A 144,179-nucleotide genomic window follows, 5' to 3' on the forward strand; every position below is an offset into this window, starting at 1 on the left:
TTGTCCAATAGGTGCTTGGAGTTCAAAAATGATTACCCCAAATAAGCAAGCAGTGTTATTAAAAGTCTTATTGAAAAATTATTCAGTGAGAGTTTTAAGGAAGTTATTCGAAACCCCCTAAATAAACCTATAATGTCCATTCTCAGAGTGTTAATTAAACCTCCTAGGAGAACAATAAAGGAACCAGAGTTGGTTACTACATGATTCCATATGTGTTATTTCATAGTTTTAATGTCTTCGCTATTATTCTACAATGTAGAAAATAGTTGTTGTTTTTTAAATAAAGAAAAACCCTCGAATGAGTAGGTGTGTCCAAACTTATAACTGGTATTATAATTTGCAGAATTTCAAAGGAACCAAATGTGCTGGCTGGGACTGCGTTGAGCTATTGTTAGCTTGGGACAATGCTCAGTGACTCGACATCACTGGTTGTTGAGTGTAGATTTCCCCGTGATTATGGAGAAGAGCCAATCAGGATTGAGATGCCGGTGGAGTTTGGGTATTCTTGGCTTTGTCAGAGAGCATAAAGAATCCACCGAGCTTCCTTGAGAATTGGGTCTGGAAACTCAACGGACAGGGTTGAGAGGGTGATATGTACACAGTATTTAGCCATTGAACACAAACAATAATTTAAAAAAAATGGATATTTGCTGTGAGACGGCCTCAGAAGACATTGACAAGACCAAAAGGCTTTTGTAAGTTGTTGATGTAATTTGGTTATGTTATTATTATTATTTTAAATAAAAGTTGTTATAGGCGTTATGAGCCATATTTGTATTGTATGACATTTGCATAATTTCATCACATATGAAACATCGTAATGTGACTGGCCTATCAATAAGTGTACTATAATACATTTCTAAAAAGACCACTGAACATTTATTTCTGTGTTCTTATCATTTATTCTGCAGGCATAAACCCTGGAAATCGAGACTCCACAACTTCCTCAATAGTCCCTCACCTCATTCAAGGAAAAAAATGCACAGGTAATGTGAAACTGAAAAAAAACTCTAGATAATTTTTCTGGTATGTATTTTAAATATGTTGTCACTATACCATGATTTTACTAAATATATGATACCAGGCCAAGTATCACGATACCGTGTAGTATGGTGAAGGGGGGTGGGCTCTGTGGCCGAGCGTCCTGTTCACCCCGTCCTCCTGACGCTTGTTCCCGTTTTCTAAACGTTATGTGCATGTGCTACAAAACAAACCCGTCACAGACATTCACACTTTTACTCAATACAACACATTAACTTCACACTGTTCACTGTATAATACAATACTGCATAGAATGGCTATTTTATTTTACCTTTATTTAACTAGGCAGGTCAGTTTTAAGAACAAATTCTTATTTACAATGACGGCCCACCGGGGAACAGTGGGTTAACTGCCTTGTTCAGGGGCAGAACAACCGGTTTTTACCTTGTCAGCTCCTGGACTTGATCCAACGCTCTATCCACGAGGCTACCTACCTGCAGCTCCAAAATGTGCAAATGCCCACCTATGATTTGGCTGGAGGAATGGGAGGAAGGAATATACATGCATAATGATCCGCATGTCATTGTAGCAGTAAGGACAAAACGCTATATATGAATCAAACCTACATTTGAAGCACTTCTCATGAGTTGCAGACCCTTTTACTTTCTTCATGTGGCAATCAAATTGGCCTAGACCTACTATTAAGTTAGCAGGTTGTTAGCTAGATAGGTCTGGCCTAGACCTACTATCAAGTTAGCAGGTTGTTAGCTAGATAGGTCTGGCCTAGATCTACTGTCAAGTTAGCAGGTTGTTAGATAGATAGGTCTGGCCTAGACCTACTGTCAAGTTAGCAGGTTGTTAGACCTACTGTAGATAGGTCTGGCCTAGACCAGGTTGTTAGCTGTCTAGACCTACTATCAAGTTAGCAGGTTGTTAGCTAGATAGGTCTGGCCTAGACCTACTATCAAGTTAGCAGGTTGTTAGCTAGATAGGTCTGGCCTAGACCTACTATCAAGTTAGCAGGTTGTTAGCTAGATAGGTCTGGCCTAGACCTACTATCAAGTTAGCAGGTTGTTAGCTAGATAGGTCTGGCCTAGACCTACTGTCAAGTTAGCAGGTTGTTAGCTAGATAGGTAACATGACTGAATAACGTTGTTTATCAAACCAATAATTAACGAACCGGGATTAGTTTAAAACCGCCCGCGACATGGTTTGTGAAATATCACAGAAATCGCGCAGGAAGACAAAAGGGTAGCCCCGTTTATAGGAGTAATATTTTGTTAAACCGTTTGAGCTACAAGCCGTTTTCTTTACTCTAAAGCTGCAAGCATGTCTGTCGCGAAGCGGTTTTTCCTCTCTGGCACTGCTGTGTGACAGCGAATGTGCAAAAGACTATACCCAGATTGGCCTGTGCTCTTGATTGTATCAAGGATTAAATTATATACAATGTATCAATTCTGATCGTTCTGTGCACTGCTCCAGTGTATCAAACATACAAACGTAATAACAGAAGATTGATCAGGGTCTCCATCCCTGCTCGGCATCGAGGCTCAATTATATTTAAAAAACTGATGGAGGAATAGATATGCAGGAAGACTGGGGAGTGCGGGCTGGCAGGGGTTACGGCTTGCTGATCACAGCTGCCACATGATAAGCGCATGAAAGTGAAGTGGACATTATTGGACCGGTGCATACAAGAGACTAATTGCTGTTGCTTAAAACATTTACTGAACTTGTAAACAACTGACATTGTAAACATTTCATAACAGGCGATAGCGGGTTCTTTAGATCGGTAGGGCCGAAAATGTTTGTAGTATTATATGAAACGGTATGTTATTCTAAAATCTTGGAATCGTGACGTTTTGATTGTTACTGGTCTACCAGTATACCTTGCAACACCAATTCAATTACACTATTCCCATATTTCAACCTCTTTTTGTTTTTTGTTTTATTTGCAGACCTGTTAATGAGGCGAAACAGTGGGGACAATCCTTAGAGAAACTACTCAATCATACATGTAATTTTTGTTTTTTATATATATATATATATAGATAACATATTTTTGTAAATATATAAAACACACTACCAGACTGCAGATTACACCTAAATCAACCGAAATATTTTCTCTCCATTTTGCTTCTAGGTGGCCAAGTGGCATTTCGGGTCTTCCTGAAATCTGAGTTCTGTGAGGAGAATCTGGAGTTTTGGCTTGCCTGTGAAGAGTTCAAGTCCATCACCAGTCCAGAGAAGCTTGCCTGGAAAGCTACTAGCATTTATGAAGAATTCATCCAAAGTGACTCCCCTATGGAGGTAGAAACGCATTATATTATCATTATCACAGTACCATCATGTATATCACTTCATGTTCCTTATAGTGATAATTATTGAGTGACTTTCTTTGCAAGTTATACAGATTAAAAATAATAATATTTAGAAATTCCCCATGAGTAACTCTGTACTTGCTGCACAGTGGGAGAATATAATCTTTAAACTTTCCAGGATGACATGAAGGGAAAACTATAATAGATTTAAAAGTAACCTACTTCTAAAACCAAATTAGATGAAGAACGACTGACATGTATGATAAGAGTGTATAAATAGGGTTATTTAAGGTTGTGTCGAGTGTGATTATTGAATTCTTTTCTCAAATCAGGTCAACGTCGATTACCACACAAGAGACACGATTGCTCAGAGTCTCCACAAGCCAACCCCATCTTGTTTTGACGGTGCCCAGAGGAAGGTCTGTACCCTTATGGAGAACGATGCATATCCTCGGTTCATTCAGTCTGACTACTACAAGGACCTGTGTGCTGGTGGCAGGGGCTTAGGAAAACAGAAAAGAACTTGAGACTGACTGACTCAGACTCCACAAAAATGTACTCTGGCAATCCCATTCTCTGCTCTTCTCTTGAAGTGTGCACTTGACTTGAACACTCCCTCACATGGAATGGTTCACCTGATAAACAACCAACGAACGCTACTGACTTCAAGTGTCTGTGTTATTTGTATATATTGATGGTGATGTAAATTTGGCAACTTGTAATATTTCATATTTATTAATTCCATTGTAAGTTGTACTTGTAATTCAGCTTGTTGCTATAACGATTTATTGTACATTTAAAAATAAATATATTCATGGATTTAGCGATGTGAAAATTCCTCCAGCCAATGATTACATCAATCCCATGTGTAAGTACAAGTACCATTCTGGAGGAGAGGAGAGAATCGGGGTGCGGCCTTAGTCCTCTTCATCCCGCTGTGACGCGTTAGGGCATCGACCATGGCTCTCCACCTACACTGAACATTGCAGCAAGGTCTCATCTGATAACACAAACATAGCCAGATATTGCAGCCGAGATTCAATCAATCAATCCATCAAATGTATTTATAGAGCCCTTTTAACATCAGCAGATGTCACAAAATGCTTATACAGAAACCCAGCCTAAAACACCAAAGAGGAAGCGATGCAGAAGCAAAGTGGCTAGGAAAACCTCCCTAGAAAGCCAGCAACCTAGGAAGAAACCTAGAGAGGAACCAGGCTCTGAGGGGTGGCCAGTCCTCTTCTGGCTGTGCTGGGTGGAGATTATAAAAGTACGCGGCCATTAAGGCCAGAATGTTTTTCAAGATGTTCAAACCTTCATTGATGACCAGCACAGTCAAATAATAATCAAAGTGGTTATAGAGGGTGAAACAGGTCAGCACCTCAGGAGTAAATGTCAGTTGGCTTTTCATAGCTGATCATTCAGAGGTCGAGACAACAGGTGCAGTCCAGAGAGCGAGAGGGATAGAGAAGGTCAAAACAGCAGATCCGGGACAAGGTAGCACGTCCGGTGAACAGGTTACGGTTCCGTAGCCGCTGGCAGAACAGTGGAAACTGGATCAGCAGCACAACCAGGTGGACTGGAGATGGGGAAAGCGAGGAGTAGTAAGGCCAGTAGTCCCGAGGCATGGTCCTAGAAGGAGAGAGAGAGAGAAATGGGAAAATTAGAGGGAGCATATTTAAGATCACACAGGAAGCCAGATAAGACAGGTGAATGACACCAAACAGGACAGACTACCCCGCCACCTAGAATATTGCAGCATAGATACTGGAGAGCGGTGGGAGGGGGAAACTGTGGCCCCGTCCGACTATATCCCCGGATAGGGCCAACCAGGCAGGATATAACCCCATCCACTTTGCCAAAGCACAGCCCCCACACCGCCAGAGGGAGACAGAGTACGGGAAGCAGGTGAGGCCCTGGCGGAGTGGTGCCAGGATAATAACCTCAACGTCAACAAAATGAAGGAGCTGATTGTGGACTTCAGGAGACAGCAGAGGGAGCACGCTCCTATCCACATCGACGGGACTGCAGTGGAGAAGGTGAAAAGCTTCCTTGGATACATCTCTGACAATCTGAAATGGTCCACCCACACAGTGTGAGGAAGAAGGCGCAACAGAGCCTCTTCAACCTCAGGAAGCTGAAGAAATTAGGCTTGGCCCCCAAACTTTTACAGATGCACAATTAAAAGCATCCTATTGGGCCTGGTACGGCAACTGCACTACCCACAACCCCAGGGATCTCCAGAGGGTGGTGCGGTCTGCCCAACACATCACCGGGGGCACACTATCTGCCCTCCAGGACACTTACAATACCCAATGTCACAAGAAGGCCAAAAAGATCATCAAGGACATAAACCACCCAAGCCACGGCCTGTTTACCCTGCCATCATCCAGAAGGCGAGGTCAGTACAGGTGCATCAAAGCTGGGACCGAGAGACTGAAAAACAGCTTCTATCTCAAGGCCATCAGACTGTTAATTAGCCATCACTAGCCGGCTACCACCCGGTTACTCGACCCTGCATCTTAGAGGCTGTTGCCTTATGTACATAGACATGGAATCACTGGTCAATTTAATAATGGAACACTAGTCACTGTAATGTTTGCATACTGTATATACTGTGTATATACAGTATATTTACATAGATGTTTTTATTGTATTCTACTGTATTTTAGTCAATGCCTTTCCGACAATGCTCATCCTAAAATGTATATATTCCTTAATTCCATTCTTTTACTTATAGATTTGTGTGTATTGGTGTGAGTTGTTAAATACTACTGCACTGTTTGAGCTAGAAACACAAGCATTTCGCTACACCCGCAATAACATCTGCTAAATGTGTATATGTGACCAATACAATTTGATTTGATTGGATTTGAACAGATCACCAACTAACTAGCCTGAGACAAGGTGGAGCCTAGCCCTTGCAAGATGTGATGCACACCTCCTAGGGACAACATGGGAGAGCACGAACAACCCAGTGACTCAGCCCCCGTAATAGGGTCAGAGGCAGAGAATCCCAGTGGGGGGGGGGGGCTGGTTCTTCACTCCAATGCCTTGCCGTTCATCTTCACACCCCTTGTTCCAGACTACATACAACCATAGAACCTACTGAAGAGATGAGTATTCTGTAAAGACTTACAGGTTGAGAGCGAGTCTGCGTCTCTCACATGGATCGGCAGGCCATTCCATAAAAATGGAGCTCGATAAGAGAAAGCCCTGCCTTCAGCTGTTTGCTTAGAAATTATAGGGACAATGAGGAGGCCTGCGTCTTGTGACTGTAGCGTACGTGTAGGTGTGTAAGGCAGGACCCAATCGTAAAGATAGGTAGGAGCAAGTCCATGTAATGCTTTGTAGGTTAACAGTAAAAGCTTGAAATCAGCCCTTGCCTTAACAGGAAGCTCGATGGAAAGGCTAACACTGGAGTAGTAGGATCAAATGATTGGGTTCGAGTCAAGATGCTAGCAGCCGTATTTAGCACTAGCTCAAGTTTATTTAGTGCTTTATCTGGGTATCTGGAGAGTAGAGAACAGTATCAATTCATTTTAATTGCACACATTTTAAATCAAGCAGCAGATAATAATCGGATCACTGTGCTAAATAGTCCCCCTTCGGTCCTAAAACTGTCCTCTCTGTGTGTCCTCTTCCTGTTTCCTCTTCCTGTTTCTGTCTTTAAAACCCATTGTGTAAGGAGAGAGGAAAATCCACTCTCCTTAAAATATACAATCTATAAGAATATAGTAAGCCTGATGGCAGCTTGAAGATAACAGCACGTTGTTAAGGTAATCAGTTTGACTTCCATATTTTAGTCAACATTGTCCTCTGGTGGTATGAGAAATTGACCCATAAGAGGGGTTCTACTAAGCTATATGGAATTGTTTTAAGAAGGTCAAACCAAGGATCCTTTTGCTATTTGATTTAGAATTTTAAGACCCCTTGAAGTATTAAAAAAATATCACAAAAAAAAGTTTTTTGTGGGGGGGGCTTACTGCTATTAGCTGATACAATCACATTGAATAACAGATTCATTACATGGAACAGATAGTCCCCCTAATTTTTTTCAAAGGAATTTCTTCTGAAGTGTCTGTCCTATAGCTGAGAGATATCCTGATATTTCTTACTGTATTTTTTATTATTATTATTTTACATGCATTTAACCCTGTTACACGGAGCGGGTGAACCCAAGAGCAGACTCAGACGAGGAGACTGGGATAAGGTAACCAAGGTATTTATTGAAAAACTGGGGGAAGATGGGGTGCAGGGCAGGGAAAGCTTGGGCGGGTTGCAGGGAGCCAGGTGCTGAGGCTGGAGCGAGGGCAGTTGGGGCTGGGTAAGCAGGTCCGGAGAGGAATCCAAGGAAGCAGTAGAGTGGGGGTCCAGGACGGGGTAGCAGGACTGATGAGACGTGGGACTGGAGACAGAGTCAGAGTGGACAGAACTGTAGCGGAGAGGAAAACAGGCACAACACAAAAACAGTATCTAAGCAGGAACAAACGGCTAAAAACATAGACTGACTGAGCAAAGGTTATGATCTGGCAGCGTGAAAGTGGCAGGGCTGAGTATTTGTAGAGGTCTTGATTATGGAACAGGTTGCAGCTGGTGGGGATCTGCTCTGTCTCCAGCACACCTGTCTCTGCCCACATAATCACACGCAGAGAGAGAGGGAGAGGGAGAGTGGCAGCAGGTTAGGGAGACACAGGATGAGCAGTAGAGGGCGTGGTAGGCGCAGATGTAACAAACCCCTTATTTTTGGCACTAAATATTCTCCATATACAGTACACTGTACTTCCATTCATTTTTTTCAACTGGTACAGGGGGACCTCCAGACGAGTCTTGTGGGGCCTGTGGGGTTTACAAGGACAGAATCTGAGTTTAGTTAAGGCCCAGTTTTCCTTTTAGTTTCTGCTTCTGGATATGATTGATCCTGATTTTGTAATTCCCCTATTATGCAATCCAGGATCCAATCAAACTGGTTGATATTAAGCCAGTTTTTCCAATTTAGGATCATTCCGATCATGGGTCACATTCAGTAGCCAAATGTTGTCCAAAGTTGCAGATAGAAATACCATGAAAAAAAGCCAACGTAATTCCTTGTTCTACAGGTGAGAGGTATGTTTATTCTAAAAGTTGCATCCTGCTGAACACACCCCAGAAACTACAATATGGGTGTAGGCTTAGTTGGTATAGTGGGGAGGTTTAATGGGTGTAGGGTTAGTTGGTATAGTGGGGAGGTTTAATGGGTGTAGGGTTAGTTGGTATAGTGGGGAGGTTTAATGGGTGTATGGTTAGTTGGTATAGTGGGGAGGTTTAATAGGTGTAGGGTTAGTTGGTATAGTGGGGAGGTTTAATGGGTGTAGGGTTAGTTGGTATAGTGGGGAGGTTTAATGGGTGTAGGGTTAGTTGGTATAGTGGGGAGGTTTTAATGGGTGTAGGGTTAGTTGTTATAGTGGGGAGGTTTAATGGGTGTAGGGTTAGTAGGTATAGTGGGGAGGTTTTAATGGGTGTAGGGTTAGTTGTTATAGTGGGGAGGTTTAATGGGTGTAGGGTTAGTAGGTATAGTGGGGAGGTTTAATGGGTGTAGGGTTAGTTGGTATAGTGGGGAGGTTTAATGGGTGTAGGGTTAGTTGGTATAGTGGGGAGGTTTAATGGGTGTAGGGTTAGTTGGTATAGTGGGGAGGTTTAATGGGTGTAGGGTTGGTAGGTATAGTGGGGAGGTTTAATGGGTGTAGGGTTAGTTGGTATAGTGGGGAGGTTTAATGGGTGTAGGGTTAGTAGGTATAGTGGGGAGGTTTAATGGGTGTAGGGTTAGTTGGTATAGTGGGGAGGTTTAATGGGTGTAGGGTTAGTTGGTATAGTGGGGAGGTTTAATGGGTGTATGGTTAGTAGGTATAGTAGGGAGGTTTAATGGGTGTAGGGTTAGTTGGTATAGTGGGGAGGTTTAATGGTTGTAGGGTTAGTTGGTATAGTGGGGAGGTTTAATGGGTGTAGGGTAGTTGGTATAGTGGGGAGGATTAATGGGTGTAGGGTTAGTTGGTATTGTGGGGGGGTTTAATGGGTGTAGGGTTAGTTGGTATTGTGGGGAGGTTTAATGGGTGTAGGGTTAGTAGGTATAGTGGGGGGGTTTAATGGGTGTAGGGTTAGTTGGTATAGTGGGGAGGTTTTAATGGGTGTAGGGTTAGTTGGTATAGTGGGGAGGTTTTAATGGGTGTAGGGTTAGTTGGTATATTGGGGAGGTTTTAATGGGTGTAGGGTTAGTTGGTATTGTGGGGGGGTTTAATGGGTGTAAGGTTAGTTGGTATAGTGGGGAGGTTTTAATGGGTGTAGGGTTAGTTGGTATAGTGGGGAGGTTTTAATGGGTGTAGGGTTAGTTGGTATAGTGGGGAGGTTTTAATGGGTGTAGGGTTAGTTGGTATAGTGGGGAGGTTTTAATGGGTGTAGGGTTAGTTGGTATAGTGGGGAGGTTTTAATGGGTGTAGGGTTAGTTGGTATATTGGGGAGGTTTTAATGGGTGTAGGGTTAGTTGGTATAGTGGGGAGGTTTTAATGGGTGTAGGGTTAGTTGGTATAGTGGGGAGGTTTTAATGGGTGTAGGGTTAGTTGGTATAGTGGGGAGGTTTTAATGGGTGTAGGGTTAGTTGGTATAGTGGGGAGGTTTTAATGGGTGTAGGGTAGTTGGTATAGTGGGGAGGATTTAATGGGTGTAGGGTTAGTTGGTATAGTGGGGAGGTTTTAATGGGTGTAGGGTTAGTTGGTATAGTGGGGAGGTTTTAATGGGTGTAGGGTTAGTTGGTATAGTGGGGAGGTTTTAATGGGTGTAGGGTTAGTTGGTATAGTGGGGAGGTTTTAATGGGTGTAGGGTTAGTTGGTAGGGCAATTTGTCTTCCATTTTCCCCGTCCGTTTTCCCTTCCCTTTTGTGTCATAAAGTGTAATGAATTCACATTCTAGAACAGTAGGTGGAAACACAGGGCTAGTTAAGACAATGAGATGAATAGGGAGGTTGTGACTGGCCTCACATTCCAGAACAATAGGTGGAAACACAGGGCTAGTCTCTGCTATCCCACAGTCTCTGCTATCTCACAGTCTCTGCTATCCCACAGTCTCTGCTATCTCACAGTCTCTGCTATCCCACAGTCTCTGCTATCTCACAGTCTCTGCTATCCCACAGTCTCTGCTATCTCACAGTCTCTGCTATCCCACAGTCTCTGCTATCTCACAGTCTCTGCTATCCCACAGTCTCTGCTATCCCACAGTCTCTGCTATCTCACAGTCTCTGCTATCCCACAGTCTCTGCTATCTCACTGTTTCTGCTATCCCACAGTCTCTGCTATCTCACAGTCTCTGCTATCCCACAGTCTCTGCTATCTCACAGTCTCTGCTATCCCACAGTCCCTGCTATCTCACAGTCTCTGCTATCCCACAGCCCTGCTAACTCACAGTCTCTGCTATCCCACATTCCCTGTTATCCTACAGTCCCTGCTACCCTACAGTCCCAGCTATCCCACAGTCCCTGCTACCCTACAGTCCCTGCTACCCTACAGTCCTTGCTATCCTACAGTCCCTGCTATCCCACAGTCCCTGCTATCCTACAGTCCCTGCTGCCCCACAGTCCCTGCTACCCTACAGTCCCTGCTATCCCACAGTCCCTACTACCCTACAGTCCCTGCTATCCCACAGTCCCTGCTACCCCACAGTCCCTGCTATCCCACAGCTGCTGCTGCTATCCAACAGTCCCTGCTACCCCACAGTCCCTGCTACCCCACAGTCCCTGCTATCCCACAGCTGCTGCTGCTATCCCACAGTCCCTGCTACCCCACAATCCCTGCTACCCTACAGTCCCAGCTATCCCACAGTCCCTGCTACCCTACAGTCCCTGCTACCCTACAGTCCTTGCTATCCAACAGTCCCTGCTATCCCACAGTCCCTGCTATCCTACAGTCCCTGCTGCCCCACAGTCCCTGCTACCCTACAGTCCCTGCTATCCCACAGTCCCTACTACCCTACAGTCCCTGCTATCCCACAGTCCCTGCTACCCCACAATCCCTGCTATCCAACAGTCCCTGCTACCCCACAGTCCCTGCTATCCCACAGCTGCTGCTGCTATCCAACAGTCCCTGCTACCCCACAGTCCCTGCTACCCCACAGTCCCTGCTATCCCACAGCTGCTGCTGCTATCCCACAGTCCCTGCTACCCCACAATCCCTGCTATCCAACAGTCCCTGCTACCCCACAGTCCCTGCTACTCCACAGTCCCTGCTATCCCACAGCTGCTGCTATCCCACAGTCCCTGCTACCCTACAGTCCCTGTTATGCCACAGTCCCTGCTATCCCACAGTCCCAGCAGTCCCAGGGACCCTCTGCACACATCAACAACTGCCTCCCACAAAGTATCATTACCCATCGCTCCACAAAATCTGCGGCCCTTGCAGAGCAAAGGGAACAACTATGTCAAGGTCTCAGAGCGAGTGACGTCACCAATTGAAACGCTATTAGCGCGCAACGCCGCTAACTAGCAAGCCATTTCACATCAGTTACATATAGACAGGTGTGAGCCTTTCCAAAGCATGAACAATCAATTTAATTTACCACAGTGGACTCCAATCAAGTTGTAGAAACATCTCAAGAATAATTAATGGAAATGGAAGCTCAATTTCGAGTCTCATAGCAAAGGGTCTGTTTTTATTTTGAATACATTTGCTAAATGTTTTCACTTTGTCATTAAGGGGTATTGTATGTAGATTCATGAGGAAAAACATTTCATTAATAAATGTATGAATAAGCTGTGACGTAACAAACAATCTTCCATTCCAGCCATTACAATGAGCCTGTCCTCCTATAGCTCCTCCCACCAGTCAGATAAATAGTTTTTTGTCTTAAAGGGGCAGTGTTGTATTATGACACAGGCTTGAATATGCGAGGTAGCCAATAGGCAGAAGGTAGCATAATTTGTCTGATTCTCTGTAATAATGGTATGGGAATAATAATGCTTTTTATTTTGTAAAGTGCTTTCTTGCATCAAACAACGCAACAACATGTTCAGTCACATCCTTGTCTGAAGGACAAGTGGATAAACAGGTTCATGTCAATGTCACGAGTTGGTCCCTCTCCTTGTTCGGGCGGCATTCGACAGTTGACGTCGCCGACCTTCTAGCCATCGCTGATCCTCGTTTCATTTTCCTTTGGTTTTGTCTTGTCTTGTATCACACCTGTTTCCAATCCCATTCATTACATGTTGTGTATGTAACGCTCTGTTCCCCCTCATTGTACTTGTCAGTTTTTTTGTACTTGATTGTTTGTTTGTAAGCTATGTGCCAGATATGTACTGGTGTGCGACGGATTTTGTATCCACTTGTATTATTTTGTATATTTTGTTTTTCAGAGATTTTGAGCACTTATTAAACTGCTCCGTTTTATACCAAGTTCGTTCTCCTGCGCCTGACTTCCCTGCCACCAGCACGCACCATTACAGTCAAGCCCTGCATTATGATCAAAAATCCACAGTAGGCTACATGGCCACTGATAAATTGTAACTTAAAGCGGGTACATGGAAGTTGTACAGAATCACAATGTTTGAGTTTGTGCTCTGCAATATTGTCCACATACTGACATTTTCAACCTCCCCCTGTCTTTTCCTGTAGTGCTCGGTCCTCCTTTTCCTGTAGTCCACAATAATCTCCTTTGTCTTTGATCATGTTGAGGGAGAGGTTGTTGTCCATACATCACACGGTCAGGTCTCTGACCTCCTCCCTATAAGCTGTCTCATTGTTGTCGGTGATCAGGCCTACCACTGTTGTGTCATCGGCAAACTTAATGATGGTGTTGGAGTCGTGCCTGGCCATGCAGTAGTGGGTGAACAGGGAGTACTATTACAGTACAACGGTTTGTTTTGTTTGATCGTAGCTAGCTAGCTACATAGCCGTCTTTGTATCTAAGACAATTGTGTAGCCTAGAGCGATTTTCTAGGTTAGCTGGCCAGCTATTGTCGTTCTTTTAACGTAGCTAGCCAGCTAGCCCCCGAATAGCAGCACTGTAGTAACTATTACAGTACAACGGTTTGTTTTGTTTGATCGTAGCTAGCTAGCTACATAGCCGTCTTTGTATCTAAGACAATTGTGTAGCCTAGAGCGATTTTCTAGGTTAGCTAGCCAGCTATTGTCGTTCTTTTAAGGTAACGTAACGCAATCAACCTGCTAGCTAGCCAGCTAGCCCCCGAATAGCAGCACTGTAGAAACTATTACACTCGATGGAACGACTTGATTAGTGTAGTGTCAACATCGCAGCCACTACCAGCTAGCCTACTCCAGCAGTACTGTATCATTTCAATCATTTTAGTCAATAAGATTCTTGCTACGTAAGCTTAACTTTCTGAACATTCGAGACGTGTAGTCCACTTGTCATTCCAATCTCCTTTGCATTAGCGTAGCCTCTTCTGTACCCTGTCAACTATGTGTCTATCTATCCCTGTTCTCTCCTCTCTGCACAGACCATACAAACGCTCCACACCGCGTTAATGGCCACCCTAATCTGGTGGTCCCAGCGCGCACGACCCACGTGGAGTTCCTGGTCTCCGGTAGCCTCTGGAACTGCCGATCTGCGGCCAACAAGGCAGAGTTCATCTCAGCCTATGCCTCCCTCCAGTCCCTCGACTTCCTGGCACTGACGGAAACATGGATCACCACAGATAACACTGCTACTCCTACTGCTCTCTCTTCGTCCGCCCACGTGTTCTCGCACACCCCGAGAGCTTCTGGTCAGCGGGGTGGTGGCACCGGGATCCTCATCTCTCCCAAGTGGTCATTCTCTCTCTCTCCCCTTACCCATCTATCTATCGCCTCCTTTGAATTCCATGCTGTCACAGTTACCAGCCCTTTCAAGCTTAACATCCTTATCATTTATCGCCCTCCAGGTTCCCTCGGAGAGTTCATCAATGAGCTTGATGCCTTGATAAGCTCCTTTCCTGAGGACGGCTCACCTCTCACAGTCCTGGGCGACTTTAACCTCCCCACGTCTACCTTTGACTCATTCCTCTCTGCCTCCTTCTTTCCACTCCTCTCCTCTTTTGACCTCACCCTCTCACCTTCCCCCCTACTCACAAGGCAGGCAATACGCTCGACCTCATCTTTACTAGATGCTGTTCTTCCACTAACCTCATTGCAACTCCCCTCCAAGTCTCCGACCACTACCTTGTATCCTTTTCCCTCTCGCTCTCATCCAACACTTCCCACACTGCCCCTACTCGGATGGTATCGCGCCGTCCCAACCTTCGCTCTCTCTCCCCCGCTACTCTCTCCTCTTCCATCCTATCATCTCTTCCCTCTGCTCATACCTTCTCCAACCTTTCTCCTGATTCTGCCTCCTCAACCCTCCTCTCTTCCCTTTCTGCATCCTTTGACTCTCTATGTCCCCTATCCTCCAGGCCGGCTCGGTCTTCCCCTCCCGCTCCGTGGCTCGATGACTCATTGCGAGCTCACAGAACAGAGCTCGGGCAGCCGAGCGGAAATGGAGGAAAACTTCGCCTCCCTGCGGACCTGGCATCCTTTCACTCCCTCCTCTCTACATTTTCCTCCTCTGTCTCTGCTGCTAAAGCCACTTTCTACCACTCTAAATTCCAAGCATCTGCCTCTAACCCTAGGAAGCTCTTTGCCACCTTCTCCTCCCTCCTGAATCCTCCTCCCCCTCCCCCCCTCCTCCCTCTCTGCAGATGACTTCGTCAACCATTTTGAAAAGAAGGTCGACGACATCCGATCCTCGTTTGCTAAGTCAAACGACACCGCTGGTTCTGCTCACACTGCCCTACCCTGTGCTCTGACCTCTTTCTCCCTCTCTCTCCAGACGAAATCTCGCTTCTTGTGACGGCCGGCCGCCCAACAACCTGCCCGCTTGACCCTATCCCCTCCTCTCTTCTCCAGACCATTTCCGGAGACCTTCTCCCTTACCTCACCTCGCTCATCAACTCATCCCTGACCGCTGGCTACGTCCCTTCCGTCTTCAAGAGAGCGAGAGTTGCACCCCTTCTGAAAAAACCTACACTCGATCCCTCCGATGTCAACAACTACAGACCAGTATCCCTTCTTTCTTTTCTCTCCAAAACTCTTGAACGTGCCGTCCTTGGCCAGCTCTCCCGCTATCTCTCTCAGAATGACCTTCTTGATCCAAATCAGTCAGGTTTCAAGACTAGTCATTCAACTGAGACTGCTCTTCTCTGTATCACGGAGGCGCTCCGCACTGCTAAAGCTAACTCTCTCTCCTCTGCTCTCATCCTTCTAGACCTATCGGCTGCCTTCGATACTGTGAACCATCAGATCCTCCTCTCCACCCTCTCCGAGTTGGGCATCTCCGGCACGGCCCACGCTTGGATTGCGTCCTACCTGACAGGTCGCTCCTACCAGGTGGCGTGGCGAGAATCTGTCTCCTCGCCACGCGCTCTCACCACTGGTGTCCCCCAGGGCTCTGTTCTAGGCCCTCTCCTATTCTCGCTATACACCAAGTCACTTGGCTCTGTCATAACCTCACATGGTCTCTCCTATCATTGCTATGCAGACGACACACAATTAATCTTCTCCTTTCCCCTTCTGATGACCAGGTGGCGAATCGCATCTCTGCATGTCTGGCAGACATATCAGTGTGGATGACGGATCACCACCTCAAGCTGAACCTCGGCAAGACGGAGCTGCTCTTCCTCCCGGGGAAGGACTGCCCGTTCCATGATCTCGCCATCACGGTTGACAACTCCATTGTGTCCTCCTCCCAGAGCGCTAAGAACCTTGGCGTGATCCTGGACAACACCCTGTCGTTCTCAACCAACATCATGGCGGTGGCCCGTTCCTGTAGGTTCATGCTCTACAACATCCGCAGAGTACGACCCTGCCTCACACAGGAAGCGGCGCAGGTCCTAATCCAGGCACTTGTCATCTCCCGTCTGGATTACTGCAACTCGCTGTTGGCTGGGCTCCCTGCCTGTGCCATTAAACCCCTACAACTCATCCAGAACGCCGCAGCCCGTCTGGTGTTCAACCTTCCCAAGTTCTCTCACGTCACCCCGCTCCTCCGCTCTCTCCACTGGCTTCCAGTTGAAGCTCGCATCCGCTACAAGACCATGGTGCTTGCCTACGGAGCTGTGAGGGGAACGGCACCGCAGTACCTCCAGGCTCTGATCAGGCCCTACACCCAAGCAAGGGCACTGCGTTCATCCACCTCTGGCCTGCTCGCCTCCCTACCATTGAGGAAGTACAGTTCCCGCTCAGCCCAGTCAAAACTGTTCGCTGCTCTGGCCCCCCAATGGTGGAACAAACTCCCTCACGACGCCAGGACAGCGGAGTCAATCACCACCTTCCGGAGACACCTGAAACCCCACCTCTTCAAGGAATACCTAGGATAGGATAAGTAATCCTTCTCACCACCCCCCTTAATGATTTAGATGCACTATTGTAAAGTGGCTGTTCCACTGGATGTCAGAAGGTGAATTCACCAATTTGTAAGTCGCTCTGGATAAGAGCGTCTGCTAAATGACTTAAATGTAAATGTAAATGTAGTACAGGAGGGGACTGTGCACCCCTAGGGAGCTCCAGTGTTGACGATCAGCGTGGCAGATGTGTTGCTACCTACCCTCACCACCTGGGGGCGGCCCATCAGGAAGTCCAGGATCCAGTTGCAGAGGGAAGTGTTTAGTCCCAGGACCCTAAGCTTAGTGATGAGCTTTGAGGGTATTATGGTGTTGAAAGCTGAGCTGTAGTCAATGAATAGCATTCTCACATAAGTGTTCCTTTTGTCCAGGTGTTAAAGGGCAGTGTGGAGTGCAATAGAGATTGCATCATCTGTGGATCTGTTTGGGCGGTATGCAAATTGGAGAGGGTCTAGGGTTTCTGGGACAATGGTGTTGATGTGAGCCATTACCGACCTTTCAAAGCACTTAATGGCTACGGACGTGAGTGCTATGGGTCTGTAGTCATTTAGGCAGGTTGCCTTTGTGTTCTTGGGCACAGGGACTATGTTGGTCTGCTTGAAACATGTTGGTATTACAGACTCAATCAGGGACATGTTGAAAATGTCAGTGAAGACACCTGCGAGTTGGTCAGCACATGCCCGGAGCACACGGTTGGTAATCAGTCTGGCCCCATGGCCTTGTGTATGTTGACCTGTTTAAAGGTCTTACTCACGTCGGCTACAGATAGCGTGATCACACAGTCATCCGGAACAGCTGATGCTCTCGTGCATGCCTCAGTGTTGCTTGCCTCGAAGTGAGCAAAATAATGTTCATCTTATTTATTTATTCTATAAATTAATTATTACATTTGCTTATGAGCCTATTAAAATCGACATTGATTACAATTTAATTTATTTTGAACAAGGTCTTCACTTTGCAACGTCTTGAAATCTGGACTTTTATTTTGAAGGTTTCTCATTACATAAAAAAGGTGACGTCATCGTTATTGCTGCTAGCAGAATAGTAGTCCGAGACTAGTCTTGAATAAATCGTATTCTGCCAGCAGCACAGACAACGACGTCAATTAGTATGGTAATGCTAAAACCTTCAAAAATAAAAGCATGCATTTCAAAATATTGCATAACTCATTCAAATAATATTGTTTAATCAATTGCCACTTTTATGGTGCCAACAACAAAATACAGAACAGTAATTTATGAAAACAAATATATGGTTATAAAATATTTTTTTTTAGATCAGTAATGAAAAAATACAATGTTGACACTGATATGTTAAGAATATTGACCTGTAGAGAGAACATTTCTACCTGTCTCAGCTAAAGTGGGGTGGGAAATACTCAGTAGGGTCTCTACTAACCTTATATGTGTAGTTTTGGAGTGGGACTGTGTCGTACATACCCAGCAGTACTTTGTTCTTCACCCCCTCCATAGCCCCCAATGCAATACAATAGATTGTAAGAAGGATACATATTGGCTTGTAGAGCGAAAACCTTTCTACCTGTCACAGCTAAAGTGGGCTGGGAAATACTCAGTAGGGTCTCTACTAACCAAATATAGTTAGTTTCTCTATAAGCCAATATGTCATTAATATGCAGTGTCTTGCATTGCAGTGAATAGTGTGTGTGGAGTAAGGAGTCATCAGTATTCTGTATTCAACCTGTTAATCAGCTCGAGCAACAGGTTGGGGTGCCAGAGTAGCCTAGTGGTTAGAGTGTTGGACTAGTAACAGGAAGATAGCAAGTTCAAGCTGACAAGGTATAAATCTGTCATTCTGCCCCTGAACAGGCAGTTAACCCATCGTTCCTAGGCCGTCATTGAAAATGAGAATTTGTTCTTAACTGACTTGCCTAGTTAAATAAAGGTAAAAAATGTTTTAAATAAATATTTTTTTAACCCTTATTTTACCAGGTAAGTTGACTGAGAACACCTCATTTACAGCAATGACCTGGGGAATAGTTACAGGGGAGAGGAGGGGGATGAATGAGCCAATTGTAAACTGGGGATGATTAGGTGGCCATGATGGTAAGAAGGCCAAATTGGGAATTTAGCAAGGACACCAGGGTTGACAACCCTACTTTTACGATAAGTGCCATGGGATTTTTAGTGACCACAGAGAGTCAGGAAACCCATTTAACGTCTCATCCAAAAGACTGCACCCTATACAGGGCAATATTCCCAATTAATGCCCTGGGTCATTGTGATATTTTTTTAGTTTTAGAGTAGAGCAAAGGGTGCCTCCTACTGGCCCTCCAACACAACTTCCAGCAGCATCTGGTCTCCCATCCAGGGCCAACGCTGCTTAGCTTTCAGAAGCAAGCCAGCAGTGGGATGCAGAGTGGGATGCTGCTCGCATTTAAGTTTGTCAAATTGAGTAATTCCAACAGCATATATTTGTATTTTATTAAAAGTATTTATATAAATATATGTCAAATTATCCATGTATTACAATGCTGTGGGTAAAAAAAAAAAGATTTTCCAAAACTTTAGCGTGTCTTTGCAGAAGGACTCTTATTTTGAAGGAGAAAATAAAGCGTGTGTTCGTAATTTCACACTGGCGTGCCAGAGTGTGTACATTCATTGTCCGTTCATAAATTCAGAGCACACACTGGACGCTCTGGCCGAGGAGGAGGGTTTGTCCGAGCGTTCTGACCCCACAACGGCAGTCAAGCACCCAAAGTTAACTGGTTAAAGTTGGCTACCTTGCCAGCTATTTCCAGACGTAAATGAGAGAACACCTCACTCTGACCATTGTTCTCGCACCTGAGCGCTGTTTAGGCTGTGTTCTTGTTATATAGAGTGTTGGTGACTATAACTGTGCAGCTGGCAACAATTGAATAGTTTTATTTTGTTGTTTTTTGCCGACGTTTACTGACACCGATCATATTCAACGGGTGTTGCGCGTTCATAAATTCATCAGTTATTCGGCACCCTGTCACACTCAGACGACAGCGCTGTGAATTCGGATTAGATATCCAGAGTGAATTTACGAACGCACCCAAAAAAGGGATCCTTGCGGTCTGCATAACATCCTGATGCTAGGAGAACGGTACTATTCATCGGTCTGTAGGGTTCCCCCAGTGACGCCCATACGACCTGAAAATCAACTATTAGCTACGTTATTAACTAGTCACAGGGTGTGTGGTAAGTGGAATAAATAATCTATGTGATGTTTTTGTCTTCAAAATAGAAACAAAAAAAATTATTCTAAATGTATCCGTATCGCTAGGCCAGATAATACTGTGCAAACAGTGTGGCTAACTACAGCTAGCTATCATCGCAGCCACATCACTAACTCTGGTCAATGTTGTTACGTGCGGTTTGCTCTTTCTATTTTTCCCAATTTTGTTTAGTGACTGGCATACATTTTTCTTTTCGTTACTCACCAAAGTCACTAGCTATGTTACTGGAGTGCTGACAACTTTTTTTTAGTCGTTTCCCCAGAAATACCGGTAAACGTTATTGAGCATTTGTTTTCCTCCAGACTGTTGCTCGTAAAGACCCGCGGAGCCGGTGTCTCGGCTCGGAAACGACCTCCATCCAGGGATGAGAAATGTTGTCCTCCTAATTGTCCTGTTATCTCCACTGTTAAAACTAGAAGTTTGAAAAATTACGGGAATTTATTTTAAACCTATTGGTTTAACAGTAATGGCACAACTGGGGAGTACAACTAATTTCTCACCCCTGGTTTGAGGTACGTTTCCCGAAGCCATAATTTGCGCGGTGTCTGCAGTGATTTAATAATATAAACATGAAAGTGTTGTCGGATCTGCTGGCCAGCGTCTGGACCAGCGCTACAAGAAGAGTAGCAAAACTAATCCAGAACCGCTCTGACTGGGACTCGAGTGGGGTCGGCAGTGCTTTTCTGTTTTTGTTTGTTTGTTGTAATGATAATTTAAATCGTTGTCATGCCCCATGGATGCTTGTAGTTATCTATTGGGAACGTGGCCAGACAGCTAGTTTGTGTGATAATTGTTAGCTGGCTGGCTACAGTATAATAACTGACTAACGTGTTAGCCAACATAAGCTGACACAACCAAATTAAGCAGCTGCCGTGCATAGCATTTGGTTGTTGTCTACAGTAGCTTGTTTCACAGCGGTATGACTGTTATTAGCTGGCTAGCCATACAAGGTCTACACTAAGTCAGCTAATAGGCTTTTGCTTGGTAACAACAAACAATGCCGTGCAACAGACATTCGCCAAAAGCCATTTACATTTTTATTTTTTTAATCAATAACTAATTCACAATTTGTCACCGAATCATCAACCTAGATATGATTTATTCTATAAATGTCTAGCATACTTCTACAACCTTTTGTTTTGAGTAAAAAAATTGATTTGTGGACAAAGTTCTAACGAGTCTTCTACCCTATTAGAAGGGGCCTGGCACAACATTCTGCATCTTCAGTCATATTAAATTAGATTACAGGAAAAACGACGGGATGAAGGGGTCCGGCCTGACTAACAAAGAAGACAGGTGGATGGATCAAGAGGATCAACATGGGCATTCCACAGTGGAGATAAGGAAAACTAAGAGTGAACCATAACAAACACTACTGTTCAAAAGTTTGGGGTCACTTAGAAATGTCCTTGTTTTCAACAGTGAAGAGGTGATTCTGGGATGCAGGCCTTCTAAGCAGAGTTGCAAAGAAAAAGCCATTTCTCAGACTGGCCAATAAAAATAAAATATTAAGATGGGCAGAGAACAGACACTGGACAGAGATATGGCTTATTCTTTGCAACTCTGCCTAGAAGGCCAGCATCCCGGAGTCGTCTCTTCACTGTTGTTGAGACTGGTGTTTTGCGGGCACTATTTATTGAAGCTGCCAGTTGAGGACTTGAGGCATCTGTTTCTCAAACTAGACACTCTAATGTACTACTCAGTTGTGCACCGGGGCCTCCCATTCCTCTTTCTATTCTGGTTAGAGCCAGTTTGCGCTGTTCTGTGAAGGGAGTAGTACACAGCATTGTACGAGATCTTCAGTTTTTGGGCAATTTTTCGCATGGAATAGCCTTCATTTCTCAGAACAAGAATAGACTGATGAGTTTCAGAAGAAAGGTCTTTGTTTCTGGCTATTTTGAGCCTGTAATCGAACCCACAAATGCTGATGCTCCAGATACTCAACTAGTTTAAAGAAGGCCAGTTTTATTGCTTCTTTAATCAGACAACAGTTTTCAGCTGTGCTAACATATTTGCAAAAGGGTTTTCTAATGATTAATTATCCTTTTAAAATGATAAACTTGGATTAGCTAACACAACGTGCCATTGGAACACAGGAGTGATGGTTGTTGATAATGGGCCTCTGTACGCCTATGTAGATATTCCATTAAAAAGCAGTCGTTTCCAGCTACAATAGTCATTGATTTGGGGCGGCAGGGTAGCCTAGTGGTTAGAGCATTGGACTAGTAACCGGAAGGTTGCAAGTTCAAACCCCCGAGCTGACAAGGTACAAAACTGTCGTTCTGCCCCTGAACAGGCAGTTAACCCACTGTTCCTAGGCCGTCATTGTAAATAAGAATTTGTTCTTAACTGACTTGCCTAGTAAAATAAAGGTAAATTTAAAAAAATAATAAAATTGATGAATGATCAGTGATGTTATTGTAATGAACAACGATGTGCTTTTCTTAAAAAAACACGAACATTTGTAAGTGACCCCAATCTTTTGAACTGTAGTGTATGTATATACCAGAGGGTGGATAACAATATAAAACGCTAGTGTAAGAAGTGGACGGCACATGTTTTGTTTTTAGGCTAAATGTTTACATTATGATATGCCTCGGAAATGTATGTGAAACCCTCTGCTGGCACGAACCATTAAAACCTAGTACTTCAACAGGCTATTTGGTCTCTTTCTCTCTCAAACTGCTATCACAAAGCTTACGTGAATATGTGGTTTTTAACAAAAAAATATCAACTGACTCATCAGCTCTACATAATTCAGCAGGGAGGTATGCAACTACCCCACATTATACCCATTATACCAGTGGAGAAACTACGTCGCCTACATAAGTATTAGCGTATCCCTTTCAACTCACATTCCTTGCAGAAAGAACTGTTTGCAAACCTTTTAATACGTCCAGAAAGACAGTGGTGTTTATACTTTAAAATACATATTGTATGTGAATGAAAGAATTCTGCCAGTGTTTTTAAATGTCCTAGTTTCATATTTTTTCTTTTCCTCCAACTCTATATATCCAAGTGAGCTTATGAGGTCCTTGGGGATCAGATTGACCATTATACCCATTGATGAAACGTATAACAGACAGACACTGCTCAAAAGGAGTTGTTTGTGATATCGACGATCAGTTGCCACTTTATTAGGTTCACCACCCTATTCACAAAAATAAACTGCTCCTACATACACCAAGTCCCGTGGTCTTGGCTTGCTAGACACTAAAGCTTGCAGAGAGGTATTCAGGTATTCTGTTACTGTTTGGTTGAACTTTAGAATGTGCAAAATGACAGCACAGTCTGATGGTCTTTTGTAACTCAGAAAAGTTTCAAAACTGTTTTTCTTGTACTGATTGTAATAAACTCCAAACGTACTTAAAAACTTGAACAGTCTTATCTATTTCCCAGTTTCATCAACAGTTTTAAATTCGCTCTGTTCCAGATGCATAGGGGGTTGTACCTAATAAAGTGACCACTGACCACTGTATCTATAGAATTTCCAGAATGGGTTCTGGGAATAACCGGGGTATTAAACATTTGGCTGTAAGTGTTGAACAGTTCAATCTATTACACCCAGGAGATGGTACCATTCAGCTTGTCTGAGGATGACAAAGGAGGACTTTAACAAAGCCAAAATAGGAAATGATTGGAAGGGGCCTTTTTGCTGTTAAATTAGAGACGTGTAAATAAATGACTTGTGCCTTGTAACTACTTTAAAATGTGTAACTGTTTCACTAAAAATGCAACATTGATTTGGCATACAACTGAAGATTGTAAAACATACAACTTTATGTAAACATTGTGTAACTTCATATAGAACAAATTGCACTTGAAATGAAAATTTCTTGCAAATAAATGCATATTTTCACTTTTTTCTGTGACAATTGCTGATTTAATCATCTTTAAATGCAATATTTTAAATGTAATTATTTATATCTAATCAAAACTGGAATTCGTCTGCAAAACAATAGGTTGTAAAAGTATGCTAGACATTTATAGAATAAATCATATCTAGGTTGATGATTCTGTGACAAATGGTGAATTAGTTATTGATTTTTAAATGGCTTTGGCGAATGTCTGAATATAAAATCAACTTCACCTTGGTTTGCTGATCACTCTAGCAAACCAGTGCAATTGTTCATTCAAAAAAAGTGTGTTACTTTCAGCTGAAACATCTGTGTCTCTACCTGTCCATTCATCTGACAGTTTAGAGGAGCTATCACATGGAGCCATCGGGACAGGATGCCAACGACCACGGCCAAAACTCAGTTGGCGACGGTGAGCACCCATGGGAGGTAACAGACATGACCAGGCTCCGCCGCTTCATCTGCTACGGCTCGGAAATGGCCATCTATGACACCAAGGAGCACCGGCTGGGCATGGAGAGTGCCCCGGCTCTGCTCTCCCTGCTACAGGAGGGCAGGGGTTGCGAGGTGGTGGAGGAGGTCAAAAGGCTGGCTCTGGAGGGCAGGCCAGTCAGGGCCAACCCTTCCCTGTTCGCCTTAGCTGTGTGCTCACAACATTTGGACCTGAATACTAGACAGGGGGCGTTCCGAGCCCTGAGTGACGTGTGCCGGGCCCCCGAGCACCTCTTCACCTTCATCCAATACAAGAAGGAGGTGAAAGAGAGGATGCGGTGCGGGATATGGGGACGGGCCCTGAGGAAAGCGGTGTCGGATTGGTACAACAAACAGGACGCCATGGGTCTGGCTCTGGCGGTGACCAAGTATAAAACGAGAGAGGGCTGGTCTCATCAGGATCTACTCAGACTCTCCCACGCCAAGCCTGCTAACGAAGGTGAGCTGCAAGAGATTTACAATGTACACACTCTCAAACACTATTATGAATATACAAAGGAAATGGTGCAAGACTACGGAGAATGTTTTTTTTTTGTGTTGATGACATTTTTTCATAAAGGGTTATCCTCATGGATGAAATCAGTAATAAAATAGTATCTCAGTAAAGCCTTTAAAGTAACAAGTGATTGGTGGTATCAGGAGATGTGGTTGAATGCTTTTTTCCCTTCTGTCTGAATTATGCTCTGACAACTCTGCTGTGCTTGCAGCGATCGCGTTGATCAGTAAATACGTTATGAAAGGATGGAAGGAGGTCCAGGGGGCGTACGCCGACAAGGAGATCTCGGAGGAGGTGATCAAAGTCCTCTCATACCTGGAAGCGGTTGAGAAGGTCAAACACAGTGCAGACGAGATGGAGGTCAGCCATCTAATAGAGGAGCATGGTCTGGAGCGGGAACACCTTCTGACAGACCACCTGAAGTCCAAAGTGGTGAGCAGTGTGCTCCGACCAACTTGTGTTTTTAACCAACTCTTTTAAAGGTGTACTTCGCTCAAATTAAAATAGGTCAGATGTTGACATGTCCTCGCCACTGCTAGCTTTTTCTTTTAAAGAGTGTAGTCCCACTCCTCACATTTTTGGTTTATTAACTGTGATAGATAGGATAGACCGAGGAGAGAGTGTGCTGAAATATAGCAGTGTGACAGATTCAAATCCATTGCGCGGGAGTATATGTAGGCTGGGGCCTGCGGCTTAGACCACTAGCCTACTCTTAGACCACGAGCCTACTCTTAGACCACTAGCCTACTCTTAGACCACTAGCCTACTCTAAGACCACTAGCCTACTCTAAGCCCAATAGCCTACTCTAAGCCCACTAGCCTACTCTAAGCCCACTAGCCTACTCTTAGACCACGAGCCTACTCTTAGACCACTAGCCTACTCTTAGACCACTAGCCTACTCTAAGCCCACTAGCCTACTCTAAGCCCACTAGCCTACTCTTAGACCACTAGCCTACTCTTAGACCACTAGCCTACTCTTAGACCACTAGCCTACTCTTAGACCACTAGCCTACTCTTAGACCACTTGCCTACTCTTAGACCACTACCCTACTCTTAGACCATTAGCCTACTCTTAGACCACTAGCCTACTCTTAGACCACTACCCTACTCTTAGACCATTAGCCTACTCTTAGGCCACTAGCCTACTCTTAGGCCACTAGCCTACTCTTAGACCACTAGCCTACTCTTAGACCACTAGCCTACTCTTAGACCACTAGCCTACTCTAAGACCACTAGCCTACTCTTAGACCACTAGCCTACTCTTAGACCACTAGCCTACTCTAAGCCCACCAGCCTACTCTTAGACCACTAGCCTACTCTAAGCCCACTAGCCTACTCTTAGACCACTAGCCTACTCTTAGACCACTAGCCTACTCTTAGACCACTAGCCTACTCTTAGACAACTAGCCTACTCTTAGACCACTAGCCTACTCTTAGACCACTAGCCTACTCTTAGACCACTAGCCTACTCTTAGACCACTAGCCTACTCTAAGCCCACTAGCCTACTCTTAGACCACTAGCCTACTCTTAGACCACTAGCCTACTCTTAGACCACTAGCCTACTCTTAGACCACTAGCCTACTCTTAGACCATTAGCCTACTCTAAGCCACACTCCTAGCTGTTTTTTTTAACATCCAGCTCTATGTCTCAATGCCATATTAATGGAAAATATTAGCACCATATAATTATCATCATGGAATTATCACTTTTTCATGTGTAGGGTCTTAAGACATCCTTATTACTTTTGTGGGTTGTTTTTTGGTCATGTATGATGCCTTTTCTCCACTGCAGGTATGGAAGGCATTGTTAAAGGAGATGCCCATGGAGTCAATGCTAAGGACCCTGGGTAAGATGACCGCAGACCAAGTCCTGGAACCAGGAAGCTCAGACGTGGCAGAGGTGTGCGAGAGGATCCAGAGTGAGGCGGCTTTAAAGAAGGTGAGGTGTACCTACCTACTGCCTCTCACCTTCTGACAACTGGGATTCATTCACATACTGCTTTCCCAGGGATCTATCTAACTGTTTTATTGTTGTCTTAGGCAAAACTCCACCCTTTCAGCGTCGTGACAGCCTCGGAAAACTACAAAAGGGGCCAAGGCAACCGGGGGAAAGTGAAATGGGAACCAAACGTTGACATCATAAAAGCGCTGGACTCTGCTTTCTACAAATGTTTCACAGTAAGTCGAGCGTCGCATATACAGATACTCACAGATAGGGAGGGCTATGGCATTCATGAAATTTTGTCAGCCAGTCATTGTCAAGCAATTGTTAATTAACATAAGCATATTTAGCATAACACTTCATCAGTCTCTCTTTCACAATTTGACAAGCACTTTATAGTGCCTGGAATTTCCCAGCGGCATCCCCCTTGTGTGGGAATATAATAATAATTCCCAGCTGCGTGACCCCTTGACTTTTTCCACATTTTGTTTCATTACAGCCTTATTCAAATATTTATTACAAAACAATTCCTCAATCTACACACAATACCCCATAATGACAAAGCGAGAACAGGTTTTTAGAAATTTTTGCAAATGTATTACAAATAAAAAACCAATACCTTATTTACATCAGCATTAGAGACCCTTTGCTATGAGACTCGAATTTGAGTTCAGAACAACAGCAAAGGACCTTGATGCTGGAGGAAACGGGTACAAAAGCATCTAAAATCCACAGTAAAACAAATCCTATTTCGACATAACCTGAAAGGCCGCTCAGCAAGGAAGAAGCCACTGCTCCAAAACCGCCATTAAAAAAGCCAAACTATGGCATGCAACTGCACATGGGGACAAAGATCGTACTTTTTGGAGAAATGTCCTCTGTTCTGATGAAACAGAAATAGAACTGTTTGGCCATAATGACCATCGTTATGTTTGGAGGAAAAAGGGGGAGGCTTGCAAGTCAAAGAACACCATCCCAACCTTGAAGCACGGGGGTGGCAGCATCATGCACTTCACAAAATAGATGGCATCATGGGAGGAGAATTACGTGGATATATTGAAGCAACATCTCAAGACATCAGTCAGGAAGTTAAAGCTTGGTCGCAAATGGGTCTTCCAAATGGACACTGACCCCAAGCATACTTACAAAGTTGTGGCAAAATGGCTTAAGGACAACAAAGTCAAGGTATTGGAGTGGCCATCACAAAGCCCTGACCTCAATCCCATAGAATATTTGTGGGCAGAACTGAAAAAGCGTTTGAGAGCAAGGAGGCCTGCAAACATGACTCAGTTACACCAGCTCTGTCAGGAGGAATGGGCCAAAATTCACCCAACTTATTGTGGGAAGCTTGTGGAAGGCTACCCAAAATGTTTGACCCAAGTTAAACAATTTAAAGGTAGTGCTACCAAATACTAATTGAGTGTATGTAAACTTCTGACCCACTGGGAATGGGATGAAAGAAATGAAAGCTGAAATAAATCATTCTCTCTACTATTATTCTGACATTTCACATTCTTAAAATAAAGTGGTGATCCTAACTGACTTAAGGCCGTAACGTAACAAAATATGAAAAAGTCAAGGGGTCTGAATACTTTCGAATGCACTCTGTGTGAAAATATTTTCGTTTTAGAAGTGACCGTTATCATGCACCTGTCTCGGTAACAGACAGGTGCATCATCTATGTATCATCTATGCACTTAATTTGCAAACGGTGGACGCTTTTCCGTGGTTAAATTTTCATGCCAGCCAGGTATGCTTTACTCTTGAAGCGATGTGTTTAGTGTTAGGAAAGTTGAGAAATAAATGTAGTAGGCCTAGCCTATAGAAAGCTGATGGGATCCTCTTTTTAACAGAGGCCATCAACTGTTTTCTCACGCAATTGCCTATGGGCTATGGGGTCTCGTGAAGTGTTTGATTTTCGATCACTTTTGCATTGATGTCACAGTGATTAGAGGGACAATAGAGTGCTGAGTCGGCTACTAATGACTTAACAGCATCAGAACTTGGAGAACCTTCGTTACCGTGACTAAATGGTCACATGGAATTTGACTGCGGTCGTTACTCGTCACCGCCGGTGTGGCGGTAAAGCGGTCACCGTAACAGCACTACTCACAGAGCATCCCACTGTTCTGAGTCGTGTTCACAAATGTGAAACGTTAATTGTCCCCCACGATGAAATGGATACGTTTGTCGCACACGATATCTGACGGCACTGGCCCAATTTTTACGAAACTTGGGTGAATGATGCGTAGTGCCATAGAGATCCAGGTTTTTCAAAATGACACTGATTGGCCCAAGGTGGGAGCTATAGTAATGAACTGAAACGTGTTGGTGACACACTATCTTAATTGGGATGCATCATTCTTGAGGGACGACATGTTTACTGTTGCATGTTTTGTTTTTTTCATTACATTTTAGTCATTTAGCAGATGCTCTTATCCAGAGCGACTTACAGAAGTAATTAGGGTTAAGTGCCTTGCTCAAGGGCACATTGACAGATTTTTCACCTAGCCGGCTCTGGATTGAACCAGCAACCTTTTTCGGGTTACTGGACCAGCACTGTTAAGCGTTAGGCAACCTGCCACTTTACTTCACTTGTGTTCCTTTCTTGAGAACGTGGAGCCTGCGGGGAAGCGCTTTGTGGTGGCGGTGGACATTAGCACATCACTGAGCAGCATCATTAAGGGGACCTCCGTCAGCACAGCTGTAGCGGCTGCAGCCATGACCATGGTGAGTCAACACACTATGAGCGGGTACTCCTAAACAAGGCTAAATGACTACGGTAGTAGTTTGCAGCTGTGTTTCAAAGCGGTGTCTCTAACAATTGGAAGACGGGTCTTTGGAGGAAGGTATAGTCAAGGAAAGGGTCTGTTGACACGTTCTATGGATTCCTGCCACGTTTCCCCCACCCCATCTCAAGAGAGCACAGGCATTGCATGCGTGCTTTGTAATGAGGACTTGTCATTTTGACATTTGAATGATAATAATTCCTGGCATCTTAGAGAGGGACTATTTCATCATTGTGTTCTAAGTTGGTTGTATCTATGTTACAGGTTTTTGCGCGGACGGAGGCAGAGACACAGGTTATGGCCTACTCTGAAGGAGCTATAGTTCCTTGCACCATCACTGAGGGCATGTCTCTTCGACAAGTAGCAACCGAGCTGGTCAAGGTATGGAAACAAGAAGTGTCTCTCTGCAAACTATGCACCTCTGAATGATAAACTTTTTTTTAACAGAAAGCTTACTTGGAAAAAAATTCTCCTGCCAAAGTTCTAAAAGTTCACTGAAAGGCAATAAGAAAAGCTCATTTCCATTTTGTTACGCTGGGCCCTACTGAACACGATCAATTTCTCAGATCAATTTTAATGACTGTGTGTCGTGTTCATAGCTGACCCCCTGTGTCAACCACCTGTTCACAGATCCCCAGTGGTTATACAGACTGTGCTCTCCCCATCCTGTGGGCCTCGGAGAAGAGGATCCCTGTGGACATGTTCATCATATTCACCAACAGTGCCTGCTGGCACGGCGAGGCCAATCCAGCAGAGTGTCTGAGGATGTACAGACATGTAAGACACTTCTGTAGTGTACCACTGTCCCTCCCCTCTTAACTCCTTATTTGTCTGCTTGCATAGATATACAGCCTCATTGTTACATCATTATATTGTATGTCGTTACGTGGAACTACAACACTGTAGTGGCGAACATGGCATGACACGTCCGTAAATATTGTATGCTCTGATCGTTCTTAATCATGTCAAATTAAGTAGCCTGTTCAACCTATCTTTCGTATTGTCTGAGATTCCCAAAGATTGGAAAGCTGCCGCGGTCATCCCCTCTTCAAAGGGGGAGAGACTCTTGACCCAAACTGCTACAGACCTATATCTATCCTACCCTGCATTTCTAAGGTCTTCGAAAGCCAATTTAAGAAACAGATTACAGACCATTTCAAATCCCACCGTACCTTCTCCGCTATGCAATCTGGTTTCCGAGCTGGTCATGGGTGCACCTCAGCCACTCTCAAGGTCCTAAACGATATCATAACCGCCATCGATATGAGACATTACTGTGCAGCCGTACTCGTCAACCTGGCCAAGGGCTTCAACTCTGTCAATCACCACATTCTTATCAGCAGACTCAACAGCCTTGGTTTCTCAAACGACTGCCTCGCCTGGTTCACCAACTCCTTCTCAGACAGAGTTCAGTGTGTCAAATTGGAAGGTCTGTTGTCCGGACCTCTGGCAGTCTCTATGGGGGTGCTACAGGTTTCAAATCTCGGGCCGACTCTCTTCTCTGTATACATTGTTCTTGCTGCTGGTGCTTCTCTGATCCACCTCTACGTAGACAACATTATTCTGTATACCTCTGGCCCTTCTTTGGACACTGTGTTAACTAACCTCCAGACAAGCTTCAATGCCATACATCTCTCTTTCCATGGCCTCCAACTGCTCTTAAATGCAAGTAAAACTAAATGCATGCTCTTCAACCGATCGTTGCCCGCACCTGCCCGCCCGTCCAGCATCACTATTCTGGACGGTTCTGACTTAGAATATGTGGACAACTACAAATACCTAGGTGTCTGGTTAGACTGTAAACTCTCCTTCCAGACTCACATTAAGCATCTCCAATCCAAAATGAAACCTAGAATTGGCTTCTTATTTCGCAACAAAGCATCCTTCACTCATGCTGCCAAACATACCCTCGTAAAACTGACCATCCTACCGATCCTCGACTTCGGCGATGTCATAGCCTCCAACACTACTCAGCAAATTGGAAGCAGTCTATCACAGTGTTATCCGTTTTGTCACCAAAGCCCCATGTACTACCCACCACTGCAACCTGTATGCTCTCGTTGGCTGGCCCTTGCTTCACACTCGCCGCCAAACCCACTGGCTCCAGGTCATCTACAAGTCTCTGCTAGGTAAAGCCCCGCCTTATCTCAGCTCACTGGTCACCATAGCAGCACCCACCCGTAGCAGCAGGTATATCTCACTGGTCATCCCCAAAGCTAATTCTTACTTTGGCCGCCTTTCCTTCCAGTTCTCTGCTGCCAATGACTGGAACGAACTGCAAAAATCACTGAAGCTGGAGACTCATATCTCCCTCACTAGCTTTAAGCACCAGCTGTCAGAGCAGCTCACAGATCACTGTACCTGTACATAGCCCATCTTTAAATCGCCCATCCAACTACCTCATCCCCATACTATATTTATTTATTTATCTTGCTCCTTTGCACCCCAGTAACTCTACTTGCACATTCATCTTCTGCACATCTACCATTCCAGTGTTTAATTTCTATATTGTAATTACTACCCCACCATGGCCTATTTTAGCCTTACCTCCCTTATCATACCTCATTTGCACACACTGTAGACTTTTATAGACTTTTTCTATTGTATTATTGTATTATTGACTATGTTTGTTTATTCCATGTGTAACTCTGTGTTGTTGTATGTGTTGAACTGCTTTGCTTTATCTTGGCCAGGTCTCATTTGTAAATGAGAACTTGTTCTCAACTAGGCTACCTGGTTGAAAAAACGTGAAATAAAAAATCAAATGAATGGTATATTGCCCAAGCCTAGTCAGAGTCTGGAATATAAATATATGTATAGTGTTTTTACTTTTTACTATTTTCTACAATGTAGAAAAACAGTGAAGACAAACGATGAAATAACACACATGGAATCATGTACTAAACAAAAGAGTGTTCAACAAATCTAAGTATATTTTAGATTCTCTAAAGTAGCCACCCTTTGCCTTGTTAACAGCTTTTTCACACTCTTGGCATTCTCTCAACCAGCTTCACCTGGAATGTTTATCCAACAGTCTTGAAGGAGTTCCCACTTATGCTGAGCACTTGTTGGCTGCTTTTCCTTCACTCTGCGGTCCAACTCATCCCAAACCATCTCAATTGGGTTGAGGTCGGGTGATTGTGGAGGCCAGGTCATCTGATGCCGCGCTCCATCACTCTCCTTCTGGTGAGATAGCTCTTACACAGCCTGGAGGTGTGTTTTGCGTCATTGTCCTGTTGAAAAACAAATTATAGTCCCACTAAGTGCAAACCAGATGGGATGGCATATCGCTGCAGAATGCAGTGGTAGCCATGCTGGTTAAGTGTGCCTTGAATTCTAAATAAATCAGACCGTGTCACCAGCAAAGCACCATCATACCACCACCTCCATGCTTCACGGTGGGAACCACAAATGCGCAGATCATGCGTCCACCTGCCCTGCGTCTCAGAAAGACACGGCAGTTGGAACCAAAAATCTCAAATTTGGACTTGTCAGACCAAAGGACAGATTTTCACCGATCTAATGTCTATTGCTCGTGTTTCTTGGCCCAGGCAAGTCTCTTATTTTTATTGGTGTCCTTTAGTAATGGTTTCTTTGCTGCAATTTGACCATGAAGGCCTGATTCACGCAGTTTCCTCTGAACAGTTGAAGTTTAGATGTGTCTGTTACTTGAACTCTAAATAATTTATTTGGGCTGCAATCTGAGGTGCAGTTAATTGCCCATTTCTGAGGCTGGTAACTCTAATGAACTTATCCTCTGCAGCAGATGTAACTCTGGCTCTTCTTTTCCTGTGGCGGTCCTCATGAGAGCCAGTTTCATCATAGCGCTTGATGGATTTTGCGACAGCACTTGAAGAAACTTTCAAAGTTCTTGAAATGTTCCATTTTGACTGACCTTCTTGTCTTAAAGTAATGATGGGTTGTCATTTCTCTTAGTTTATTTGAGCTGTTCTTGCCATAATAAGGACTTGGTCTTTTGCCAAGTAGGTTCTATCTTCTGTATACCAACCCTACCTTGTCACAACACAGCTGATTGGCTCAAAGGCGTTAAGAAGGATAGAAATTCCACAAATTAACTTTTAACCTTGCACACCTGTTAAATGCATTCCAGGTGACGACCTCATGAAGCTGGTTGAGAGTGTGCAAAGCTGTCATTAAGTCAAAGGGTGGCTACTTTGAAGAATCTACAATATATTTTGATTTGTTTAACACTTTTTTTTGTTGGTTACTACACGATTCCATGTTTGCTATTTCATAGTTTTGATGTTCAATATTATTAGACAGTGTCGAAAATAGTAAAAATAAAGAAAAACCCTTGAATGAGTAGGTGTGTCCAAATGTTTGATTGGTACTGTGTGTATATACACATTGCATTCGGAAAGTATTCAGAACCCTTGACTTTGTCCACATTTTGTTAAGTCACACCCTTAATCTAAAATGGATTAAATTGTTTTTTTGCCCTCAATCTACACACAAACCCCATAATGACAAAGCAAAACATGTTTGTAGGAATGTTTGCTAATTTATTCTAAATATCATATTTACGTAAGTATTCAGACCCTTTACTGAGTATCCTTTACTCAATACTCAGTACTTGGGGTGGCAGGGTAGCCTAGTGGTTAGAGCGTTGGACTAGTAACCGGAAGGTTGCACGTTCAAACCCCCGAGCTGACAAGGTACAAATCTGTCGTTCTGCCCCTGAACAGGCAGTTAACCTACTGTTCCCGGTAGGCCATCATTGAAAATAAGTATTTGTTCTTAACTGACTTGCCTAGTTAAATAAAGGTAAAAAATAAATACTTTGTTGATGCACCTCTGGCACTGATTACAGCCTTAAGTCTTCACAGCTATTTTGATGCTATGTCTTGAAATTCATCCACAGGTATTTTGTGTATGTCCATTACATGAAATCCAAATAAAAATCCATTTAAATTACAAAATAGGAAAAATGCCAAGGGGGTGAATACTTTTGCAAGGCACTGAATATGCAGGTGTGAATTTACCACATGTGTTTCTTCAACTTGATTGGAGTCCATCTCAAGGATGATCAATGGAAACTGGATGCACCTGAGCTCAATTTTGAGTCTCATAGCAAAATGTCTGAATACTTATGTAAACGCAGTGTTTTTTGTATTTTTTTTGTAATACATTTCTGTTTTTGCTTTGTCATTATGGAATGTCTTGTAGATTGAGGAAAATATTTAATTTAATACATTTTACTATAAGGCTGTAACGTATCAAAATGTGGAAAAAGCAAAGGGGTCTGAATACTTTCCAAAGGCACTGTGTATATATAATGGTGTGAATAGACAGTATGCACAGTATATGAATATAAAAGAGTCTCGATTGTGTTTTGTTTTGTTTTTGCTAGAAAATGGGTATCTTCTCCAAACTTATGGTGTGTGGGTTGACCTCCAACGGCCTATCCATCGCTGACCCCGCCGAGGACAGGGGCATGCTGGACCTCTGCGGCTTTGACCTGGGAGCCATAGAGGTCATCCGTAACCTAGCCCTGGACCTGATCTGAGAACAGATTCTGGACAGTGCAAAGACGAGAAAGAAAAATATGGAGAGAATTGGTGGAAATACCTTGAAATGGATGTGGCTTGAAACGACGCAGAGAGCGGATTTTTATTTTGTTTTTTAAAGTTGATATTTACAATAACGATTTCTTCAATTTATCATAAATATCATGACCACAAAAAAATGATACGGTCTCCCTATTGGGCATGTTGAGAGGTTAGCATGTCTTGGGGGTCTGATGCATAATGTGCTTTCATTTCTAACCAGTAAAACAGAGGAAAATACCCTCAAATAAAAAGTGACATCTGTACTTTTTAGGCTCCCGAGTGGCACAGCCTCTCCGTGCTAGAGGTGTCACTACAGACCCTGGTTAGATTCCAGGCTGTATCACAACCGGCTGTGATTGGGAGCCCCATAGGGCGGTGCACAATTGTCCCAGCGTCGTCTGGGTTAGAGTTTGGCCGGTGTAGGCCCTCGTTGCAAATAAGAATTTGTTCTTAACTGACTTACCTAGTTAAATAAATCAAATAAATACTCCCACCTCATATCTAACATTTGAGCTCAAATCCAAAATACTGGAGTATAGAGCCAAAATTAAAAGTTTTAGCTTCACCGTCCAGATAAATAGGGGGGGTTTATGTAAGAAGGAATCCCTGTACACATCTACCACTGGAGGATGGCTCAAAGTAATGTCTGGAATCCCTGTACACATCTACCACTGGAGGATGGCTCAAAGTAATGTCTGGAATCCCTGTACACATCTACCACTGGAGGATGGCTCAAAGTAATGTCTGGAACACCGTTTGATATCATTTCACTGTTTACACTCCAGTTATTACTACACGCCTGTCCACCCCAATTAAGGTGCCACCAATCTCCTTTGCTATGTTATAGCACGTTTGATGTGAACATGGAGCCCTTTTTATAACCTGTTCATTTTTCATCATTTAGCAATCTCACTTATGCTGTGTGACTTACAGGAGCAAATCAACAGATATTTCACTTAGTCTGTTCAGGGATTCAAACCAGTGACTTTTTGGTTACTAGCCCAATTGTGCTTAACCGCTAGGCAACCTGCCTCCCCTTGTCCCTTTTGTCTTCTTCAATTGGTCTAATCACTATATAGAAGACTAACCAACTTATTTTGTTTGATTGCAGTATATATATTTTTTTTTTTATTAGGTCAAACTCATAATAGAATAGACTTGGTGCTCTTAAACATGTAACATGCAAATCCATTTAGTTTATTTTGCTTTGTCACAAGTCAAAACAAGGAAGTATTTGACGCCAAGAGATAAGGGAGTGACTGTCGTCATTGTCACTGGCAGTTTTTGGCAAACCTGCAAAATTGGTTTATTCCCTGGGTCATGTTCATTAGGGCAGACGTTCGAAAAGGTTTTAAAATCTTGCACAATGGAAAATTTCAAATTAACGTTTCTTATTGGACAAGTGCAGGAAGTCCCTCCCTGTTTCAATTGCTTTTCTATTTGGTGCCTAATGATCATGACCCTGGAATCTATTGATTTTATGCATTACCAATGGCTTTTTCTATTGCTGTATCATGTTGTTGAAGGTCAAAACAAGGCCATTTAATAGTCTGAAGACTGAAGCTGCTAGATGCACATTTAAAGTATTCCAGTGTTGAAGGTTTATGATAAACAAGCACTAATGATAGAATGCCAATTATACAAATACTAACTAATGTTCCATAGAAACTCCCTAGCTACTTTTCCTTTGTAATAGATCCCACTGAATGTACCTTTTTGTCATACTTGTGTAACACTGTAGATATTTAAAATGCTTTATTCTTCAAATATTGAATAAATAAAATGGGATTATACTGAAGATGCTTTACCTTTTAGCAGTCAATTCAATGGGAGAATGATGGCTGACGCTGACATAGCGGAAGTGGAAAGTATTAACTGTGGTTTATTGAATTGTTATTTTCTGTCTTCTGTCATTTCAGATCAACCCTAATTTAGACAAAAAAACAAATTCAGACCCGGTAACTGATTTCTAAAAACCTTTTTACTTTGTGTTGATTTCATCTAATCCAATATAAAAGTATGGCACAAAATATGTCAGTCTATGAGAAGGCCCCACCAGTTCTCGAGTTGGTCCCAAACCCATGAGTTGAGATAGAAGCCCATCTTTGAGGACATCGGTTCGAACATAGTTAACAAAACATGCTACATTTGAAAATGCTCTAGACTCTAATAATGCATTCATTCTGAGATAATAATACTTTGGAGTCAGTTGCAATAGTAGAGAATACAGTGGGGCACATTGACAGGTGAATATAGAATGGCCACAGTCCATATTGATAGAGAAAGTTGAACCAAATAAATTATGAATGTAGGCCTTACTGTCCCATGACTAATCCATTTTATCTTTCAACTGAAAGGTGATTTCAGTTCATGTTGCATGCCATTTACATTAGCCATAGTGTCAATACAAACCTTAATAAAGTGTTTCATGGACATTTCTTTATGTGTGTATTTACTTTACAAAATGAACCTTTTACAGAGAAGGCAAGCAAGTATTTTATGGCTATTGAAGGGAATTTAAATTGTTTTGAGTCATAATGGCCATGAATGAATCATGATATATTTATGCATTTTATATATGGAGAACAGAGATTATAATAAAATAAAAACTGAAATGTATTGCAATTTGTGTTCAGAATAGACCTATCCATTGACACACTGAACACAAATACAACTGGAAATTGGGATCAGGCATTCTGTGAGACCACATTGCATTCTGTTGATAGGTGACTGGGGGCCTTGCACTCACGCTCGCTAGTTACGTGAAGACAAGTGAAGATGGCGGACGTGTTGAGTGTTCTTCGCCAATACAACATCCAGAAAAAAGAAATCGTCGCCAAAGGAGACGAAGTTATCTTTGGAGAGTTCTCTTGGCCCAAAAATGTCAAGACTAACTATGTCATTTGGGGGTATGTTAAATTTGCTTATAAATTGGTAAATTAATCGCTTCAATCGGCCTGTTCTAGCTAGGCTAGCTAGTAACGTTAATAGCTAACGTTAATGTTAGGGAGATAAGGTTGTTGATGCCCAAACTTTTCTTGCCGCGTTTAAAAGGTGCTAGCTACTATTTGCACCGAAAGATAGCAAATGCAGTTATCATTTTATTGTTAGTTTTGGGGGGTTTAACTAGCACGCTAGCTAACTATCTAACGTTAATTGCTTTGTGTAAAAGCCACTACCCAGGCAACCATGTCATAAGCCAGCTGTCATGCTTGCAAACCCGCGGTAGTTAAGTTACAGTATTGCAACTAACGTTAGCTATTATTGATTTCCTCAGGTGACCGCACCTGTCACCATGTGTTTACATTTCTAGCTTGCCAGCTAGACATTACTTTGATGTTCTGTGTCAGCTAGCTAGCTAGTTAAGTATTTCCTGTTTTTTGCAGAACAAGCAGTCGTTCAGACCGTATGACATGAAATAGTTGGACAACCTCATTTTAACCCGACAAGTTGGACCAGTTGGAGGTGTCATTGAAAAGCTGTGACATAGTCGTCACAGCTGGTCACTATTTGTGTGTAACGTAATTAACAAAATACAGGATTTAAACTATTTATCTAAGCCTTCACTATTAATGCATGCAGTGAGACGAAATTCCAGATTAGTTCCACAAGAGGGCATCTGGATTTTACTGAAAGAACTGTAGACAATGGGCAAAACTACTGGTCAACGCTGACTAGTGTTGCAAAATTCTTTTAACTTTCCCAACATTCCCTGCTTTTCCAGAAATCCTGGTCGAAGGATTCCGAATTCATGTTTATTCCGTGAATCTTCTAACAAACATTTCTGGAAAACCTAGGAATTTTGGGAAAGTTAGTTGAATTTTGCAACGCTAAAGCTGAATGTAATGATTTTCAGAACTGGAAAGGAGGGTCAGCCCAAGGAGTACTACACCCTGGACTCCATTTTGTTCCTGCTCAACAATGTGCATCTCCCTCATCCATCCTACGTGCGAAGGGCTGCAGTAAGTAGACTTAATGTCCTCACTGCAAGTGAGAGTTGTATAGAGTTAGTTGAATACTGCTGCCATGTGTCATAGATGTTCTGTCTTAGTGTTGCCAGTGGTCTATTGATTGTCATTGCCCGAGGCGTTGTTGTGACCTTGGTAAATTGTGTTGTATTTCATTGTGATTTACATAAGTATTCTGATCACCTCCTAAGACAGAGAACATTCCGGTTGTCAGAAGACCTGATAGAAAGGGCTTGCTGTCCTATCTCAATGGGGAAAGTTGTAAGTATTAATTGAAACCAAATCAGATTTAACACCGTGAAATTAATGCACACGCGTTGATTCCATTGAAAGTATTGTACTAAAGTAATTTCCATTTTGATTTCTCTTCACAGCTACTTCGACAAGTATCGACAGAAGTGCCCCCATAGAGATTGGTTTGCAAAGGCCAACGCAAGGTAGTTTTACCATTTTGAATATGACAACCCTTCCATTGATTTGAATGATTTAATCCATGTATATTAGAAAATGTGTTCCCTTGAAACGGATATATCAACAGTCCATGCTGTAAGGCCTAATATAATATTTTGTTCACCATTGGCCTGTGTTGCACATGCAATCAGCTTGGTGAGAGTCATTTTAGATATTGTGCAGATTAGAATTGGGAAGGTATTGCATAATTTTGCACAAGTTGGCTAATTAATCCTTTATTGCATCAGTCAAACGAGCAGCAGATGAGGTGTCATCTGAAGCCAAAAAACCCAGGATTGAGGTATGTAATATCTTTGACCGGCGCCATTCAGAATCCTCAGCACAGTTCTTTCTAGAACGTTCTCCTCAGCTCTAAAGGAATTCTCTATAGGTATCCTGTTGAACAAGATGCCAGATAACTTGCCTGTTAAAGACAATTTTATCCAAAGCAATTTACAGTACAGTGAATTCATACATTTTGAGAATATGATCCCTGCAGAAATTGAATACATGATTCTTTCATCATATGGAGCATTTTACCATTCTAACACATTCTGTTATCTAGGATGAGGAACGAGTGCGACTGGACAAGGAGCGTCTGGCTGCTAGACTGGAGGGCCACAAAGAGGGCATAGTGCAAACTGACCAGATCAGGTATGAGGTGCCTACACCCTTCCATCATCCAGTCGCTTTTATTATTTATTTTTACGGTTCAACAACATAATGCAACTGGCAGCATCAAGCTGAATTGAGAGTATAGATTTGTTAAAAATACCAAAACACAATAAACCAAAAATATAGGCCTTAAGCAATGGATTAAAGTACCTAGTAATGTTTATAATTGCTGTCGCCTTGAGCAGAGCAGTCTTATGACTAGTGTTGGGATGGGTAAGAAGGTACTGTCATTGAACGACCTATGTTACAAAATGTGGGCCATTATCATGAAGCCATTCACCGTTGCTAACATGTTTTAAGAAGCTAAGGTATCCCAATGAGAGCAGGCTGACATACATACAAACCAGGATCCTTGCCTTATTCACTAAACACGGCATTATTTAAATTTGCTTCTCAATCAACCCAGAACATTAATTTCTACTCGAGGCAGCGTAGTTTTTTATTAGGGTTTTTTTTTTTCAATTTTTTTTTCCCCTCTCCACTAAATTATCATCTCAGGGGAGTGGGAAATGCAAAAAAAAAAAAACTAGCACATTTCCGATTCACTCATGCATATAATATACACTTGTACATGTGTAAAGTAGGCACCCATCTAATTATTCATGTGTTCTGTCAGCGTAGCTGTTGGAATAAGGGATAATGGAGATCCTCTGCCCCCAGGTCACTGTCCGAGGCCATGTCCGTGGAGAAGATCGCCGCAATCAAAGCAAAGATTATGGCCAAGAAGCGCTCTACCATCAAGACAGACCTGGATGAGGATATCACACTGAAGCAGAGGAGCTTTGTGGACGCCGAGGTGGACGTGACCAGGGACATAGTCAGCAGGGAGCGGGTGTGGAGGACCAGGACCACCATCCTACAGAGCACTGGAAAGGTCAGAGGTCATCCCCTAGACTAGCGTGTCTATGACTGGGGGGTGCGAGGGTCACGCTGTCATTAACCCCCTAAGGTTAATTTCCATGCACCTGTGGGTGCGTCACAATCCACCTAATCCGCCTATGTTGAACTTGAAAAGTGACAGCGCTACTAGAGCAGTGTTTGTCAGACAATGAGACATCCCAAAAATGGGTGTTTTCACAAAATCGTATGCAGCGTTCAAACGGTTTGGCCTACAAACTATTGAGCCCTCTGAGGCTCTATGATCTCAAGTGTCAGGAGACTCAACTGAAGTTGGTACAACTGATCTGCCAACTTCTGTCTATAGCGTCGGCCCCGTTTGAGCTACACTCTACTATAACCCCTCTGTGCAATGGTGACTGTCTCACCAACATGTACAATACCAGTCAAAGTTTGGACACCTACTCATTCAAGGGTTTTTCTTTATTTTAACTATTTTCTACATTGTAGAATAATAGTGAAGTCCTCAAACTATGAAATAACACATGAAATCGTGTAGTAACAAATAAAGTGTAACACAAATCAAAATATATTTGAGATTCTTCAAACTAGCCACCCTTTGCCTTGATGACTGCTTTGCACACTCTTGGCATTCTCCCAACCAGCTTCGAGGTAGTCACGATGGGAACCACACATGTGGCGATTCGTCCTACTCTGCGTCTCATAAAGACACAGGGGATTTGTGGATTTATCAGACCAAAGGACAGATTTTCACCTGTCTAATGTTCATTGCTTGTGTTTCTTGGATCAAGCAAGTCTCTTATTGCTATCCTTTTAGTAGTGGGTTTCTTTGCAGCAATTAGACCATGAAGGTCTGACTCACACAGTCTCCTCTGAATAGTTGATGTTGAGATGTCTGTTACTTGAACTCTAAATAATTTATTTGGGCTGCAATCTGAGGTGCAGTTAATTGCCCATTTCTGAGGCTGGTAACTCTAATGAACTTATCCTCTGCAGCAGATGTAACTCTGGGTCTTCTTTTCCTGTGGCGGTCCTCATGAGAGCCAGTTTCATCATAGCGCTTGATGGATTTTGCAGCTGCACTTGAAGAAACTTTTTCAAAGTGTTTTAAAGTAATGATGGACTGTTGTTTCTCTTTGCTTATTTGAGCTTGCCATAATATGGACTTGGTCTTTTACCAAATAGGGCTATCTTCTTTATACCACCCCTACCGTGTCACAACTGATTGGGTCAAATGCATTAAGAAGGATAGAAATTCCATAAAAGGCACACCTGTTAATTGAAATGCGTTCCAGGTGACTACCCCATGAAGTTGGTTGAGAGAATGCCAAGATTGCAAAGCTGTCATCAAGGAAAATGGTGTCTACTTTGAAGAATCTCTAATGCATTTTTGATTTGTTTAACACTTTTTTTTTGGTTACTACATGATCCCATATGTGTTATTTCATAGTTTTGATTTTTTCACTCCAACGCAAACTAGTCACCTTTCGGCGAAAATCGCTGTTTTTAATCCAAAATAGATTGATAAGTGTTGATCCGATGAGAAGTTTGGGTGGGGGCTTTGGATGACTACTGGCTGTATGCGAACGAGTGATGGCATTTGGAGCAATACTGGCTGTATCCAAGGCTCAGGCAGTTGTTCACATAACAGAATGCAGCATGTACAGTATGTGGTTAAAGTTCAGAATGAGAGAATTAGGTGAAAATGAGGCATTGCTTGTTAAACAAGTGGATTCAGGAATGAGGTGTAGCTGGGCCTGGTTTAAGATGGAATCCACTATTGAGGTGAAAGGAACACCACACACTTTCTCATGTTTTCAATACAGTAGATTAAAATGTATATTCCAGGTGTACTCTCTGCCTGAAATAGACCCTTGGTTGGCATAATTGATATCATGCTCTGCTGGCATATTGTAGAACAGGCAGAAAGTGTACAATGTAGTTATGTGCTGTGTAGGCCGAAGAGATTGCTTTTGTTGTGTTTGAATTTGACAGTAACACTTGCGTGTGAGTGGGTGGGGGGGGGGGGTGTTATTTACTCAGTGAATGTTATTTTTGCACACATGTAGCCTTGTGCACTTGATCGATGTCTAACATAGTTGCCACTATATAATAGAGCAAAAATAGAATGCCCGTTTTCATTATATTTCTACTTTTAAGAATTTGTATTCCCAAAGTGAATAGTTAGATGTGTGTTGTCACAAGCATTCTATTATAAACATTCTATTATAAAGGCTGTCATGGTAACTGCAATATTAGTGTATTGTTTTTTTTTTCTCAAGACTTGAGTATCATTTGCAGTAAAGTCTAGGCAAAAAAATAACATTAGATTGCTTTCTTTTTTTGTTGTTGCTGTGAGTTAGGTTCACATGAACCACTTAAAATTTATTTTACACACAGAGACTGATCATGTAGATCATATTCTTTGTTTAATTAGTTAACCTACATTTCTTCCTAGTGTCACCTTTTTGGTCCCTCACCAGTTTGCTTCCCTGTTCACTATTATTCCACAATGTAAAAAAAAGTATATAGGAAAACCCCTTGGTTTTGAGTTGGCCCCACAAGACTTGTCTGAAGGTCTCCCGGTACCGGTTGAAAACATGTATGGAAGTATTTATACACTGTTTTTAATGCAACAAAAATATGGGGTTAAATGCATGTTTAGATATATACTATATAGAAGCGACTTCAGAACAAACTTCCTTTTGATATTTTTGGGGGACTATCTGTTCTATGTCGTGGCTTTGTTATTCAATGCATTTGTTTGGGCTAATAGCAGTAAGGCCAAAAACACCTTTTCATATATTTTTTTTATATATACTTCAAGGGGTCGTAAAATGTTCAATCAAATAGGTAAATGATCCTTGGTATGACCTTAAAACAATTCCATATAGCTCCTCCTCCCGGCTTAGACTCTGATGGGTTATGGTAATGAGATGGACTAAGGTAATGAGATGGACATCTGAACATTATTATTATTAGGAGGAACCTGGCCACATGTGAAGAACATGCATGTATTCACTCCATATAGATATTACCATGTTCGGATCAGCTTCCCCAGTCCAAGCCTTGAAGGGTGGCGGCGATGGTCCATATCCGTAGCTGATCAACAATCTTTGGCTTTTCTGTTTTCACACTTCAGTGTTCTTTTAATGCCTGCAGGTGGCAGCATCACCTCAAGGGGAAATGTATTGGTTTGGTGGTGATATCTGCTGTTCTCTTATTAAACAGAACAGTAGATATCTCGTCTACCTTTTTTACACTGACGTCTCGTCTAGCTTTTTTTTTTTTTTACACTGTGCTGATAAATCTTATGCTCTTGCAGAACTTCTCCAAAAACATCTTTGCCATCCTGCAATCGGTGAAGGCCAGGGAGGAGGGACGCGCCCCTGAGCAGAGACCAGCACAGAACACCACTCAGGTGGTAAGGAACAGCCCATGTTTGATTTTGGATATAGACCAATGTAGATGTGCCTTTTTTTCATTTGATTTTGGATACACACTTTTGCATCCTAGGAATCCAGCCGTGTGATTTCATTTTTGCCATTGTGATGTAATAAATGCATAATTGAGAATGACTTCCATAAGCAGTAAAGGCTCTTACTCAGGAGTTCCATAAAAATAAATACCTCCCTGTTCTAATTTCTCTTAAGAAATGGAGCTTGAAATTAACTGTGAGTTTCTCCAGAAAAAGATGAATGAGTATTTAACTTGTCGAAGCAGGGTTGAGCGTAGTATTACCACCAAACTCTCCGTTTATAGTCGTCTCTCTTTAGATCATTAATTGGAAATGAACCTGTGTTTTAAGTGTAACCTCTTATCTCCCCTCAAGGATCAGTCCATAAGGAACAAACAGCCTGTCCCAGCTGCTTATAACCGATACGATCAGGAGAGATTCAAAGGAAAAGAGGGTGAGTGGTAGAGCTGGGGTGATAAACCGAAAATTATCACTTATCGCAGACATTTTGCTGATTATCGTTCATTATGATAAGTAGCCTATACTAGAGAAATGTGATGTTTTTTAAATTAAATAAGTTTGCTACTATATGTGATTGTTAATGGGACAATTGATGGCTACAATCAAACTAGTTAGTCGTTTCAAAAGAAGTTTGGTGAATGTTATAAAATGTAATATCTATTTATTGTTGTTGCATCAATGCAGGCCATTTATCGTGATGGATTTTTGCCCATATCCTCCCAGCTCTAGTGAGTGGGACCAGGGCACATATTGTCATGTGACGTGTGCTGCTTTGTAAATATGGCCATGAATAGTAACATTTGGTGTGTGTGTGTGCGCATTAGTTTCAGCTGACCTGAATGAAAGTTTGTCTCTAGTCACATACGCATGCAATGTATATGTTCATAGATGGTGCTTTACTTTGTAAAGTAAATATATATTTCAGTGTTATCCATTTCAGTTCCTTACACAGTAATGAACAAATGAAGATGCACAAAAAATATAAACTATTTTTTTTTTAATGGAAAGTGAGATGCATTATTGATTAACTAATTGTGTCCTTAGAAACGGAGGGTTTCAAGATTGACACCATGGGAACATACCACGGCATGACCCTGAAGTCTGTGACGGTAAGATCATCCTTTCGTCTTCTGCTACCCTAGTCGGCTTGTCTGCTACCCTAGTCGGCTTGTCTGCTACCCTAGTCGGCTTGTCTGCTACCCTAGTCGGCTTGTCTGCTACCCTAGTCGGCTTGTCTGCTACCCTAGTCGGCTTGTTGTTGAACATATATTCAGGATGTTTAGTCCATGCACGAATCGAACAACCCCATCGTTGAAGGGTGACCCTGAAGGATGCACAGTGATGCCGAAACATTGGGTGATTTACCCAATAAATTACTGGGAGTTTATATAGAGTGTTGCGACTCTATTTTTATAGTTTATTCTCTGTTAGTCAGCACCTCCACATAAAATGTCTACATTTTTTGGGGCTGTAATTACATAAAAATACAATTTAAAAAATATGGATGACCATGCTTTGTAATGTTTCTAAAAACAATACATGAATTAGTAAGAAGTAATGTGGTATATTGCTCAATTTAATTCAAATTATCAGAGACCAGAGGTTACCGTGGTAACGGGGACACTCGACTCCTGTCACGTGTTTCTGTTAGATTTGGGATCTGACCAACGGCTCTTCGCTTTGTTGACGCAGCAGACTCGAACTAATGTTGGAAAAACAACCAAGCTTGTAAACAAAACAATGTAAATAGTGAAGAAACACAAGGACTCAAAGTCTCACTTTGTAGACTTAAGTAAATGCCTGTTCGCAGCACCTCCAAAAATGAATTTCAGTATTTCACTGCGAGCTCAGCTCCCCTGCCAGACGATGTTGCTGTGTGAGGTGGGGTGTAGCATTATCTATTAGTAGCTATCAAACAAAACAGCAGAAATACTTTGTAAATAGATACTGCAGTATTTTTTCTAACTTGCACATGTGCTCATACTTGTTGTTCGCATATGTAATGCTCGCACTGTAGAGCCCTGCAAATTGACCACCTACTAATGTGGCTGGTGAAATAGATTCTTCCCTGCCAATACCTCAATCTACTTTAATTTGACGGGTGTTAATTGTATGCTCTGTGTTCCACCCAGATCTGTTTCCTCTCTCAACCACATTCTCTACTCTTGCATATATCCGGTCTTTCATTCTTCCTCCATGTCGACTGCTACTTGTGAGATTATTCAATGTTCCTTTTGGTTTTTGATACTTCACATTTTTTATATGGCACTAGAAGTGGTTTATATGCTCAAGTATGCCCAAAGATCTTTTTAGTGAATAATTGAAGTACCCTTGAAGGCTCTTTTTATTTTTTTAAACCTTTATTTAACTAGGCAAGTCAGTTAAGAACAAATTCTTATTTTCAATGACGGCCTAGGAACAGTGGGTTAACTGCCTGTTCAGGGGCAGAACGGCAGATTTTAAATTGCAACCTTCCGGTTACGAGTCCAACGCTCTAACCACTAGGCTACCCTGCCGCACCTACACTCTAACCACTAGGCTACCCTGCTGCCCCAGCATTTAAAAAAATATATGTATAAAACGGGACATTATTTAAATCCAAGTTGAGCAAAATGGATACCAGACCTTGACAGTCCACCAATACAGTCTAACATTTATCAGTATCCCCTGTTGAAATATAATGGGCCCTTCGCGCAAGCACAGCAGCGATGGAGCATTATTTTCACACGTTGTTCATTGTACTTTTGTGTGGCTTAAATGTTGGAACGGCCTGTATGTGACGCTCCATTGCGCTGTTTGTGTAGTGGCTTTAATTCAGGTCTTCCTCTCTACAGATGCATACATTTCTTTCCCCCCAATTAATATATTAAACAAAAAAAAAATGAACTGGAGAACCAGTAACAAAAATGGCTGTCCTCAATCATTAGTTTGTCCAAAAATGTGCTTTACTCGGTTACATCTAGCCAGTGACTCTGCACAGGCCATGATCTAACATCACCCTTGATCATCTGTTACCAAATAGGCTGTACCCATGCAGTCTCCTCTGGTGAAACCTGCCCATCTAGTCGTTGAATGTGTTGATGCAGGCGTTGTGCTTGTTGCGCTGCAGGTGGTGCCAGTACTTGAGCAGTTCGTTGGGGTGAAACTGGTGGGAGGTGATAAGGTGGCTGTACTTGCAGCTGGAGTAGGACACCCGCCAGTGGTTGAACAGGAACTCATTGGGTGGCGGTGTGGGTTCGATCCGCAGCTTGGCCAGGCAGATGCCCGTGTAGACGTCCTCCAGATGCAGCCTGCGAATGCCTAGAGAGGCCCTGTAGATCTTCCCCGCCAGGTCCCCCGAGAACACGTAACCAGTTCCTGAGCAGAAGGTGGGGTACCTCTGCTGGGATACAGCTCATGGGACATGTACCACTTGCTGTTCTTATTCCTGTTGGGCGCATAGCCCTTCATCAGGTAGCCTGTGAAATAGTCACGTTTTGGCTGATTTCTGGGCTGGAGCAGCTTGTGGACGAGATACTCGGTGTTGACAAACATGTCACTGTCCGTCTTCATGACGTAATTGGCGCCCGGGCAGTGCGCGGACACCCAGTGCATGCCCATCAGGGTTTTGATGGTCAGGTTGTTGTACGTGTCCATGAAGTCCTGCTGGATGATGTCATGGTGCCTCCTGCTCTCTGCCTCCAGGCTGCTCTGCTGCAGGCGGCCCACCTCGCCCTCATTCACACCCAGCAAGAAAAGCCGGACAAGGCCTGGGACCACGCTCTCGTTTCCCCATGTTTGCCGGATGGCCTCCCTGGCCTCCACCTGCTGGGCCTCCGTGGCTATCAGCAGCACCAGTAAGGGTTCTGGGTCGCCCCCCCGGCACTTGTTGGGCTCGTTGATGATGTAAGTGTAGGGTTCCAATGTCAGCAGGCCCCCTAGCCCGACCTCTCCGCTCAAGCTAGCATTAGTCGCCAGCGAGCTCTCCAGTCCCGTAACCCGCTGCGGAGAGGAGTCCGGCTGAGGGGAACTGAGGTTGGCATTCATTTTTGGAGGTGCAGGGGGAACCGGTGCATCCCTCAATTGAATCTGTGAGGAGCTGTGATTTCCTTTGTCTATCGAGTGTAGTCCTCCCTCGGTGTAAGCCACTGGGTTCTCCCTCCCCAATGTTGGGCCCTTGATGCCCGGCAGCCAGTCCTGATGACGCAAGATGACCAGGACCACCAGCAAGGAGAGGAGAGACAGGAGCCTGGCGACGTGCGTGCAGCAGTAGCGCCTCCTCCACTGCATGGTGGCTGTGTGCACCACCTCACTTGGGCAGCGGTGACACCTGGTCAGGTGCTTGTCGTGTGCGAACAAACCTTTATTGCCGATGACAGTGGGGCCGTGTCGGGAGTTCCTGAGGGAACTACACCTGGGCTGGTGCATGCTGTACTTCCATTCAAGTCACTTTACATTGCTGGTCAGATGTCAGTCCTGCCTGTATGTTACAACCAGCTTCATGCTCTGAGACGAAGTGAAGTCTTCAACAGAGGCTTTATCTAGGAGAAAAACAAGTTATTTATATATATGAAGTAGATCAGCTTTAATATTGCAGATTGTAGCTGTCTGCAGACAATGTAATTGTCTGCATTTCCAATGCCCCATATATTTTTCTGGTAAATAAATAAATTTTTATACATACACTACCATTCAAAAGTTTGGATTCAGTTAGAAATGTCTTTGTCTTTGAAAGAAATGCACTTTTTGTCCATTTTAAAATAACATCAAATTGATCAGAAATACAGTGTAGAAGTTGTTAATGCTGTAAATGACTATTGTAGCTGGAAACAGCTGATTTTCTTTTAATGGTATATCTACAGTTGAAGTCGGAAGTTTACATACACTTAGATTGGAGTCATTAACTCGTTTTTCATTCACTCCACATATTTCTAGTTAACAAACTATAGTTTTGGCAAGTTGGTTAGGACATCTACTTTGTGCATAACACAAGTCATTTTTCCAACAATTGTTTACAGACCGATAATTTAACTTATAATTCACTATCACAATTCCAGTGGGTCAAAAGTTTACATACACTAAGTTGACTGTGCCTTTAAACAGCTTGGCAATTTCCAGAAAAGGTTGTCATGGTTTTAGAAGCTTCTGATAGGTTCATTGACAATTGGAGGTGTACCTGTGAATGTATTTCAAGGCCTACCTTCAAACTCAGTGCCTCTTTGCTTGACGACATGGGAAAATCAAAAGAAATCAGCCAAAACCTCAGAAAAATAATTGTACACCTCCACAAATCTGGTTCATCCTCGGGAGCAATTTCCAAACACCTGAAGGTACCACGTTCATCTGTACAAACAATAGTATGCAAGTATAAACATCATGGGACCATGCAGCTGTCATACTCCTCAGGAAGGAGATGCGTTCCGTCTCCTAGAGATGAATGTACTTTGCGTGTGCGAGCAAGGAGGCCTACAAACCTGACTGTTACAACAACTCTGTCAGGAGGAATGGGTAACGTTCACACAACTTCTTGTGGGAAGCTACCCAAAACATTTGACCCAAGTTAAACAATTTAAAGGCAATGCTACCAAATACTAATTGAGTGTATGTAAACTTCTGACCCACTGGGAAATAAATAAAATATTAAATAAATCATTCTCTCTACTATTCTGACATTTTAAGTTCTTAAAATAAAGTGGTGATCTTAACTGACCTAAGTAAGACAAGGATTAAACGTCAGGAATTGTGATACTGAGTTTAAATGTATTTGACTAAGGTGTATGTAAACTGTACAGTTGAATTCAAGAGGCCCATTATGAGCAACCATCACTCCTGTGCTCCAATGGCACGTTGTTAGTTAATCCAAGTTTATACATTTTAAAAGGCCAACTGATCATTAGAAACCCCTTTCGCAATTGTTAGAACAGCTGAAAACTGTTAAAACGTACCTTTTAGACTAGTTGAGTATCTGGAGCATCAGCATTTGGGGGTTCGATTACAGGCTCAAAATGGACAGAAATAAAGTACTTTAGACTGAGTTTCAAAAGATTCATGTTCTGCGAAATTAAGGCTTATTCCATGTGAGAAACTGAACATCCCGTACAACGCTGTGTACTATCCCCTTCACAGAACAGCGCTAACTGGCTCTAACCAGCACAACTGAGCAAGAGGACACGTACATTATTGTCTTGTGAGGCATCTGTTTCTCAAACAAGTCCTCAACTGGCAACTTCATTATATAGTACCCGCAAAACACCGGTCTCAACGTCAACAGTGAAGAGGCGACTCCAGGATGCTAGCCTTCTAGGCAGAGTTGCAAAATAAAAGCAATCTGACCGGCCAATATAAAGAACATATTAAGATGTGCAAAAGAACAGACACTGGACAGAGGAAGATTGTATAAAATAAAAAGTGTTATGGACAGACAAATCTAAGTTTGTCTTCGGATCACAAAGAAGACCATTCGTAAGATGCAGAAAAACTGAAAATATGCTGGAGGAGTGCTTGACGCCATCTGTCAAGCATGGTGGAGGCAATGTGATGGTCTGGGGGTGCTTTGGTGGTGGTAAAGTGGGATATTTGTACAGGGTAAAAGGGATCTTGGTGAAGGAAGGCTATCACTTAATTTTGCAACTCCATCCAGTACCCTGCGGACGGCGCTTAATTGGAGCCAATTTCCTCCTACAACAGTACAATGACCCAAAGCACAGCTTTAAGCTATGCAATAACTATTTACCATACTGTCTATGTGCTGGTCACTCCATTAGTCACCGGATCTCAACCCTATCCAATTTATGGGAGGTGCTTCAGGAAGCATGGGGTGAAATCTCTTCAGATTACCTCAACAAATTGACAACTAGATTGCTGAAGGTCTACAAAGCTGTAATTGCTGCAAATGGAGGGTTCTTCGCCGAAAGCAAAGTTTGAAGGACCCATTTATTTGAATTAAAAATTATTATTTGTAACCCTGTCAACATCTTGACTATTTCCTATTCATTTTGCAACTCATTTCATGTGTTTTTCATGGTAAACAAGGACATTTCTAAGTGACCCCAAACTTTTGAACGGTAGTGTACGTTATTTTTAAAATATATTTTCCTTTTGTAATTTCCCGCAAACACTACCACCTCTCCCCTAATTGGAGTAAACTAATACCACTTAGGCTTCTACTTCCAGTTTATACATACTATATACATTTTACATACACAATGTATTTTACTACAGTATATTTTGTTTAGACCTGGCCATCCTCTACTTCTGATTTATATTTGCTGTATAATTGTAACTGATTGTTAACACCCAAGCTGAAACCATCAAACGCTTGGTGTGGGGTGACCTGAGCGATTTGTATTGGTATGTCTCGACCATAAAACTATTAATCTAATAATGAATTATTAATTGTGAGAAGTGTAATCGGCTCTTCAGCATGTCATTTTAGAGATTAGACTGGCTAATGAGTCTCACCAGTTAAGTGAAAGCAGGGAAAAGCAGGGAAATGTCGTTCACAATATGTAAAACTGGCCAAGTGTCAAACGGGCTGGGTGTGGCGCGAACACTGTCGAGTCTTTGACCGAGTTGGAGATCCATTAGTTGTTTGCTGTGGTTGAATTGTGTATTGTATGAAACTCTACACTGCGACTGATTTTTGTCACTTACTGACGAGTTAGCATCAATCATTTTTAGTGATGAAGAAAAGAGCAGTGGGGAGATGGCTACGTGTTTATCATTCTGAGCAGATCTCTGGTCGGGTCAGAGATGACTAACGACTTTCGTGTAAGAACTCATCTGTCAATTGAGTCAGACCAGTCAACGACTATTCCCTTAGAGACTATTCTGATCTGCTGTATACCATGTACACTGGAGGCATTGATAAAGCTGCTTGGGGGAAAGTATTTGTTTGTTTGGAGATGAGGAGAAAAGGACTCATTTTTTTTTTATATTGCTTTGTCTACATTTACGTGCCATTTAGGGTTATTTGCGTATCTCCTTGTGAAACATCTTATTTAAAAAAACATATTTTTTAAGGTGAACACCTATAGGCGGGTGGACTAGATGGTGAGCTTCTCCGACAATTGGAGGAATTCATACTGAGATGGGAAGTGGTCACATTTGGCACAACTCAAGCTGACTGACATTTTTAGGAAAACTTTGCTCCGGCATTTGCCCTTTCTGTACCAGTAGCCCCCAGGAGTGGTGTGGGTTTTCTCCGATTCGACTGGATTACATGCCGCACTCTTCAGACGCCCCCCCCCCCCAGACAAAGGGTTGTTTTGTGCGTGCACAAGAGGCGCTGAAAAGCCCAATGTTAAGCCCTCATGGACACATCCTCAGGAACACAAAGAAACACTTACACACCAATATGTTCTAAACAAAAACAAGCCAGGAACTGTGTACTTGGCAGTTTTTACTACAACTATGTTGGTGTGTGAGAGTATATCGGCAGCAGGTTAGCCTAGTGGTTAGAGCGGTGGACTAGTAAACCGGAAGGTCGCAAGTTCAAACCCCTGAGCTGACATATCTGTCGTTCTGCCCCTGAACAGGCAGTTAACCCACTGTTCCTTGGCCGTCATTGAAAATAAGATTTTGTTCTTAACTGACTTGCCTAGTTAAATAAAGGTAATAAAAAAAAATATATATATATATATATATGTCAGCTGTGTTGGTGCTGGAATTGAGCACGCCGGACCAGAAGACCTACCTATTCCCAGTGCATGTCGTTTCGGAGGAGGACGGAGGGATTGCTCTGCACATCTCTGAGTAAAACAACCTCCCCATGCCTCTACCCAGTGCTGCCCCTAGATCCTCTTCTCCCTTCCCACAACACACCTTGGCTCTCATCTCTGTCGCACAGTTACACTTCTATCGCTGCTCTTCTCCCACTGGGTGGTTGGCTGAATCACGCGGCCACTGCTTCTATGGATCCTGTCTTCAGGTTTGGATGCCGTCGTTCCTCTGCTATGTTTTCACCACGCGCAGAACCGTCCCTCCCTTGGTTTCAGTTCAATATTACTCACATGGGAACACTGTTGGCGCACCAGCAATGCAGTCTCGTGTTCAGTGCTGCGGCTAACTTGAGGCTAACAGAGCCGTAGAGATGAGATCCAGCAGATCACCGGTACTGCTGTTGAGCGGGGCAAAGTTGTCCCGTGCACTCCACTCCAGTCGCTCCCTTGCGTGTTCTTTCCTCTGTACGTCTCTGGTTCTCTCAGGCACTCTGCATCTGCTCTTATCTTTCCTGCCCTCGCGCTTCCTCTTTCCCTCTCTCTCTGGTGGGTGGTACTGAGGGGGCAGGGCTATTTTCTCTGTACGGTCTGATAGACAGCTGCAGGCTTGGTGATTAATATGCTCCACATCTCACACACTACCCATGGCTCTAAGAGGGGGAGGGTTTCTGAACTATTAATTCCCACACACCGATGGAGAACGAAAGAATTTGAGGGGAGGGTTACAGTGCTCCACTCCAAAGGCATGTTTTCTATGTAGTGTTGTGGTGTCTTTCGTCGTAAATATGTTTTTAACTGACTTGCCTAGTTACATAAAATGTAGTCACTCTCAATAGCTGATCTTCTCCAGAGCATTTGCAGGGACTCCAAACCTTAAGCTAAATGCCTTTTTTTTCCCTTTACCAGAGTGTAACTGTAGCGTGTTCTCGCTGGAGCACAACAAAATGCTATGTCACCCTGCCATCCTGGCTTTATCTCTCAATTCTTTCCCCTTCAGCTGTTTGTGTGCGAGAGGGATGTGAGAAGCTTCAAGTGGGGTGGAATATGGAGGGTCCGGTTGTGGTGTTGAGAGCATCCCACACACACACACACACACGTCAGCTCAAACAGATCCAGCTCGTAGAAGCCCAGCAGCAGATTTGAATTTAGAATGGAAAATTAATGGTTTTATGCAACAAATGTTAGTGCATCGATTCTTTCCTCAAACTGAATCTTTTCAAATTTAAAGGTATTGGAGCCCATGTATCTAGATGGGTAATTCAATCATCTTGAATGGGAAAGCTGCACATCCCTAATGAATATGTTAGAAACCATGAGTTGGATGGAACTTCACTTTCTGCCAGTATGTCGAGTTGGATCTTGTACCCATAGGAGCAAAGCAGGAAGTCTGTCCAATGTTTTTAGTTGATTTTAAACTCAACTAACATTACAAAAAATTACATTTCATTGCATGAGCCTTATTCGTTATCATTTGAATGAACATTCTATGTTACCATGGAAATTACTGCATCACAATACCAGACAGCCATTGTTTGGAGAAGTGTATAGCTGCAGCCCAATATGGCAAACAGGATGGGTTTTCAAGTGCTGTTTCCCTTTCGTTTATTACTTTGCAGTCAGACTGACTCCACTACCTAGCAAAACCGTGTTAGGCCAGACAAAATTGATTCACTGTTTGATGGATCCCCCACCCCAGAAAAGTGAAGCGAGCAAGCAAAATGATGTATATGTACAGTTGAAGTCGTAAGTTTACATACACTTAGGTTGGAGTTATTAGAACTTGTTTTTCAACCCCTCCACAAGTTTGTTCATGAAACTATAGTTTTGGCAAGTCGGTTACGACATCTACTTTGTGCATGACAAGTAATTATCCCAAAAATTGTTGAGAGACTGATTAATTCACTGTTTCACCATTTGTCGGTCAGAAGTTTACATACACTATGTTGACTGTGCCTTTAAACAGCTTGGAAAATTCCAGAAAAGGATCTCATGGTTTTAAAAGCTTCTGATAGACTAATTGACATAATTTGAGTCAATTGGAGGTGGACCTGTGAATGTATTTCAAGGCCTACCTTCAAACTCAGTGCCTCTTTGCTTGACATCATGGGAAAATCCAAAGAAATCAGCCAAGACCTCCAGAAAACTAATTATAGACCTCCAAGTCTGGTTCATCCTTGGGAGCAATTTCCAAACCCCCGAAGGTACCTCATCTATATAAACAATAGTACGCAAGTATAAACACCATGGGACCATGCAGCTGTCATACCGCTCAGGAAGGAGACGTGTTCTTTCCCCTAGTGATGAACACACTTGTTCTGGGATTGAGTTGCACTTTTCGCACAACACTAAGGACCTTGTGAATATACTGGAGGAAACCGGTACTAAAGTATCTATATCCACAGTAAAACGAGTCCTATATCGACACAACCTGAAAGGCCACTCAGCAAGGAAGAAGCCACTGCTCCAAAACCACCATAAAAAAGCCAGACGACGGTTTGCAACTGCACATGGGTACAAAGATCATACTTTTTGGAGAAATGTCCTCTGGTCTAATGAAACAAAAATGGAATTGTATGGCCATAATGACCATCTGTTTGGAGGAAAAAGGGTGAGGCTAGCATGCTGAAGAACACCATCCCAACTGTGAAACACGGGGGTGGCAGCATCATGTTGTGGGGGTGCTTTGCTGCAGGAGGGACTGGTGTACTTCACAAAATGGATGGCATCACGAGGAAGGAAAATTATGTGGATATATTGAAGCAACATCTCAAGACATCAGTCAGGAAGTTAAAGCTTGGTCACAAATGGGTCTTCCAACTGGACAATGACCCCAAGCATACTTACAAAGTTGTGGCAAAATGGCTTAAGGACAACAAAGTCAAGGTATTGGAGTGGCCGTCACAAAGCCCTGACCTCAATCCCATAGAACATTTGTGGGCAAAACTGAAAAAGAGGGTGCGAGCAAAGAGGCCTGCAAACCTGACTTGGTTACACCAGCTCTGTCAGGAGGAATGGGCCAAAATTCACCCAACTTATTGTGGGAAGCTTGTGGAAGGCTACCTGCAACGTTTGGCCCAAGTTAAACAATTTAAAGGCAATGCTACCAAATACTAATTGAGTGTAAGTAAACTTCTTACCCACTGGGAATGTGATTAAAGAAATAAAAGCTGAAATCATTGTTGTCTATTATTCTGACATTTCACATTCTTAAAATAAAGTGGTGATCCTAACTGGCCTAAAACAGGGAATTTTTACTAGGATTAAATGTCAGGAATTTGAAACTGTGTTTAAGTCTATTTGGCTAAGGTGTATGTAAACGTCAACTGTGTGTATGGATGGATGGATGGATGGATGGATGGATGGATGTGAACGTGAACATAAAGTGGATGGATGTGAACGTGAACATAAAGTGGATGGATGTGAACGTGAACATAAAGTGGATGTATGTGAACGTGAACATAAAGTGGATGTATGTGAACATAAAGTGGATGTATGTGAACATAAAGTGGATAAGGAGTAACAGTACTTTACCACAATGTGCTTGTGCAGGCTCTCGGGCGAGTTTCAAGAGTTATATTATTCCATGTGAAAACCTACACAATTTGTCTTTAAAAATGCAGATGTCAGTGTTCTAACCATGAGAAAGGAAACACAGTGGGAAGTATAACCTGTGACTGTTTCGTTTATTCCAGGTTTTTTTAATTTGATTTTTTAAGTGCAATACAATCTTGTGATTTAGATGTGTAATTGAACACTAAGAAAAATCTAATTCAATAATGATTGACAAATAATTGTAATCAATTAAAAATGTTGATGCATGTTAATGACCTGGAATAAATCTCTATCGTCGTTAACAAAATATTCATGCAAATATGATTAGGCCCCTCATAGACTAGGCCTTGTAGAAAGAGGGTCAATCACGTTAGGTCTGCCAAATTAATGGAGCATTGGAAAAAATACATCTATTCAGATGTAGAGTAGCCTATTAAAATAAAAAAAATATTGTTTATAACATGCACAACTAGAAGCGTCACTCTATGGCGCAAGCTTGACTAAATTTGAGCCCAGTAATTTTGTCCACCGCGGCCTCTGATTGTCTGGCTGCCACATAAAGCTCCCACCTTGGAGACATGCGATCACATCATTGTGGAGCTGCTGATCTGCACGAGGTGTGTGCATGCCACTGGCGATGTATTTTCCTCGACATGCTAGCTGTTCTTGGCGGCTTATCATCACCTCGCATGCATTCCGTCCTGGTGTTATCGGTTGGCCTACTATTACTGGAAAAATGTAAGTTATGAATCACAAATCGCCATACAGTTGAGACACTTCAATTTCATCAATCATTTTGACTTCAATTTGGTTGTCCAAAATACTATCATCTTGCACTGCGTCTTTGCGGACGAATGACCTTCTCTCTGGCCTGTCAATTGGTTCAATGATGTCATGTCTATTAATCGCTTCTAATAGATCTGAAAATTATGCAATAAACATGAATTTAACCGACTGTTTTATAATTTGTGACGTCCCACGTTTAACTTGGACACACACAGTAGGAATTTGCACTGGCTTCGGCCATGATGACATAGGAGAAAAATTAAACATCTGCACGTCGCCTGCAGGTGTGAACGTCTGTGTTTCACTGTCCAATCCGAGGCTGGAACATGAACTGAGGCTGTTTTGGTCTCTTGCGCATCAACTTGGGGAAAACCTCAAGGGTGAGCGGACAGTGCATTATAAACAAAGCACTGCATATATTGCCACCGCATAAATATTTTTACAAATATATATTTATTTCGCGGAGTGTGGAGTTAAGGCGGGGCATCCGTTAAAGCGTAATTAGACGGTCCGGCCTTAGTTTTACACATAATTGGGTGTACTGCTGCTTCATGCATCGTATGCGTCTACTAACTGAGACTAACTGACTATTGGCTACTAGGTAGCTTCTTCCCACGCAGTTGCTGGACAGTAAGTGCTTGTCAAGCGGGAGCGAAGGGCACTGTGTCCTGGTGTTGCCGGTCATGCCCTCCCCATTGACTAGTAGACTATGTATCAAGGTGACATCTAGACGGTTATCAATGTTATTTATTTGTTTAGGCTGCTGTCCTATTTGAAGTAAAATCATATGAGGGGTGGAAAAATTGCCCCGTTAGCTACTGCCAGCAACACGACCTTGATACCCAATAGGAAGCGGGACGGAAGTGTGGTGGATATTCTACCTTAACTAATAATGAAAAGAAATATTCAATCAATGTATTACCTTAATTTAAAAAATGTATTACAATGAGGCTGGTCATATTTCATGCAGGTGGAGCGAGAGCCTGCTGTACAAAGAGTACAGGATCACTTATATAGTCAGGCTACCCCATGCAAAACACGTGATCCTATGTATGTTTGTGTGAGGGGAGAAAAGGTTGCCTCAGTCTGTCGCAAACTTCATCCTTCCTCTATCAGTAGCTCAACGGTTCCCCGAAGTTGGTCAAACAAGTGCTGGTCACACACACAGGATGAACCTTTTCCCCCAGAAACGGGCTCAGAACAGCAGCTTTATCACTGTTGTGCAGGATATAACCTTTACTCTGTCTCCAGTTATCTTAAGAGGGACCGGTCAGTTTCTGTCAAGTCTTGGCTGAGCTCCAAGACATCATGGGCTCTTTCTACACACACACACACACAACAGTTAGAACAGGCCTCTATTAATGCACGCACACACTTTTCTATCTTGAGTTAGTTTATTTAACACACTCAAGCCCAATGCCTCAGCTTAAAGATGGATATTTTAGTACAAAAGCATTAGTAAGGTTTAATAGAAAATGCCCCAACAGCAGGCAGGTAGATACAACAGTGCACTGGTCCACGACTCATTGTGCAGCCCAATCAGCCACAAAAAGGTCTTGAGTGGCAGCAAATCTGCACAATTAGCTGATTGGCTTTCCATACACCCATGCCTTTCGACTCGCCCATACCCTGTGCACCATATTGGGCAGCACCTACCCATACTTGATTTAGTGTATCCATGAGTTTACCAGTTAAATTGACTTCTATGTGTGCTGCTGCTGCTGCATTGGGGGAGGGGTTAAGGGTCCATATAACCGCAGAAACACTCAACTGCAGGAATGTTGGGCCATCCCATCAGTCAACTGTTTTTAACTTCTTGGGTTTTTTTTTTGTCACATGCGCAAAATACAACCGGCGGAGACCTTCCTGTGAAATGCTTACTTACAAGCCTTTAAGCATGCAATTATAGATAAACTTCTCCTTAATGCAACCGCTGAGTCAGATTTCAAAAATGCTTTACGGCGAAAGCACACTTTCACTAATTCCAGACAAAGTTTTTAAAAAGTACAATAAAAGTTAGTAGGAACATGCCAAACGATGTTTAAAATCAATCCTCTGGTTGATGTCATAATCAATAATATTTAAACTGGACAAAAGCTTTGTCAATAGGAAAGGAGAAACGAGGTGTGTTCACGATCAGCGCGCATGGCTGATGAATTGAAACTTTCACTGGCCACTGATTTGAAAGTGCTGCATCTCCCTAATTTTTGAGTAAAAGCCTGAAACAATGCCTAAAGACTATGAACTGGGTCCTAAGTCTTTATATGGTGGATAGGCTTTCAATGGAAAAACAGCCTTTCAAAATAATAGTACTTCCTGGTTGGTTTTTCCTCTGGTTTTCACCTGCCATATCAGTTATGTTATACTCAGACATTATTTTAACAGTTTTGGAAACTTTATAGAGTTTTCAATCCAAATCTACTAATTATACACACATCCTATCTTCTGGGCCTGAGTAGCAGGCAGTTTAATTTGGGCACGCTTTTCATCCGAAAGCTGCCCCCTACCCTAGTGAAGTTAGTCCCCGGCTACTATGAGCGCCGCCTCTGGGTGAGCTGTTATCAAACCAGTTGCTGTGATAAGTTTGTTGTGCAATCAAACAATTGCATGGTATTTTTCCACTGTAATAGCTACTGTTAATTGGAAACTGCAGATTAACAATAATTTACGCTTTCTGCCCATATAAGACATTTCTTGGTCTCGGAAAGTTGGCTGTTGTATATAACGTCATTCTAGTCACATTAGCGCATGTTAGCAACAACCATCCTGGTTTAGGGACACCCATCCCGTAGAGGATAACCTCTTTGGGATAGGGGGCAGCATTTTCACTTTTGGATAAATAGCGTGCCCAATTTCAACTTCCAGCTACTCATGCCAAGAATATAGAAGATATGCATATTGTTAGTAGATTTGGATTGAAAACACTCAAGTTCAAACTGTTTGAATCATGTCTGTGAGTATAACAGAACTTATGTAGCAGGCAAAACCCAGAGGACTAACCGTTCAGAATTTATATTTATTTTTTAGGTCCCTGTCTGTTCAGTGAGTTCTCGTTGGCAAATTATATTTCTTATGAACTGGTTTTCAGTTCCTACCACTTCCACTGGATGTCACCAGTCTTTGGAATTTGGTTGAGGTTATTCATTTGTGCAATGAAGAAGTATGGCCATCTTGGAACTGGGGAACACTGAGTGCGCAAGACGTGAAAAGTAGCTTGGTTTGTTGTCTTCCTGTATTGAACACAGATAGACCCGTCTACAATTTGATTAGGTATTTTTAAACGTTAATAATCAAAGTTGTATTACAAAAGTAGTTTGAAATATTTTGGCAAAGTTTATAGGCAACCTTTGAAATATTTTGGTCACGTTGGGCATTTTGGAAGCCATTTTTTTTTCTGGATCAAACGTGCTTTATAAATTGACATTTTGATATATATGGACGGAATTAATCGAACAAAAGGACCAATTGTGATGTTTATGGGACATATTGGAGTGCCAACAAAAGAAGCTCGTCAAAAGGTAATGTATGTTTTGTATTTTATTTCTGCGTTTTGTGTAGCGCCTGCAGGGTTGAAATATGCTACACTCTTTGTTGACTGTTATCTTCAGATAATAGCTTCTTATGCTTTCGCGGAAAAGCCTTTTTAAAATCTGACATGTTGGCTGGATTCACAACGAGTGTAGCTTTAATTGAGTATCTTACATGTGTGATTTAATGAAAGTTTGATTTTTATATCATTTTTATTTTATTTTCCGCGCTGGGGAACTCTGGAACACCTTTACTCCACGCAAACAAAGCCCGCCCTCCATTTGGCAAATCTGACCATAATTCTATCCTTCTGATTCCTGCTTACAAGCAAAAATTAAAGCAGGAAGCACCAGTGACTCGGGTCAATAAGAAAGTGGTCAGATTAAGCAGACGCTAAGCTGCAGGACTGTTTTGCCAGCACAGATTGGAATATGTTCCATGATTTCTCAGACCGCATTGAGGAGTACACCACATCAATATTTGGCTTCATCAATAAGTGCATCGATGACGTTGTCCCCACAGTGACTGTACGTACATACCCCAACCAGAAGCCATGGATTACAGGCAACATCCTCACTGACCTAAAGGCTAGAGCTGCCGCTTTCAAGGAGCGACACTCTAACCCAGAAGCGTATCCCGCTATGCCCTCCGACGAACCATCAAACAGGAAAAGCGTCAATACAGCACTAAAATCGAATAGTACTACACTGGCTCTGATGCTCGTTGGATGTGGCAGGGCTTGCAAACCATTAGACTGCAAAGGGAAGTACAGCCGAGAGCTTCCCAGTGACATGAGCCTACCAGACAAGCTAAATTACTTATATTCTCGCTTTGAGGTAAAGAACACTGAAACATGCATGAGAGCACCAGCTGTTTCGGAAGACTGTGGTCACTCTCTCTGCAGCCGACGTGAGTAAGACCTTGAAACAGGTCAACATTCACTAGGCCTCAGGGCCAGACTCTAGGCACCCTAGTCATAGACTGATCTCTCTGCTACCGCACGGCAAGTGGTACCTGAGCACCAAGTCTATGTCCAAGAGATTTCTCAACAGCTTCTACCCCCAAGCCATAAGAATCCTGAACACCTGATCAAATGGCTATCCAGACTATTTGCCTTGCCCCCTCCCTCTTTTACACCACTGCTGCTCTGTTATCTATGCATAGTCACTTAAATAACTCTACCTGCATATTACCGCAACTAACCGGTGCCCCACACTGACTGTACCGGTACCCCCCCTGTACATAGTCTCGCTTTTGTTATTTTACTGCTGCTCTTTAATTACTTGTTACTTTTATTTCTTATTCCTGTCCATATTTATTTTATTTTTTTCTACTGTATTTTTGGTTAGGGGCTCATAAGTAAGGATTTCACTAAGGTCTACACCAGTTGTATTTGGCGCATGTGACTAATACAATTTTGATTTGATACATTCACCTCTGAAGGAAAGTAATGTACTTGAGTAATTATGCTCTGATTTGTCATCCTGAGGGTCCCAGAGATACAATGTAGCATAGTTTAAATTAGTGTATAAACTAATGATCCATCATGTATGACATTCCTGGGAGTGTGTCTACTTACATTTTTTATTACCATATCATTTTAGTATTTTCTCCATAGTTATGTACTTAATTGTATCAATTGAATAAGTAAGCACATTTGGAAAAACTCCTGGCAGACTTGATACAAAATATTGTGCAGTAATGTAATTCTTCACTGGATCAGTCTGAAACTTTGCACACACTGCTGCAATCTGTTGGCCAAAATCTATAGGACACCTAGACTCCTATCTGAATGTATGGCCTTTTTCTTGCATTTCAAAGATAATGGAATAAAAAATAAAATGCATGTTTTTTTGTTTTATCTTTTACATCTGTGTTATATTTTCCTACATTAATTTCAGATTTCGACAAACTTCAGTGTTTCCTTTTCAAATAGTATCAATAATATGCATATCCTTGCTTCAGGTCCTGAGCTACAGGTAGTTAGATTTGGGTATGTTGCAAAAAAAACTTACTCTAGTTTTTGTTACACAATTAAATAACAATAACAAGGCTATATACAGGGGGTACCGGGACAGATTTCATGTTTATTTTATTTTCATGACGGTCTTCATCTGTAACCGTTGGTTATACTGTGCCAGCCCTAGCTGCAGCTTGACCAGTGTGATTGTGTTTCAGGAGGGAGCGTCTGCCAGGAAGGCTCAGACACCAGCCCTGCAGCCCGTCCCCAGACCAGGTCTGTATCTAGCAGCACCAAAGTAGATCAAATAGAAAAGACGTGTTTAAAGTAGGCCTTCGTAGAGGCGGCTTTACAAGTCATTTTAAAACTCCTATATCAGTGGTCACCACCAACCCTGGTACATAAAGTTAGTTTTGGTGCTGGGCTGGAATGACACCCTGCACACCGTGTCATGCTGGACTCGTAACATGGTGTGTGATTCAAGGCCCTCTCTCTATTGGTTGAATGGAGAACGTTGTTGATGGGCTGGACTGCATGCCCTGTACTCAATGTTCCCTCTAAGCAGTAGCCTCCCCTGGGACTGCCTCATAGAAGAAATATATCAGCCCGCGGAGAGAAACACGAGTTTGAACTTCACTCAACTTTCTAGAGTAGTGGTCACAAACCGGTCGATTGCATTCCTAGTCGATTGCCAAACATTTTTTTTTTTTACGATAAAGCCGTTTTTTTTTTTTTGTTCTCTGGCAGCTGCCTTGCGTGCCGGGTCGGCCAGCTGTTACTATTTGAGCCATTTAATGTCTGAAGGGACAACCGCCGCCTTCCCGGTGGGCCCAGAGAGCAAATCAATTGGCGGTGGCGGGCGGGGGCATAGCCTAATACAGACAGAAGCATGTCTGTTCTACAAAATATTTTACTTTGAAATAAATGTTTGAGTGGATAATTATTTATATGCTAATAATTTGAAAATCATAACAATTGTGTCCAATGGGGTTCATGCAGATAGGCTTTAGCATGGGGCTTGTCCTTGCACATTTTATAGCCACTGCTTAATCAGTTGGGATACAGGTGTTGATGCTTATTGCTAATATCACATCTGATCATTTAGACCATGGGTAGGCTATTTCCAGTATGTTAAAATAATGTAAACTTTTTTTACTGATGTTATTTGGCCCATTTCTGTTGGCTGGAAATTGTCAGCATAATTTAAATTTAATTAGAGTAGAATGGCCTTTATAAAAGTCACCAGTCCTCCTACATAAAAAATAATCCCGGGTAAGGACCCCGGACCTGAACCCCTAAACAAGGGGACTGAAATTGGTCAAACTTGCAGATTAATACATGTACAAAATTATCCTCTTTCCCTAAAAGCATGATGGTCATGACTTTCTTACATGAAAGGGGAGGTTAACTTGGGCCCCAGACAATCGATCTGAGATCAACATAAGTTTCAGTCTTAGGATTTATTTTGCTTTAACCACTGTCTCTGCATACTCTTTTAAAAGCCTTTCTTGGGACAACTGTCAATTGCTTCAAGGTTGCGCCATCAGATCAGTGTTTGGCAGCTGTCATCGAGCGTCCGTCATTGTTTCCACCCAAATCATTTATTGGGGAAGTGCAGAGCGGACATGAGGTCCAAAGCTGGAGGTCATCGCTCAGGCCCTTGAATCGCAAGTTTGTTCTGTTATCCAGTTCTGACATTCGGCATGGCTGTGTAGAGGAAAAGTCACGTTCAGTGTGTGACATCCGTCCACGTTGTGAGCGATAGCCTGACAGCCAGAATGTGACACATTTTCAACCGGCACCGCTGATGTAGATTAATAGATGAGCTCAGTTTGATAAAGTAGCAGATGTCACAAACACTGGCCAGGAGGAAGGAATGCTGAACTTCAGCTTTAAGGAACTCACCACACACAGTACACAACACATTAGTTTAAAAGGGTCGTTACTTTTTCTGGTCTGAACAGGACGGAATTCAATGTGACTGTTGACTTGAGTGTTATGTCCCTTTTTAATGACAACTTGACTTTTAATTTGACTTCTGAACCCCACATTTTAATGCCCTTTTTTGCTCTTTTTTTTTTTTGTTGCATTAATGCAACAGTGTCATCTCTCCTGTCACAAAATATATTAATAATCAAGGCAACAACCAGCATAAATGTATCTCGGGCAGAATCAATGCTGTTTTGTCTGTTCTTGGTGGAAAAGAGATGCAAGCTTTTAAAACCTAAGTGAAAAATCTATTTTTGGAAGCCTCCGATGACACACATGGCTCTGTTGGATGAGCTCTGGACCTATATTCACAGTCTGAGTTGGAGCACTTATATATGATCAGTTTTGCCTTTTCGGAGAATAATGAATTTAATTATATGAACAGTGGTGACCTGATCCTAGATCAGCACTCATAATCTGCGACTCTTTGTGAATACGGGCCCTTTAACTATAAAATAAACCATAGTAAGAGCTGCTTTGCTATAGTGAAATACAGGAAGCATACTAAAGCAGCTGCCCGCTACTCATTGTAGCCAAGCCTCTAGACACATGGAGACATATCTATAGGTTGTGTCTGAAGTCGGTAAACAGAACAGCAGTACGTGGGTTTGATAATGCATGTCTTCAGTAAGCCAACTCATTAAGTTTATTTTTTTTATTTTTAGAAATTGGATCACTAAAACAGTGCATTGGCTTTACCTGGTCTATGGCTTTCTGTTGAAAGCGGAATAGAAGCCAGAGCTGTGGCCTCTTAACACGTTTCATTTGTTGTCTCCTTCTCCCTGCAGTTTCCCAAGCCAGACCACCACCAAATCAAAAGAAGGGTAAGTACTGCTGTGTGTGTGTGTGTGTGTGTGTGTGATGGGAATATATGAACTAATGCATATTGTGGTCCTGTTTCATTGCAGGCTCTAGGACTCCCATCGTCATCATCCCAGCGGCCACCACGTCCCTCATCACCATGCTCAATGCCAAGGACCTCCTGCAGGACCTCAAGTAAGTATTGTGTGTGTCTACAGGGAGAAACCGTTGATAAATCCTTTTGGTGTTCAACCCTGGTAAGTCATCGTCATCAATACACGCACAGTATTTATGCCACTGTGGTGCTGGGTGTTGGTAATTATCAATCATTTTAATTGTCTTCTGCTTTGTACAAATACATTGAGCATAAAGTGCTAAATAGGAAGCAGGGTGTTTGACTGAGCCAAACCCCTATCCGTTGAAATGTGCACAAGCATTTGTCTAAGTGGTAAAAGTGTAAGGTACATGACATTTAAGTCTAGTTTTATCCAAGAAAAATACACATTCTTATTTGATTAATAACAGTACTTCACGACTGAGGCTTAAACAATGAAAACCCTCTGCAATGCCATTGTTCGCCACCTCCACACCTCACGAAGGTGAAATACACCGGTGTGTTCATTGAAGGTGCGTACACACACACACACACACACACACACACACACACACACACACAGATGCACATGAGTGGAGTAATTGCTTTTTTGCAGTTTAATTGGCGTCATAAATCACTGGACGTCATAAGATGGTGGTTGCTCCGGCTGTGTGGATGAGCAGCATGGAGGTAGAGCTATAACCAGGGAGAGCCCTGATGGCAGAACACAGGGTCTAACTACCCACCCCCTGCTCTGTGAATACATGACAGCTCCTTCTAAATATTGCTACCATAGCTGCACATAGCTGTTGGCTCCTAAGCCAGCCGGTTGCCTGCGGGCATAGTGTCCGGTTACATTTAAAAACAGGGTGTTTTTAATAGGGGTCGGGAATTACTTTTGGTAAAAGAAAATGAGTGCTTATTATTGGCCTTTATCGTCAAAGAGAATAAACATAATTAGGTCAAGAAACTGGTTCTCCAATACCTAGAAAACGAAAGAGCGGGAGCTGCCCATTTGGTCAAATGACTTACTGACATTCATTTTATACGTTAACTACTAGGGCTGCGAATTGCCAAGGACCTCACGATACACCTTGTTTTGTGTATGGAGAGGCTAGCAGTTGCTAAGTTTCAAAACAGACAAAAAACCAAACTCTATGGGGAGATGTCTTTTTAGTGTGACTGGGAGAAGATGGGACTTGTTTTTTTTGTAGTTAGCGTACTAGGGAGACAATGGAGGGCTTTGAAGGCTGGAACGAATGACGGCCAAGTGGAAACCATTCAGACTGGGCTAAAAAATAAAATCTGTGCTGGAAATTAATAATAAGACTTCATTACTTTGTAACTTGATCTTATCACACCCAAGTTGTCAACATTTGTCCTCTTGGGACCACTACTACCAATTATTCATATGTATAAAATCAATTCCAAAAACCAACCTCATTATTAGATTTATAATGCCTTTGAGATTTGCATATATCCATAAAGCTATAAGTCACCTTCATCGTCCCAAAAAACATATTTTTAGCTTTGCCCCCATTTCTGAAGAACAGTTGATAACCGTAATGTGTCAGTGATAGGAATTCTCAGGAATCCGTAATTCCTGCTTTCTGGCGTCCTCTCATACTGAATTGATATTAACCAACATGTTTATTTTTTCCTTGCTCTCCCACCGTCTGTCAGGTTTGTGACGTCAGAGGAGAAGAAGAAGCAGGGCATCCAGCGGGATAACGAGGTGCTGCTCCAGAGACGTAAGGACCAGATTCAGCCCGGGGGGGCAACGCTCAGCGTCACCGTGCCCTACAGGGTTATTGACCAGCCCCTCAAACTAGCACCGCAGGACTGGTGAGTCACCACCACCAGACATGATCATTTGTCATCTTCCATATATATGTTCCACTCTGTATCGTCACCAGGACATGACGGCCAAGTGGAAACCATTCAGACTGGGCTAAAAATAAAATCTGTGAGCACCACACAAATGTAGGAGCACCAGAAAAATACATGTTTCTAGTTGATTGAGATATTGCCTACTTTGGGCCTATATGAATCATACTTAGTTTTGAAGCACATTTTGAAGACGGTATCCATTTTACTTTCTGTTCCATACCAACCAAATGTTTGCATATAATCAAATCAAATGTTATTTGTCACATACACATGGTTAGCAGATGTTAATGCGAGTGTAGCGAAATGCTTGTGCTTCTAGTTCCGACAATGCAGTAATAACCAACAAGTAATCTAACTAACAATTCCAAAACTACTGTCTTATACACAGTGTAAGGGGATAAAGAATATGTACATAAAGATATATGAATGAGTGATGGTACAGAGCAGCATAGGCAAGATACAGTAGATGGTATCGAGTACAGTATATACATATGAGATGAGTATGTAAACAAAGTGGCATAGTTAAAGTGGCTAGTGATACATGTATTACATAAGGATGCAGTAGATGATATAGAGTACAGTATATACGTATATACTGGTAATGATACCAGGTTGTTAGTAGGGTTGCACAATCTAATTGCAATGTTTCGACCCACTCTTCCACCAAGGCACCTGCAAGTTCCCGGACATTTCTGGGGGGAATGGCCCTAGTCCTCACCCTCCGATCCAGAAGGTCCCAGATGTGCTCAATGGCATTGATCTGGGCTCTTTGCTGGCTATGGCAGAACACTGACATTCCTGTCTTGCAGGAAATCACGCACAGAACGATCAGTATGGCTGGTGGGTCATGTCAGGATGAGCCTGCAGGAAGGGTACCACATGAGGGAGGAGGATGTCTTCCCTTTATTGCACAGTGTTTAGATTGCCTGCAATGACAACAAGCTCAGTCCGATGATGCTGTGACACACCGCCACAGACCGCTCCAGAGTACAGGCCTCGGTGTAACGCTCATTCCTTCAATGATAAACGCGAATCCGACCATCACACCTGGTGAGACACAACCGCAACTCGTCAGTGAAGAGCACTTTTTGCCAGTCCTGTCTGGTCCAGCAACAGTGGATTTCTGCCCATAGGCGACGTTGTTGCCGGTGATGTCTGGTGAGGACCTGCCTTACAACAGGCCAACAAGCTCTCAGTCCAACATCTCTCAGCCTATTGCGGACAGTTTGAGCACTGATGGAGGGATTGTACGTTCCTGGTGTGACTCGGGCAGTTGTTGCCATCCTGTACCTGTCCCGCAGGTGTGATGTTCGGATGTACCGATCCTGTGCAGGTGTTACGTGTGGTCGGCCACTGCGAGGACGTTCAGCTGTCTGTCCTGTCTTCCTGTAGCGCTGTCTTAGGTGTCTCATAGTACGGACATTGCAATTTATTGCCCTGGCCACATCTGCAGTCCTCATGCCTCCTTGCAGCATGCCTAAGGCACGTTCACACAGATGAGCAGGGACCCTGGGCATCTTTCTTTTGGTGTTTTTCAGAGTCTGTAGAAAGGTCTCTTTAGTGTCCTACTTTTTCATAACTGTGACCTTAATTGCCTACCGTCTGTAAGCTGTTAGTCTTATTAATGACCGTTCCACATGTGCATGTTCATTAATTGTTTATGGTTAATTGAACAAGCATGGGAAACAGTGTTTAAACCCTTTTACAATGAAGATCTGTGAAGTTAATTCATAAAAATCCAATTAACTTTGAAAGACAGGGTCCTGAAAAGGGAGTTTATATGATCGACAGTACCTGACAATGTTGTTGTAATTCTTGGCTGTACATGAAAGTACCCTACATCCACATACTGCTACACCACTTTAGCAACCAGCCCCTCAAAAGTGTACAAATGACTGGCTTACAATGAGTACTGCCATTTTACTGGACTATACACATTCAGTACAGTGACATGTTGTATTATTTGTCTATTGGGTTTGTGTTTTATAATTAAGCAATAAGGCCCGAAGAGGTGTGGTATATGGCCAATATACCACGGCTTAGAGCTGTTCTTATGCACGATGCAATGCAGAGTGCCTGGACATGGCCCTTAGCCGTGGTATATTGGCCATATATTACACCTCCCCGGGCCTTATTGATTAAATATAACCCAGAGGTGCCTTATTGCTATAATAAACTGGATACCAATGTAATTAGAGCAGTAAAAATAAATGTTGTTTTTTTTCATGCCCATGGTATATGGTCTGATATACCATGGCTGTCAGCCGATCAGTATTCAGGGCTCAAACCACACAGTTTAATTTTAGTTGAAGATGTGTGTTACTTCGCATGTGTGAATTGGATACGCTTTTCGTTTGTTTTGCATATTTCAACTCCCTCCGAGTCGCCTTTTTGGAGAGTTGGGTCATGGCCAGGGTCTGCCGTTACCAACTACGAGCAATTATGGTTTAAGTGCCTTGCTCGAGCCCATCAACAGATTTTTCACCTAGTCAGCTCGGGGCTGCGAACCTGCAACCTTGCGGTCACTGGCTGTCCACCGCCCATGAAAAATTCACCCGCAATCTGCAATCAGAATGTCTGCCAGGGCTGGAAAGTTGATATTGACTTTGTGTTGTGCAGGGATCGTGTGGTGGCTGTGTTCGTGCAGGGCCCTGCCTGGCAGTTCAAAGGTTGGCCTTGGCTGTTGCCTGACGGATCTCCTGTGGACATTTTTGCTAAAAGTGAGATTCCTCCCATTTCTCTTGCTGTTATACACATGGGTATCATTTTTGACAAGGTAATTGAATTTCTTGTTGCAGGTAACTACTGGTAATTAGTATGGTTAGCCAGTTAAATTGCCACCCATACTAAATGCTTTGGCTCCTAACCTGTTATACCTGTTCAATGAATTAGACTTAGTTTAATGCATATTTGCAAGCTAACCTGTACAACCCAAGTGTCCACTAGTATTGGTCCTACCTAATCGACTGTGTGTGGTTGTGGTCGTCTGCAGTAAGAGCCTTTCATCTGAAGTATGACGAGCAGAAGATGGATCCCAACGTTCAGAAGTGGGATGTCACCGTGTTGGAGCTGAGCCACCACAAGCGCCATCTCGACCGGCCCATGTTTCTGAAGTTCTGGGAGACCCTCGACAGGTGTGTTCTTGAAAGCACATTTGTGCACATGTATGGTCGTGACACAATGGGGTTGATATTAAACCCACCTCTGTCATGCACCCTCCGCTCCCTCTAATCTGGGATGTATTTTCAATAAAATGTCTGGGGAAAATGATTAAAGAGGGGAAAAAGTGGAAGATGTCTGTGTAGATGGGTTATTGTAAATGTTAGCACTCGTATACATGGAGCTAAATGATCTCTGTAAATGTTCTCTGGTGTTACACACAGTTGGGATGTACAGTATATTTGAATAAGATGCCATTGTAGAATGCATGAGCTCCTACTGACCAGGTGTTCTCGTCCTGTTCCACCCACAGATACATGGTGAAACACAAGTCCCACCTGAGGTTCTGAGCCTGGACCGTGGCCACCTTACTCCACAGGTCCCGTCAAGGCATTTATAAACCCCTACCGCAAACCTAGCCCCCCCTTCCTCCTCCCTGCCAGGACTACCTCTAGAAGAGACTGGGTACCCTACTAGCACTTTGGGCTCCAAGAAAAAGCCCCCGTGTTCAGATAGTCCTTCAGGAAAATACCTTCTACCTGGTCTCCATAGTTACAAGCAGCAGATGCAGTATGTCACTCTGGACATGGGGAGGGGAAGTTGGAGCTTCCAATGTTTTTTTCAAGTTCTAATGTAAAAAATTAAACTATATCAAAACTATTTTCTAACGTGAGAGCATCTTACTGTGGAGACCGAGGTTGAAGAGCGAGCGAGATGGAGAGAGAGTGGACGAGGAGGGATGGATAGATGGAGGTGAGAGAAGAAACCTCTTCTCCTATTTCCTTTGTGAAATGAATCCTGTACATTCCATGTGAAACATGAGCTGGCTAAGAAGCCCTTCGGAAAATCTGGGTGGTGCAAATTTAAAATCATCGCTAACCATAAAGGATATGAGACCTCTGTTAGATTCATTTTCCTGTGTTTTTATTTTCTCAAAGGACCACCCCCCCAAGCTGCCTCTCAAATGGCACCCTACCCCATATGCAGCACACTACTTTGTCTACCCAGTGTCTAAACACAGGGCCCCAGTCAAAGGTAGTGCACTATGAATGTAATATGGTGCCATTTGTGATGGGAACCCAGTTTGACAAAGTGTAGGTAGGCAGCCCATAGAGAATTATAGAGGGGCTCTCTTTTTTTCTGTTGTTATGGTGTCAAAGTGCACAGGCAGCGCCATTGATGACATCTCCATTTTTGAAGTCGTCAATTTTCTTAATCTACTACTTCTGAGTTGGGAAACAAAGGGTACACGGTGTCACCTGGAGTATGGTGTTTGAACAAGGCGAAGGTTGATTTACTGCCATCTGCAGTTATGGAATGTTTGCTCACCAGCTAAATTAATTTGCTGATCCCTTCTGTTGACCTGGATGGATTTTGCAATCCTTAAGACATAGGAAGTTCCACCAAGTTGACTACTTGAAAATGGTGGAGGTCCTCAATGGCTCTTCTTATGGGCACTGATGCAGCCCTGAAGCATCTGAATGATGTCCCATGCGATCCAAATGTATATATGATATAAGAGCCAAACTTTCCGAAAACAGACTTTAAAGAAAATCAAAAAAAGCTATTCTCTTATTGATGCATATCAAAGATCTTTATGATTCAGTGGGATTGATGTGTCAATTCCAGCCTTGGCTCAAAAGTGTTTGTTTGTTTTGTGCTGTGCAAATGAAAGGAATGATGGCGAACATTGCGTTATGTTATGTGTTCACAGTGCAAATAGATCATAAAGCTGGTAGAGGAACGTCTTGATTGTGTTGCTGTTTACTTCTACTTTTACCATGCAGAGATGGGTTTTTCCTGCCCACATGATCTGAACCCCACTAGGGCCCATTTTTGTCCTGGCTACATATAGTTATGAAAACTGAACTTAACACAATACAGTAGTAACATTATAATATTACCTGTCTTACTGACATTTACTGTTGGTAAATGGAACAGTGGCTTTGAAGAATAGTCTTAAGTTTATTAAAAATGGGTGTGTAATCAGCTAGCTTTGTAAAATAAAATACCTCAGCATATCAGCTACTTTAGAACAACAACTCAGTGTCTAAAATGTGGTGTGAAAAAGACATGTTGAGTCAACCAATTGTTGCCCAATGAGTCAGACTACTTTTTTTTTTTTTTTTTTTTTTTTTAACTAGACAAGTCAGTTCAGGACATTCTTATTTACAATGACTGCCTAGGAACAGTGGGTTAACTGCCTTGTTCAGGGGCAGAATGACAGATTTGTACCTTGTCAGTTCAGGGATTTGATCTAGCAACATTTCGGTTACTGGCCCAATGATCTAACCACTAGACTACCTGAAATGGAACCTTGCCCACTTATACTGGAACACATCCAGGTAGTAGTGTCGACGAGGGAGAACCGAGCAGATCAGACTTCCTGTAAATTCAGAACCACATCTCTGGGTCCTATTCATTAGATGCCAAGCAGAAGAAAGCGGACAAACCTTAAGGGGCGTCATGCACTTGTCCAAAATTAAACGCTAGTCTTCCGTCAACTCGAATTATGTGAGTCACATGCTTGGTAAAAACAACAGGCGAAGGTAGACGAACAATGAAATGTTTACTTACAGGGCCTTCCCAACAATACAGAGAACATGGAGAAGAAAAAACTAAATAAAACAATTGCCGAATTGGTCTGGAGCCGTAAAATGGCTGCTATACATTGCAGCTCCATTCTAAGAGCTTCCATGTGCAAGAATGTAGATGACACTGGTGTAATAACTGACCAGCCACACACTGTGGTTGTGTTATTATGGGTGGGTGGGGGGGGGTGGAGTTGTTGAAATTTGATATCTGATCTCATCACTGGCAGTGCCACAGTCTGTGACCATCTTTGGTCAGATGATACATTTTTATAAATAGGTAGGAATGTTGAGTCATAATTTAGAAACAAGTTTCGAAAACATTCCCCAGCAGCACAGAGGTAAGTTACAACATTAACGCATTATAATATTGGCCAGGAAAAGTCCAGGAATGGAGTTGGCCAGACGATGTCTTTTGCTCACCTGAAGGGTGGTGCGGATGCAGCAGAACAGCGACGTCAGTCAGCTAAACTCTGGGTGGGGGGTGTGTAGAAATACACCCCCACTTTACCACACCCCCAGAGCTTTAATGTAGCTCGAGCCTACATCATTTCACAAACTCTAAAACGCTATTTTGGAGAACAGCAAGAACAAACAAATGACCCCACACGTGAATTATCACTGCAATATTAGGTTTAAATGTCTGTGGAATGGCGTGTACAATGTACTACTGAACCTTAAACATACTACTTTACTTGAGAAACTGCGCGAGCAGTGCAACATGAAATGGACGCATATAATATATATGCTATCACGTCTCAAGGCCGAATTCAAAAACCGATCATGTGAAATTAACCAGAGCATTAAACCGTGGACTGCGAATATAAACTATGCTAGATAACTACAACACATGCATTGAAATAACAGGCATACATTAAAGGATGTACTTAGGCCTACAATCGACAAGGACGTATGAAGACACAAACGACCAAAGAAATAAGAAAATCGTAAAATACAAAAGGAAAATGTACACATTAAGGTCTCGCGTGCTGCCTCCGCACAGGTAGACATTAGAGGAGCTCCGTGGCGTGTGGCTGAATGGACAGCGTCTATGTCTAGTAGCTACAATTATTCAGTTTGTGGTCAGTTAGACATTTTTGGGGCACGGTTGAGTAAGTAGCCTACAATGCTTATATGCAAGTCATAACCGGCACGCAGATCTTTAGAGATGTTAGGATCAATTATTTTTATTTCTACTTTGCACATTCTTCCATTGCAAATCTACCATTCCAGTGTTTTACTTGCTATATTGTATTTACTTTGCCACCATGGCCTTTACCTCCCTTATCTCACCTCATTTGCTCACATTGTATATAGACTTGTTTATACTGTATTATTGACTGTATGTTTGTTTTACTCCATGTGTAACTCTGTGTCGTTGTATGTGTCGAACTGCTTTGCTTTATCTTGGCCAGGTCGCAATTGTAAATGAGAACTTGTTCTCAACTTGCCTACCTGGTTAAATAAAGGTGAAATTAAAAATTTAAAATTGTAAATTGGCACTCACATGGAAAAGGTTGCCCACCGCCTGCTATTGGCTATATGAAGCCTTCCTCGTGGAACGGCGCATACAGTGTACTATGACAGTGTCCTCTCGTGTGATTCTCACCAAAATTGTTGCTCTGCATTCAGATCAGTGTTGCCAACTCATCAGTAAGGAAAGTAGCTATTGCCTGTCCGAAAAGTCGCTAAGTGACGTCATCATACATTTGCATAATTGGCCATGTGCATGTAATTGTGATGGACGCTGAAGGAGAGAGAAATAACGTCACTGTAGGAGAGAGAAATAACATCACTGTAGGAGAGAGGAATAACATCACTGTAGGAGAGAGGAATAACATCACTGTAGGAGAGAGGAATAACATCACTGTAGGAGAGAGAAATAACATCACTGTAGGAGAGAGAAATAACATCACTGTAGGAGAGAGAAATAACATCACTGTAGGAGAGAGAAATAACATCACTGTAGGAGAGGAAATAACATCACTGTAGGAGGAATAACATCACTGTAGGAGAGAGAAAAATAACATCACTGTAGGAGAGAGAAATAACATCACTGTAGGAGAGAGGAATAACATCACTGTAGGAGAGAGAAATAACTTCGTAGGAGAGACAAAAAGTGAGTAAAAAAACACCCTAAATATGTTTAGAATGACAAATTAACTTTCTTCTGTCGATTCTTGTTTTTTTATATGTCACAATTCCAACCCTCCTCTATCCGGGCTTGGGACCGGCAAAAGTGACCAAAAAGAGACACTCTGGCGGAGTTACTTTATTTTTAATTTTATGTTTTTGGCTTTCTAGTTGAGTTTTTTTACATTTACATCCCTCCCTGAATGTAAGCTTGGTGGGATCAGCCAGCGGCGGCTTCCCGCATGCGCGATTTATTTGCAGTCTGGACACAGAGGGGTGAACATCTGCTCTGACTGCAGCGGCAGCACCCGCTGCTCATTGAGAAGAGTAAGAACAATATGAGCTTTCACATCAGAGTCTCCAAAAGTCTCCAACAACACCAGAAAAAGTCACAAGATTTGTCGCTATTCTCTTTATTGAAAATGTAGTGACAAAGTCGCTAAGTTGGCGACACTGATTCAGAGATGTTCCTTTTGTGTGCATCCTGCGCATCCAGATTCTCCTGGACAGAGGAATGGATGCCAGATTCTCCTGGACAGAGGAATGGATGCCAGATTCTCTTGGACAGAGGAATGGATGTCAGATTCTCCTGGACAGAGGAATGGATGTCAGATTCTCTTGGACAGAGGAATGGATGTCAGATTCTCTTGGACAGAGGAATGGATGTCAGATTCTCCTGGACAGAGGAATGGATGTCAGATTCTCTTGGACAGAGGAATGGATGTCAGATTCTCTTGGACAGAGGAATGGATGTCAGATTCTCTTGGACAGAGGAATGGATGTCAGATTCTCTTGGACAGAGGAATGGATGTCAGATTCTCTTGGACAGAGGAATGGATGTCAGATTCTCTTGGACAGAGGAATGGATGTCAGATTCTCTTGGACAGAGGAATGGATGTCAGATTTTCCTGGACAGAGGAATGGATGCCAGATTCTCTTGGACAGAGGAATGGATGTCAGATTCTCTTGGACAGAGGAATGGATGTCAGATTCTCTTGGACAGAGGAATGGATGTCAGATTCTCTTGGACAGAGGAATGGATGTCAGATTCTCTTGGACAGAGGAATGGATGTCAGATTTTCCTGGACAGAGGAATGGATGTCAGATTCTCTTGGACAGAGGAATGGATGTCAGATTCTCTTGGACAGAGGAATGGATGTCAGATTCTCTTGGACAGAGGAATGGATGTCAGATTCTCTTGGACAGAGAGATGAATGGATGATCAGATTCTCTTGGACAGAGGAATGGATGTCAGATTCTCTTGGACAGAGGAATGGATGTCAGATTCTCTTGGACAGAGGAATGGATGTCAGATTCTCTTGGACAGGGGAATGGATGTCAGATTCTCTTGGACAGAGGAGTGGATGTCAGATTCTCTTGGACAGAGGAATGGATGTCAGATTTTCCTGGACAGAGGAATGGATGTCAGATTCTCCTGGACAGAGGAATGGATGTCAGATTCTCTTGGACAGAGGAATGGATGTCAGATTCTCTTGGACAGGGGAATGGATGTCAGATTCTCTTGGACAGAGGAATGGATGTCAGATTCTCTTGGACAGAGGAATGGATGTCAGATTATCTTGGACAGAGGAATGGATGTCAGATTCTCTTGGACAGAGGAATGGATGTCAGATTCTCTTGGACAGAGGAATGGATGTCAGATTCTCTTGGACATTTCAAAAAGGAAAAACAGACAGAAAACTCCCCAACAAATCACGTGTTTGGGTAGGCGGGGCATAAAATATGATCTGGAATTGTGCTGATATTTAGCTGGGGAAGAGGCGGATACAGCAATGATGACACTGTTGAGTGGTGTCTCATTTCTGACTCCTCCTCTCTGTCCCAACTGAAGCCGGAACTTCTAGGCCTGATTTAAAAAAAAATATAATACAAAATAAATATATTTTTTTTTTTGTTGGGGTGGGGGACTCAAATTACCGACATGGTCATCAGTTATCCTATTAAAAACATTTGCTTCCACCATACGGCAAAATGTGTTGAATTGCAGGAAATTAGTTATAAAACTGCTAAATCTACCCCATGGCAAAATGTGTGTGTGGGGCGGGGGGGTATGGATGTGGGTACAGTCCCAGGACCACTGCGGCCCCTCATGATCAATTCCATTTTCTTTATGGCCCCCAAAGCCATCAACTTGTAATTTAGCTGAGCTGACCTTTTAAGGATATTAGTCATGATTTTATAGTATGTTTATTTGCCTACTGAAACAGACCCATCACAGGTGTTTCTGATTTCCTAATGTTGTCAATGTCAACAGTGAAGGGTCAGGAATACCCCTCTGGACTGATTAGCAAGACTTGATTAGCTTTCAAGGCGATTAATTTGACCAGCATGTGGTAAGCCTTAAAACCGCAGGTACATGACAGTCAAAGGAGTGTTTTAATGGTGTCATGTCTTTAATGGTGTCAATGGTCTTTGTTTCTGGCCATTTTGAGCCTGTAATCGAACCCACAAACGCTGATGCTCCAGATACTCAACTAGTCTAAAGAAGGTCAGTTTTCTTGCTTCTTTAAATCAGTTTTCAGCTGTGCTAACATATTTGCAAAAGGGTTTTCTAATGATTAATTATCCTTTTAAAATTATAAACTTGGATTAGCTAACACAACGTGCCATTGGAACACAGGATTAATGGTTGCTGATAATGGGCCTCTGTTCGCCTATGTAGATATTCCATAAAAAAATCAGTCGTTTCCAGCTACAATAGTCATTTACAGCATTAACAATGTCTACACTGTATTTTGGATCAATTTGATGTTATTTTAATGGACAAAAAAATGCTTTTTAAGTGACCCCAAACTTTTGAACGGTCGTGTTTATTTATAACCTACTAGGCAGGGTCAATTCCTTACACATCAAGACAGCCAATACATCTCTGTTGCTAGGCAGGAACATAGTTGGCTCCTCTCACTGGTGAAGTCATGGCCCTTCCTGATTCTAGAACTTTTGTGGGCGTGGAAGTGTGTGTGTGTGAGATAGGACTGTAGTAGGAGGGTCGTTGTGGTGGGCCCCTCTGTGTGAGGACTGTAGTAGGAGGGTCTTTGGGGTGGGCCCCTCTGTGTGAGATAGGACTGTAGTAGGAGGGTCGTTGTGGTGGGCCCCTCTGTGTGAGATAGGACTGTAGTAGGAGGGTCGTTGTGGTGGGCCCCTCTGTGTGAGATAGGACTGTAGTAGGAGGGTCGTTGTGGTGGGCCCCTCTGTGTGAGATAGGACTGTAGTAGGAGGGTCGTTGTGGTGGGCCCCTCTGTGTGAGGACTGTAGTAGGAGGGTCGTTGTGGTGGGCCCCTCTGTGTGAGATAGGACTGTAGTAGGAGGGTCGTTGTGGTGGGCCCCTCTGTGTGAGATAGGACTGTAGTAGGAGGGTCGTTGTGGTGGGCCCCTCTGTGTGAGATAGGACTGTAGTAGGAGGGCCGTTGTGGTGGGCCCCTCTGTGTGAGATAGGACTGTAGTAGGAGGGTCGTTGTGGTGGGCCCCTCTGTGTGAGATAGGACTGTAGTAGGAGGGTCTTTGTGGTGGGCCCCTCTGTGTGAGATAGGACTGTAGTAGGAGGGTCTTTGTGGTGGGCCCCTCTGGCCCCCCTCCCAGAGGTTTCTTCTCACTTCATCTGTTGACTTGACCTCAAGCCAAATTCCTCGCTCCTCCGTAGTTCCGCTGCTGGCCTGCCTTACCAGAGACTAACTGTTGCCCTTCGCCTTCCTTAGTAACTTTCCGTACGCATTCCTTATTGAACCTTCATTGACACAGAACATAAACCGTTAACATATGTGTAACGTAACTGACTTGCCTAGTTAAATAAAGGTGAAATAAGTCATCAACAAGTTATTTTATAGAGTGACAGGAATAAGTATATTTCTAGTTAGAAGCCAACAACGTAAAACAGAAAAACAAGAGAAGGAGCCAGCTGGTGCCTGCTTCCTTTAAAGAGGTCCCTGGTGTGTTTATCTGACGTTTACAATATGTGTGCTCCCCCTCTAGTTCCCGGACACTGTTTTAATGGTCTCCAAGTCGGATTTACGACTCAAATTAAAGAAGCTGCTGGGATTGGGGCAAACACAAAAGCTAAAGCCCGGTGTCCCTTTAAAGAAAAGGAGGAGGATATCTATGAGCTGTGACCCAGAAAGGTTCCTGCAGCACATTGTAATTGGCCCATGGAGAATAGCTTTTTTCTAGTTAGGATGGAGTGACAGTTTTAAAGGCACAATCTGGGATATTAATGATTTATACCCATTGCTTCTTGAAGAATATAGGTTAATGCCTCATGGGCTTAGAAATGTTTCTTCCCCTATCATACCCCAAAATATAAGGTACTCCATTGATTAGCTCCATCTATACATTTTGAGTCGTTTCAATTCCCCAGCACAATTTCTCAGCTTTATACCGAACCAAGTGGTGGGTCTGTCGTTTCTGTCATGAAACAAACTAAGGATTGTGTATGTAATGCTACTCTGTATGTTGATGCTGTGTCTTATCATGTTGAATTAAGATTCATGTAGGCATGTTATTGGCAGCTATTCTCATGGGTAGAGACCCTACTGCTCAGCCTGATGTGTGACACATGAGAAATGTCACTTGTTTGCTGTTTTTTTTTCTCTCCAGATGAACATTTTGAAAGTATAAAAATGAATCTGCCGTGGTGTTTATCACGTTTGAGCGTGTCATTTGACATCTGATGTAACTTTGTTTGAGAATGCGGGAGAATCATTAAGGTGTACTGTAGGGGAGAATGCCTATCAATGGCAACAGTCACCCATTTGCTATGCACAGTACACTGACTATAGTCACACCATCTGTTATCTCCAGTATATCTCCGCTCCATCTATTCCACATGGTTGGTAGTTATGGTTACGCACACAATCGTACAGTTGCTGGTATTAAAAATTCCCCCTCAAACTATTTACAAGGACGACTCGGGAGGTTATCCTCCCTGTTCCTTGCGCGACTGCATAGTCTGCATATTCATTTCATTACGGGGAAAAAAGAATGGCTCACCTATTCCTCTCCAGCTGTCACCTTGTTTCAATAGTGGGATCATGTGCGCTTCTGGTGTGAAAAATCCTCCTCGCTTGTGTTTGTAGGGTACATCAAACCTATGATGAATATCAAACACATAACCAGACTGACAGTTTCAGGACCGTTCTCCCTCCACAACTGATTAGATAGCTTTCACCTTTGAGCCATGAACGATCGTAGAGGCAGGTGGTAAATGGGAGAGGGAATGGGACTATGTAGAATTGGGAGAGGGAATGGACTCTGTAGAGGAGGGTGATGGGACACTGTAGAGGGGGGTGAAGGGAGGGAATGGGACTGTAGAGGTGGGTGAAGGGAGGGAATGGGACTGTAGAGGTGGGTGATGGGACCTGTAGAGTCCCTCTCCCATCACCCACCTCTACAGAGTCCCATTCCCTCTCCCATCACCCACCTCTACAGAGTCCCACATCTACAGAGTCCCACTCCCATCACCCACCTCTACAGAGTCCCACTCCCTCTCCCATCACCCACCTCTACAGAGTCCCATTCCCTCTCCCCCATCATCCACCTCTACAGAGTCCCACTCCCTCTCCCATCACCCACCTCTACAGAGTCCCATTCCCTCTCCCCCATCACCCACCTCTACAGAGTCCCATCACCCACCTCTACAGGGTCCCATCACCCACCTCTACAGGGTCCCATCACCCACCTCTACAGGGTCCCATCACCCACCTCTACAGAGTCCCATCACCCACCTCTACAGGGTCCCATCACCCACCTCTACAGGGTCCCATCACCCACCTCCCAGGGTCCCATCACCCACCTCTAGAGTCCCATCACCCACCTCTACAGGGTCCCATCACCCACCTCTACAGGGTCCCATCACCCACCTCTACAGAGTCCCATCACCCACCTCTACAGGGTCCCATCACCCACCTCTACAGAGTCCCATCACCCACCTCTACAGGGTCCCATCACCCACCTCTACAGGGTCCCATCACCCACCTCTAGAGTCCCATCACCCACCTCTACAGAGTCCCAGCACCCACCTCTACAGAGTCCCATCACCCACCTCTGCATGGTCCCATCACCCACCTCTACAGGGTCCCATCACCCACCTCTACAGTCCCATCACCCACCTCTACAGGGTCCCATCACCCACCTCTACAGAGTCCCATCACCCACCTCTACAGAGTCCCATCACCCACCTCTACAGAGTCCCATCACCCACCTCTACAGAGTCCCATCACCCACCTCTACAAGGTCCCATCACCCACCTCTACAGAGTCCCATCACCCACCTCTACAGGGTCCCATCACCCACCTCTACAGAGTCCCATCACCCACCTCTACAGGGTCCCATCACCCACCTCTACAGGGTCCCATCACCCACCTCTAGAGTCCCATCACCCACCTCTACAGAGTCCCAGCACCCACCTCTACAAAGTCCCATCACCCACCTCTACAGGGTCCCATCACCCACCTCTACAGTCCCATCACCCACCTCTACAGGGTCCCATCACCCACCTCTACAGGGTCCCATCACCCACCTCTACAGGGTCCCATCACCCACCTCTACAGGGTCCCATCACCCACCTCTACAGAGTCCCATCACCCACCTCTACAGAGTCCCATCACCCACCTCTACAGAGTCCCATCACCCACCTCTACAGAGTCCCATCACCCACCTCTACAAGGTCCCATCACCCACCTCTACAGAGTCCCATCACCCACCTCTACAGAGTCCCATCACCCACCTCTACAGAGTCCCATCACCCACCTCTACAGAGTCCCATCACCCACCTCTACAGAGTCCCATCACCCACCTCTACAGAGTCCCATCACCCACCTCTACAAGGTCCCATCACCCACCTCTACAGAGTCCCATCACCCACCTCTACAGAGTCCCATCACCCACCTCTACAGAGGGAGAATGGGAATATTTGTATAGTATGGCTAATGATGCAGCATTCTAATGTACTCATACAGAGGCTGAGAATAACATCTCATTTGTATCACATGCGATAGACAGAAATCTAATCCTCCAAGAGTAATTGTTGTGGTGTATCTTACATTTCGCAATATCTGTGGAAAGAAGAACTTTGAGAGTGGTGAAAAGCTTTATCTCCCCTTCCCCATTCTTCATAGATGGGATGCATCCCAAATGGCACCCTATTCCCTATATAGTGCACTACTTTAGACCAGAGCCCTATTCCCTATCGAGTGCACTACTTTAGACCAGAGCCCTATTCCCTATCGAGTGCACTACTTTAGACCAGAACCCTATTCCCTATATAGTGCACTACTTTAGACCAGAGCCCTATTCCCTATATAGTGCACTACTTTAGACCAGAGCCCTATTCCCTATATAGTGCACTACTTTAGACCAGAGCCCTATTCCCTATATAGTGCACTACTTTAGACCAGAGCCCTATTCCCTATATAGTGCACTACTTTAGACCAGAGCCCTATTCCCTATATAGTGCACTACTTTAGACCAGAGCCCTATTCCCTATCGAGTGCACTACTTTAGACCAGAGCCCTATTCCCTATATAGTGCACTACTTTAGACCAGAGCCCTATTCCCTATCGAGTGCACTACTTTAGACCAGAGCCCTATTGCCTATATAGTGCACTACTTTAGACCAGAGCCCTATTCCCTATATAGTGCACTACTTTAGACCAGAGCCCTATTCCCTATATAGTGCACTACTTTAGACCAGAGCCCTATTCCCTATGTAGTGCACTACTTTTCACCAGGGCCCACAGTAGTGCACTATGTAGAGATAGGGTGCCATTGGGGACGGCACAATGGGCTTTCAGCTTTGATAGGCACGTACGAGTCGATCTCCGTGGTATCATCCTCAGGTCCGTCTCGGGGTTAATTGGATGTGCTTGCTCCAAATCCGTGGCTTTAGTGTTTCAGTCAGAGGAAGTATTTGTCCCGGAGGTGCTGCTGTGTTCATGTCCTTTCCCCAGGTAGGAATGCAGATATTCAGGCAGATGGGATGTTCCCATGGCCCCTCCTCTGGTTCCCAGGCTCCGGGGCTCCAGACAGGGCCAGGGGGATACAGCGTGAACTCGTTCACGCCACAGCTTGGCTCACTGGAGGTCACAGACACAGCACTCGTCACAACCATCAGTCAGAATCAACACAACAAATTAGACTGAAGTGTGGGGAAGTCTTTTGGATCCATGGTGAGATACAGTTCATTCAGAAAGTATTCAGACCCCTTCCCCTTTTCCACATTTTGTTACGTTACAGCCTTAATCTGAAGGATCACATTTTGTTACGTTACAGCGTTACTCTGAAGGATTACATTTTGTTACCTTACAGCCTTACTCTGAAGGATTACATTTTGTTACGTTACAGCGTTACTCTGAAGGATTACATTTTGTTACGTTACAGCGTTACTCTGAAGGATTACATTTTGTTACCTTACAGCCTTACTCTGAAGGATTACATTTTGTTACGATACAGCGTCACTCTGAAGGATTACATTTTGTTACCTTACAGCCTTACTCTGAAGGATTACATTTTGTTACGTTACAGCGTTACTCTGAAGGATTACATTTTGTTACGTTACAGCGTTACTCTGAAGGATTACATTTTGTTACCTTACAGCCTTACTCTGAAGGATTACATTTTGTTACCTTACAGCCTTACTCTGAAGGATTACATTTTTAAAAATCCTCATCAATTTACACACAATTCCACAAAATGACAAAGTAAAAACAAGCTTATAGAATTTTAGCAAATGCATAAAAATAAAATAAAAATAGAAATAGCTTACTTATATAATTATTCAGACCCTTTGCTATGAGACTCGAAATTGAGCTCAGGTGCATCCTGTTTCCATTGATCATCCTTGAGATGTTTCTACAATTTGATTGGAGTACAGCTCTGGTAAATTCAATTGATTGGACATGATTTGGAAAAGCACACACCTGTCTATATATGGTCCCACAGTTGACAGTGCATGTCAGAGCAAAAACCAAGCCATGAGGTTGAAGGAATTGTCAGTTGAGCTCCGAGACAGGATAGTGTCGAGGCACAGATCTGGGGAAGGGTACCAAAAAATTCCTGCAGCATTGAAGGTCCCCAAAAACACAGTGGCCTCTAATTCTTAAATGGAAGAAGTTTGGAACCATCAAGACTCTTCATAGAGCTGGACACCCGGCCAAACTGAGCAATCGTTAATAGTTGTGGTCCATCTGTTGTTGTTATTAGTTGTAGTCCATCTGTTGTTGTTATTAGTTGTAGTCTTATCTGTTATTAGTTGTAGTCCATCTGTTGTTATTAGTTGTAGTCTTATCTGTTATTAGTTGTAGTCCATCTGTTGTTGTTATTAGTTGTAGTCTTATCTGTTATTAGTTGTAGCCCATCTGTTGTTGTTATTAGTTGTAGTCTTATCTGTTATTAGTTGTAGTCCATCTGTTGTTGTTATTAGTTGTAGTCTTATCTGTTATTAGTTGTAGTCTTATCTGTTGTTGTTATTAGTTGTAGTCTTATCTGTTGTTGTTATTAGTTGTAGTCTTATCTGTTGTTGTTATTAATTGTAGTCTTATCTGTTATTAGTTGTGGTCCATCTGTTGTTGTTATTAGTTGTAGTCCATCTGTTGTTGTTATTAGTTGTAGTCTTATATGTTATTAGTTGTAGTCCATATGTTGTTGTTATTAGTTTTAGTCTTATCTGTTATTAGTTGTAGTCTTATCTGTTGTTGTTATTAGTTGTAGTCTTATCTGTTGTTGTTATTAGTTGTAGTCTTATCTGTTATTAGTTGTAGCCCATCTGTTGTTGTTATTAGTTTTAGTCTTATCTGTTATTATTTGTAGCCCATCTGTTGTTGTTATTAGTTGTAGTCTTATCTGTTGTTGTTATTAGTTGTAGTCTTATCTGTTATTAGTTGTAGCCCATCTGTTGTTGTTATTAGTTGTAGTCTTATCTGTTGTTGTTATTAGTTGTAGTCTTATCTGTTATTAGTTGTAGTCCATCTGTTGTTGTTATTAGTTGTAGTCTTATCTGTTATTAGTTGTAGCCCATCTGTTATTAGTTGTAGTCTTATGTTATTAGTTGTAGTCCATCTGTTATTAGTTGTAGTCTTATGTTATTATTTGTAGTCCATCTGTTATTAGTTGTAGTCTTATGTTATTAGTTGTAGTCCATCTGTTGTTGTTATTAGTTGTAGTCTTATCTGTTATTAGTTGTAGCCCATCTGTTGTTGTTATTAGTTGTAGTCTTATCTGTTGTTGTTATTAATTGTAGTCTTATCTGTTATTAGTTGTAGCCCATCTGTTGTTGTTATTAGTTGTAGTCCATCTGTTGTTGTTATTAGTTGTAGTCTTATCTGTTATTAGTTGTAGCCCATCTGTTGTTGTTATTAGTTGTAGTCTTATATGTTATTAGTTGTAGCCCATCTGTTGTTGTTATTAGTTGTAGTCCATCTGTTGTTGTTATTAGTTGTAGTCTTATCTGTTATTAGTTGTAGTCCATCTCTTGTTGTTATTAGTTGTAGTCTTATCTGTTATTAGTTGTAGTCCATCTGTTGTTATTAGTTGTAGTCTTATCTGTTGTTGTTATTAGTTGTAGTCTTATCTGTTATTAGTTGTAGTCCATCTGTTGTTGTTATTAGTTGTAGTCTTATCTGTTATTAGTTGTAGCCCATCTGTTGTTGTTATTAGTTGTAGTCTTATCTGTTGTTGTTATTAATTGTAGTCTTATCTGTTATTAGTTGTAGCCCATCTGTTGTTGTTATTAATCGTAGTCCATCTGTTGTTGTTATTAGTTGTAGTCCATCTGTTGTTGTTAGTTGTAGCCCATCTGTTGTTGTTATTAGTTTTAGTCTTATCTGTTATTAGTTGTAGCCCATCTGTTGTTGTTATTAGTTGTAGTCTTATATGTTATTAGTTGTAGCCCATCTGTTGTTGTTATTAGTTGTAGTCCATCTGTTGTTGTTATTAGTTGTAGTCTTATCTGTTGTTGTTATTAATTGTCGTCTTATCTGTTATTAGTTGTAGCCCATCTGTTGTTGTTATTAGTTGTAGTCCATCTGTTGTTGTTATTAGTTGTAGTCTTATCTGTTATTAGTTGTAGCCCATCTGTTGTTGTTATTAGTTGTAGTCTTATATGTTATTAGTTGTAGCCCATCTGTTGTTGTTATTAGTTGTGGTCCATCTGTTGTTGTTAGTTGTAGCCCATCTGTTGTTGTTATTAGTTTTAGTCTTATCTGTTATTAGTTGTAGCCCATCTGTTGTTGTTATTAGTTGTAGTCTTATATGTTATTAGTTGTAGCCCATCTGTTGTTGTTATTAGTTGTAGTCTTATCTGTTATTAGTTGTAGCCCATCTGTTGTTGTTATTAGTTGTAGTCTTATATGTTATTAGTTGTAGCCCATCTGTTGTTGTTATTAGTTGTAGTCCATCTGTTGTTGTTATTAGTTGTAGTCTTATCTGTTATTAGTTGTAGTCCATCTGTTGTTGTTATTAGTTGTAGTCTTATCTGTTGTTGTTATTAATTGTAGTCTTATCTGTTATTAGTTGTAGCCCATCTGTTGTTGTTATTAGTTGTAGTCTTATCTGTTATTAGTTGTAGCCCATCTGTTGTTGTTATTAGTTGTAGTCTTATATGTTATTAGTTGTAGCCCATCTGTTGTTGTTATTAGTTGTAGTCCATCTGTTGTTGTTATTAGTTGTAGTCTTATCTGTTATTAGTTGTAGTCCATCTCTTGTTGTTATTAGTTGTAGTCTTATCTGTTATTAGTTGTAGTCCATCTGTTGTTATTAGTTGTAGTCTTATCTGTTGTTGTTATTAGTTGTAGTCTTATCTGTTATTAGTTGTAGTCCATCTGTTGTTGTTATTAGTTGTAGTCTTATCTGTTATTAGTTGTAGCCCATCTGTTGTTGTTATTAGTTGTAGTCTTATCTGTTGTTGTTATTAATTGTAGTCTTATCTGTTATTAGTTGTAGCCCATCTGTTGTTGTTATTAATCGTAGTCCATCTGTTGTTGTTATTAGTTGTAGTCCATCTGTTGTTGTTAGTTGTAGCCCATCTGTTGTTGTTATTAGTTTTAGTCTTATCTGTTATTAGTTGTAGCCCATCTGTTGTTGTTATTAGTTGTAGTCTTATATGTTATTAGTTGTAGCCCATCTGTTGTTGTTATTAGTTGTAGTCCATCTGTTGTTGTTATTAGTTGTAGTCTTATCTGTTGTTGTTATTAATTGTCGTCTTATCTGTTATTAGTTGTAGCCCATCTGTTGTTGTTATTAGTTGTAGTCCATCTGTTGTTGTTATTAGTTGTAGTCTTATCTGTTATTAGTTGTAGCCCATCTGTTGTTGTTATTAGTTGTAGTCTTATATGTTATTAGTTGTAGCCCATCTGTTGTTGTTATTAGTTGTGGTCCATCTGTTGTTGTTAGTTGTAGCCCATCTGTTGTTGTTATTAGTTTTAGTCTTATCTGTTATTAGTTGTAGCCCATCTGTTGTTGTTATTAGTTGTAGTCTTATATGTTATTAGTTGTAGCCCATCTGTTGTTGTTATTAGTTGTAGTCTTATCTGTTATTAGTTGTAGCCCATCTGTTGTTGTTATTAGTTGTAGTCTTATATGTTATTAGTTGTAGCCCATCTGTTGTTGTTATTAGTTGTAGTCCATCTGTTGTTGTTATTAGTTGTAGTCTTATCTGTTATTAGTTGTAGTCCATCTGTTGTTGTTATTAGTTGTAGTCTTATCTGTTGTTGTTATTAATTGTAGTCTTATCTGTTATTAGTTGTAGCCCATCTGTTGTTGTTATTAGTTGTAGTCTTATCTGTTATTAGTTGTAGCCCATCTGTTGTTGTTATTAGTTGTAGTCTTATCTGTTATTAGTTGTAGCCCATCTGTTGTTGTTATTAGTTGTAGTCTTATATGTTATTAGTTGTAGCCCATCTGTTGTTGTTATTAGTTGTAGTCCATCTGTTGTTGTTATTAGTTGTAGTCTTATCTGTTATTAGTTGTAGTCCATCTGTTGTTATTAGTTGTAGTCTTATCTGTTGTTGTTATTAGTTGTAGTCTTATCTGTTATTAGTTGTAGTCCATCTGTTGTTGTTATTAGTTGTAGTCTTATCTGTTATTAGTTGTAGCCCATCTGTTGTTGTTATTAGTTGTAGTCTTATCTGTTGTTGTTATTAATTGTAGTCTTATCTGTTATTAGTTGTAGTCCATCTGTTGTTGTTATTAGTCGTAGTCCATCTGTTGTTGTTATTAGTTGTAGTCCATCTGTTGTTGTTAGTTGTAGTCTTATCTGTTGTTGTTATTAGTTGTAGTCTTATCTGTTATTAGTTGTAGTCCATCTGTTGTTGTTATTAGTTGTAGTCTTATCTGTTGTTGTTATTAATTGTAGTCTTATCTGTTATTAGTTGTAGCCCATCTGTTGTTGTTATTAGTTGTAGTCTTATCTGTTATTAGTTGTAGCCCATCTGTTGTTGTTATTAGTTGTAGTCTTATATGTTATTAGTTGTAGCCCATCTGTTGTTGTTATTAGTTGTAGTCCATCTGTTGTTGTTATTAGTTGTAGTCTTATCTGTTATTAGTTGTAGTCCATCTCTTGTTGTTATTAGTTGTAGTCTTATCTGTTATTAGTTGTAGTCCATCTGTTGTTATTAGTTGTAGTCTTATCTGTTGTTGTTATTAGTTGTAGTCTTATCTGTTATTAGTTGTAGTCCATCTGTTGTTGTTATTAGTTGTAGTCTTATCTGTTATTAGTTGTAGCCCATCTGTTGTTGTTATTAGTTGTAGTCTTATCTGTTGTTGTTATTAATTGTAGTCTTATCTGTTATTAGTTGTAGCCCATCTGTTGTTGTTATTAATCGTAGTCCATCTGTTGTTGTTATTAGTTGTAGTCCATCTGTTGTTGTTAGTTGTAGCCCATCTGTTGTTGTTATTAGTTTTAGTCTTATCTGTTATTAGTTGTAGCCATCATTGTTGTTATTAGTTGTAGTCTTATATGTTATTAGTTGTAGCCCATCTGTTGTTGTTATTAGTTGTAGTCCATCTGTTGTTGTTATTAGTTGTAGTCTTATCTGTTGTTGTTATTAATTGTCGTCTTATCTGTTATTAGTTGTAGCCCATCTGTTGTTGTTATTAGTTGTAGTCCATCTGTTGTTGTTATTAGTTGTAGTCTTATCTGTTATTAGTTGTAGCCCATCTGTTGTTGTTATTTGTAGTCTTATATGTTATTAGTTGTAGCCCATCTGTTGTTGTTATTAGTTGTAGTCCATCTGTTGTTGTTATTAGTTGTAGTCTGTTATTAGTTTATCTGTTGTTATTAGTTGTAGCCCATCTGTTGTTGTTATTAGTTGTAGTCTTATATGTTATTAGTTGTAGCCCATCTGTTGTTGTTATTAGTTTGTCTTAGTGTTATAGTTGTGTTATTAGTTGTAGCCCATCTGTTGTTGTTATTAGTTGTAGTCTTATCTGTTATTAGTTGTAGCCCATTAGTTGTAGTCCATCTGTTGTTGTTATTAGTTGTATCTGTTGTTGTTATTAGTTGTAGTCTTATCTGTTATTAGTTGTAGCCCATCTGTTGTTGTTATTAGTTGTAGTCTTATCTGTTATTAGTTGTAGCCCATCTGTTGTTGTTATTAGTTGTAGTCTTATCTGTTATTAGTTGTAGCCCATCTGTTATTAGTTGTAGTCCATCTGTTGTTGTTATTAGTTGTAGTCTTATCTGTTATTAGTTGTAGTCCATCTCTTGTTGTTATTAGTTGTAGTCTTATCTGTTATTAGTTGTAGTCCATCTGTTGTTATTAGTTGTAGTCTTATCTGTTGTTGTTATTAGTTGTAGTCTTATCTGTTATTAGTTGTAGTCCATCTGTTGTTGTTATTAGTTGTAGTCTTATCTGTTATTAGTTGTAGCCCATCTGTTGTTGTTAGCCCTTATCTGTTGTTGTTATTAATTGTAGTCTTATCTGTTATTAGTTGTAGCCCATCTGTTGTTGTTATTAGTTGTAGTCCATCTGTTGTTGTTAGTTTAGCCCATCTGTTGTTGTTATTAGTCTAGCCCATCTGTTGTTGTTATTAGTTGTAGTCTTATATGTTATTAGTTTTAGCCCATCTGTTGTTGTTATTAGTTGTAGTCCATCTGTTGTTGTTATTAGTTGTAGTCTTATCTGTTATTAGTTATCTGTTAGCCCATCTGTTGTTGTTATTAGTTGTAGTCCATCTGTTGTTGTTATCTGTTAGTTGTAGCCCATCTGTTGTTGTTATTAGTTGTAGTTAGTAGCCCATCTTATGTTGTTATTAGTTGTAGCCCATCTGTTGTTGTTATTAGTTTTAGTCTTATCTGTTATTAGTTGTAGCCCATCTGTTGTTGTTATTAGTTGTAGTCTTATATGTTATTAGTTGTAGCCCATCTGTTGTTGTTATTAGTTGTAGTCTTATCTGTTATTAGTTGTAGCCCATCTGTTGTTGTTATTAGTTGTAGTCTTATATCTGTTGTTGTTAGTTTAGTTGTAGCCCATCTGTTGTTGTTATTAGTTGTAGTCCATCTGTTGTTGTTATTAGTTGTAGTCTTATCTGTTATTAGTTGTAGTCCATCTGTTGTTGTTATTAGTTGTAGTCTTATCTGTTGTTGTTATTAATTGTAGTCTTATCTGTTATTAGTTGTAGCCCATCTGTTGTTGTTATTAGTTGTAGTCTTATCTGTTATTAGTTGTAGCCCATCTGTTGTTGTTATTAGTTGTAGTCTTATCTGTTATTAGTTGTAGCCCATCTGTTGTTGTTATTAGTTGTAGTCTTATATGTTATTAGTTGTAGCCCATCTGTTGTTGTTATTAGTTGTAGTCCATCTGTTGTTGTTATTAGTTGTAGTCTTATCTGTTATTAGTTGTAGTCCATCTGTTGTTATTAGTTGTAGTCTTATCTGTTGTTGTTATTAGTTGTAGTCTTATCTGTTATTAGTTGTAGTCCATCTGTTGTTGTTATTAGTTGTAGTCTTATCTGTTATTAGTTGTAGCCCATCTGTTGTTGTTATTAGTTGTAGTCTTATCTGTTGTTGTTATTAATTGTAGTCTTATCTGTTATTAGTTGTAGTCCATCTGTTGTTGTTATTAGTCGTAGTCCATCTGTTGTTGTTATTAGTTGTAGTCCATCTGTTGTTGTTAGTTGTAGTCTTATCTGTTGTTGTTATTAGTTGTAGTCTTATCTGTTATTAGTTGTAGTCCATCTGTTGTTGTTATTAGTTGTAGTCTTATCTGTTGTTGTTATTAATTGTAGTCTTATCTGTTATTAGTTGTAGCCCATCTGTTGTTGTTATTAGTTGTAGTCTTATCTGTTATTAGTTGTAGCCCATCTGTTGTTGTTATTAGTTGTAGTCTTATATGTTATTAGTTGTAGCCCATCTGTTGTTGTTATTAGTTGTAGTCCATCTGTTGTTGTTATTAGTTGTAGTCTTATCTGTTATTAGTTGTAGTCCATCTCTTGTTGTTATTAGTTGTAGTCTTATCTGTTATTAGTTGTAGTCCATCTGTTGTTATTAGTTGTAGTCTTATCTGTTGTTGTTATTAGTTGTAGTCTTATCTGTTATTAGTTGTAGTCCATCTGTTGTTGTTATTAGTTGTAGTCTTATCTGTTATTAGTTGTAGCCCATCTGTTGTTGTTATTAGTTGTAGTCTTATCTGTTGTTGTTATTAATTGTAGTCTTATCTGTTATTAGTTGTAGCCCATCTGTTGTTGTTATTAATCGTAGTCCATCTGTTGTTGTTATTAGTTGTAGTCCATCTGTTGTTGTTAGTTGTAGCCCATCTGTTGTTGTTATTAGTTTTAGTCTTATCTGTTATTAGTTGTAGCCCATCTGTTGTTGTTATTAGTTGTAGTCTTATATGTTATTAGTTGTAGCCCATCTGTTGTTGTTATTAGTTGTAGTCCATCTGTTGTTGTTATTAGTTGTAGTCTTATCTGTTGTTGTTATTAATTGTCGTCTTATCTGTTATTAGTTGTAGCCCATCTGTTGTTGTTATTAGTTGTAGTCCATCTGTTGTTGTTATTAGTTGTAGTCTTATCTGTTATTAGTTGTAGCCCATCTGTTGTTGTTATTAGTTGTAGTCTTATATGTTATTAGTTGTAGCCCATCTGTTGTTGTTATTAGTTGTGGTCCATCTGTTGTTGTTAGTTGTAGCCCATCTGTTGTTGTTATTAGTTTTAGTCTTATCTGTTATTAGTTGTAGCCCATCTGTTGTTGTTATTAGTTGTAGTCTTATATGTTATTAGTTGTAGCCCATCTGTTGTTGTTATTAGTTGTAGTCTTATCTGTTATTAGTTGTAGCCCATCTGTTGTTGTTATTAGTTGTAGTCTTATATGTTATTAGTTGTAGCCCATCTGTTGTTGTTATTAGTTGTAGTCCATCTGTTGTTGTTATTAGTTGTAGTCTTATCTGTTATTAGTTGTAGTCCATCTGTTGTTGTTATTAGTTGTAGTCTTATCTGTTGTTGTTATTAATTGTAGTCTTATCTGTTATTAGTTGTAGCCCATCTGTTGTTGTTATTAGTTGTAGTCTTATCTGTTATTAGTTGTAGCCCATCTGTTGTTGTTATTAGTTGTAGTCTTATCTGTTATTAGTTGTAGCCCATCTGTTGTTGTTATTAGTTGTAGTCTTATATGTTATTAGTTGTAGCCCATCTGTTGTTGTTATTAGTTGTAGTCCATCTGTTGTTGTTATTAGTTGTAGTCTTATCTGTTATTAGTTGTAGTCCATCTGTTGTTATTAGTTGTAGTCTTATCTGTTGTTGTTATTAGTTGTAGTCTTATCTGTTATTAGTTGTAGTCCATCTGTTGTTGTTATTAGTTGTAGTCTTATCTGTTATTAGTTGTAGCCCATCTGTTGTTGTTATTAGTTGTAGTCTTATCTGTTGTTGTTATTAATTGTAGTCTTATCTGTTATTAGTTGTAGTCCATCTGTTGTTGTTATTAGTCGTAGTCCATCTGTTGTTGTTATTAGTTGTAGTCCATCTGTTGTTGTTAGTTGTAGTCTTATCTGTTGTTGTTATTAGTTGTAGTCTTATCTGTTATTAGTTGTAGTCCATCTGTTGTTGTTATTAGTTGTAGTCTTATCTGTTATTAGTTGTAGCCCATCTGTTATTAGTTGTAGTCTTATGTTATTAGTTGTAGTCCATCTGTTGTTGTTATTAGTTGTAGTCTTATCTGTTATTAGTTGTAGCCCATCTGTTGTTGTTATTAGTTGTAGTCCATCTGTTGTTGTTATTAGTTGTAGTCTTATCTGTTATTAGTTGTAGCCCATCTGTTGTTGTTATTAGTTGTAGTCTTATATGTTATTAGTTGTAGCCCATCTGTTGTTGTTATTAGTTGTAGTCCATCTGTTGTTGTTATTAGTTGTAGTCTTATCTGTATTTAGTTGTAGTCCATCTGTTGTTATTAGTTGTAGTCTTATCTGTTGTTGTTATTAATTGTAGTCTTATCTGTTATTAGTTGTAGCCCATCTGTTGTTGTTATTAGTTGTAGTCTTATCTGTTGTTGTTATTAATTGTAGTCTTATCTGTTATTAGTTGTAGCCCATCTGTTGTTGTTATTAGTCGTAGTCCATCTGTTGTTGTTATTAGTTGTAGTCCATCTGTTGTTGTTAGTTGTAGCCCATCTGTTGTTGTTATTAGTTTTAGTCTTATCTGTTATTAGTTGTAGCCCATCTGTTGTTGTTATTAGTTGTAGTCTTATATGTTATTAGTTGTAGCCCATCTGTTGTTGTTATTAGTTGTAGTCCATCTGTTGTTGTTATTAGTTGTAGTCTTATCTGTTATTAGTTGTAGTCCATCTGTTGTTGTTATTAGTTGTAGTCTTATCTGTTGTTGTTATTAATTGTAGTCTTATCTGTTATTAGTTGTAGCCCATCTGTTGTTGTTATTAGTTGTAGTCCATCTGTTGTTGTTATTAGTTGTAGTCTTATCTGTTATTAGTTGTAGCCCATCTGTTGTTGTTATTAGTTGTAGTCTTATATGTTATTAGTTGTAGCCCATCTGTTGTTGTTATTAGTTGTAGTCCATCTGTTGTTGTTATTAGTTGTAGTCTTATCTGTTATTAGTTGTAGTCCATCTGTTGTTGTTATTAGTTGTAGTTTTATCTGTTATTAGTTGTAGTCCATCTGTTGTTATTAGTTGTAGTCTTATCTGTTGTTGTTATTAGTTGTAGTCTTATCTGTTATTAGTTGTAGTCCATCTGTTGTTGTTATTAGTTGTAGTCTTATCTGTTATTAGTTGTAGCCCATCTGTTGTTGTTATTAGTTGTAGTCTTATCTGTTGTTGTTATTAATTGTAGTCTTATCTGTTATTAGTTGTAGCCCATCTGTTGTTGTTATTAGTCGTAGTCCATCTGTTGTTGTTATTAGTTGTAGTCCATCTGTTGTTGTTAGTTGTAGCCCATCTATTGTTGTTATTAGTTTTAGTCTTATCTGTTATTAGTTGTAGTCCATCTGTTGTTGTTATTAGTTTTAGTCTTATCTGTTATTAGTTGTAGTCCATCTGTTGTTGTTATTAGTTGTGGTCTTATCTGTTATTAGTTGTAGTCCATCTGTTGTTATTAGTTGTAGTCTTATCTGTTATTATTTGTAGTCCATCTGTTGTTATTAGTTGTAGTCCATCTGTTGTTATTATTTGTAGATACAAAACCGAACGTAAAGTTCAGCAGGGCTAAACAGCAACTATGCAAAAAACAAGATCCCACAGTCTGAAGTGGGAAAAAGGGCTGCCTAAGTATGATCCCCAATCAGAGACAACGATAGACAGCTGCCTCTTACTGGGAATCATACCCGGCCAACAAAGAAATAGAAAAACTAGAATCCTCACCCAAATCACACCCCGACCTAACCAAATAGAGAAATAAAAGGGCTCTCTAAGGTCAGGGTGCGACACCCTGGCCTTTTATTTATTAAATATATATTATGAAAACTCTCTTCAATTCACTTTTGTGCTCTTCCTTTTCTCAAAATCACAAACAACAGAACATTGAATCGCAGAATCACATCCCGTTGCATATTTACTTACGAGGTAATGCCTGTTTGTCTGCTGAGCTCATACACTCTCATTTCTAAAGCCTACTTCATTTTTGTCTGACTTTTCAAGAAAACATCAAAAGGGGAGGCAAGGAAGATCACATTTGGAGAGGAATCTAACATCTTTTATTTCAAATGAACAGATCGCAGAAAACATTCAGATGCGAGGATAAATTATATAAGACAACCAAATAAATAATATCTCTATCTGTTGATTTCTAAGGATGGTACATTTTCCACATCACTTCTACCCAGTGATAAAGACACATTAAATCCAGCTCCCAACACATTTCCTCCCCAGACAGGCACCACGTATTGGCCGTGTTCAAAATGCATCTGTCCGTCCTTGTTTTCTTGAGGTAATCACAGATCTAACATTGATTTGATAGCTGTAAGCATGGTAACCACCCTATTACTTGGGTAGGAAGGACGGATGTGTTTCTGGAGTATTGGAACAGTACCATTGTTTGAATCATAGCCTTCATCAGCTTGTGTATTACCAAGCCAGTTGGGGAGGTGACTGCATCATCATCAGCTGAGGGAAAATAACGATGGAGGAGGAGCTAAAGCAGGAATTGATGGAGAGGCAATTGAGCTTCCCCGTCAATCAAAAAGGGCCAGGAATGAGATTGTGTAAAATAGATAGGGGTGAAATCAATAGAGATTCGGGACTTGGACTCCAGGGCTTATATACGGAGGAGCACTAATTACCTCCAACCCCTCACTCTGTCAGCAAGTGTGTGTGGTGGAAGAATCAGAATTAGCTCGGTAACATAGATAATTAAGATGTCTTATCTGCATAACATACTTGTGTGATTGAACTGTTGAACTCTTGTTATTAGAATGTATCACTTCGGACTCTGGTGTTTGCAGTTGCACTTCCTCCCTCGTATGTGCCCCACCGGGGCCCAGATAGGGGAGAAGTCAGGCTTGTCCATCACATGTCCCTGTTGCTATGCAGAATATCAGAAAGGGAAGAGGACAGGAGGGAACATTGTCTTCATATGTGAATGTGTCTTCACCTATTCTAAACCACGTGAAGGGATGGCGTGATTAATGGGGAACCAATTACTTGTCTCCACAATGTCTGTGCTCCAGTCACTCCCTCCTTTGGCCTTGGGGGAGATAAGGTCTGAGACAGGATGTGTGGGATAGTGTCTGGAACCATTGTACATCATCTCTGATGTTGCACCTATCCTGCATGGCCCAGAGGCTCACTCCCCTCATTGAGCTCTGTGAGAGGCAAATCATGTATTTACCTGATTTGTTTAATAATAATAGTTAACAATTATATATACATAACAAACAGTAAAACATTACAAAGGCTTTGTTTTTGCAAAGGGATGGGTTCTACTCCAGCTCCCTGCAGCTAGTCTAGGTGTGTGGTCAAGCACATGGATTTTGCTTAAGATAGGGGTATCTGGAGCTGATGATTGATTTATGCAACAGAATGAGTTTGTGTTTCTGTACTGTGAGGTACCAGGGATGAGATGAGAGCCTTGTCAAGAGTGTTGAGTTGACCAGCCTTGTTATTGCAGAGCACTCACATCATTCACTTGTGTGACCTGCTTTCCTTATTAATAAGTGAATAAAGATTTAGTTGAAGTATAACTCTGACTTGTGTGATAAGTTTGTCTCTCGTCATTTGATAATAAAGAAATAACCACCATATTTGGAGACGAGGATGGGATATGAATCTCCACTTGGTGACCGCTCCTGATGACCTGGGTAAGTAGTGCATGAGGGATCCCTCAAACTTGGGATCTCAGGGAGACCACACTCCATGAACGAAGCAGATTGGAACCACCTGAGATCTGAGAGGAAGTGAGCCGAGTGGATACCACATCCCGCACATTGTTAAAAATATATACACTACCGTTCAAAAGTTTGAGGTCACTTAGAAATGTCCTTGTTTTTGAAAGAAAAGCACATTTTTTTTGTCCGTTAAAATAACATCAAATTGATCAGAAATACAGTGCCTTGCAAAAGTATTCATTCCCCTTGGTGTTTTTCATATTTTGTTGGATTTCAACCTGTAATTTAAATGGATTTTGTTTGGACGTCGTGTAATGGACATACACAAAATAGTCCAAATTGGTGAAGTGAAATGGAAAAAAATTACTTGTTTAAAAAAATTATAACACATAAAAAAAACGGAAATGTGGTGCATACATATGTATTAACCCCCTTTGCTGTGAAACCCCTGAATGAGATCTGGTGCAACCAATTACCTTCAGAAGTCAATAATTAGTTAAATAAAGTCCACCTGTGTGCAATCCAAGTGTCACATGATCTGTCACATGATCTCAGTATATACACACCTGTTCTGAAAGGCCCCAGAGTCTGCAACACCACCAAGCAAGCGGCACCATGAAGACCAAGGAGCTCTCCAAACAGGTCAGGGACAAAGTTGTGGAGAAGTAATGATCAGAGTTGGGTTAGCCTAGTGGTTAGAGCATTGGACTAGTAACCGGAACGGGTGCAAGTTTAAACCCCTAAGCTGACAAGGTACAAATCTGTCGTTCTGCCCCTGAACAGGCAGTTAACCCACTGTTCCTAGGCCGTCATTGAAAATAAGAATTTGTTCTTAACTGACTTCCCGAGTTAAATAAAGATAAATAAAACCATATCCTAATATATCCATCATTTAAACATGGAAAGAATATGGCACCACAACAAACCTGCCAAGAAAGGGCTGCCCACAAAAACTCACGGACCAGGCAAGGAGGGCATTAATCAGAGAGGAAACAAAGAGACCAAAGATAAACCTGAAGGAGCTGCAAAGCTCCACAGCGGAGATTGGAGTATCTGTACATTGGACCATTTGAAGCCGTACACTCCACAGAGCTGGGCTTTATGGAAGACTGGCCAGAACAAAATAGGCAAACACATTTGGTGTTTCCCAAAAGGCATATGGGAGACTCCCCAAACATATGGAAGAAGGTACTCTGGTCAGATGAGACTAAAATTGAGCTTTTTTGTCACGACTTCTGCCGAAGTTGGCTCCCCTGCCTGTTCGGGCGGTGCTCGGCGGTCGTCGTCACCGTCCTACTAGCTGCCACCGATCCCTTTTTTGTTTGTCTGTTTGTTTTGTCTTATTAGTTTCACCTGTGTTTCTGTTGTTTGGATTAATGAGCTTCCCAATATTTAGTAGGTAGACCTGTCCTTGTTTTGTGCGGGATTGTCTTTATGTTACGTGTGTGCATTTTAGATAGAGGTGGATGTATTTTCTGAACTTGGCACCCTGTGTTTTTTAGGTTGTCACGTTGTATGTCCGCGCCCTGTATTGTTGGGCTTATCATGTTGCCGAAGTAAAGAGCACTTTTCCCAAGTGGAACTCATATTAGTTGTAGTCTTATCTGTTATTATTATATCTGTTTTGGCCAAACACTATGTCTGGCGCAAACCCAACAACTCTCATTACCTCGAACACCATCCTGCCAATGAAAAACATCCCCACATCATGATGCTACCACCACCATCCTTCACTGTGGGGATGTTTTTCATTGGCAGGGACTGGAAAACTGGTCAGAATTTAAGGAATGATGGATGGTGCTAAATACAGGGAAATTCTTGAGGGAAACCTGTTTCAGTCTTCTAGAGATTTGAGACTGGGACGGAGGTTCACCTTCCAGCAGGACAATGACCCTAAGTATACTGCTAAAGCAACACTCGAGTGCTTTAAAGGGAAACATTTAATGTTTTGAAATGGCCTAGTGAAAGCCGAGACCTCTATCCAATTGAGAATCTGTGGTATGACTTAAAGATTGCTGTACACCAGCGGAACCCATCCAACTTGAAGGAGCTGGAGCAGTTTTGCCTTAACGAATGGGCAAAAATCCCTGGGGATAGATGTGCCAAGCTTATAGAGCATTACCCCAAGGGACTTGTAGCTGTAATTGCTGCAAATTGTGACTCTGCAAAGTTTTGACTTTGGGAGGGGGTTGAATAGTTATGCACCCTCAAGTTTAAATTTTTTGGGGTATTATTTCTTGTTTGTTTCACAATAAAAAAAAAATATTTTGCATCTTCAAAGTGGTAGGCATGTTGTGTAAATCAAATGATACAAACCCCCCCAAAAAATCTGTTTTAATTCCAAGTTGTAAGGCAACAAAATTGGAAAAATGCTTTCCAAAAACTGGTGAATACTTTCGCAAGCCACTGTACAGTGTAGACATTATTAATGCTGTAAATGACTATTGTAGCTGGAAACAGCAGATTGTTTTATGGAATATCTGCATAGGCCTACAGAGGCCCATTATCAGCAACCATCACTTTTGTGTTCAAATCAAATTTGATTTGATTTGTCACATACACATGGTTAGCAGATGTTAATGCGAGTGTAGCGAAATGCTTGTGCTTCTAGTTCCGACAATGCAGTAATAACCAACGAGTAATCTAGCTAACAATTCGAAAACTACTACCTTATACACACAAGTGTAAAGGGATAAAGAATATGTACATGAAGATATATGAATGAGTGATGGTACAGAGCGGCATAGGCAAGATGCAGTAGATGGTATTGAGTACAGTATATACATATGAGATGAGTATGTAAACAAAGTGGCTATTGATACATGTATTACATAAGGATGCAGTAGATGATATAGAGTACAGTATATAAGTATACATATGAGATGAATAATGTAGGGTATGTAAACATTATATTAAGTAGCAGTGTTTAAAGTGGCTAGTGATATATTTTACATCAAATCAAATCAAATTTATTTGTCACATACACATGGTTAGCAATGTTAATGCGAGTGTAGCGAAATGCTTGTGCTTCTAGTTCCGACAATGCAGTAATAACCAACAAGTAATCTAACTAACAATTCCTAATCTACTGTCTTATACACAGTGTAAGGGGATAAAGAATATGTACATAAGGATATATGAATGAGTGATGGTACAGAGCAGCATAGGCAAGATACAGTAGATGGTATCGAGTACAGTATATACATATGAGATGAGTATGTAAACAAAGTGGCATAGTTAAAGTGGCTAGTGATACATGTATTACATAAGGATGCAGTCGATGATATAGAGTACAGTATATACGTATGCATATGAGATGAATAATGTAGGGTAAGTAACATTATATAAGGTAGCATTGTTTAAAGTGGCTAGTGATATATTTACATTTCCCATCAATTCCCATTATTAAAGTGGCTGGAGTTGAGTCAGTGTCAGTGTGTTGGCAGCAGCCACTGAATGTTAGTGGTGGCTGTTTAACAGTCTGATGGCCTTGAGATAGAAGCTGTTTTTCAGTCTCTCGGTCCCAGCTTTGATGCACCTGTACTGACCTCGCCTTCTGGATGATAAGCGGGGTGAACAGGCAGTGGCTCAAGTGGTTGTTGTCCTTGATGATCTTTATGGCCTTCCTGTGACATTGGGTGGTGTAGGTGTCCTGGAGGGCAGGTAGTTTGCCCCTGGTGATGCGTTGTGCAGACCTCACTACCCTCTGGAGAGCCTTACGGTAGTGGGAGGAGCAGTTGCCGTACCAGGCGGTGATACAGCCAGACAGGATGCTCTCGATTGAGCATCTGTAGAAGTTTGTGAGTGCTTTTGGTGACAAGACGAATTTCTTCAGCCTCCTGAGGTTGAAGAGGCTCTGCTGTTGTCTGTGTGGGTGGACCAATTCAGTTTGTCTGTGCTGTGTACGCCGAGGAACTTAAAACTTACTACCCTCTCCACTACTGTTCCATCGATGTGGATAGGGGGGTGTTCCCTCTGCTGTTTCCTGAAGTCCACAATCATCTCCTTAGTTTTGTTGACGTTGAGTGTGAGGTTATTTTCCTGACACCACACTCCGAGGGCCCTCACCTCCTCCCTGTAGGCCAGGGGTGTCAAAGTCAAATGGACGGAGGGCCAAATAAAAAATTTAGCTACAAGCCGAGGGCCGGACTGTTCGAATGTTCATTGAAAAATTTTTAAATGACGCATATAGTCTAGTGAACCTAATTGAACCTACTGAAAACCTAACAAATATATTCCAATATGATCAGATAAATAAAGCAATATTTTCTTATGGCTCTGTCAGTAATCTTTAATTTTCAACAGACACAAAAGACAAATTTCCTTTATATAAAAATCCCCATAACATGAACATTAAATGAAAGAAACCGGTATTCAAGGCACCATCAGTAGCCTATATTTTCTATTTTAGCAAAAGTGGGCTAAATTTACTTCAAAGAAAAAAACAATAATAGCAATTTTCTATCATCCACTCAACTGAAATATTTTTAAAATATAATTGGATTGAAATACAATAAAATAAAGTGCAAAAATCTATTAATCAAAAACAACACTTTGTTTAAGGAGAAGTAACATGCAGTGAAAACAAATATTAAACTTTAACTTTTAAACTTGAACTGAGTAAAAACTCTAAATATGTGATTGCACAGTAATGTTCACTTGTTTGAGGTTGAGGGTGATACTTGGTGGTGTCCCATCTTTTCCACAAGTTCATCAATGTTCGGGGTAAGGCTCTGAGCTGAGGAAATCCTCAGAATTGAGTGGAGGTGTTCAGCAGTAAGTCGACTTCTGTGTGATGTTTTGTTCAGGTTCATCAAAGAAAAAAGTTGTTCACACAGGTATGTGCTGCCAAACATAGACAACGTTTGAGCAGCCTGGATGCGCAGCTGGGGCATTGTGTCGGGGAGGAAACGGGCGAACTCCGCAGCACCCACTGCCGCCCCTCCGTAAATGGCCGGGCTGATTTAGCGATCTCTTCTGCCAAAATAAAACTGGCCTTGACAGCAGCCTGGCCTTGTGATTTGGCTTTTTTGAACAGAGCCTGTCGAGATTTGAGGCCTCGTTTTAATTCCTCTGCCTTTTGTAGCCTTTGTTCCATGTCCATATTCTTGTTTTTGTCCGCGTGTTTCGTTTCATAATGTCGTCTCAGATTATACTCTTTCAGTACCGCCACACTTTCTCCACACAGAAGACACACAGGTTTTCCAGCTACCTCCGTGAACATATACTCCGACTCCCACCTTGTTTGAAACCCCGGTTCTCAGTGTCCACCTTCCGTTTTGCCATTTTTGATGGGTATCTGAAAGTTAATTTTACTGTGATGCTGACGACTGCTGTGCCAATAAATATTGAAATGAAGCAGCCTACTGCTCGGTGCGTCACCGTTGCATTGTGGGAAATGTAGTATTGGTGCGTGTAAAAGATCTGCGGGCTGCCGGCTTGCTGCGGTCTGCGGGCCGGTTCTAATAATAAATCAAGATCATCCCAGGGGCCGTAAAAAACCTTCTCGCGGGCCGGATGTGGCCCGCGGGCCTTGACTCTGACATATGTGCTGTAGGCCGTCTCGTCGTTGTTGGTAATCAAGTCTACCACTGTTGTGTCGTCCGCAAACTTGATGATTGAGTTGGAGTCGTGCGTGGCCACACAGTCGTGGGTGAACAGGGATTACAGGAGAGGGCTCAGAACGCACCCTTGTGGGGCCCCAGTGTTGAGGATCAGCGGGGTGGAGATGTTGTTACCTACCCTCACCACCTGGGGGCGGCCCGTCAGGAAGTCCAGTACCCAGTTGCACAGGGCGGGGTCGAGACCCAGGGTCTCGAGCTTGATGACGAGTTTGGAGGGTACTATGGTGTTAAATGCTGAGCTGTAGTCGATGAACAGCATTCTCACATAGGTATTCCTCTTGTCCAGATGGGTTAGGGCAGTGTGCAGTGAGGTTGAGATTGAATCGTCTGTGGACCTATTTGGGCGGTAAGCAAATTGGAGTGGGTCTAGGGTGTCAGGTAGGGTGGAGGTGATATGGTCCTTGACTAGTCTCTCAAAGCACTTCATGATGACGGAAGTGAGTGCTACGGGGCCGTAGTCGTTTAGCTCAGTTACCTTAGCTTTCTTAGGAACAGGAACAATGGCGGTCCTCTTGAAGCATGTGGGAACAGCAGACTGGGATAGGGATTGATTGAATATGTCCGGAAACACACCAGCCAGCTGGTCTGCGCATGCTCTGAGGGCGCGGCTGGGGATGCCGTCTGGGCCTGCAGCCTTGCGAGGGTTAACACGTTTAAATGTTTTACTCACTTCGGCTGCAGTGGAGGAGAGTCCGCATGTTTTGGTTGCAGGCCGTGTCAGTGGCACTGTATTGTCCTCAAAGCGGGCAAAAAAGTTATTTAGTCTGCCTGGGAGCAAGGCATCCTGATCCGTGACTGGGCTGGTTTTCTTTTTGTAATCCGTGATTGACTGTAGACCCTGCCACATACCTCTTGTGTCTGAGCCGTTGAATTGCGATTCTATTTTGTCTCTATACTGACGCTTAGCTTGTTTGATTGCCTTGTGGAGGGAATAGCTACACTGTTTGTATTCGGTCATGTTGTTGTTTGACGCAATAAGAAACATATCCCAGTCCACGTGATGGAAGCAGTCTTGGAGCGTGGAATCAGATTGGTCGGACCAGCGTTGAACAGACCTCAGCATGGGAGCTTCTTGTTTTAGCTTCTGTTTTAGCTTCTGTAGGCAGGGAGCAACAAAATTGAGTCGTGGTCAGCTTTTCCGAAAGGAGGGCGGAGGAGGGCCTTATATGCATCGCGGAAGTTAGAATAGCAATGATCCAAGGTTTTACCAGCCCTGGTTGCGCAATCGATATGCTGATACAATTTAGAGTCTTGTTTTCAGATTAGCCTTGTTAAATCCCCAATGGCACGTTGTGTTAGCTAATCCAAATTTATCATTTTAATAGGCTAATTGATCATTAGAAAACCCTTTTGCAATTAGTGCAGCTAAAAACTGTTGTCTGATTAAAGAAGCAATACAACTGGCCTTTAAACTAGTTGAGTATCTAGGGCATCAGCATTTGTGGGTTCGATTACAGGCTCAAAATGGCCAGAAACAAAGAACTTTCTTCTGAAACTAATCAGTCTATTCTTGTTCTGACAAATGAAGGCTATCCCATGCGAGAAATTGGCAAGAAACTGAAGATCCCGTACAACGCTGTGTACTACTCCCTTCACAGAACCACGCAAACTGGCTCTAAACAGAATGGAAATAGTGGGAGGCCCCGGTGCACAACTGAGCAAGAGGAAAGTACATTAGAGTGTCTAGTCTGAGAAACGGACACCTCACAAGTCTTCAACTGGCAGCTTCATTAAATACTAACCCCCCCCCCCCCCGCCTCCTGTGCCTCCCCTCACGTATGAATCTCCCTTAGCAGCAGCGGTGGACAAACTCCTCTCTGGACTGGCCATTCTGGTGTTGGGGATGACGTCACCTCTCAGACCACAGAGGAAGGGTGCGGCTGGAGGAGCCAGACAAGCGGACAGAAAGAGTCACAACCTATAGGAAGGGGGAGAGGATGGCCTGCGTGGACACCCTCTGCTCAACAACAGCCATGTTTGCAGCCAACCAACCATTGGCCAGGGCCACCCAAACAGGGGGCCCCTCAGCAACAGTGGGGTCGACAAGGGGGTCCTCGAGGCAGAGGCCAACCTCTGGCCTGGCAGTCGGGGCCGCCTGCACAGATGACCCTATACAATCCAGGACAGGAACAGCAGGAGGAGAATTGACATGATGAGGGGACAGGGAAAGAACAGGGAGAATCATCAGAACCAGTAGAACAACCAGAGCCATACCCTTCTTCGAATTGAGCCAACTGTGGAGGCTTGCGTCAATGGTGAGTCAATAATATTTCTTGAGCAATTGATGTTGATGTCTGAGTTTTGTGACTGGTATTATTCATGGGTGGTTGATAATGAGGTGCTCAGTATTGCTTGTGTTTTCTTATTGGCTGAAACCCATTGGGGCCAGTTTCATGTCTGAAGCAGACTTACATTGCACCTACCATTTTTCACCATTGACAAGAGACCTAACAAGAGACATAACAAATGGCTTTTAGAAAGTGTAGCATCAGAATCAGTACAGAGTGAGGGTCTGTCTGTATTGTAGCAGTGATTTCTGTGCTCTCGGGGTTATTTTAACCCCTGCACAGCAATAGCTCTACACGTTTGAGATAGCGCACCACACGTGTCCCTGGCAAAATCAGACAGATGAGTGGGCGGATACTGGGGTTTGGATGAAGGGACTGGTGAATGCTTGTGGTTACTGCTACAGACACCAGGCGCACCTCCAGAGCACAGTATCCAGTCAGTAAAGAAGCTATTGCTGGTATTACTCTGGTACATGCTTCATTGCTAGAGTACGGAGCGTTAGTCCTGTGTCCAGAGTCACCTTGATACCCCTGTCTTGTCAGTAAGGAAAGCCTCAGGGGATTGCTGTTTAGTTCAAGATTAAGGCCAGTTTAAGAATGCTGTCTTTGCCACTGTGGTTCCCAATCCAACTACGTTATCTGCAGTCCCAGCCACAGCTAATTGGTTTTCTGTTATTGATTTGACTAATGCATTTATTTTTTTTTAGCATTCCCGTTGCACCAGAGTCACAGTTCTGGTTTGCGTTCACGTTCCTCGGAAAGAGGTACACCGAGACCCCTGCAATCTTTTCAGCTGCTTTGGCACAACATTTGGAGGGTTTCGTTCCCCCCGCAGGGGAACACATTGATATAGTGCGTTGATGACTTCTTACTGTGAAACTGACACTCAATCATCTTTTGATCTTTCTGGTAGAGATCACAAAGTATGAATAAAAACTAAAGTAAAAACTGTAAAGTATTTTAGGACATGATCCCTCACCAATGGCAGACAGCTGGGGTCCAGAGAGAGTACAAGCTATTATCTCTGCTATTATCTCTATTATCTCTGTCCCAAAGCCGGTTACCAAACCACACATGATGTCACTGACTGGTATGATAGTAGGGTGTGGTTGCCTGACTAGGCCAAGGTTGTCCAGCCTCTCTCAGATCTCATTTACGGTCACAAGATGGATATGAATCATAAAATAAAATGAATGACTGACTGCCCTGACGAAACTGAAACCCCTCATGACTGCTTCTCCACGTCTCGGTCGCCCTGTGCTCATTCTAAACCCTTTCCATCTGTTTGTGTGTGAGAAGAAAGCTTTTATGTCTCCTGTGTTGACTCAGGCTCAATCCAGCAACACTGTTGCTGAACATGGATGGAGGACCCCACGACTGCACACCTCTGATCGACACGGTATCAAAACCAAGGTCAGATTTCACCCTGTGGAAACAGTGTGGGTTCCTCACGTCCTCTGGGGAAATAATTTCTCAATTTAAACTTGTTGATAACCTTTTGAAAGCTACTCTTCTCCCTTCTAAAAAACGCTGTATGTAAATGTTTGACTCATACTAACTCTCTTGCATCTGTCTCCAAGGGCAACACAGTGGCTGATTTGGCAGCAAAGCAGCAGATGTGTTACAGATAGTTTCACTTCCTGTTAACTTTTTTTTCAACTACTTATATATCTGACTTACAATCCTCTGTAGGTCCAGCTGAATCAAGGAAGTGGAAACGACTTCGTACGTACGATCAGGTGTAGAAACTCTGGCTGGGCCCTTCTCGGTTACCAGTCCTAACACGTTGTCACATGATAGAGACAGGAGTCCCTCACACCTTGGGTGAAGACTAGAGAGAAGAGGGCGATGCGGCCCATCTACTATCCTTATGCACAGATAATTCTACAATCTGTTATGTCTGTGGGCATGTTCAGGGAGATGACTGTCCTGTCTGGGGTGACGAGACCTGTGTTTAGACACTGGTTCTCCTGTAACTTAGGGAGCATTTCTTATTTCTGTATTTTCCTCAACAATGTATTATTCTGCATGATTAAACATGTGTAAGTATGTCTTGAGGAATAAAGGTTGTGAACTCAGTTTCCCAACGGAGGAATCTTACCATGGAAAGAAGGTACTCGACATTGAAGGGATTTGATTCTCTATTTTATTTTTTTACTAATTCATATACTCTGCAACAAACACTAGTAAGATATCATGTTACTTTTCAGATGATGACTCTGTCCCCTTGGGAGGGGAATGTGGTGGAAGAATCAGAATTAGCTCGGTAACATAGATAATTAAGATGTTTTATCTGCATAACATGTTTACATGATTGAACTGTTGAACTCTTGTTATTAGAATGTATCACTTCGGACTCTGGTGTTTGCAGTTGCACTTCCTCCCTCGTATGTGCCCCACCGGGGCCCAGATAGGGGAGAAGTCAGGCTTGTCCATCACATTTCCCTGTTGCTATGCAGTATATCAGAAAGGGAAGAGGTCAGGAGGGAGAATTTTGTCTTCATATGTGAATGTGTCTTTACCTACTGTAAACCATGTGAAGGGATGGCGTGATTAACCAATTACTTGTATCCACAATGTCTGTGTCCAGTCTCTCCCTCCTTCTGCCATGGGGGAGATAGGGTCTGAGACAGGATGTGTGGGGTAGTGTCTGGAACCATTGTACGTAATCTAGAGAAGCTTAACCAAGTTAAATTCTCTCCCCTCCCTCTTTCCCCCTCCTTCTCTCACTTGCTGACCTTCAACATGGGGGTCCCACGCTGGTGCGTATTTAGCCCTTACTCCATGTTCACCCATGACTGCGTGGCCACGTGTTCTTAATGTTTTGTACACTCAGTGTATATACTGTATTCTAGTCATGGCTCATCCTATATCATTTACTTTAGATTTTTACGCAACCAATAAACTTTGATTTGATTTGCAGGTAAAGAACTGCACTTGAGTCTCAGCTCTAAATGGTCTTTCTCTCTCTCCTTCTCTCCTTCCCTATCACTTTCTCTCTCTCCCTCCCTCTCTCTCACCCTTGCAGGTAAATAAATGCCCTTGAGTCTCAGCTCTAAATGGTCTTTCTCTCTCTCCTTCCCTATCACTCTCCCTTCCTCTCTCTCACCCTTGCAGGTAAATAAATGCCCTTGAGTCTCAGATCTAAATGTTCTCGATCTCTCTTTCTCCCCTCTCTCTCCCACTCTCCCCCTCTCTATCAACGTGGCAGGTAAAGTCTCAGATCTAAACGACCATCACCATCAACACAAAGGCATTGATGTTTGCTTAGTTTATTTTTTATAAAAATGTTATTTAACCTTTATTTAACATCTATTTAACCTTTAATTTAACCTTTATTTCATATTTTGTTTACCCAACTCTTCTTCTCGCCCCTCTAACAAGGTTCCCATAGCTACAACTGACCCTTGGTTTACTGTTGCAACCTCGGACATTTTCCCAGGAAGCCCAATTCCCTATTCAACCACTGGCGAAATCCCTTCACAATGATCTCAAACTGTATTTCTAATACACAAGAAAATAAAACACAGAGACTACCCCTTGCTATTCATGAAACTCTTGGGGTCATTGCTGCTTCACGGGAACCTGGTAAAATGATATTTGTAGTGTAAGTTCGCTCGTCACTGAATGGCTCTGAATTCGCTGTCAGCATGCAGTCAAAGCTATACCACTTTTTGGGCAAACTAGTGCTCTCAAATCGTATCCTGATGTCAACAGCCGATGGGAGTTGTACTCATAACACTGCTAACTTAGCTAGTTAACATACATTTCGTGAAAAAAAAATGTATTAAGTTGCTAGCTAGTGTTAGCAACGTTTGGTGGTGAATGAGACAGAGCTAGCCAACCAGCTGAGTTTGAAAACAATGCAACAAAAAGTATCATTTCAGATTAGAAAAATACTCCATGAACAGGCTCTGCATTTCAGAAATCACAGTAGCAAGTGCTCCTGGTACACTGTTAAATTATTTAGCCATTTAAACATACATTCTTTGAAGGAAAACGTTCAGTTTTTTTTGCCATAGCTTTCATGTGATTTAAACGGGAGGTTGTCTGAGGTGTCTGACTCGACGACATTTGCAATCCATTGGAGGGCTGCAATTGGTTGCCCAAAATTCTGGACCTTAACGTAAGGTCAATTAAGTGGTTCATTTGCATATTCAAATGTTAGGCGAGATCGTTTGCTGTGGCTCTGGACACTAACACTTGAAGAGGCGTTGACACCTCAGCGGTGAACGATATCAGCAGAATACATTAGCAGCTTTTTCTTATGTAACTGTCAGCTCCCTGCTAGGCCGCTACCTTGTGTCCCTTGCTGTTTCCTGACATCTAGGCATTTTAGCAGCTCTTCAATAAGGACCTGTCCTTTAAAAAAAAAAAAAAACCAAGGCTGTTTATTTTTGAAGATGTGATAGAATGAGATGAGTGGTGGTGAGACGTGTTTTGATTAAAATGATTAATTAAAGGAACATGAAAAAGGCTGTGAAGGAAGCGGAGTGAAGCAGAACAGATCTAAACCAAATCTAAGACCATCGGAGTACTTTCCCCAATATTTATTTATGACGATTTTCACTGATCTCGTACCTTTGATTAAATTCAGACTAAGATGGTCTAGCAGCGATTGGATACACCATGGAGAGAGAGTTGGTAGGTGGAGTAGTGCTTCAGATCAAAGAACAGCTATGTGTCTAGTTCTCGATACAATTCTAAATCTCCCTCGGGAAAAAAAAACACAAAGATGTTGGGTGTGTGTTGCTGTGTGAATCACTATGGGCAGGTTTGTAATGCATGCGAACATCATGAGACAGCATAACACAAGACAATTACGTTGTGTTCTAGATAATGAATTACACAGGATGCTATTAGGCCTAGGGAGGATGCAAAAATTAAATACAAAGATTTGATTTGGCTATGAGACAAGCCAAGGTGTGCTTCTGTCTCCTAGTTTCCTGATCTGCAGGTTGATTTTCATAAACATTATCTCATACCATTATCTGGTTGGTCTTATAGAGGTTAGAAATCAATGATAACTATTGAAATAGCTATTCCTTCTATCAATGTAAAAAGGTAAATCATCTATTTCATATACAGATCTCTTTCATATACAGTCAGAGTGTTTGGGATAGGTGTCATTTTATCAAGCTGTACCTTCTGTCTAATAAATGTGAGAGTCTACTACTTAAGATAGCTCTCTCAAGGGGCAGTGTAAAGCCGTCACTCTGCCATCTCCCTTCCTCTTAACCTGAACCCTTCCTCAGGGACGTTCTGCTGTCTTCCTCTGAGCTCTTAAGCATTTATCTAACACCACACACACACAGACATACATACATAAACACACATCTTTATCTAACTCCACACACACTGACAAGCGTAAGGGCTCGCACAGACAAACACAACCGCACGGGTATATATATATATATATATATATATATATGTGTGTGTGTATATTCTCTCTCTCTCTGTGAGCAATTTTCCTTTGCCAAAATAATCCATCCATTTGACAGGTGTGGCATATCAAGAACCGGATTAAACAGCATGATCATTACACAGGTGCACCTTGTGCTAAAGACAATAAAAGGCCACTCTAAAATGTGCAATTTTGTCACCACACAATGCCACGGATGTATCAAGTTTTGAGGGAGGGTGCAATTGGCATGCTGACTGCAAGAATGTCCACCAGAGCTGTTGCCAGAGAATTGAATGTTAATTTATCTACCATAAGCGTTGTTTTAGAAAATTTGGCAGTACGTCTACCAGTCTCACAACCGCAGACCAAATGCAACCACGCCAGTCCTGAGACCAGCCACCCAGATAGCTGATGAAACCGAGGAGTATTTCTTTGGCTGATTGGCTGGGCCTGGCTTCCCAGTGGGTGGGCCTATGCCCTCCCAGGCCCACCCATGGCTGTGCCCCTGCTGAGTCATGTGAATCCATAGATTAGGGCCTTAGGAATTTATTTCAATTAACTTATTTTCCTTACATGAACTGCAACTCAGTAAAATCTTAGAAATTGTTGCATGTTGCATTTATATTTTTGTTCAGTATATTTTGGATATTATGGGATATCAAGCACAACAGGGGGCAGAATTACTTGAGAGCCTGGAGGTAGTTTATCATATTTAACATAACTATTTGACAACACTACTCACACCATAAGCATTCCAATCCATCATAGTCCCAGGGAGCTTCAAGAAACATGAACTCAGTGCTCTTAATTTGTTTCAATCTGTCTAATGCTTACATTGTTTGTTGGTTGTCTTTTATCTGCTAAACTAAAGGGTCACTTTGGTTGTGCAGCGCTATATCGTATTATTGTATATTGCTTGGATATAGTACTCAGATTACTGTTTAACAAGTGGGAAAACAGTGGGTTAAGTACAATAAGCTCATATATGGTTCATGGGTTAGTATAAACATGACACCTCAATACCTCATGAGAATGTAGTTGTGACATCATTAAATCAAATCAAAGAGTCTCTGCAAACCGAAACAAACGGATCAATACATGCACGGTCATAAATAACTACATAGTTAAAATGATGGTGCCTTTACACTTGAAGCTTATTTCCATGTGTCGTTTTTTTTGCTATTGTTCATTTGAATGGCGTGTTTTGAATGTAAAAAGACGCGTGTCAATTCATTCATACTGTCTAAAATTATTTAAAAAATCATTCATTATAATTCATTAATAATATGTTGATTAATGTGCACCGACACTGTCAAATATATACATAAACTAAGACCGGGATTCAATGCAAAGCGAGTTTTGCGCGGTGCCCTATACAGCCGACAATGCACTTTTTAAATGCATTTTCCCCGGTGTTCACATTTTCCCTGACGTACCATCGCCATCATAGTAAACACTGGGCATGCCGTCATAATGGCAAATTACAGTGTGCTGTGCTAAACGTGCCTTGCATTACATCCTGGCCTAAATAGACTTAAAGGGGAATTACACTCAAAAACTACAGCATCTTTTGGTATTGTTTTTATTAGTCCAATGTTGATACAGTCCCAAAATGTCTGGAGACAATTTTCTCCTTAAAATTCCAATATCTTGACAACTTGACTACTGACATGCAAATCATTGTGGGACTGTATCAACAGTGGACTAATTAAACAAAATACCACAAAAGATAGTTTGAGAGCAATTCCCCTTCATAAAGCCAAAGAAGAAAAGATTTGCCCATATCAAGATCAAAAAGCAACCCTATTTGTTTTCAAAGTGTGCATAGATAATGAGAGTAAACATTACAGAATTTACGACAGTCAATAAAGACAACAAACATTCAACAGATGAGTATAGTAACAATTCATGATTGATTGATTGATTGATTGACATATTATTCTACAAATGAATAAATAGACAGTACATATGGTAATATGGAGTATACTGCATACTAAGAACAGAGGTGGACTTTGCAGAGCGTTCCTAAACAGTTCAATTTCCCCCACACCCCACACCCCAAACGTGAAAACAAAGACCCCATGGAGTGTCTTTAAAACCCCTAAGTTCCTACATTGAGTATATCCTCTGGAAAGGCCACATTGTGAAACAGAGAGATAGAGTTTAAGACATCCGTATCAGTTGAACAGCAGATACAGTATGGGGTGATACGTTCTGAAATTATACTGATCGCTACCCCCCCCACCCCCCATGCTTTTCACAATGCAATGTGAACTGTAGTACGTAAAACCTAATTATGGCATTAAAGGAATAGTTCATGTTTTTGGTATTGTAGCAATGCTAGTGGAAACCGATTGTATCAGTTAGCAGTGCAAAAAAGTGAACTATCCCTTTAACCAACCCCAGCACAACAGTATAGGCAGGTTGTGTGTAAGTATGGATCAGACAGGAGTCTCTGTCTTGGTGTGCTCCCCAAGACATGTGCTGCTTCCCAGACTCTCCCTGCTGCCACCTGCCTTAGGGACGTACCCCAGGGGATCTGAACGGATGATATACCTGTAAGATAGGATGGAGAACTTCTTAATCAATATATTGTTGATGTGAAATGATGAACTCTCCTCTGCGACTCTAAATGGTTTGATCTTTTCAATTCCTAACAAAGATACTGTGTGCCAAACATAGTGTATAAAGTCACAAAATAATATGTGAATGTAAGTATGGAGTAGTACTGTGGAGTAGTACTGTGGAGTAGTAATGTGGAGTAGTAATGTGAATTAGTAATATGGAGTACTATGGAGTAGTAACATGGAGGAGTTATATGGAGTAGTAATATGGAGTAATATGGAGTAGTATTATGGAGTAGTAATGTGAATTGGTAATATGGAGTAGTAATGTGAATTAGTAATATGGAGTACTATGGAGTAGTAACATGGAGGAGTTATATGGAGTAGCAATATGGAGTAATATGGAGTAGTATTATGGAGTAGTAATGTGAATTAGTAATATGGAGTAGTAATGTGAATTAGTAATATGGAGTACTATGGAGTAGTAACATGAAGGAGTTATATGGAGTAGTAATATGGAGTAATATGGAGTAATATGGAGTAGTAATGTGAATTAGTAATATGGAGTAGTAATGTGAATTAGTAATATGGAGTACTATGGAGTAGTAACATGGAGGAGGTATATGGAGTAGCAATATGGAGTAGTATTATGGAGTAATATGGAGTAGTATTATGGAGTAATGTGGAGTAGTATTATGGAGTAATGTGGAGTAGTATTATGGAGTAATATGGAGTAGTATTATGGAGTAATATGGAGTAGTATTATGGAGTAATATGGAGTAATATGGAGTAATGTGGAGTAGTATTATGGAGTAATATGGAGTAGTATTATGGAGTAATGTGGAGTAGTATTATGGAGTAATATGGAGTAGTATTATGGAGTAATATGGAGTAGTATTATGGAGTAATGTGGAGTAGTATTATGGAGTAATGTGGAGTAGTATTATGGAGTAATATGGAGTAGTAATGTGGAGTTGTAATGGCTTTCTTCTGTTGAAGGAGGAGCGGACCAAAATGCAGCGTGATGGTTACTCATGTTTATTGAATGAAAGAAGACTATACGTGAAATAACTGAACATGTACAAAGACAACAGACGGAAACGTGAAAAAACTATACAGCCTGTCTGGTGAAACTAAACACAGAGACAGGAACAAACACCCACGAAATACTCAAAGAATATGGCTACCTAAATATGGTTCCCAATCAGAGACAACTATAATCACCTGACTCTGATTGAGAACCGCCTCAGGCAGCCATAGACTATGCTATACACCCCACACAACCCCAAGACGAAACACACCACAAATAAACCCTTGTCAGACCCTGGCCTGACCCAATAAATGAAGATAAACATAATAAATATAGACCAGGGCGTGACAGGAGTAGTATTATGGAGTAATATGGGGTAGAAATATGGAGTAATGTGGAGTAGTATTATGGAGTAATATGGAGTAGTAATGTGGAGTAGTGATATGGAGTAGTAATATGGAGTAGTAATATGGAGTAGTGATATGGAGTAGTAATATGTAATATGGAGTAGTAATATGGAGTAGTAATATGGAGTAATATGTAGTAGTAATATGTAATATTGAGTAGTAATATGTAATATTGAGTAGTAATATGTAATATGGAGTAGTAATATGGAGTAATATGTAGTAGTAATATGTAATATTGAGTAGTAATATGTAATATTGAGTAGTAATATATAATATGGAGTAGTAATATGGAGTAATATGTAGTATATTGAGTAGTAATATGTAATATGGAGTAGTAATATGGAGTAATATGTAGTAGTAATATGTAATATTGAGTAGTAATATGTAATATTGAGTAGTAATATGGAGTTTGGAACTTTCTTGATTGCTTCTACTTTATTGCATCTCATCAACCGTTTCTTCAGGCCCCTACTTTTCTATGTGCTGCCATACTTACACTATGTCATTGAGCTCCAGCCTGGTGTCAGGAGGTGGGTTGATCAACACGTATGTGTGGGAGTGAGTAGTCTGGTTCTCACTCATGTCACCTGGAATTGGAACAAGACAATCATGTTGAAATGTCCAATGATTTAGGCTACAGCAATATAAAAGATCGTGTCAGAAAATGTCTGATTGAGCAAATGGTTTTTCAATGGAAGTTGTCTGTTGACAGATGATGGACATAGTATATTACATGACAATCATCTCCGTTGTTAGTCTGTCTGTCCATCCATCCATAAAGACGAAGTGTCATGTTTCAAACACATAACGTATTTTGTTCCAGGCCTTGGAAATACAACTCGCAATGACATATTGAATGACATTAATGTTGCTTCCTGTGTTGTAACATGCTTAAATAACCATGAAAGCATACAGACTAAACATTTATACGTAACAAATGAGAAAAAAAAAACACAACAGAAGGACAGCATAATCAATGCCGCTGTAATATGTCATTAACACACACAAAAAAGAAAAAACAAAACTGGGATTTCACAGCCAAATAAATGAATGTCAACCATGTTAAAACAGCCTTGCGGTCTGGAGGGCACCTCCTCAGAGGAATCTGCTGTCTGGGACTCGGTCCTGTAGATGCCGATGGGAATGTCACCGACGATGAAACAACGTTTCTGATAGAGCCTTCCATATGTCTGGATCCACAGGTCATCCTCAGAGATCTGCGTCTAAAAGGTCATTTCAAAGTCCGTTTCTCTACAGGAGGAACAACTGTACAGTGATTTTAAATGACCGTGGAGTCACTTGTACCTGTCAGTGTAAGGAGTTGGACAGGCAAGTAAAGGCTGCTGTGCTGTCACACATAGGACTACTGTACAGTACAACGGGTGAATCTCAGTAGTCTAAAGACGCCTCCTCTCTTTGTCTTCTCTCTCCTTCTGTCTGAGACGTGGAGAGGAAACCACTTTTGACCATTGAGATGCACCCAGAGAGTAACTCACAGAGCAGAGGAATCCAGAGCCCGGGGTAGTGTCCAGGCCCAGCAGCAGCCTGGTGATGGAGATAATATAGTCTTTGACAAATGACTGGGATGGCAGACAGGACAGGACATAGAAGGGTCATTCCTGGTCATCCAGAAATCAACGCATTCCAATTCGACTAGGATTATATTATATGGACATTGGGGTGCATATGAACACATTGTGACAGAAAAAAGAATGTTACACGTTATAACATACAATATCTGGGAGGTACAAAATTGTGTAATAAATAACAAAAATTACTACAGTACATGCCCTTAAGCAAAGCAGTCTGTGCCACAGAGATAACCTTGTTTAAATAAGCCTCGGTAGGCTAATTAAAGAGATTAGCCTCTGTAGGCCAATTAAATAACCACTAGGATATTAAAGAGGTAGCCTAGTGGTTAGAGCGTTGGACTGGTAACCGAAAGGTTGCAAGTTCAAATCCCCAAGCTGACAAGGTACAAATCTGTCGTTCTGCCCCTGAACAAGGCAGTTAACCCACTGTTCCTAGGATGTCATTGAAAATAAGAATTTGTTCTTAACTGACTTGCCTAGTTAAATAAAGTTATTTTTTTTAAAGGCTAATTAAATAGATTAGCCTTGGTAGGCTAATTAAACAGATCAGCCTCGGTAGGCTAATTAAAGAGAGTACCTTCTGTATACAGTACAGAACAACCTCTACTTAAAAAAGGTATCTAGTTAAGCAGTAAGTAACATTCTTATCTTCTCTGCTGCTGTATAGAACAGGTGGGTCCTGCTGTATAGAACAGGTGGGTCCTGCTGTATAGAACAGGTGGGTCCTGCTGTACAGAACAGGTGGGTCCTGCTGTATGGAACAGGTGGGTCCTGCTGTATAGAACAGGTGGGTCCTGCTGTATAGAACAGGTGGGTCCTGCTGTATAGAACAGGTGGGTCCTGCTGTATAGAACAGGTGGGTCCTGCTGTACAGAACAGGTGGGTCCTGCTGTATAGAACAGGTGGGTCCTGCTGTATAGAACAGGTGGGTCCTGCTGTACAGAACAGGTGGGTCCTGCTGCACAGAACAGGTGGGTCCTGCTGTATAGAACAGGTGGGTCCTGCTGTATAGAACAGGTGGGTCCTGCTGTATAGAACAGGTGGGTCCTGCTGTACAGAACAGGTGGGTCCTGCTGTACAGAACAGGTGGGTCCTGCTGTATAGAACAGGTGGGTCCTGCTGTATAGAACAGGTGGGTCCTGCTGTACAGAACAGGTGGGTCCTGCTGTACAGAACAGGTGGGTCCTGCTGTACAGAACAGGTGGGTCCTGCTGTATAGAACAGGTGGGTCCTGCTGTATAGAACAGGTGGGTCCTGCTGTATAGAACAGGTGGGTCCTGCTGTATAGAACAGGTGGGTCCTGCTGTATAGAACAGGTGGGTCCTGCTGTACAGAACAGGTGGGTCCTGCTGTACAGAACAGGTGGGTCCTGCTGTATAGAACAGGTGGGTCCTGCTGTATAGAACAGGTGGGTCCTGCTGTATAGAACAGGTGGGTCCTGCTGTACAGAACAGGTGGGTCCTGCTGTATAAAACAGGTGGGTCCTGCTGTATAGAACAGGTGGGTCCTGCTGTATAGAACAGGTGGGTCCTGCTGTATAGAACAGGTGGGTCCTGCTGTATAGAACAGGTGGGTCCTGCCTGGTTACCTGGTAGAGGAGAGTGTCCTGCCTGCCAATACTGAAGACCCTCCCTGCAGCAAACGGCAGGCGAAACATGTTGGAGCCTTTCTCCCGCTCTTTCTAATAAATAATAATACATTTTATTTGTAGAGCTCTTTTCAACACATGCAAGAATCACAAAGCTCTTTTAGCTCCCATAGACATGTAACAGGGGGACAGAAACACAAACACACGAATCCAACTGGGCACACACGTCAGTTCAACATCTAGTTATGATTTACTTTTGGTTGAGTTGTCATCTAACGTGAATTCAACAACAACAAAAAATCACCGTCATTGAATTTAGGTTCAAAGTTGGGTAAAATTCAATCAGTATTCCACATTGATTCAATGTCATCACATTTAATTATTTGGATGAGATAAAGTGGAATACATTTTATTCAACCAGTTTTTGCCCAGTGGGATGTTAGGGCAGCGTTCTGCAAACATTTCCTTGAATAAACCAGTCTATTGCATTACAGTATAACCGGATTCAACTGGTCACCTAATCATCAAGTCCTTCGGGTGTTACAACTGGAACGGATCAAATGGGGGTGCTCAAGAAGAGGTTAGGATATTTGAAAGAGAGAGACTGCCACCTGGTGGTTGATACTGATACGAGATGGAAGATGCACCGCAACAGGATATTTGAAAGAGAGAGACCGCCACCTGGTGGTCGATACTGATACGAGATGGAAGATGCACCGCAACGGGAACGATATTGATATCTTATTATTAAGGAAAGGATGCCTACGCATAACACAATACCCGTCATACTACCCCTGGAAATGTTACATGTCACATGTGTCTATGAATGGGAATAATTTCTCTTAGAAAAAATATCCAACGTCTGGTGTTGTTTGAGAGGCTGGGGAAAAATACTATGCTTGTACTTGTATGTGCTGTCCAGTCTTCACATAATGATTGTTTAACCTTCTCTTCCTTTGCTTTGAAGACGACTCAATGTATAGTTACTTGCCTTTGGAGACGACTCAATGTATATTTCGTACCAGGTTTGGGGTCAATTCCATTTCAATTCCAGTCAATTCAGAAAGTAACCCAAATTCCAATTATACATTTTTCTAATTGAAAAACATTAAAGATAATTTGAGTTTCAGTCTACTTCCTCAATTGTCTGGAATTGACTCCAACCCTGGTCCATAGCCCTTGCTACTGCAGACAAGAATAACTAGTTGTTAACTTTGCATTTATAGAGCTAGAGACTTCTACATAGTTTGGGCTGGGAAGACGTATTAAAGAGCAGCATACTGAACAGTCGACAACACGCCTTTTAATTTACGCTTGAGTTGACATCTTCCGGGGACATTGCTTTTAAAATGCTAATTGTCAGCTGTCAAGTGTCTTTCTCTGTAACGCGCCTTGGACTGAAACTCGGCCTTGAAGTACAGATGGTGTACATTCAGTGACGGCTTACCTTCTCCAGTTTAGAGAGAGCCAGAGAGTACCAGTCCTTAGCTCTGAACTGCATAAACCTCATGTTGGCAGGGTGGGTTAGCTCGGTGATGATACTGAGACTGGAGAACAACCTGGGTGAGAAGAAACACAATATAGCTGAGGTTAACTGAACAAAATAAAACAGAACATCACACTGGCAGAACAAAATGTCAACTTTGTAATAAAATGTGACATCCAAAATACACTGAGTAGACCAAACATTAGAAACACCTTCCTAATATCTACACCGTGTCGAAAGCGTTCCACAGGGATTCTGGCCCATGTTGATGCCAATGTTTCCCACAGATGTGTCAAGTTGACTGGATGTCTTTTGGATGGGGAACCATTCTTGATACACGCTGGAAACTGATGAGGGGGATGAAAACGTGCATTCGGAAAGTATTCAGACCCCTTCCCTTTTTCTACATTTTGTTACATTACAGCCTGATTCTAAAATGGATTAAATAAAAAAAGGTCCTCGTCAATCTACAGACAATACAACATAATGACATCACAATACCCCATAATGACAAAGGGAAAACAGGTTTTTAGAATATTTTTTCTAATTTATTAAAAAATAATAAACAGAAATACCTTATTTAGATGTGTATTCAGACCCTTTGCTATGAGACTCGGAATTGAGCTCAGGTGCATCCTGTTTCCATTGATCATCCTTGAGATGTTTCTACAACTTGATTGGAGTCTACCTGTGGCAAATTCAATTGATTGGACATGATTTGGATTGGCACAAACCTGTCTATATAAGGTCCCATAGTTGAAAGTCGAAGGAATTGTCCGTAGAGCTCCGAAACAGGATTGTGTTGATGCACAGATATGGGGAAGGGTACCAAACAATTTCTCCAGCATTGAAGGTCCCCAAGAACACAGTGGCCTCCATCATTCTTAAATGGAAGATGTTTGGAACCATTAAGACTCTTCTTAGAGCTGGCCGCCTGGCCAAACTAAGCAATCGGGGGAGAAAGGCATTGGTCAGGGAGGTGACCAAGAACCCGATGGTCACTCTGACAGAGCTTCTGAGTTCCTCTGTGAAGATGGCAGAACCTTCCAGAAGGACAATCATCTGCAGCACGGAAGGGACTGGGAGACTAGTCAGGATTGAGGGAAAGATAAACAGAGCAAAGTAGAGAGAGATCCTTGATGAAAACCTGCTCCAGAGTTCTCAAGACATCTGACTGGGGCGAAAGTTCACTTAAACAGGACAACAACCCTAAGCACACAGCCAGCACAATGCAGAGTTGCTTTGGGACAAGTCTCTGCATGTCCTTGAGTGGCCCAGCAAGAGCCTGTACATGAACCCAATCGAACATCTCTGGAGAGACCTGAAAATAGCTGTGCAGCAACACTCCCCATCCAACCTGACAGAGCTTGAGAGGATCTGCAGAGAATAATGGGATAAACTCCCCAAATACAGGTGTGCCAAGCTTGTAGCGTCATACCCAAGAAGACTTGAGGCTATAATTGCTGCCAAAGGTGCTTCAACAAAGTACTAAGTAAAGGGTCTGAAAACGTTTTATTTCTAAAAACCTGTTTTGCTTTGTCATTATGGGGTATTGTGTGTAGATTGATGAGGGGGGGGGGGGAAGAAAACGATTTAATCAAATTTAGAATAAGTCTGTAACGTAACAAAATGTTGAAAAAGTCAACAGGCCTGAATACTTTCAGAACGCACAGTACTGACGTTCTCCGTTCAAAGGACCGTAAATATGTTGTCTTGCCCGTTCACCCTCTGAATGGCACACAATCCATGGCTCAATTGTCTCAATGATTATTATAATATTTTTAACCCGTCTCCTCCCCTTCAGCAACACTGATTTAAGTGGATTTAACAAGTGACATCAATAAGGGATCATAGCTTTCACCTGGATTCACCTGGTCAGTCTATGTCATGGAAGGAGCAGGTGTCCTTAATGTTTTGTATACTCACTTAAATTAATGACTGGATGAGATAAATAACTATGAATTAATAGCCTAGCTAATAAATGTGTACTGTACTAACACCAGTCCAGGATTAGCACTATTTAGTGAACAACTGATACCGATACTACCGTAAATACTAGCTACCTAAATAAGCAATGAGGCACGAGGAGGTGTGGTATATGGTTGCATTTGGGCTGGATACAGTCCTTAGCTGTGCTATATTGGCCATATACCACAAACACCCGAGGTGCCTTATTGATGTTATAAACTGGTTACCAACGTAATTAGAGCAGTAAAAATAGATGTTTTGTCATACCCGTGGTACACGGTCTGATATACCATGGCTGTCTGCCAATCAGCATTCAGGGCTCGAACCACCCAGTTTAAAATATAGCTTATATAATAACAGTGGGAGCAATTCATGGTACATTAACCCCATATCAAAGTGTTGCAATATTTCTGCAAGCTTCTACGTTGTCTGGTGAAAATTATAAAGTGAGTTGACATTTTTGATTAATTGTCTGACAACAAGAAAGCAATCAGAAAACAAATGGATTCCCTGATGCAGTGTGGCAAGGTTGCCAAGGAAACTAGCTCTGAAGTGTGTACTTTAATCTACACGGTTGAAAAAAATCACTGTCATATAATTAATCTTTGAAACCCACCTATAAAATGTTAATCTGTGTTTAAAGATTTAGTAAAATATTAGCCTGTATGACACTTTTGATATCGTAGAAATGCCTGCATAAAATGTGTGAAAATGTGGTCCAGTATATTGGAGTATACAATAGTTTGACCGAAGGTTAAAACCATGACAGTGACTTTGGTACCCGTGTCTGTACATTGATAGGGGTTGAGGTACCTGAACAGTGTCTGCACATTGATAGGGGTTGAGGTACCTGAACAGTGTCTGCACATTGATAGGGGTTGAGGTACCTGAGCAGTGTCTGTACATTGATAGGGGTTGAGGTACCTGAACAGTGTCTGCACATTGACGATGGTCTTGGCGTCAGCCATGTAGTCCTCTTCTGCACTCATCAGTGCTCATCCAGGCTATGAAAACACACACACACACACACACTTGACATAAAGGACTAGACATTTCCCTGACCAGACCTGATCTCTGGACCCTGCATATGAGCTAGCTATGACGGATTATCTGTGACGGATTCACTGTGGAGAGAGAATCGTAACTGATAGCATCTTGGAGGCTGTCAAGAAGGTGACTTTCTACACAGGACTTATGAGAAATTGCTTTTTTGGTTCACTCAGTAAGTTTCCTTGAGATGTACTCTTGACAGGGAGACTAGAAGTAGAAGAGTGCCACATACACTTGCAGAACAGGCACTAAAGAAGGTGATGTATAAGGTTATAAGGTGTGTGATGATGCTGTGTGTCACCTCATGATGCCATCTATTTTGTGAAGTGCACCAGTCCCTCCTGCAGCAAAACAACCCCCACAACATGATGCTACCACCCCCGTGCTTCACAGTTGGGATGGTGTTCTTCAGCTTGCAAGCCTCCTCCTTTTTCCTCCAAACATAACGATGGTCATTATGGTCAAACAGTTCTTTTTTTGTTTCATCAGACCAGAGGACAATTCTCCAAAAAGTATGGTCTTTGTCCCCTTGTGCAGTGGCAAATCGCAGTCGGGCTTTATTTTGGCGATTTTGCAGCAGTGGCTTCTTCCTTGCTGAGCGGCCTTTCAGGTTATGTCTATATAGGACTCGTTTTACTGTGGATATAGATACTTTTGTACCTGTTTTCTCCAGGATCTTCATAAGGTCCTTTGCTGTTGTTCTGGGATTGATTTGCACTTTTCGCACCAAAGTATGATAATCTCTTGGAGACAGAATGTGTCTCCTTCCTGAGCGGTATGACGGCTGCGTGATCCCATGGTGTTTATACGTGCGTACTATTGTTTGTACAGATGAATGTGGTACCTTCAGGCTTTTGGAAATTGCTCCCAAGTGTGAACCAGACTTGTGTAGGTCTATAATTAGTTTTCTGGAGGTCTTGGCTGATTTCTTTGGATTTTCCCATGATGTCAAGCAAAGAGGCACTGAATTTGAAGGTCGGCCTTGAAATACATCCACAGGTACACCTCCAATTAGCCTATCAGAAGCTTCTAAAGCCATGACATAATTTTCTGGAATTTTCCAAACTGTTTAAAGGCACAGTCAACTTAGTGTATGTAAACTTCTGACCCACTGGAATTATGATACAGTGAATTTCAGTGAAATAATCTGTCTGTAAACAATTGTCGGAAAAATGACTTGTGCCATGCACAAAGTAGATTCCTAACTGACTTGCCAAAACTATAGTTTGTTAACAAGACATTTGTGGAGTGGTTGAAAAACAAGTTTTAATGACTCCATCCTAAGTGTATGTAAACTTCCGACTTCAACTGTATATTGTCATTTGCACAACGTAATCACGCACAGACTTTTATCTGCAACATGTTAATTTGATGGAAACATCTCTGGTGGGAAAATGAGCATATTGTTTATATGCAGATTTTAGAATATTCACATGAAACTATCGCCAATTGGATGGAAACCCAGTTATTGAGACTAACCTAAATGCATAGAGGAGGTGTTACCCAGCTATTGAGACTAACCTAAATGCATAGAGGAGGGGTTACCCAGGTATTGGAGCCACAGTTCAGAAAGATGTATGCCAAGGTCCTGAAACATCTAAACAAATGTCTCTTAACAAGACATTAGTCTGTTTTTACCTGCAAATTTCACATGGAATTTATTCTCTGGCTTCAGAATCTGGACGTAAATGGGGCACTTTGGAGCAAAATCCTCCACAGCCCAAGCTCGCAGAATGGTCTGATGGTCCTTAAAGGTCAACAAGACAAAAATAATACATCAGAGGTTCATTTTTATTTGTATGAACTGTTTTAGGAGTGAATGCTTTATGCACTGGTTAAATAGAACTAATAAAACTCTAATAGAACTAATAACACTGGTTAAATAGAACTAATAAAACTCTAATAGAACTAATAACACTGGTTAAATAGAACGAATAAAACTCTAATAGAACTAATAACACTGGTTAAATAGAACGAATAAAACTCTAATAGAACTAATAACACTGGTTAAATAGAACTAATAAAACTCTAATAGAACTAATAACACTGGTTAAATAGAACTAATAAAACTCTAATATAACTAATAACACAGGTTAAATAGAACTAATAAAACTCTAATATAACTAATAACACTGGTTAAATAGAACTAATACAACTCTAATAGAACTAACAGAACTCTAATAGAACTGATATAACTCTAATAAAACTAATACAACTCTAACATAATTATAATACAACTCTAATAGAACTAATACAACTCTAATAGAACTAATACAACTCGAATAGAACTAAAACAACTCGAATAGAACTAATACAACTAATACAACTCTAATAGAACTAAAACAACTCTAATAGAACTAATACAACTCGAATAGAACTAAAACAACTCTAATAGAACTAATACAACTCTAATAGAACTAATACAACTCTAATAGAACTAATACAACTCTAATAGAACTCTGCCAGAGAGAACAACAGACAAACAGACAGGCAGATGGAGGTCTACTGGTGTGGGTGATTCAGTGGAGGCTGCTGAGGGGAGGACGGTTCATAATAATGGCCGGAACGGAGCAAATGGAATGGCATCAGACACCTTGACACCATGTGCTTGATATATTTGATACCATTCTACTGATTCCACTAAAGTCATTACCATGAGCCCATTCTCCCCAAATAAGGTTCCACTTTATTTTATTTATTTTATTTCACCTTTATTTAGTTGAGAACAAGTTCTCATTTACAATTGCGACCTGGCAAAGATAAAGCAAAGCAGTTTGACACATACAACAACACAGAGTTACACATGGAGTAAAACAAACATACAGTCAGTCAATAATACAGTATAAACAAGTCTATATACGATGTGAGCAAATGAGGTGAGATAAGGGAGGTAAAGGCAAAAAAAGGCCATGGTGGCAAAGTAAATACAATATAGCAAGTAAAACACTGGAATGGTAGATTTGCAGTGGAAGAATGTGCAAAGTAGAAATAAAAATTAATTGGTTGCAAAGGAGCAAAATAAATAAAATAAATACAGTAGGGAAAGAGGTAGTTGTTTGGGCTAAATTATAGGTGGGCTATGTACAGGTGCAGTAATCTGTGAGCTGCTCTGACAGTTGGTGCTTAAAGCTAGTGAGGGAGATAAGTGTTTCCAGTTTCAGAAATGTTTGTAGTTCGTTCCAGTCATTGGCAGCAGAGAACTGGAAGGAGAGGCGGCCAAAGAAAGAATTGGTTTTGGGGGTGACTAGAGAGTCAGAGCCGTCCAGAGCCGTCCAGAGTAGTGATGTTGAACAGGCGGGCAGATGCAGGCAGCGATCGGTTGAAGGGCATGCATTTAGGTTTACTAATATTTAAGAGCAATTGGAGGCCACGGAAGGAGAGTTGTATGGCATTGAAGCTTGCCTGGAGGTTAGTTAACACAGTGTCCAAAGAAGGGCCAGAAGTATACAGAATAATGTTGTCTACGTAGAGGTATACACTAACGTCCAGGGGGCTGAATAGAAGAGGAAAAAGCTGTACCTTTAATAATATGACTGGCTAAAATGCCTTTGGTATTAGCAAGTTAATGAATATTAATTTAGTCTCAATCTAACAAAGAAACGGACAGGCCATAGGTCAGTTCAGCCAAATGCCTGGTAGGCTGGACCCTCTTTAGGCCAGTGGGCTGGTTTCTTGGTCCCAGTCTGCCCCTGATTTAACTAACAGAACTGTAATGGTAATAGTAACAAATGTACGTACTGCGGCGGTTCCGTCCACCTCACAGCGACTGCTTAGGATGAAACAAGCCTCTGCATTGTCCATTCTGGAAAAGAAGGACAACCATTCAATACTGAGTGGGTACATCTCAATACTCTACAGTGGCTTCCTCTCTTTATCTCCTCTTCAACTGTATAACTACTCACATTGATCTGAAAACAGAAGAGGTTGATGCCTATTTCCTATCCAGTATTGGCTTTCACCAGTTCAGCTCTTCCACATAAGTGCAGTTGAAGGAAAGGTGACTAAAGACCAAAAGAGAGGAAACTGTTTCAGCGGATTGAGACGCAGCCATTGGTGTTGGTGACTCACTTGGCTCGTATGAGGTCCTGGTCCTTGAGGGCCGATCCCTGGAGGTAGATGACCACAGGGGGATCTGGAGCACCCGGCGCACCTGGGGGTCCATCTCTGTTGGACACAGGATGACATAGTAGTCCTGGATAGACAGGAAGACAGAGGAACAGCCTGGGTCGTGTTCATTCGGCACCAAATGGAGCAAAACGGACAGAAACAGCAAGGGACTACCTGGGCTTGTCCAATAATAAATGCAAAATGATGTTGCAAAGTGTTTTAAAACCTTTCTTGCGTTCCCCAAATTATCAAGAGCCAAGCAAACACACACACACACACACACACACACACACACACACACACACATACATACACACACACACCAACCCTGACCTGCAGCCCGGGGTGGGCGTAGACCTCGTTGAGGAAGTCCATCAGAAGGTCTATCTTGAGGGAGCTGACACACAGCACCACATGTTTCTCCGTCTGGGCGCAGTGACGGCTGTAGTTCCCCCCCGACTTCTGTCTCTCCATCCACAGGTCGGCCCTCTGCTCAAACTGACCAATAACGCCCAGCAGAGGAACACATTACCAATACTGCTAATACTGCGCAAAACCATTCTCAAATCAAGGCTTTAATATATGACCAAATGCATACAGTTCACCCAATCCAACGCATTTATGACTATTGATCTTTTATCACTGCGTTCTTACATCCTGGTCATATAGAGCTACAGTGTGTGCATTTTCCCCATCCCAGTATGGACACACCTGATTCAGATAATCAACTAATCATCAAGCCCTGATTAGTTGAGTCAGGTGTGTTAGTACTGCTAGCTGGGACAGAGCTGTGGGTCTCCAGGACTGTACTAGCAAAAACGCTGCTTCAACAGAACATTGAAAATGTGTCCATACAAAAGGCCACGGTAAATGTCAGCTATTGTCTTCAGTAAGGCAATCTGTTTACAGGGAGAATAGCAAAACAGCAGCAGAATGGATACTGTTGGTCTACCAAGACCATGGGTCAGCAGAATGGATACTGTTGGCCTTCCAAGACCATGGGTCAGTAGAATGGATACTGTTGGCCTACCAAGACCATGGGTCAGCAGAAGGGATACTGTTGGTCTACCAAGACCATGGGTCAGCAGAATGGATACTGTTGGCCTTCCAAGACCATGGGTCAGTAGAATGGATACTGTTGGCCTACCAAGACCAATGGTCAGCAGAATGGATACTGTTGGCCTACCAAGACCAATGGTCAGCAGAATGGATACTGTTGGTCTACCAAGACCAATGGTCAGCAGAATGGATACTGTTGGCCTACCAAGACCATGGGTCAGCAGAAGGGATACTGTTGGTCTACCAAGACCATGGGTCAGTAGAATGGATACTGTTGGTTTACCAAGACCATGGGTCAGCAGAATGGATACTGTTGGTTTACCAAGACCATGGGTCTACAACACCTCTAACAATATTATACTTGTCTAGTTCAGCTGATTCCCTACTCACAAAAATATGATGGGTTATGCATTCTATCGATTTGGCATTTCATTAGTCCAGTTGATTTTCCTTTAGAAAACATATGGGAGTGTGGTAATAGTGTGTGTGTTAGTGTGTTTGTGCTTGCGTGCGTGCGTGCTTGCACTTGTGTTTGTGTGTGTGTGTGTGTGTGTGTGCTGTGTGTGTGTGTGTGTTTGTGGCCATCACTCTCACCTGTATGGGCAGCACCACCAGGGCTACAGAGATCATGATGATCACCAGCAGCTTGGAGGGCCACACGTTGGGCGTGACGTCGCCGTAGCCCACTGTGGAGAAGGTGACGACGAAGAAGTACCAGGAGTCGAACACCGTCAGCGCCTTGCCTGCCCGCTCCAGGTGCTGGATGCCACAGATGCTACCAGGATACAGGAAGCATTAACACAGGGGCTAGGAAGGGAGTGGTGTCACTGGAAAATTTGGAGCCGGTTTCCCAGATACAGAATAAGCTAAGTCTTGGACTTAATTTTTAGTTGGAGATTCCCCAAGACGAGACTTAATCTGTGTCCGGGAAATGGTCTACTGGTGTCTACATTGAAACATACTGTATGAAGTGGGTCAAGAAAACCTCCCGTCGCTACACACAGGGTCGGTTTCCTGGAGAGAGATTAAGTGGACTAAAAAGCCCTTCCAATGGAAATTCTCAATTGAGATATTTACACCAGGACGAGGCTTAATCTGTGACCCGAGAAACCGGCCCATAAGGTTTTTTAATCGAGAAGAAACATGAACCTACAAGCCTTGCAACTGAACACCCTATACAGTAAATAGTCACTGGTATCTTCTCAAAAGCCTCTGCAACATACATCATGGTTAATAACGGTATGCTGCATGGGATATATCTGAGGACGTACTTATTGACAAAAATCCTCTGCTGTGTTTTTCAGTTTGAATGTCAGTCATGTATTGATATAGGAAGTAGCCTGACCTTTGATCCCACTGGTCCGGGAAATGTATTAGTAAGACTTGCCCTCTCTACTGTGGACATGATGGATTTTTTGGGGGGGGAATGAAGCAATGTTGTCATTCCTGTAAACATGTATTTACCAGCCAGAACAAACATACCTTTACAGGAATATTCTGCCCACACAGACAGAAGTGTCTCAACCTGACACACTTCAATTTTGCTACTTAATTTAAATCTGTTTTTGTTTTGTTTGCATCATATACAGCACATCTTAATATATCTATAGCAGATACCAGGTGTGTGTGTGTGTGTGTGTGTGTGTGTGTGTGTGTGTGTGTGTGTGTGTGTGTGTGTGTCACCATAAGCATTGCTTTATTACCATACAGGGACAGAGACAAACATTACACACACACACACACACACACACATTGTGTGCAGGGCAGCAAATGGCACCACTGAGATCACTTAGCGGTCATTATCCCCAGGGCAATCAGCTCAGATGAGATAGTCAGACCACAGCACACTCAGAAGAGCTTTTAGCATTGCTTTCACTATCAGCCACTGCGAACCAGAATATCTTATACTGTACAAATACTAGCATGACTTTATAGGATTAACAGAAAACAGTGTCTTAGATAACATGACTAATGACAGGCAGACAGGAATGAAGGCAGACAGGAAGAACAGACAGACAGAAGGACAGACAGACAGAAGGACAGACAGACAGACTTCCACAGGTGTCAGGCACTACAGTAGACCTCAAAGAGTAACAAGACACTATTACCACACTGAAAAGCAACAGCAACAGCAACATTGTTCTAGCATTATACCTTAGATAAGTCTCTTCATTCAAAGACTCAATCATGGACACTCTTACTGACAGTTGTGGCTGCTTTGTGTGATGTATTGTTGTCTTTGCCTTCTTGCCCTTTGTGCTGTTGTCTGTGCCCAATAATGTTTGTACCATGTTTTATGCTGCTACCATGTTGTGCTGCTGCCATGTTGTGTTGTTACCATGTTGATGTCATGTGTTGCTGCCATGCTATGTAATTGTCTTAGGTCTCTCTTTATGTAGTAGTGTGGTGTCTCTCTGGTCATGATGTGTGTTTTGTCCTATATATGTATTTGTAATCCCAGCTCCAGTCTTACATATGGGTGGTCCCGGGAATCAAACCCACTTTTGTGGCATTGCAAGCACCTTGCACTATCAACTGAGTTTACAGAGGACCTTCTCTTTAGCTTTTATTTAACAATCAATTAGATGAGGGTAGATTAAACACTAAATCTTTAAAAATATGTATGTTTGATTGGGGCATCCCCAGCTGTAAGGAAAACAAAAAGATGGCCAATTAATGAACAACAATGTCTAACTGTGCAGAATACTATTGAATAAAAATACATTCTACCGTCATGTTTTTATTGTCACATGCACAAGTACAGTGAAAGGCCTTTGTTGCTCACGCTTTCCAAACAATGCAGTAATCAATATCAGTAGTACTATAAAAAAATACATTTCAAAAAAGTCAAGTAGAAGAGTAACACACGAGAAATAGAAATAAGATTGGTGGATGACTGCGAGTAAACTGACAGTTCATACAAATATTATCCTCTTATCACAACTTACTAAAGTACACAACGACCCGACTCTTATTCGCTTAAGTTTCCAGATGAGATGACTTTATTGCACGAGAGTTTTTACAAAGCTTAAATAAGTAACCCAACTAAAGCTACACTGACTAAAAGTCAAGAGCACACCCGTAGTCAGCCACTAGATGCAACAGTGTTTTCTTTCCCACATCACCACACAGACATGGTTATGATGTCCTTGATTGACAGTGGATTTTAACATTTTCAACATGTTCAGTGCATTCACTTCCTCTGTTTCCAGGCATAGAAATAAAAGTGTTAGAATCATTGTCTTTGAGAATTAACGTGGCATGGTTTAGTACTGCGAATGACTGATACTTCTACATTCTCTTCGAGTTATCCCTTTTTTCTTCTATTGGAGTTATAAAAAGCTACATTTCTGTGACAATTCATTGAACTCCACGTGGAATGTAAATGCACCTACGACACATGGAATAAATGTCCTTACCAGCCATGTCCTATGGATGGGTCATCTGTCAACACACAACACATGTATAGGGTCCCTTAGTTATAACTGGTTCAACAGCTTTAACCAATGCTATTTGTTACTGATGCAAAAGGTGTATTTTCCCCTCTTAAAAAAAGTACAAATAAGATTTAGGCACAAAATATAGTGTAGTTCAACTGTGACTAACGTTACACATTTAAAAAAAGATGACTTACTTGATCTTTGGTTTTTGATGAAGAACAGTATAAGTCTCTCTTTGAAAGTACTTTCATTGGCGTAAAATTCTACTTGCACCCTTGGGGAAACAATATATATATAAATTGATTCTGTAAATAAAATGAATAATGTCATATTTACAAAGTTTTGGAGCATGGCTAAAGCTGGGTGTTAACATTTTACTGCAGTATTAACATTTTACTGCAGTATTAACATTTTACTGGTCTTAAACAAATCTACTTTGAAACAAAAGTATACACCTCACACACATGGTTATGGGCTTAAAAAGAAGAAGAAACGTGAACCATGTCAAATTTTAGAGTTTAAATGTATTCAGTTTTGAGTTTCCATCCCAATATTACACTTTATATAGATCCCAAAAGACTGAAATATAACAAAACCATTTGATATAGAAACACCAGATTTTCAGTGGTTTAAAACAAATAATGTTTATTAATGATTAAATTATGAATAACATTCCACACATGAAAAGAAAGGGCTACACAAGTGCAAAGATTCCACAGGTACAAACTCTAAATAAACTTTGACCCTGGACTATCAACTACTGCTGTATGCCGATCATAGTCTCATTCGCTTCTTATGCCAGCGCCATGACACTCTAGGTCCTTATAGAAATGTAACCCCCACAGATACATTTGTTCTAAGGGGTGCACCATTAGCATAGTCATTCTCTTCCCCTCTCCAACTGCACTTTGAAAAACACAAAATCACAACACAAAAACTACTATTGTATTGAAAATGTAAAAATGTTTTTTTTAAATTTTTATTCCACGAACCTTACATTTTCTACTAGCTACAACAATGTTTAACCATGTCACTTTTTAAAATAATTGTAGTTAACATGATGTCAAACAAACTGAACCTACCTGTCATCATTTTGTAAATTCTGGTCCCCGAGGAGTAAGTCTCTGAATCTTGGGGGGAAGAGGGGGTACTTCGCTGTACAAATCAACCATAGTTCTCCTCTGCTGTAGCTACATCAGCCAAAAGACAAATACAAATCTGAGATGTACACTTTCATGACTGTATTTTAGAACAATTGTTGTACTCCGAGTGCACAAAAGGTGTGTCTTCTCACTCCAAGCGCTCGAAAAGACTGCATGCATCACACAAATCATGTTACATTATTTGGAAAACAAGGAAGCAGCTATAGGCTAAATATTCAAAATCGTCCCATTTGTGAGCATCCTTGGCTGTGCATGTGCGACTACGCCCAAAGTCCATCTGCATCATTCTGTAACCTCTTGAGGTGCTTTGCATGGGTATCAGTGTCCGTAACATCTGAAGCGTGGGTATCAGTGTCCGTAACATCTGAAGCGTGGGTATCAGTGTCCGTAACATCTGAACCGTGGGTATCAGTGTCCGTAACATCTGAAGCGTGGGTATCAGTGTCCGTAAAATCTGAAGCGTGGGTATCAGTGTCCGTAACATCTGAAGCGTGGGTATCAGTGTCCGTAACATCTGAAGCGTGGGTATCAGTGTCCGTAACATCTGAAGCGTGGGTATCAGTGTCCGTAACATCTGAAGCGTGGGTATCAGTGTCCTCAACATCTGAAGCGTGGGTATCAGTGTCCTCAACATCTGAAGCGTGGGTATCAGTGTCCGTAACATCTGAAGCGTGGGTATCAGTGTCCGTAACATCTGAAGCGTGGGTATCAGTGTCCTCAACATCTGAAGCGTGGGTATCAGTGTCCGTAACATCTGAAGCGTGGGTATCAGTGTCCGTAACATCTGAAGCGTGGGTATCAGTGTCCGTAACATCTGAAGCGTGGGTATCAGTGTCCGTAACATCTGAAGCGTGGGTATCGGTGTCCGTAACATCTGAAGCGTGGGTATCGGTGTCCGTAACATCTGAAGCATGGGTATCAGTGTCCTTAATATCTGAAGCGTGGGTATCGGTGTCCGTAACATCTGAAGCGTGGGTATCAGTGTCCTCAACATCTGAAGCGCACTTTGCAGTCACTGGAGTCGTCGGTTTAGTGGTCATGATGATTAAGGATGATTTCAATATATACAGTGCCTTCAGAAAGTATTCACACCCCTTGACTTTCCCACATTTTTGTGTGTTTAAGTCTGCATTTAAAATGGATTTAATTGGATACATTTCTTTTGACAAATTAATAAAAAAGGAAAAGCTGAAATGTCTTGAGTCAACAAGTATTCAACCCCTTTTTTCTGGCTAAATAAGACCAGGAGTAAAAATTAACTTAAAAAGTCACATAATAAATTGCATGGACTGACTCTGAAATAATTGTGTTTTACAAGATTTTGAATGATTACCTCATCTCTGTACTCCGCACATACAATTATCTGTAAGGTCCCTCAGCTGAGCAGTGAATTTCAAACACAGATTCAACCACAAAGACCAGGAAGGTTTTCCAATGCCTCACAAAGAAGGGCATCTATTGGCAGAGGGGTAAAAAAAGCAGACATTGAATATCCCTTTGAGCGTGATGAAGTTATTAATTACACTTTGGATGGTGTATCAATACACCCAGTCCTACCTAACTTAGTTGCCGGAGAGGAAGGAAACCAGTTAAAACATTTACAGAGTTTAATGGCTGTGAATGGAGAAAGTTGAGGATGGATTAACAACATTGTAGTTACTCCACAATACTAACCTAATTGACAGAGTAAAAAGAAGGAATCCTGTAGAGAATACAAATATTCCAAAACGTGCACCCTGTTTGCAACAAGGCACTAAAGTAATATTGCAAAGAATGTGACAAAGCAATTCAAATTTTGTCCTGAATACAAAATGTGTTAAGTTTGGGGCAAATCCAATACAACACAAGAATTTTGAAATGAATAAATGGGCAAATGTTACACAATCCAAGTCTATAAAGCCTTTAGAGACATACCCAGAAAGACTCACAGCTGTAATCGCTGCGAAAGGTGATTCTAACGTGTATTGACTCAGGGGGGTGTCAGGACCCGGTTACGAACCTGGGTCTCCGGAGTGAGAAACAGTCACTTAACCAACTGAGCCACGAATAGTCAGCAGAACCCAGAAGATGAGGCAGACACAGCAGTACTTAAGACGGTGTATTTAATAAAGTAAAAAAGAGAAGTCCTTCAATACAAAAATGGCAAATCCAAAAGGTGGTAGGAATAGCACAAAAAAGCCTCAAGAGATACTCAAAAACAAAAACAGAATTCCACAAGAGCATCCACCGGAATCGACAAGAATACACAGAACACTAGGGCTGGGTGCTAACATACAAACACAGAGCACAGAACTGAGGGAAACTAAGGGTTTTAATACAATCAGGGGATAACGAGGCACAGGTGCAAATAATAATGGGGAACAAGGGAAAAAACATAAGGTCAAAAAGCACAATGGGGGCATCTAGTGACCAAAACCCGGAACAACCCTGGCCAAATCCTGACAGAATCCCCCCTAGGAACGGCTCCTGACGTTCCTACCAGCTCTCTCAGGGTGGAGGGCCCTGAACTGACGAATGAGGTCAGGGTCCAGGATGTCTTTGGCAGGAACCCAGGAGCGCTCCTCGGGACCGTAGCCTTCCCAGTCCACCAGATACTGCCAGGACCGCTGCACCCGGCGGGAATCCAGTATCCGATGGACGGTATAAAGGCCTCCAATGACACGAGGCGGAGGGGGAGGTCTGTCTGCCGGGACAAGGGGAGAAAAAACAACAGGTTTTAACAATGAAATGTGAAATGTGGGATTAATCTTAAGGGATCTGGGTAAGTGTAGGCGATAAGAAACTGGGTTAACTCTCCTGGCAACCTTGAAGGGACCGATGTATTTTTGGGACAGCTTGCGAGACTCCACCCGTAGAGGTAAGTCTCTTGTGGAGAGCCAGACTCTCTGGCCGGGGCGCAGGGTAGGCCCGGGACGGCGACGTCTGTTGGCTTGTTGTTGGTACCTCTGTGAGGAACGCATAAGATTAAGACGGGTCTTCCTCCACATAAGCCGACAGCGTCTGACGAACTTCAAGGCTGAAGGCACTCTGACTTCTGCCTCCTGGTCCGGGAACAATGGAGGAGCATAGCCAAACTGACACTCGTGCGGGGACATACCAGTGGAGGAGGAGCGCAAGGTGTTGTGCGCGTATTCGGCCCAAACAATAAAGGATGACCATGTGGACGGGTTCTCACGAGTCATACATCGGAGGGTGGTTTCCAGCTCTTGATTCATCCTCTCTGTTTGGCCATTGGACTCCGGATGGTACCCTGAAGATAGACTGGCAGAAGCCCCCATGAGTTGGCAGAAGGCCTTCCAAAACCTTGAGGCGAACTGGGGACCTCTGTCAGAAACCATATCTTGAGGAATGCCGAAGACTCGGAACACATGATTAATTACCAACTCAGCCGTTTCCTTGGCAGAAGGTAACTTAGTCAGAGGGACGAACCTGGCCGCCTTTGAAAACCTGTCGATTATGACTAGGATAGTAGTATTGCCATGGGATGGAGGAAGTCCAGTAATAAAGTCCAATGAGATATGGGACCAGGGTCTGTGGGGAACAGGTAAAGGGTGAAGGAGTCCTTGAGGGCGGAGGTGAGAAGATTTGCCCTGGCAGCACACGGGACAGGAATTGACGAAAGTGGCAACGTCTTCTCTTATGGTAGGCCACCAGAACTTACGCTGGATGAACTCCAAGGTGCGACCTACGCCCGGATGACAGGTGAGGCGAGAGGAGTGCCCCCACAGAAGGAGCTGAGTCCTCACTGCCTTGGGGACAAACAACCGATTGGCAGGACCTCCTTTCGGGTCCGGTTCGCTAGCTTGAGCACGTCTCACGGTATCCTCAACTTGCCACGAGATCGGAGCCACAATCTTAGCAGCAGGAAGGACAGGCATGTCCGTGTCATCTCGAATGGCAGGAGCGTAGACTCGGGACAGGGCATCCGGTTTGAGATTCTTCGACCCGGGCCGATAGGTGAGGATAAACTGGAATCGATTGAAGAAAAGAGACCATCTAGCTTGTCTAGAGTTCAACCGCTTCGCCTGCTGGATATACTCCAGATTTTTGTGGTCCGTAAGCACTTGAAACGGGTGAGAAGCCCCCTCGAGCCAGTGTCTCCATTCCTTCAATGCCATCTTAACCGCTAGGAGTTCACGATCCCCCACATCGTAGTTCCTCTCAGTCGGGGTAAGCCGGTGTGAGAAGAAAGCGCACGGATGAAGCTTCTTGTCTTCACCCCTCTGAGACAGGACAGCTCCAACACCAACCTCTGATGCGTCTACCTCCACCACAAATGGTTCATCCGTAGTCGGTAGTATCAGGATGGGAGCAGAGAGAACGCGCTGCTTGAGTCCTTGGAAGGCCGTCTCAGCTTCTCTTCCCCACAAAAACCTTGCATTGCCACCCTTGGTTAAAGCTGAGAGAGGGGCTGCCACCAAGCTGAAGTTCTTGATGAACTTGCGGTAAAAGTTTGTGAAGCCCAGGAAACGCTGAACTTCCTTAACGGATTTGGAGGTGGGCCAATCCGCTACCGCCCCTACCTTCCTGGGGTCCATTTGGACTCGACCGGGTTCCACTACAAATCCCAGGAATTGTACTCGGGATGAATGGAATTCACATTTTTCCGGCTTAACGTACAGATGGCTGTCCAGGAGGCGTTTGAGTACTTGTCTGACATGCTTAGTGTGTTCTTGAAGGGAGCTCGAAAAGATGAGGATGTCATCCAAGTAAACGAACACAAATATGTTAAGCATATCCCTAAGCACATCGTTTATGAGCGCTTGGAACACCGCTGGGGCGTTGGTCAGGCCGAAGGGCATCACCAAGTATTCATAGTGACCAGTAGGCGTGTTGAAAGCGGTCTTCCACTCGTCACCAGGTCTGATCCGCACAAGATGGTATGCGTTCCGCAGGTCAAGCTTAGTGAAAACAACTGCTTCCTGGAGCAGCTCGAAGGCTGTGGCCATAAGGGGTAGCGGGTAACGGTTACGGACGGTTATGGCATTGAGTCCCCGGTAGTCGATGCAAGGACGTAATCCACCGTCTTTCTTGGCCACAAAGAAAAACCCTGCTCCCGCCGGGAGGTGGATGGACGCATGAGGCCTGCTTCCAGAGCGTCCTTGATGTAGGTATCCATAGCAGCTCGTTCGGGTGGAGATAGGGAAAAGATCCGACCCCTGGGGGGGCAAGTGCCCGGAAACAGGTCGATGGGGCAATCGTAAGGTCTATGGGGTGGTAGCATGGTAGCCCTCTGTTTGCTAAACACCAGTTTGAGGTCATGGTAACACTCGGGAACTCGGGTCAGGTCGATGGATTCTAAAGACTCGGGAGTAGAACTCGGGGAATTCTGGAAAATACAAGTAGCTTGGCACGTAGGACCCCACTGCTTGATAGTGCCCATAGACCAGTCGGTGTGAGGGTTATGGCTGTGAAGCCAGGGGTATCCAAGGACGAGAGGGAACTCGGAACAGGAGATCAAATGAAAGTTCATCAATTCCTGGTGTTGTGAAACTGAAAGTCGCAAGGAGGTAGTGACATGAGTGACAAGTCCAGATCCCAAAGGGCTTCCATCCAATGTAGTGACCCTCATGGGTTCACTTAGAGGTTCAGAGGGAACGCCATTCTCCTTCGCCCAGACACCATCCACGAGGTTACCAAGGCTTGAAGGTGAAGCTTGTGGTTGTCCCAGGAGAGGGTGACTGGAATGAGCAGACGGGAGTTGGACGGATGGGAGGAGGTTATGTTTCCCGTTACAGTTCCCCCCGGTCTGTACGGGACAGAGCGTTTCCCTGGAGCCCGGGACACGTGGAACGGAAATGGCCCGGTTTGCCGCAATATAGACAGCGTCGCTCCCTCATCCGGCGGTCTCTCTCAGCCTGGGAGATGCGTCCAATCTGCATGGGTTCCGATGGAGCCAGCGAGGATAAAGGTGGGGACTCGGAGCTGGGACTGATAGGGGCTAGAGGTCTACGGTTGAGTTCTCTCTCTCTCAGACGCTGGTCAATGCGTGAGGCCAACTTGATCAGGGACTCGAGATTGTCCGGTGGTTCCCGAGTGGCCAGTTCATCTTGGATAGTGTCGGAAAGGCCTTTCAGAAAGCACACCGTGAGCGCCTCGTTGTTCCAGCCACTTGCTGCTGCCACCGTGCGGAACTGGATGGCATAGTCACGCTGCTCCAACCTTGGTGGAGAGTCAGGAGCTGTTTGGCTGAGTCAGAACCACTGCTTGGGCCTTGAAACACTCGTTTGAATTCCTCAGCAAAGGCAGAGTAGCTGGCACAGCAGGAACTATGGGCATCCCACACAGCAGTAGCCCAGGCCAGGGCTTTTTCTGACAGCAGGGTGATGATATAAGCGATCTTAGACCGGTCGGTGGGAAACGATGAGGGTTGTAGCTCAAAGGAGAGAGAACATTGGGTGAGAAACCCTTTACAAGCACTTGGATCACCTGAGAACCGTTGGGGAGGTGGAAGACGAGGTTCAGCCAGGGGGTTAACTGCCATGGGTACGTGAATATGAGGTACTGGGACGGGAACTGTTGCCGGGGTAAGACGATCAGATATTTGCTTAATGGAAGTCAGCATCTCCGACAGAAGATGAGAATGTCTAGCCATTAAGGCCTCTTGCTGAACCAGGGCAGCTTCGTGGCGTTGGACAGTCTCCTGGTGGTGGGACAGCATGGCAAAAAGGTCCTGGGAACTGGCTGCCTCTGGGTTCATTTTTGGCTCTGTGTTTCTGTCAGGACCCGGTTACGAACCTGGGTCTCCGGAGTGAGAAACAGTCACTTAACCAACTGAGCCACGAATAGTCAGCAGAACCCAGAAGATGAGGCAGACACAGCAGTACTTAAGACGGTGTATTTAATAAAGTAAAAAAGAGAAGTCCTTCAATACAAAAATGGCAAATCCAAAAGGTGGTAGGAATAGCACAAAAAAGCCTCAAGAGATACTCAAAAACAAAAACAGAATTCCACAAGAGCATCCACCGGAATCGACAAGAATACACAGAACACTAGGGCTGGGTGCTAACATACAAACACAGAGCACAGAACTGAGGGAAACTAAGGGTTTTAATACAATCAGGGGATAACGAGGCACAGGTGCAAATAATAATGGGGAACAAGGGAAAAAACATAAGGTCAAAAAGCACAATGGGGGCATCTAGTGACCAAAACCCGGAACAACCCTGGCCAAATCCTGACAGGGGGTGAATACTTATCTAATCACGATACAGTATATTAGTGTTCTATTTTTCAGAAATGTTTTACAATTGTTCAAATTTTACTTCCACTTTGACATTACAGAGTATTTTGCATAGATCGTTGACACACACAAAAAAAAGACAAGTAAATCCATTTGAATCAAAATGTGGAAAAAGTCAAGGGGTGTGAATACTTTCTGAAGGCACTGTATCTACCTACATTATTATTTGGTTGATTTGGATCAGTGGAGGCTGCTGAGGGGAGGGACTGTTCATAATAATGTCCAGGAATGGACTGAATAGAATTTTATCGAAAACGTGTTTGATGCCATTCCATTCACTCCATTCCAGCCTTTATTAAGAGCTGTCCTCCCCCCAGCAGCCTCCACTTGGATAAATACAAACAAACACACTAAAACATGGAACAAACAGTCGTTTCTCGCACATGGTCATTTTCAACACCCGTCCCCTTGGGTTCTAATTGACACAAAAGGAAATAAATAAATACATAATCAATGACAAATCACATAAAATCACATATTATCACAATTATCAAAATTATATGCACAAAATCAAATCTCATACATACTGTATGTATCCCTAATATTTACAACATAGAGTTACACGCAGCAGTTCATGATTGTGTTCATGAACGTGATTGTGATTGCTATAGCAACCGGTTTTTGGTGTTTCTTCTGAATATATTAAAATGTTTCAGCAGTTAATGTTCTTCTGATAAAGTGTTCCATGCATATGCTCCTCTGTATGAGAAGGAGCTCCTATAGAGGTTTTTCATAGAGGGACCCTGCAGTTTCCCCTGGTGTTCCATGAAATGTGGATATAGTGTTATTGATGACCACACATTGTCCACGGTTTTCCAAGATGTAAACCAAACCAGCTAATTGCTTTGTCTGATAAATTGAACATATGGAGTTTAGAGAGCAGTACCTTGTGATTCATTATGTCAAAGTCCTTTTTCAGGTCAAGGAAGACTGCCCTGACCACATTTCCCTCATCCAGTGTCTTCTTGATGTTCTGCAGTAGGACACAGCTTGCTGTTTCAGTGGAGTATTTTGGTCTGAATCCAAATTGTTCCTGGTGCAAGTACTGATGCTTATCCAGATATGACATTAGCTGTTCTGCTAGGACTTTCTCCAACACTTTACATAAGACAGGCTTGAATACATCTGTTTGACACACCTCTCTGAGTTCAAAACAGTCAGCTTTATTGACATCTGTGTGTTCAAAACAGTCAGCTTTATTGACATCTCTGAGTTCAAAACAGTCAGCTTTATTGACATCTCTGAGTTCAAAACAGTCAGCTTTATTGACATCTCTGAGTTCAAAACAGTCTGCTTTATTGACATCTCTGAGTTCAAAACAGTCAGCTTTTTCACATCTCTGAGTTCAAAACAGTCATCTTTATTGACATCTCTGAGTTCAAAACAGTCAGCTTTTTTGACATCTCTGAGTTCAAAACAGTCAGCTTTATTGACATCTCTGAGTTCAAAACAGTTCGCTTTATTGACATCTCTGAGTTCAAAACAGTTCGCTTTATTCACATCTCTGAGTTCAAAACAGTCAGCTTTATTGACATCTCTGAGTTCAAAACAGTCAGCTTTATTGACATCTCTGAGTTCAAAACAGTTAGCTTTATTGACATCTCTGAGTTCAAAACAGTTAGATTTATTGACATCCCTGAGTTCAAAACAGTCAACTTTATTGACATCTCTGAGTTCTAAACAGTCATATTTATTCACATATAATTAAGCATTATTTATAAGACAGTTCAATTTAAGTCAGTTACACCCCTTACTGTTCAAAACAATTATGATTTGTTTGAAACACAGTCAGATGCACCAAAAAGTACATAGGCTATTTGGAAACTCTAGAGTTTGGAACTGCCCTAGGCAATGATTAACTTGCACACAGCTGACCTAAACTATTTGCGAAATCCAGTTGACTTTATTCGGCAGTAAGCATTTGTCAGAGTCGCATGGGGTTATCTATTTTGTAGGGAAATGGGTGAACCAAAATGTTTGTTTTTTGTTCTATTGATTTGGTGTCTCGGCACAGTACACGGTAAGAGCTTCTGTTACATGGCATCGTTCACTTCTCATTTTACAAAAAGTTTATTTAATTTTGTTAGCAATTTTGATTAAAATAACCAAGCGGTCCTTATGCTCCCACGTTGTCTATGGGCTATTACAGATGTGAGCCACACAGTTCATATATTTCTAAGTGGATGGCATCTTTCCTGCCATTCCATTACATGTGATCATTACAGGGTAAAGGCCTTTCATTGGTGATGATGAATTTTCAGGGTCATTCACAAGCATTGGAATTGTTAAAGGGATGTTTCATTCAAAATGCAACTGAACATAAGCTTTTCTCGCACCTTGGTTGTGGTTGAATCCCCAAGACAGATTTTGGATATGTGTTTTTCTTACTTGGGTATTTGATTGTCATGTTGTGTTTGGTCACTATCACCATAGGGCACAGTTCACAGTTCTTAAATTATGTCTAAAACACCTTACAAACACTGAAATACAATTTACTATACAAAAGTGTCCCTTTCTGATGAACTCGTCTGCATTAGGTTTTTGAAAATTCATACACTTTTGGATTGTGATGTGTTTATGCATCACAACACCACAATTCAAACTGCAATAAAGTCATCTGAAATGGTAGTTATCCGCTTTACTGTTCATGTGATAATTAAGTCAAGGTTACTCCAATTCAGCGCAAGATTCCCAACAAAGCTGCCCAAAACCCAAACTGAAACAAGGTTATTTTGGCTCGGATGAAGAAACGTACCGACATGGCACGGAACTTTACTATGCCTGCGATGAAGGTTGGAAACCTGCGGTTGAGGGGTGGTGGGCGATGGTTAAGTGTGAGAACAGAGAATGGTCCCACACACCTCAGTGCATAGGTAAGTGATTTGAGCATTCTTTAAAAAAAAAATGTATCATGAATGAATTATGAGAACATTGGTGTTAGAGATTTAGGTAGACTTTTAGAGTTCCTGCTGCCCTCATAGAGTATAGTGTGTACTGCTCACTGTTAATATCTGCATGTTGTACTGGGAAGTCACCAACAATCTTGTATTGCTGATTAACACGTTTTCTGTTCAGGTGAAGATGGAAACACCGTTGATGACTTTGTTTAAGCTTTCTTTTCATAATGTGTAGGGAACTTCTTGTACAACAGCCTAAATGCACTAGGTCACTAGTACTATCAAGAACTCTCCTGAAAGGGACTCTCCCAACTACATCACATGCTTCACAATACGTATCCAAACCCTGCCCCAAGTCCCCAGTTGTCCTTTGGCAGCCCTGATTTAGTGTATATGGCCTTCTGGGCCGCCCTTAGGCTTCAGCTTTGTAAACACTAAATCCTGAGACTTTGGGTCAAGCACCAGGGTAAAACCTGACAGTGGAAAAGGTCTATACATCTTTATGGCACAGATAATAGACTAGTCCATCTACTTTGTCTACCTTAAGATAAATACAAAACATGCTGTTTAGTTCAAAACTCACTCTAGCTTTTCTTCCTCATTCAATAAGATGTTTATAGTTTTTTGTTTTTGTTTTTCAGATGAGAACAACTGCATTGCTCCAGATAACCCTAATGCTAAAGTGAAAAACCCTGAGGTGAATGGATGGTATTCCAATAGAAAAATAGTTTGGTTTGAATGTGATGGAACATATGAAATTAAGGGCCCTAGCACAGCTACGTGTGAGAATGGGACTTGGACAACATTACCACCGTGTGAAGGTGAGTGTGTTCTCAGAGTTGTCTCTGTATAAAACCCTTGTTTAGCTCTACCATGTGATAGGATAACGATGGCATAACAATGCCTTTTTGATGACATTTAATTAAACTTTACATTCTGTATTTTTCCACATCTTTCACCACAGAGGGTGGCATTTAGTCACTGTATTCTTCTTCATGTTGTTAAACATTCAGTGACTGTCAGTCAAAGCAGCACGTGTCAGTGTTCCGCATGGGAAAGACGCTGTACATAGCAACATGTATTATTGTCTGTGTTTCCACTGTCTTGGTTCTTTACAGAAAAAGAGTTATTGTGTAGAGAACCTCCTCTTGCGACCAATGCAGTTATCACTCATGAATATCAGGAGAAGTTTCAAGAAGGCTCTAAGATAAATTATAAATGTCGGGATTCATATACTTATGAAGGAACTGACTCTAGCGTTTGCCAATCTGGGGATTGGACCATAAGTCCCAAATGCAGTAAGTGAAGTCCATTAGAGACATCATTTTATAGTGTGATTCCTGTTTCCTTGGTTGTTTTATCTTCTGAACTCTTCTGAATAAATCATTGATATTTGTTTCCTGCCTCCTTCTCAAAAGTTCGAACTACATCCTCCACAGAGAAGGCCAGCACAGGTAAAAGTGACCAGTCATCTTGTATCTTACGCAAGAACAGCTTTGTTTACCCAAATGGCAATACACTGGCAATAGCAATATTGAACAATGTAACTGGCCAAACGAGCTAAACAAACCTGCAGGTTTCTTGTTTTGTGAGTGACATTTCTATAAGATGTTTTACATTGCACAAATTGTGCCCCCTAATATTTCTAAAACATCCCAGACTGATGAATCTATGAACATTGGGTCATTGACATCAGTTGAGGCCAAAACTGTATAGTTTGTAGGAACAGCCTTCAAGCTAATGTTATTAATCATGTAATATTATTGTTATTAATCATGTCATGTGTGGAACAGGTGAAGGAGGCAGCAGTACCTTGAGTGAC

The 144,179-nt window shown here is 42.0% G+C and overlaps 5 protein-coding genes and 2 pseudogenes across 8 annotated transcripts in view; 5 read left to right on the plus strand and 2 right to left on the minus strand.

The window, feature by feature from the left end:
• Nucleotides 1-408: 408 nt before the first annotated feature.
• On the plus strand, nt 409-4,121 carry LOC135558426 (regulator of G-protein signaling 21-like). The gene is made up of 5 exons (XM_064992222.1): nt 409-695; nt 912-986; nt 2,940-2,998; nt 3,125-3,291; nt 3,635-4,121. Exons 1-5 carry the CDS (start codon nt 640-642, stop codon nt 3,827-3,829), a joined length of 552 nt encoding a protein of 183 aa, XP_064848294.1. The 5' UTR covers nt 409-639; the 3' UTR covers nt 3,830-4,121.
• Nucleotides 4,122-19,783: 15,662 nt separating this feature from the next.
• Nucleotides 19,784-37,499, plus strand: ro60 (Ro60, Y RNA binding protein). 2 transcript variants are annotated; one of them, XM_064992223.1, is made up of 9 exons: nt 19,784-19,880; nt 24,116-24,706; nt 24,975-25,195; nt 26,558-26,704; nt 26,806-26,943; nt 29,321-29,437; nt 29,761-29,877; nt 30,127-30,273; nt 34,868-37,499. In XM_064992223.1, the coding sequence occupies exons 2-9, from the start codon at nt 24,133-24,135 to the stop codon at nt 35,021-35,023; spliced, it is 1,617 nt and encodes a 538-aa protein (XP_064848295.1). In that variant the 5' UTR covers nt 19,784-19,880; nt 24,116-24,132; the 3' UTR covers nt 35,024-37,499. The 2 variants fall into 2 exon arrangements, with proteins under 2 accessions (XP_064848295.1, XP_064848296.1); XM_064992224.1 differs by lacking the exon at nt 29,321-29,437.
• A 310-nt stretch (nt 37,500-37,809) lies between these two features.
• On the plus strand, nt 37,810-72,701 carry LOC135558428 (parafibromin). The gene is made up of 17 exons (XM_064992225.1): nt 37,810-37,975; nt 38,923-39,028; nt 39,226-39,295; nt 39,409-39,471; nt 39,733-39,785; nt 40,050-40,138; nt 40,820-41,033; nt 44,343-44,441; nt 44,850-44,928; nt 45,540-45,604; nt 63,239-63,296; nt 65,798-65,833; nt 65,918-66,005; nt 67,588-67,749; nt 70,414-70,514; nt 70,787-70,928; nt 71,267-72,701. Exons 1-17 carry the CDS (start codon nt 37,845-37,847, stop codon nt 71,301-71,303), a joined length of 1,593 nt encoding a protein of 530 aa, XP_064848297.1. The 5' UTR covers nt 37,810-37,844; the 3' UTR covers nt 71,304-72,701.
• Nucleotides 47,283-53,718, minus strand: LOC135558429 (beta-1,3-galactosyltransferase 2-like; annotated as a pseudogene).
• LOC135558103 (uncharacterized) lies at nt 71,701-83,830 on the plus strand. Its single transcript, XM_064991851.1, has 4 exons — nt 71,701-71,706; nt 71,892-71,988; nt 81,120-82,609; nt 83,639-83,830. The coding sequence occupies exons 1-4, from the start codon at nt 71,701-71,703 to the stop codon at nt 83,828-83,830; spliced, it is 1,785 nt and encodes a 594-aa protein (XP_064847923.1).
• A 29,374-nt stretch (nt 83,831-113,204) lies between these two features.
• On the minus strand, nt 113,205-132,226 carry LOC135558104 (potassium channel subfamily T member 2-like; annotated as a pseudogene).
• Nucleotides 132,227-141,337: 9,111 nt separating this feature from the next.
• Nucleotides 141,338-144,179, plus strand: part of LOC135558430 (complement factor H-related protein 5-like) — a 5,656-nt gene continuing 2,814 nt past the window's right edge. For 2 of the 3 annotated variants that reach the window (XM_064992226.1, XM_064992227.1), the window contains exons 1-6: nt 141,338-141,480; nt 142,142-142,333; nt 142,999-143,178; nt 143,476-143,655; nt 143,776-143,811; nt 144,151-144,179. The exon at nt 144,151-144,179 is cut by the window's right edge. In XM_064992226.1, coding sequence (XP_064848298.1) covers nt 141,420-141,480; nt 142,142-142,333; nt 142,999-143,178; nt 143,476-143,655; nt 143,776-143,811; nt 144,151-144,179 — 678 coding nt within the window. In that variant the 5' untranslated portion in view covers nt 141,338-141,419. The remainder of the gene's footprint in view (nt 141,481-142,141; nt 142,334-142,998; nt 143,179-143,475; nt 143,656-143,775; nt 143,812-144,150) is intronic. The other variant, XM_064992228.1, reaches the window with a different exon arrangement.

The sequence above is a fragment of the Oncorhynchus masou genome, chromosome 17 (assembly GCF_036934945.1).
Source record: "Oncorhynchus masou masou isolate Uvic2021 chromosome 17, UVic_Omas_1.1, whole genome shotgun sequence".
NCBI lineage: Eukaryota > Metazoa > Chordata > Actinopteri > Salmoniformes > Salmonidae > Oncorhynchus > Oncorhynchus masou.

Bases quoted from the DNA above. Each gene is read 5' to 3' on its own strand.
- ro60 (XM_064992223.1), top strand. From the start codon at position 24,133: ATGGAGCCATCGGGACAGGATGCCAACGACCACGGCCAAAACTCAGTT. The intron at 26,944-29,320 runs GTAAGTCGAGCG...TCCTTTCTTGAG, and splicing joins CTTTCTACAAATGTTTCACA to AACGTGGAGCCTGCGGGGAA. The intron at 29,438-29,760 runs GTGAGTCAACAC...TCTATGTTACAG, and splicing joins CGGCTGCAGCCATGACCATG to GTTTTTGCGCGGACGGAGGC.
- LOC135558426 (XM_064992222.1), top strand. From the start codon at position 640: ATGGATATTTGCTGTGAGACGGCCTCAGAAGACATTGACAAGACCAAA. The intron at 696-911 runs GTAAGTTGTTGA...TTTATTCTGCAG, and splicing joins GACAAGACCAAAAGGCTTTT to GCATAAACCCTGGAAATCGA. The intron at 987-2,939 runs GTAATGTGAAAC...TTTTATTTGCAG, and splicing joins TCAAGGAAAAAAATGCACAG to ACCTGTTAATGAGGCGAAAC.
- LOC135558428 (XM_064992225.1), top strand. From the start codon at position 37,845: ATGGCGGACGTGTTGAGTGTTCTTCGCCAATACAACATCCAGAAAAAA. The intron at 39,296-39,408 runs GTAAGTATTAAT...TTCTCTTCACAG, and splicing joins CTATCTCAATGGGGAAAGTT to CTACTTCGACAAGTATCGAC. The intron at 40,139-40,819 runs GTATGAGGTGCC...CTCTGCCCCCAG, and splicing joins GTGCAAACTGACCAGATCAG to GTCACTGTCCGAGGCCATGT.
- LOC135558103 (XM_064991851.1), top strand. The intron at 71,989-81,119 runs GTAGTGCACTAT...CCACCTCTACAG, and splicing joins ACACAGGGCCCCAGTCAAAG to AGTCCCACATCTACAGAGTC. The intron at 82,610-83,638 runs GTATGGCTAATG...TCCTTTCCCCAG, and splicing joins AGAATGGGAATATTTGTATA to GTAGGAATGCAGATATTCAG.